Genomic DNA, 111,284 nt, shown 5'->3' with positions numbered 1-111,284 from the left:
GTGAAAAGTAATATAATTAGACTACAATATTAAGTGGCGTCATCTACCTCATATTAGCCTCTAAAAAAAATAAAAATCAAGGGTATAATTTAGAATTTGTTAAAAAAAACTACCAAATATCTAGTAAAACAATAGCGATGCAAAAATGTCAGTTTGGAAATATCTAGCTACTATATGATTAAGATTTAAAGCAAGGAGGGAAACAAGGTCACCTATGAATCCATTTTTAAAATATTGTGGAGGACATCATCTGAGTGTTATATACGAGTGAGATGGTCACATATTTCACATACAGATACAGTGGTGGTAATCGGTGAACGACGCCTCCGGTGATTAAGTAGAGTAGATAGTGAAGAATCGTGTCCAGAGTTGACGGGAACAAGCCCTCCTTTTAAGCTAATTAAATCATAATCCGCCGCAATCAAGCACATGGCCGTGATCAGTGATCACCACGTCCCTTTCTCTTTTATCTTTAGAGATGTGATATCCGCATATCTTACTTTATTTCTCATATACTTTTTTAATTTTCGACTGTCAGATTAGATGAATTGAAAAAGATCAATAGATAAAAATTATCAAAAAATATGTGAAAAGTAAAATAGAATGTGTGGATAGCACACTCCTATCTTTATAAGCAACTCTTTGACTGGACTTATGTAGCAACTTTACCATTTATTTATCTGGATATATAGTTATATTATTAAACTTCTCTATCTTTATAAGCAACTTTTTGACTGGACTTTTGTAGCAACTTTACCATTTATTTATCTGGATATATAGTTATATTATTAAACTTCTTACTCTTTTGGAATAGATAAAGGGAATAGCAACTTAGCGCGTATTATATTAAGCTGGATCCCTCTTGGCCCTCGCTCAAGAAAAGAACATAGTCATGGCATAAACTTTTTGAATCTTTTTCTTAGCTATGGGAAAATTAAAAAGAAAAAGAAACACTGTCTCAAATATTTTGTATAAGCTTTTCAATGTATTCAGAATATAAGTCAGTATATCACGTGTTATAATATATAAGTGGAAGGACATTAAAAAATATATCATCCCTCCTATTTATACTATGACACTTGATATATCTGCTTGTGCTCTGAATACATAAAAAATCTCTCCTAATTAACGACCTCTACAGTTAATAGTCTAGCGAGTAGTGCAGTTTCATTGGACGACATATAGACGTGAACGTGATTTGTTTTTTAAGAGAGTGGTGGGGGAATAGGGTGGTTGTGGAGAGAGTTTGTGGTAGATGAACAATCATCATATTACCCTAAAAACTTTTATAATTTGTTTTGGAATTCATTTAACATCAAAATGCTGACATTGTTACTTCATACCCTCTATTAATTAAAAAGGATAATACATGGGGTACAAATATACTGACCGCATGATGCAGTTCAATAAAAAATTGTCATGTGTTTCTTGTTTTATAAACAATAAAACATGTGTTAAAATATAATTGGACCAAATAACAAGGTCAATATATTGGGTAGTGACCCAAGTATATATCCAATTGAAAATGGAAACTTAGCCATTTCATCAAGAGGGAGAGTTTGACACAGTAAATTGAAGAAGGTCTAAGCACCAAAACAATTCACCACTTGACATATATACTTAACTTTAAACACCACATCTCCAATGCATTGACCACCCACCCACGTCTTTTTGGGTTGCAATTTTCTGTTTCTTGTCTTTTAAATTCAAGGATTAAATTTCAGGAAGATAAAACTCCAATTATGAAAGTCGAGGTAAAGCTCGATCCAACAAATATTTTTCATATTATATCGCTATAAAATGTTTGACTAATGAAAAATTAACAGGAAGAGTGCTTGCAAGTTGTGATCACAAAGCTCAATCCCAAAAGTAGTTCCAAGTGTAATTTTCGTGCATGTATTGTTTAAAGTCAAAACTTGTTTGTAACTTGGTGGGAGCTTAAGAGCTGGTTTGGAAGTAGTTTTAAAATAACTAAAATGTTTTTGAAATTTTTTTTTTTAATTTTAAAAGCACTTGAAATTGTTTTTTCCCTTTTTTTTTTTTTAATGATATACTTGTGTTTTTATTAAGAATTTATTTTAAAAATATTTTCACAAAAAGCGCTTTATAATTATTTCAAAATACTTCTAAACGAGTAGAAGTGATTTTAAAATGAGTAAAGATGATTTAATGATTAATAAACAGTAGTCCTCAACGTGATTTCAGTTGAAAAGACACGAAGATTTTGAGACACCGGCATTCATGTTACCGGGTTGTCCGTGAATAGAGGTGACGGTGCGTATTGTAATCCACTTTCTTTTCAATTTCATTGAAAAGACATTGATCAATTATCAAACAAACAAACGACACTCTGTCTGCCTTCTCAATTTGTCACTGTCAATGTCAAGCCAACAACTCAGACCACGTTTAATGGTTAAGTAGTAATATGAGATTATACAAGCTGCTCAAGTTAAGTTTGGTATTCAATAACTTATATATGCTCATCACCATGTGGATTTTTGTAGGATTACTTAACACTATAATACTTGTGTTCTCTCACGAGGAATGTACATATTTCACTTTTTTCGAATAACGTATGTTCATCGTACAAATTTCGTAATTAAAAAATTCAAATGCGGTACTAGCAACTAATGAACATTGGTTGAAACTTTATTGATTTTTAAGTTTTGATCAAAGTCCTTTGACTTTTGTCTACGTCAACAATTTAACTTCGAACAAATTTTCTATTATTCTGTTACCTTTGTGGAGATCTCATCCCTTCCTAAATTTAAGCAACGAATTCTTACCAAAATTATGAAATACATTTGTTTCTTGGCTATTCACTCATCCATGTTCAACGCCCAACGTTTCCTTCCTAACTCTCTTCTATGTTTAGTTTTTATATTTTGTGTTTTTTTAATTTGTAACTCCTTGTGGGTACTATATATTCAAAGAGGTAGACATTTTTTTCCACTTTTCTTATTGTGAATAAATATCACATATTCATATGGTACAATATCATTTGCTTGTTGCATTTGCATACTAATCATATGCCATAGTTGAATATATGCATATTTGTTTCTTTTGTTCCTATCGTGTAAAATACCAATATGCCCATAATGTGTATATTTATAGGTACTCAGCATTTTTTCTTTTGACATTGAGATTGGTACACTCCATTTCATAATTAGAACCTATTCAACTTCTCAATCTTCATTTAAAGATCATTCTTACAAAAAATCATTCAAATGGAAAATCGTTTAGTCATTCAAATGTACGAAAAAATTGATGGTGTGAGTATCAAATAACATGTTCATGACGTTGATTTGATACATTTGGATGATTAAACGATCTTCAATGAAAATTGAATTATTGGTTTTATTAATTCACATTTCAATGCTTAATGTAAGACAACTAAGCTATTATGTAACAGACTAATCTCCACTAATCAAGGCAGATTTTGTTTACTCCTAACTAATACAATTTTTTTTCTCCTAACTAATACTGTCTGGCTGTATAACTAAAATATGAGCTGACGAATCTTGTATCCTTTGGTGATTCAATTTATAATACCAAAAAGTTTAGATACTTAGTCTCACTACTTCGATTCAATGACACGAACATGCATAGGACAAAAGACGTAGCCCACTGACGCAACGTGAGGCCTTAGCCTGAGGACCTCAACACCCGTGGACAGAAGAAATTTTTCTCTGTAATTGGAACACGCCACGAGTTTTTATACAAGTGGAGGAAAATTTTATTTTTTAAGTTATTAATTTTTTAACACACATATCCTACCATTTGTATAATGATATATGATGTACCACTCTGTATCCTGATCACACTGAAAAATCTCTCTGTGGACAAGGCTTAGCATATTTCAATAATTCTACTAAGCACTAGGCACATCCCTGTATTATTAGTGTTGTCTTCTCCAACCCTAATGTAATATATTCAGTTCCAGTCATCAAACATGAGTGAGGATCCTCGCTGGATCCTCTTTGTGAGGATCTCAAGGATCCTCTTTGTGAGGATCTCAAGGATCCTCAAATCACATTCATTCATTGTACATCGTGTGGTCAGAAATCATTGTAAATTTTTTATTATTTAAAATTGAATATAAACATTACCTGACGAAAACTGACCGCACGATGTACGATGAACGAATATGATTAGAGGATCTCCGGGATCCTCACAAAAAGGATCCGGCGAGGATCCTCTCTCATCAAACATGGTCCTAGATTTAGTGGATATATGTAAGGGAATGACTCACGAGTCAGACCCTTTTGTTTTGGCAAATTCGTGCCCTTTAACAACTCTTAGACCATCTTCAACCCTTGGGCTAAAAGCAAAAATTTTTAACCCAGAAACAACTTTTGTACTTCAACCATTTTGGCCTAAAATTTTAACCCCAGATTATTAAAGAATGAACATAGGCTCATTTTTTTTCTTAAATTAACTTTAAAAAAAAATATGTAGACTATCGTAAATTAATTTTTGAACATTTTAATCTAAACATATTTAAATTCTAATATATATTGAAAAATCACTAAATTGATGATGTTGGTGTATTAATGTGTTCTTATGTTAAATTTAAGTGTGCTATGTTGTTATTTTATGTAATAATTTTAAGTGTACTATGTTGGTATTGTCTAGTAATAAATTGAAGTGTCTTCTTCTGCAAAGTCTTTTGTTTAGTACATTGTCAAAATTATTGAATGTCGTTTGAATTATTGAAGGCACCTATTGTATATCAAAGTTTGCAATAATAAGTACAATAATTATTGAAGGCATCTAGATTAATAGAAACAATAATTAATAAGTTATAAATTTAATACACACGACAATTAATAAACTATATGAACTTTATACAAACGACAATTCATGAACCATATAAACTTAATACAATCGATAATTCATAAACTACATAAACTTAATAATGATATCCACCATATTGAATTGGTGGTGGACTTGGGATATAGGGTTGAGATGATTCATCATCTTGAAATATACTCCATGTGGCATACTTTCGCAAAATTTCCTTTTGCTTACCACGTAAGAACTTCTTCCTCTCTGGAGTGTATTTGTTGAGGTCCTCGATCATGAAATTAATTTCGAACCTATCTTGCTCCCTATCCCCTTCTTCCTTTATTTGCAAACACATTCGGGACCGCTTCTTCTTGGCAAGCGCTATAGGTTTCGCTTAATCTTGCAAATCCAGTAGCAATGTGTGCACTCATCGGATCTTAGGACTTCCCTTTTCTCTTTACTTCCTTTTGCTTATCTCTCATGGGGGCCTTGCAAAGGAAGGACTTGTGGTCATTTCATTAACAACTTCATTGACACCTTCATCTCCATCATTTGTCGTGCGGCTTCACGTTGAAATAATCTTCCTCATTGTTGGTCCACATCGGTTGCCCACCTCGGACAATCCTTGAGGACGTCCCAAGTATAATGCAACTTAAAAGGTTGATTTTTTGGTGTTACTTTTGTCTTGTAAATTTCCATTGCTTTGTCATCCTATGTAAAAAATGCATAAAAATAATTAGTTGCAAAATAATATTATGTACATGACAAATAAAATATCAACAAAAATACTCACAATTTCTACGGCGCTCCTTCCACTAGCCATGCCAACCATAGCTCTCTCCAAGCTTCCCTTCCATAAAGTGCATACTTTGTTGATAGTCTTCCACCGATCGTAAATACCACCACCTTCCTTCCCCCCGCCGTTGCAGTTTTCATGGAACTTTTCAATGATTTTATGCCATAAAACCTTTTTATTTTGATTCGTGCCAACTGCATCATCTTCGCTAATAGAAACTCATGCCAAGCATAAAGTAACATCTTCCTCATAGGTCTAATTACGACCTTTAATATGCTCTCTTGCCATCTTGAAAATTTTGAAAATAGGAAGAAATGGTAGAAAGAAAAATTGGAAGAATTGTAGGAGAAAATTGAGTTTTGTGTAATGTTTGAACAAATACATAGGTATTTATAGAGTTTTTTGGTGAATTTTGAGTTAAATATTTTTTTAATTATTTTAGACATTGGATTTAAATTTGGGCCGTCAGATCTTTTTTTTTACTGTTAGATTTGATTAAATTAGATCTCAGTAGCTGGATTCAATAATATATAAATATAAAAACAAACAAAAAAAATTTGAATTTAGGCCATTGGATCAACCAACAGCCTGTTGATCGCAACCGTTGGATCAAACTAGCCAGTTGGAGCGCCTGGGGAACGTGGCCGACAGGCCCACGTGGGTGGGGCCCACTTTTTTTGAGGGTGCTTCAGGCATGTAGATGCAGCAGCAACAAAACGACACAAGGTTTGTGGGCTGCATGACTCTTTTCTCCGATCTTCAGTCTCCACTGTTATGCAAAAGCCACGTGGCTAACATCACCTTTCATCTTTCTCATGCATCCACATCTTTGACAGATTTTTCAATGTGTCTGGAACACGGAGTGGTATACTACGTGTCTCTATACAATAGTGAGATTCTAGTGTTAAAAATTTAATAACATAAAAAAAAATTTCCACCATATAATAACACGTGGTACGTGGTGTACCACTTGTATTACAGGCACAAAAAAATTAAGTACATATCACTCTGGTAAGGATTCGATTCCCATCAAACCCTTTCTTTAATATTTAATAATTTAACTCACATGAACTATCGTCAAAACAAACGGAAAAAAAAAAAACACACTTCCAATTAGGGTTTCTGTTGTGTGGGCTCCTTCCCTTATAATTCTCGGATTTGGATCCTCTCCTGAGCAGAGGGTCCGAATCCTACTGACCAAGGAACACGAACCGTTGGATTTAAATCAACGACTACAATTATTATAATTTTTAAAGAATTTTCCTGTTTGTAGTCGTTGAATTTTAATTCAACGGTCCGTGTTCCTTGATCAGCAGGATTCGAACCCTCTGCTTAGGAGAGGATCCAAATCCATAATTCTCTCCTGAAGCAGAACAAGTGCTGCCAAGTGGCAAGTGGGCTAATATACAAGCTTATCTCTCTTCAAGTTGGGTTAGGGTTTAGGGTTTCCATTCCTCGCTCAACTTGAACACTTACTTTAATTCAAGCCCACCCTTGTACCCTCTAGTCTCCAGCCCCAGCTGAAATTGAAAAGTGAAATTAAGTTGGATGAACAATACAAGAAGTTAGTTTGTAAAGTAGTTTCAATCAGTTTTTAGTGGTGTGCATTTGAAAGGAAGCCATCCTATTACCTATTATATAGCTGGTAATTGTGCATTTGCAGTACCATTCTCTGCATTGTAGTACCGTTATATTGATCAGAAAGACATGGCTCTTCAAAGATTAACGAGGAACTCCTTCTTAAATACTTCGTGGCATATTTATAGAATTTCGTATTTATGATCAGAAACGTTTATATTGTAATAACTCACTCTGTAAAGATCATTTTTACAAAAAATTAATTAAAATAAGATCATTTAATCATCGAAATGTATAAAAACAGACGGACATATTTGGTAAAAGTATTATGAACTGTCTATTTATTTGCTAAAATTGATTTACTAACCGATCTTAATTTTAGTTATTTTTTTCAAAGATGATCTTGTTAAAGTGATTTATAATGTAAATGGATCATAAGCACGGAATTTTGTGAATAAGACGATAAGTATTTTGAGAAGGACCTCCTCCTTAATTTTGAGGACCCAAACTCTTCTATATAATGACACTCTGTGAACCTGTTTGGTCCGACAACTTTAATGTCATTTCTATAGTCTCATTTCATTTGTTACATAAGTGGTAAAAATTGCACAAGGTATATAAATTGATTAATTTGATTTCACTTTTTGTTCTAATTAAGTTGGAATTTTTTTTCTTTCATAAATGAACGTAAGATAAACAAGAAGTGATGGTAGGGTAAAAGAGGGTAATTATGCAATAGGGTAAAATAGACAATTTAAGTTTTATTGATAAATTTGAGTTTTATTATTAATTTCATTTTGTACTTAATAGTAATTATGTAATAGGGTAAAATAGACAATTAACAATTTAAATTTAAGTTAGATGTAGAAAAAGGTTACATGGGTTGAAATAAAATTTCCCTAAGTGAAATTGAAAACTTTAAAGATGGAATTTTGAATTAATTCTATGGAGTACTCAAATCAAAATGACTAAAAAACCTATATAAAAAAAAAACAAACACACACACACAAGGTCAACTTGCCCAATCTAATACCCATTATATTGGCAGATGTGTGGCCGTGACAAGCACAAGAAGCAACAAAGGAATGCAACTAGCACTCCAAAACCTAAAAAACTTTAATCTTGACAAACTATAAATTTAATCACTTCATAACTCGTCACATGGGAGAGTTTTCGCACAAACCGCCAATATAACTGGGAACACTCTTTGAACACAAGCAGTGCCAACTCTGAAGAGGAAATTTGTGCACAAATCACCCATGAAGCTACTAGTTGTATCATAATAGACAATGCCAACTTTACCATAAGACGTAAACAAAAGACACAAATCCAAAAGGGCAAATCTAATACGGACAAGAGGCAGACAAACATCTAAAAAACCAACATCTCAACAGTCCAATCTCTTGCCAAGCCCATACCATCCTAATTCTAAACAACCTAATTAAACCCTCAACGAACACCATAAATCATGAGTTTCACCTCCACCATTTAAATGAATGTCATCATCAAACCACCCACATCTAGTTAAGAATCAATTGTAGAACAAGGGGTGGATCTTAAGAAGGCTCGACCTCTAGTGATCCAACTTTATAAGCGGGGAGACGTTCAATTAAGAGGAAAGGATAAAATTTAGAGGAAATTTTTGAGAGAATTATTGGATTGAAAAAGAACACAAAAGAAGTGATGGAAACTTAGATCTAAGCATGGTTAATTTAGACAAGGACTAAATCACCATATAAATGGACTATTATTCACACCAAATAGATTAGAAAATTTAAAAAAGGAAGTGGACGGGAGGAGAGGAGGAAGAGCAAAGGTGCATGCTTCTCCCTCCTCCCGCTACGATGACTTTTGCTCTTGGTTCTCTCTATAGGCTAGGGTTTTCAAATAATAGAAAGGGTACTTCATATTTTAGTTTTAATTCATTAAAGGATAATTACCTTAAAAACACAAATACGACTAATAAAAAATAACCCATAGCCCTTGAGGTTAGATCTAAGTGGTGGGGGAGGATAAAGTAGTATTAAGTTAGGTTTATAATAAGTATATAAGTAACAAAAAATAAAACAATCCAAATCCAGAAGGAGTCTTTCATATAAATTTTCGAAATTATTGGGGTGATAATTAAGTGGCAACATCATATGCCTCAGAGACTTGTCAAACCCTATATAATTGGGTGTCTAATAATTTAGTAGCAGCAGATTGTTTTGTCAAGACAGCACGAGGCGTTTGCCATGTTGTGTTGTTGACAATATCCTGATTTCCTAAAAATATACAGTTTGGTAAACACGCCCATCGACATTTAATTATCAACGGCCATCTAGATTCTACGTAGAAAATGCTACCGATTTTGATGGAACGATGCCATATACTGGTGTGATCGAGTCAACATTCAGAAAATTTCAAGATTTTATCAGTTAATGCAGGATGAGCAGGATAATATAGATGCCTACAGCTCCTTGCTGAATTTTTAAACCTGAAACTGAATTATTAGGTGATATCATTGTTAAGGAAGATATCTCTCTTAATTAGTCAATATTGTAAATTGATATTGTAGTTATTTACTTCCTTGTTTGGTTTCTGATCAAGCCTTCTTTATAGGCGATAGTTTAGGATGCTATTGACTGTATCATTGTATAAAGTTGTAAACCTAGTTGTTGAATAATATCAAAAATCATAATCCCATTCTATGCTTCTTATGATGGTACCAAAGTGATTGATATTTGGGAAAATAAAAAGCAAACACATAGACACCAAAACAACCCTAGCAAAACATAGCCATGGGTGATAGCGCAGACACGAAGTCAACCTCCTCAGGCATGACTTCGCATCCAAAGTGGGAGAGTCCTTATCATCCACTTTATCTCCACCATTCGAACCAACATGGTGTAGTCCTTGTGCCGCAACCATTGGTGGAAGACAATTATAGTACATGGGTTCAATCCATGACCATGGCCTTAACGGTCAAGAACAAATTAGGGCTTGTTGATGGGACAGTCAAGAAGCCAAGTGAAGATTAACATGACGAATTGCAGCAATGGAATCGATGTAATAATCTGGTTAAGACATGGCTTTTAGGATCCATGTCAAAAGAAATCTCAGGTAGCGTCATCAATTGCAAGGATGCAAGGCCGATGTGGCTTGATTTACAAGAAAGGTTTTCTCATGTGAATATTGTTCAATTGTTTCACCAAATTAAAAAGCTTGTGGGACGAACATGACGTGCTATGTTCTATTCCTACATGTAGTTGTGATACAAAGAAGGAAATCATCTCTTATGTTGAAACCCAGAAAACAATGAAATTTCTCATGGGTTTAAATGATTCTTATTCCACTGTTCGTAGTAATACCCTTCTTCTTGAGCCTTTACCTACAGTGAACAAGGCCTACTCTCTTGTCCTTCGTCATGAGAGACAGGCAGAAGTCTCAAGTGGAAAGTATACTTCCTAACCTGAAGCAGCAGCTTTTGCTGTGAAGAATGGTGGCCGAGAAACTAAACCAGATGATGGTAGGTATTCACTGTGGAAAATGTAACAAGACAAATCATAGCACCAAAAACTACCGTGCTCATCTCAAGTGCACCTTTTGTGGGTGGAAAGGTCATTCCTTCGAATATTGCCGCAAACGCAAAGCAGGCTGCTGAAACTTAACAAAGCCGCTCATCCACTTCCAAGGGCAACCAAGTTATCATGCACGACAAAAAGGACGGGATGCCAAACTTCCTTTTTTCCCAGGAAGATTGCAAGCAGATACTTGCAATGTTGAACAAAACCAGATCTTCCTTTGCAAATCAAGTTGGTAATTCCTCGAATAATGAAGAACTTTTAGGTAAAGCTTTTTCCTTCATGCATAATGGCATAAAAAATGTTTGGATCTTGGATAGTGGTGCAACGGACCACATTGTTTGCAGCCCTCATTATCTCACGACGTCGAGACCTGTTACAAACCATAATGTTGAACTACCCACTGGTTCTCTTGCCACGGTCACCCACATTGGACAAGTTGTCTTCTCTCCTAACCTTGTGCTTGATAATGTTTTGTGTGTCCCATTTTTCAAATTAAATTTGATATCCATTAGCAAGCTCGCACATGATTCCATCTATATTACCGTCTTCCTAAAACAATTTTGTGTTATACAGAACCTACGCTCGGGAAGATGATTGGGACGGGAATTGAACGGGAGGGATTGTACTATCTCGATCCACCAAAGAAGGGAACATGCAACACCATTCAAACATCCAACCATCATCTTTGGCATCAACGCCTAGGACATCCATTGCAAACTATTTCTATGTTATTTCCTTTTTCCAAAACAAATCTTATGATTCTAATAAATGTGTCATTGGCCCATTAGCCAAGCAAACAAGAGCACCATTTTCATTGAGTTCCATATCCACTAAATCACGTTTTGAATTGGTACATGTTGATATCTGGATGGGGGGTATCATGTTCCTTCGATTTCTAGTGCAAAATACTTTCTCATTATTGTTGATGATTACACCAGGAGCATATGGATTTATTTGATGAAACAAAAATCTGACACACAACAGCTCTTTGTACAATTTGTCCATTTGGTCGAAACCCAATTCACCACCAAGGTTAAAATGATTCGAAGCAACAATGGTCCCGAATTTAAACTTGATAGTTTTTATGCCAAACAAGGTATCATTCATCAAACTAGTTGTGTCAACACACCACAACAAAATGGTGTTGCTGAACGTAAGCATCGACATTTATTAAATGTTGCCAGAGCCCTCCTCTTTCAAGCTAACATGCCAAAACGTTTTTGGGGGGGACGCCATACTTGCTTCAGCCTATCTTATTAATCGCATACCCACACCCCTTCTTCAAGGAAAGACACCTTATGAAAAGTTGTTTCAAAAAGCACCCACTTACTCACACTTACGAGTGTTTGGTTGTTTGTGTTTTGCTTCCACTCACGCCCACAAACCTTCAAAATTTCATCCCCGTGCCCGTCTATGTGTCTTTCTTGGCTATCTATATGGTAAAAAGGGCTATCGATTATTCGACCTTCAATTCAACAAAGTTTTTGTCTCACGGGACGTGATTTTTTTTTAAGAACAATTCCTTATCACTCAGACATTTCCGCTGCTAATCCACAGTCCTCCACTCTAACCAACTCCTTATCACAATTTGATATGGACTCTTTTCTTGCCCTATCTCCTCCGCCACACAACTCCCTCGACCATGACTCTACACTTTCTCCCATCAACTCACCACCATCAGACACCACACCCTCCGACACCCCACCCTCACCATCCCTGCGTCTTCCCCGTAGAGAGATTCATAACAAGCATAGAATGGGATTATGATTTTCGATATTATTCAACAACTAGGTTTACAGCTTTATGTAATGATACAGTCAATAGGATCCTAAACTATCGCCTATAAACAAGGCTTAATCATAAACCAAACAAGGAAGTAAATAACTACAATATCAATTTACAATATTGACTAATTAAGAGAGATATCTTCCTTAACACTCCCCCTCAAGTTGGAGTGTATGTTAATGACACCCAACTTGCTAAGTAAGACTTCAAACTGTGTTGAACTCAACGGCTTGGTGAATATATCAGTTGGTTGATCATTTGTCCTAATTGTAAGCTGTGCGTATCAATCCTTCTTGAATCTTTTCTCGTACTAGGTGACAATCAATCTCTATATGCTTCGTCCGTTCATGAAAAACAAGATTTGAAGCGATGTGTAATGCCGCTTGATTATCACAAAATAACTTGACTGGTCGTGGATGATTCACTCTTAAATCCTTCAAAATATTCTTCAGCCATATGATTTCACAGCATGTAGTGGCCATAGAACGGTATTCAGCCTCTACACTAGAACGAGATATAGTTGTTTGTTTCTTAGTTTTCCAAGAAATAGGTGCTTGACCAAGAAAAATATAGTACCCCGTTATCGACCTTCTAGTATCTCTACATCTAGCCCAATCAACATCACAAAATGCTTGTAATTGCAATGAACCCATGGAAAGAAGAAAAATTCCTTGTCCATGTACTTGTTTAATGTACTTGAAGACCTTGTGTGCAGCCTCAAGATGTGGTTGCCGAGGTTTCTCCATGAATTGACTTAGCATGTGAACAAGCATAAGCCAAGTCAGGCCTTGTTATGGTCAAGTATATCAACCTCCCCACAAGCCGTCTATATGATGAAGGATCATTCAACACTTTTCCTTCCATTTGTGTGAGAGACAAATTTTGATCCACAGGAAACCGTGAAGGCTTAACTCCTAGAAACCCAGCATCATCCAATATTTCTAGTGCATATTTTTGTTGACATAGAGCAATTCCACGCTTTGAACGTGCAACTTCTATGCTCAAGAAATATTTGAGTTGCCCCAAGTCTTTCAGCTTGAAACGTTGAGAGAGAAACTGCTTTGTTTCTTCAATTTCATGTAGATTATTCCCTGCTAATATCACATCATCAACATAGACTAACAAAGCAATGAAGTTACCGTGACGACTTCAGACGAATAGTGAATAGTTGGACCATGATTGATGGAATCTAGCGGCCTTGAGAGCATTGGATAACTTAATGAACCATTGCCTCGAAGCTTGCTTTAAACCGTAGAGAGATTTATTGAACTTGCAGACTCGAGTTAATGCAGGATGAGCAGGATAATATAGATGCTCCTTGCTGAATTCTTTAACCTGAAACTAAATTATTAGGTGATATCATAGCATGGCCATCTACAGCGCGGTGGAGTCATATTTGAAGGGTTCTTTAGGAAAGGCAAAAAAAACCTTACAAACTCAAGTCCCGGCCAATTTAAAGAGATAAGAAAGAGAAATTAGAAATTAGAAATTAAGACTCTATTAGTTTTCGTTTTTAAATCTTTAGTTTTCATATTTTGTGCTTGAGATAAGACTCTATTAGGTGAAATGAAATGAGGGATGATAAGTACGAAAGAGGAGGGGAATAAACAAAGAAGAATGAGTGAGAACAGAATCTTGAAAGTGAAAATTACTCAAAATAGATTTTGTTTTTTTATTTTTAATTTTATTTGTGCACTATTCTTTATTCATTTCTTCTATATCTATTCGACCATCATTCCTCATACTCTTTTATATTCCTTATCGCTAATAATTTCTGTATCATATTTTCATACCATCTTAGATGTCATTTGATGTGAGCAGTCACATCATTTGAATTAATCAGATTTTTAAATTTAGTTCATTAGTTAATAAACTAAAAATTTTAAAAAAAAACTAATTAATTAAATGATGATTGTGGTATACGAGGAGTCTTTCTCCTTCATTTCCTTAGGTTTTGCAAATTTTTCAAATGATGTGGCTGTCCACATCAGATGCTACCTAAGATGATATAGAAACATGGTATAAAAATATGGTATAAATATCATTACTCTGGATTTCTAATTCTCCCTCCCATACATCTACTCCTTCCAAACAGAAAAATGAGAACTAAAATCTGAAAATGAATTGGTCATTGAACAACCCCTAATAAATATAGTAAGGACCTGTATTTAGGAGTACTAAGGACCAATTTTAGAGCAGTTCTGTAGGAAGACTCATAATACGATTTTTCTGAGTGTTTAGAAGCATGTCGAAATCTTTATTAAAAGATCATCAAATGCTTAAAAAACACTTAGAAGTGCGTTAGGTACATGTTCATAGATAGAAGTGGAGTTTAGTGATCCTGTGATAGGGTTGGGTTGATTGGTGGAGGTCTTGGATGCCAACCCGCCCTGCAGGCTGCTGATCGGGTGTCACTATACGTAAAACCGGTCACGTAAATGCAGACTCATAAGCTGCAGAATGCAAACTCTCACCAACAATTTAGTTATACTTTTATTGTCCAAAATTTTTGCCAAATCAGAGATTCTTTTGGTGATCTAAAAAGAGGTTTGTAGCTCTGAAAGTACTTCCAAAACAATAGCTTGAACAGTAGCTATGGTTATTTAATTACGAGGTGAATTTTCTTAACATACTTATGAGATAAATTAACTTTCTCTCGGAAGTATATTTTCTCTAATATCTTGGTGGGTAAGGTGTTGACTTTCTTTTCGTGCATTATGAGTTCAAAACTCTTCATCCCTATAGTATTGTAATAGATTCGAACTCTTTCATTTCCCCATAATAATAGTAAACATTAAAAATAAATAAATCATGGGATGAATGGCAATCTATACTAGTGCTAGCTAGCTAACTACAATGTTGGCAGTCGTTGATCATTCATTGCTAAATGAGGGCGAGCCTTAGCTCAACAGAAAGTTACTCTTTGTGATCAAAATGTCACAAGATCGAATTGCGGAAACAACTTTTTTCCAAAGCAAGAATAAAATTGTGTACGATAAACATTCATTCGGCCGTCACAAAGCGGAGCCTTGTTGGCTTGGGTCACCCTTTCTTATGGTTGATTATGGATACAACATTCATACAAACCTAAAACTCCATGAGAAAGCGCGCAGCACATTAATCCTGCAGATGTGGACGATTAATGAGACAACTCTAAGATCGGTTTAAACATATTCTAACTTCTTAACATGTTCTTTGTATTTGGTTTTGTAAAATTTAAGTTAATTTTGAAGCTAAAAATCTTTTATACAGATAAAAATACTGAAGAAAAGAGATCAGATTGGTAATATTTTCATCTGTTTTCTTTTGTTTCTTTCTAATTGGAAAAGGAGAACTGGAGAAGGTGAGTAGCAGGCACGGGAGAGAGGAAGAAAGAAAATATTAAAATAATAGTTGTTAAAATACAAACTACAACTTAACAACCAGTTCATAGTAATTGGAGTTAATTATAATTAATTATCCACTTCTTCACAATACTTTCTCAACAGAGTAAAATTTATATACTTAGAGCAAAATCCTCGTCTCCATATTCCACTCCATGACTAACCAACAGCAAGCCGCCTATATTTACAGTTCCATACACCTTTACTCACACCAAAATATTCTGCAAAATTTAAATACAAAAAAACAGTCGAAAGCTCAATCTAATCCAGAAAGGCCAGAAAAACAAAGATAATAAAGAAGCAAGAGCCAACCTGTGAAGTTAACAATAACATATATCTGCAGAAATTTTATCTATAAGATTTGAGAATGGCTCCACAAAAAGTACACATGATTGCTTTCCAAGATTTCCAGTAAACTGGAATATAGCAAAACCTAGTCGAAGTCTTTATGTCAGCGACGCTTGCTCCACACCCACATCTTGAACATGTCCCAGCCACCGGCTTGCTCCGCCACACCTTCCTCCTCTGGTCTACCAGGAAACAAAAGCAAACCATTTCAGAAACTTGAGACTTTGCTTTCAATGTGTGTGTGTGTGTGTGTATAGCATATCAGATTATTTATATGAATGAAGCTTAGGTGAAGAAGTTCGATGAGCTGTGTACACGTACATTAGCACTAAAAATCCTTCAATTACATTCGTTTATCATACATCGTACGGTCAGTTTTCGTACGCACAATGTACAATAAATCTTCGGAATCTTAACAAAAAGAATTCGAAGAGGATCATTTTCAAATAAATATATGCAAACAAAGTAATAACACCACACGACTACCATACCAAAGACCTCTTACATGCAGTAGCTGGAGATTTTTGGTCATGTAATTGGGAATAGGATTTTATTCAAAATCTCTTTGTGATGATCCTAAGGATTAGTTCATTTTATTCGTTCATCAATCATTTTGAGACCAAAAATCATTTAAAATTTTTTATTTAAAATGAAAGGCAAACAATACCTATCGAAAACTAACTATATAATGTACGATAAATGACTAAAATATAATGATTCCTAAACTCCTCACAAAAAAGATATGGAGAGGATTCTGGTCCATGTAATTGGAATTGCAAACCAGCTTAGTAGCTAAGGAATCACATATAATCGTGTGGATGACCAATGACTGCCACGTGAGGAGGGGCAGTTGGGGTGTTTAATTGTGATGGTTATGGTCCTAAGAGATTTTTAATGTGATCAGTATATGAAATAGTACATTATGTGTTATTATACAAATGAGAGTGTATTTTTATTCACCACCATTTAGTGTGATGTATGCTCACCACCTTATTTATCACTAATAGATGAGTTTGAATTTTGAGATTTGTGCTTATCCACTACACGAATCTCGAAATTCAAACTCATCTAACGATAATCAATAGGATGGTAAGGATATACCACACTATATGGTAGTGAGCAAAAATGCTCTCATACAAATGGTGGATATATATGTTAAAAAGTTAATAATTTAAAAAATAAAATTTTTCATTACTTTTATTAAAATACGTGTGTATTACTTGTATTTCTGTCACAACTAAAAATTTCCTTATGATTGCTTACTGATGGACTAAAACTTTTCAACTGTCAAATTGTACTTTACGTTTGTCCAATCAGTTGCATAATTAATGGTCATATTGATGCCTTTTTTTTTTTTTTTTTTTTAATTTTAACGAAAAGTTATCAATATTGTTCATTTTAACGAAAAATCATATTTTTACATTAAAATATTAATCTTGATACTATTTATTTTACTCTTTATTTTGTCTATATCGTTAAAACTCAAAGTTTTCAAATTATTTTCATTAGTTTTTTTTTTTTTTTTTTTTTTTTTTTAAGTACTCCTTTAAATCATAAGGGAAAAAATATCTTTGAACTCTGCAACTTCATTTCAATTTTCAACTCTATGATATATATGGTCATCCACGTGTATATCATCCCATAAATATGGTTGTACAAATTAGGGCTAGGCATTTAACCGGTCAAACAAGGGCTGCCACTTTCTTTCTTAAAATCCGAACTAATAATCATGAATTTTATAGGTTTGGTGACTTTGACAATCCGAAAATAAATGTTAGAGAGATCAAATTTAAATTATATCTTTAATAAAGGTGAAAATTATTTGTATTATAGATCTTATTTTTATTAAAAAGACGGTTTAAATGTAATTTACAAAATGTATTTTCTCTAACAACACTTATCTAAAAATCGAAAGATTCCAAAAAAATCATCACAACAAAATGGTTTAGTCTTGGTATACACCGAGAGTTTTGATATTCTTCGACTACCAACTAATTATTACCAAATCGATTATTATAACTAACCAGATCAAAATATTTAACGAATTACATTCTTACATAAAATGTTGGTTCTTAATTATACAACCTTAGTGTAGATAATATTATTTTTAAAATAAATAAATAAAAAGATCATACAAAACAACAATTATATTGTCAGTAGCAAAGACATAAATTATCTGGTAATGAGAGAAATTTAAAAGAGTTAAGGGTCCTAAGCAAATTTAAATAACCAAATCCTTTTAAATAGTAGACGTTTCATGGAGAGCTTGGCTGCCAATGTGTTTGTTGTTGTTGTTGTTTTTTTTTTTTTTTTTTTTTTTTTTGAAACAAAGTACAATATTCATTAAGCAAATAAGAATTTGTACAAACTGAGGATAGTGTGTATAATAGACTTCAATAAAAACCTTACTAGGGATTTCAACCCGGTCGAAGGAAAAGAATGTCCCGCACAACAATAAACCTATCCTTAAATGAACAATCAAACTTACAATTCTTCCTCATACAAAACATCCTGAATCAAATCCGGATGTTCCTCAAACCCCACTACTTTTGGGCACTAGCAATCCCCGATCGAGCAAGCTGATGCGCCACCGAGTTCCCTTCCTGTTGGACATGGCTAATCACTGAGTTCGGCCACTCCTGAAGCAAACACCTCAAATCATTAATTATGGTACCGAGAGCAGAGCTATCATCCCCTTTCCCTTTCATTGCTGTCAACACCAAAGATGCATCTCCTTCCAACGTTGCAGTAATATTAGGGTTATTCCCGCAACGGCACAGCAGCAGCGACGTGTCTTCATTCAGGCGTTGACGTTGCGGTAATAAATAGAATGATTTTGTTATTGTAAATAAAAATTTGAAAACAAAATATTGTAAATGTAATCTCTATACACAAAATTAGGTATAAGCATAAGATCCGAAGTATGTTTCGTTGTGCCCCATTTTTTGTTGAACTGATAAGTCGTCGAGTTAAAGACCCATACACATGCATGCCCGCCATCAGCAATTGACTTCACACCACTACAGTCGGAAATAGAAATGAACAAATCTTCTGCACTTATTTTGTATGTGGTTTTTTTTTTTTTTTTTTTTTTGTGGCATCTATTAATAATTGGTACGTGTTAAGTTATGACAACAAAATTAAGAAAAGTTAAGTTTCTTGACGCGTGTCAATCAATGATAGTGGCCATAGATAGGCAACACCAAAATGGGGGTAGAAGATTTGCACTCAACTTGTACGATAATGGTACATCGCTATGGTAGTGTTGTGAACTTGTGAGCTCATTATACAAAATCATATGCCAATTCTCTCCACATGTCCTTATATTATTGACATGAGACGTTACTGTAGTTATGTATTTATGTCACTCATCTCTCAACGAGGGTGTAAACGCATAGAGCTAGTGAGTACGCTTTTACTAATCGCACCTTCTTTGCCATTCAATGAGAGATTGAAATTGAATTTTGTATAGGCAAATTCAATGTGCACGGCGAGATAGGTTTACGGGTTCTGCTTGAAGACTCTTCCCCGAATGGAAATTAAGTAGTCGGCAATTCCTGCTGTACATGTCTCTCATTTTTCTTCTATTCTCTTTCTTTTGTTACCATACATGTCGGTCATTAATCAGAATGGACCTGTTGTTATCAGACACTTCAAATTCTAATCTAAATACAATTGAACTTTAGAAAAATTATTAAATCAGATACAAGATTGATCATAAAAACAGTCAATATTAACGGATCCATCAGATGTCAGTCAATATTAACGGATCCATCAGATGTCATACTTGCTTCTCGATATGGCCAGTAACAGTATTCGACCTTTGATCTTAAGTGTATGTTTCTACTACTACAAATCTGTATGAACTGTAAAGTTGATATATACTTTCAACTTGAACTACAAGCCTTCAATACAGTTTTTGCTACATATTACTTTGTCTCAATATATATATAAAATGTTTTAAAAGGCTCGCCTTAGGACGCACCTAGGCTCCCTCTAAGGCTGGGTTTGAGGGTTGCTGCCTTTGTTTTAAGGGAGTGGGCGTAAGGCTTCGCCGGAGCCGCCTAGGCGGCGAAAGGCATTGTCGGAGCCAAATTTTGGGTAGGGTTTTAACTGCCTCATACCTCTTCCTTGCACTATCGTCTCTTTGCCTTTTTTTTTCTGATTTTTATTTTTTTTATATAATGAATGTGTGTGCTGTTTGCGTGCATTGTTATATGTGTATTTATTGTGTTTTTCATCATCTATTTTATATATATATATATATATATATATATATATAATATATGTCTATGTATGTGTGTATATATATTTATAATATATGTGTATACTCAAGATGATTATTGGTTAATAATTTTTTTTTTAATATAATATATGCATACGCTCATTGTATATATTAAAAAATTTAGTTCCTGTGAGGCTTCGCCTCACACCTCACGCTTTTAATACACTAATATATATATATATATATATATATATATATATCATCTAAATACAAGATTCTCCAAAGAAGATTATTACATTTCAATATAACCGATGTCTGATACGAGAAAAAATTTGGAATAATTGAACTTCCAAAGAGTACCCGGACCAAAAGAACTTCCTAAGTGTCAGGATAGTATATCTGATGACTGCTAGTCTACTGGCTTTATGTTTATGATGATGCTGATTGCTCAACGCAACTACTTCAAAGGTGGTTAGCATAATCCTTCATGTGAGATCATGTGATATGTTGACAATTTCTCCAATCATTTTTCACATTACTAAAACAAAATTACCAAAATTGTGATCAATGATATAAAACGTCTTAACCATATACAGGTTCATGCATCTACAGGTACATGTATATAACATCAATTACAAAATTGTAGCAGATTCTTTGACATGTGCACCTGCAAGAAATCATCGGACCCCTTCTTTCCGAGATCGGTAGGTGTGAGCCTCTTCGATATATCGAGTAAGAAGTGAAATCCCGTAATGTGAGGCACTTGAGGTAGCATAATAGGATGTCACGGTGAGTTGAGCAAACTTGGGAAGTGCATAACCTGCAAAACCCCATATCAACGGGGAATTGAAAAATATGTATCCAAAACTTAGAACACCGGGAAAGAAATTCCAGCTGAATCTCAGCTTTTGAGCGAGAATGTTTTATATACATAGACGGAACATGGCTTAGGGCTTGTTTGGTACGTGGGGGTAGAAGATGGATTATGCAAGAAGGAAACTTATCTAATCCAATCCTCTCCAAAATGGTAGGAATGTAATGGATGAGTATTCTTCATGAGTAATCCTCTTGTAATACCCTCCAAATGAAAAATCATTCACTTCTACCTTCAATTTGCCTTGAAATTTGATAGTTATCCATTTCAATCCAATCCTTCTTACCAAACAAGGCCTTAGTCTACATACACTCAGTACAGCTGATACAAACGAGTTCAACACCTATGTAAGGAAATGAAGAATCCAATTGCTGGAGTCTTCTAGATGGTTTTATAACTTATGTTGTGCTGGGCTGTCTTTTAGTTTTTCTAGAACATCTGTCCTTGTTCTTCACAGTCGACAAAAATTAGACTTTTAGGAATCCTATAAATCTGTAACCGGGTCATTAATTCTAGTCTTGTATGGCTTATGTGGCTCTATATAAGAGTTTTGACGTACTTCTGCAATTCAGTCAATGAATAATATTATATTACTTCAATCTACATTCGCGAGTGATTCTTGAGAATTCTTGGTGTGATTCCAAGAACCCTTGCCGGAATGGTTCCAGTTTCCCCTACTCCCTACCGCCGCAAACTACAACCTTCCTTCCACCAATCAGCCTTGCCTAAGTACCCATTTTGATCTATTGTTGTGGATCCAAACAACTGCACGAGAACCCAAGTCATGGAACATTCCTTAAGGAATGAAACAGAATCTTACGGTTAAAGTCACCTTGCTGGTAAATCTTTTCTGAATTTCCAGAATTGTGTGCTACATTTGTTAAGTTTTCTAATTTTCTTTGTTGTTGCATTACAATAAATCCATTCAGTAGTGTTTAATTTATTTTCCATAAGTCTAATAATCTGCCTTGTTAGTAATTTTATGCAACTAAATTAAGTTTTAGGTTGTCCTGCATCAACAACCAGACAAATCAAGAATCGCATCTATTTTTAAGTAAACTAGTCTTTCCACAGCTGCTAAACAAGTGATCTGTTTAACAATAATACAAAACAGAAGAGTAACAGCAAAGAGAAATGCAAAGAACTTATCATGTTTCAAAATAGACTTCTTTTAACCCAGTGGAGAAAAGCACGATATTTACCTCCAAATGCAGCACTGGCACCCGAAAACAGTAGCAGTGGAGGAAGCTAAGATTAAAACAATACAAAAGTGAGCCAAATTGAGGCGCATATAAATATAACTTTCTCATGATAATGCCGAAATAACTGGAAGTGCATTGCAGGGTAAACAGAATTGGAAAGCAAGCACCAAGCATAAGAGATGTACCCCAATTAAGAAAGGCAACCACTTTGGTCCCTTCAACTGATTCTGAAGGTATGGAATCCCTGCAACCAAGTAACACTAAGCAATCTGCATATGAAGGCATGTTCATTGTAAAGACAAAGGAAACATGTATACCTGTATTGAAGCTATGAATTGCACTAAGCATTCCTCCAATACCTGAGCCAGCCTATTCATACAAACAATAGCGGAGAGGTTTAATCACCCGCATAACAAACCACATCCATATCACTATCATAAACATACACTCAAACATGGTCTTTGCACATACACCTAGACCCTAACAACGCAACTGGTATCGGGTTTTACTTCTATCATATGAATCAACAATTAACAGGGGATTTACAGTGGTGTAGCCAGGATTTTCAAATAATGGGGTCATAATATCAACCAAAAAGCTTCATTGGATCATTTCGTCGAGCACCTAGTAGGCACTTGTCAGTTCCTGCCAACATATGCCTAAATTTTATGTCAACATATGTCGATGACTACTATTACTTGTACAGGCTTGTTGAGGGTGGATGCAGGATATTGTGGAGTAATGTTGAAGACTTTCAAGGCTTTTCAACTAAAACATTTCACACAAGAAGAGATAGAATGAAGACAAATATGATAGAAGAAAATAGAAGAAGTAGGACGAGGAGGTCGTAATTTAGTTTGCCTTAGCTGTTTGTAGGGATCAAATACAATATACAAGTAAATATATATGGAGTTTTTAAAGTTATTGGGGTCAATGACAACCAATGACCCCATGCTGACTTCGCCGCTGGGATTTATGCCCAATACTTCATGATCGACAACATTTTGTGACGCATTTATTATTATCCAAATTCGAAGCTACCAATTACATAATAACTAACAAAGGATCATGGTTAAGATTTAAGAGTTCAATCTACAAATGACGTAAACATACACTCAAACATGATCCCCATAAGTACACCTAGACCAATGACCCTACCAACGCAACTGATGTTGGGTTCTACTTTGACCAGATGATGTAAATACATAAATGATGTAAATCTTACATGCTCAGAATTCATCTACCACGAAGAAATATATTTAGAAAAAGCATTCTACTCCAAATTCCCATATCAAAACCATGAAAATTCACAACTAAAACACAACTGCTACACAAAGAAACAAAATTTTGCGCAAATGGGTAGCTGAAAAATAAAAGAGAGAAACTTACGACAGCAGTGGCGTCGTGAAGAACAGGAGTGATGGTACATTCACCTTTGTCTGAACAACAAACAAAACAGAATTTCAATCAGTTTCCGACTGTAAAACCACAGAATCAAATCATCAAAAAAGTAGGGTCATGGGTGTTGGTACGGAATCGTGGGCGAGGAGAGAGAGGCAGCGAGGGCAGCGAGGAGTTCCGAGGCCGGGATTCATGGTGGGATCGTGGTGCAGATTCCCACTCCTCAGCTTCTGTTCGTACACCTCTCGAGTCCCCATCGCCGGCTTCTAACGTAAATGCTAACAACTCTGAGAAATCGGTTGACGGTGGCCATGGTGACTCAATTGGCGGAGACGACGACAGTCATGGTGGATATGGAAGCACCGGGGAGGGAGGGGGTGGAAAATTTTTAGGTTAAACGACAGCGTTTTAAGCTATGGGCTCGGTTGGCATCGAGGCCGTAAAGTGGGCAATACCGCGGGTTGGGCTCTGTTAAAATTTTATGCCACGGAAAAAACCGAAGGTTGTCCCGAACATCTTTGTACCAAAAAAGTTTAGGTTTTTTTTATCAAAATGGTTATTGAAATTTGTATAACATATAACTTTGATTTTTAAGATTGAAAATTAATAGAAGTGGTCATTGTCTACCATCCATTATTTTGGTCATTTCAAAAACTCCGTTAAGTTGAGAGTATTTTTAGCCAAAATGGTCCCTGAGATTTGCATAACACATAACTTTGGTCCCTGTGATTGTTCATCATCTATCATTTTGGTCATTCAATTAAAAAGCTAGGGACCACTTAACAGAATTTTTTTAATGGATGGTGGACAATCTCAGAGACCAAATTTATGTGTTATGCAAATCTTAAAAACCATTTTGGCTAAAAAGCCAAAAATTTATGATTATTCATCGTTAAATTTGATGCTAAAATTTTTGATTAAATGAATGTTTTTTTTAGTATTTTAATTTTAATTTTTAAATATATTTATAAAGTAAATACTTTTACAAAAAAAGTTTATATTTAATTTTTTTATCATAATAATAAAAGGCTCAGCATGCTGAAACCCCGCTCTACATCTTTGCTTTTGGAAATACTTTTTTTACAGATGTGATATTTTATTTTTAAACAACAATGTGGGAAATTTAGATCCACAGGTACACTAGTTAAACCAACTAACTTAACGCATATTTATTTAAATATTTTTTTTAAATTTATTTTTTGTTGGGATAAATCAAACTATTCCTTGAAACTTGGTGGGCTTACTCCAAAATAATATAAGCCCAACACCTTAAAATTTTCCTCTTTTAAGGCCAGAAGCCCAACACCTCCTCTTGAGGAAACATGTGAGATTTCTTTAAGGGAAAGGGATTCTCTTTGGAACCGTTCCATCTAATTTTTCTCATCAAATAATCCAGGTCTTTGAAATTTGATCAAATGGTTAAAAACATAGGCTCATTCTAAAAGTTATAATAACTTTAGTTGTTTGATCAAATTTTAAGGATCCGAATGGTTTGATGAGAAGATTAGGTGGAACAGATCTGGAGAGGATCCTTTCCTTCTTTGAGCAGCTTTGATGGACCACAATCACAAAGGACTATGATTCTCTTCCCTCCCTTTTATCCTCTTCCATTCCCTCCTTTCACATTCTCTATTTTGTCTTTGTCTTTCTATAAAAAATTAATATAAGAGGTTGACGTGGCTTAACCGTGATCGTTCAAACTGGAGGAGAGGGAAGAAGATGGAAAAAAAGAAAGATGAGAATCCTCTTCCAATCACAAAACCTGAGTCAAATCCAAAATGGCAAAGAAGATAAAATACCACCTGAGAGATCAACTACGTGGCAAATTAAGAGTGGCTGGAGATGAGCCCAGAAGGATATACGTGTGCCATCCTATTACGTGGAAATTTCTCTTCGCATTATATTACCTCGTTAAACCAAAAACGTTATAATTTTATTAACTCATTTCGTATAAGTTAGTCTCCTATCCGAACACTATTCTCCACGTACACTCAAAAGCTAGAAAAAGAAATAAAGCTAGTGACAGAGACACCTGTGGTCACATTAAACCCGGCAGAGTGGACAATGAAAACCGAACTTTTTGACCACATTTGCTTTTCTTCCAAACTTTCCTTCCACGCAAACACAAAAAATCCCACAAAATACAAATGCCACCAGAGGAAATTCCACAACCCAATCAAAAATCCCCAAATGTTTTAGTCGCGCAAAAAATTACCGCATTGCCGAATGCCATTACCATTGCAAAACAGAAAGCACTGCAAAAAAAACCCCTCAAAAATCAGCAACCCAAGAATGTAGGAACCTTAATCTGCACGAATCCCGAGGTGGGTACCTCAAAGATAGATGCTTTCTCCTCGTTTGTGAATTCAGTCCATCTGGGTGTCGTCGGAAGTTGTTGAGATTGAGGTATGGAGGGCGGGAGATACGGCGAGGAGCTGGATGTGGCGGTGAGAGTGGTTCACATGGCGTGTGCTCTGTGTCAGAGGCTGCAGGAGGGGTTGGTGTCTGGTGGCAGTGGCCTCGTTAAGTCCAAGGACGATGATTCTCCTGTGACTGTCGCAGGTACTATGAATTGAAACAGTGCTCTTTCGTTGTGTCTTCTTTGATATCGGAGGTTTTCTATTTGAGAAATGTTCTGCTGTTTTTCTGTTGTTGGTTTCCTTAGTTTTGGCCAACTTGTGCAATGTAATACCTTTGCTACATAAATAGTCTTGAGATGAATACATCGCTACGGGTTCCGCAATACACGTTCGTATGTTTAGTAGTTCTTGAATTGATTTGGCTTTTAGTTAAGGTGATACTGTTAACAAGTTATGATGGACAATGTTTTTAAAATGATAACAAATATACGCCGTTTATGAATTTAGGTACTTGATATTAGGTGCATTATCTGCGAGGTTTTCTTCGTCGCTATGGAGTAGGTTTTTCGCTTCGTATGGGACCAGAATCTTCTTTTGTAAGTGCTTTTTAAGTAAAAGGGACTGACCGGCAGATGAACATTGTTGGGGTATTGTCTGATGGTATGTCATTCTTGTAGAATGATCTTTATGGAGAGCATTTTATACACGCAGCGTGAGTTCTGTCGGCTAATTATCCATGCAAAGGCTCATTGAGATTTGTCTTAAAAGTGAATATGGGGGTGGGAGTGGAGCATTTTTCAAGTAGAAGTTATAGAACCTGCGAGAGCATTATGTGAAAACACAAATATCATCATTTTATAGAAATGTAGGGGCACACCTTTTAGTGGCTTTTGTGTCCTGCATTAAATTTGAAATACTGTTTCATTGTTGTGAAGCTTAATAAAAAACACTACTTACACGTATCAGCCACAGAAGTTTATGTCCTTCATTTTATGATCTTAGTTAGAGAATTTGTAAGCTTTCAACAAGGGAATTCTTTTTATCTTACTTTTTTTATGAGGGTTTTCTTTGTTTACTGTAAGTTGGTTTAATATCCTTACCAGAACTTTCATACGCTAGAAATTGTTTGGAGCTCTTCTTTAATTATAAATTTTCAGAAAATGAAAGCAATTGGAGCTGGAAAGGAAAGAGCCAGTTTCTGGAGAATCTAGTTTTTATGTTTATAGCAACTGAAAAGATCAGGCTCTCCAACTCATATTGATTCCTCTTTGTATATCATGTAAACTTTGGCTAATTCCATTGACATTGTGCGTGAACAGATTGGAGTGTGCAAGCAACCGTTAGCTGGATACTGTCTCAGTTCTTTGGGAGTCAAAATGTATCCATTATTGCTGAAGAAGATGTACAAACGCTGTCTCAGGCTGACTCAGCAGGTTTGCTGGAAGCTGTTGTAAACACTGTTAATGAATGCTTAGCTGGAGCACCCAAGTATGGTCTTAAAAGTCCACCAAAATCCCTCAACACCGCTCAAGTTCTTGAGGCTATCAGCCAATGCAACTCAGAGGGAGGCCCCAAAGGTAGACATTGGGTACTTGATCCTATTGACGGAACATTAGGGTTTGTACGTGGGGATCAATATGCTGTAGCTTTAGCATTGATAGAGGATGGAAAAGTTGTTATTGGAGTACTTGGGTGCCCAAATTACCCAATGAAGAAGGAATTGCTCAGTTATCATTATCAGTACCATGAAACCATGTCAAGGTTGTCTCCACCTTCTGAGGATATGTGGGAAAGAGGTTGTGTGATGTATGCGAGGAGAGGCAGTGGTGAGGCATGGATGCAGCCACCAATCCATGGGGATAAGAAGTTTGTGTGGCCAAATTCTGCAAGACTTGTTCGGGTTTCTTCCATCGATGACCCCGCACTGGCCACTTGTTGTGAACCTGTCGAGAAAGCAAATTCAGACCACTCCTTCACAGCAGGACTTGCTCACAGCGTAGGGTTTAGGTACATAGTTACTTAATTATTTCTATACATCAACGTGCATGGTTGTCGGTCTAACGAATGAAACCATCACATAATGAAAAAGGCAAAGAGTAATGGGAGGAGAAAATTGCAAATAGAAGAGTGAAATGAGTTATAAAGTAGAGTAGCACTTCCCCTTTCTAGTTTCTTTTTTATTACATATAAGAGGTAAAATAAAAAGATATTTCCAGTTTGACGACATTGCTTTATAAAAACCTAGCACACTGTTTAATGATATGAGTGATTTTCCATCACAAGTATTGCCTAGGTTGTTGTCCTGCTGTTGTTTGTTTCTTCTGTTTCTTGGTCCTGTTTTTCAAGTTCTGAGAAATTAGATAGAGAGAAGTAAGAGATTATATCAACAAGTATGTCTATTGTCTGTTATTTGGAATTTTTTAATAGTTACCCTGCTTTTATTTGAGGCAATTGCTTAATGATATGTTTTTTTTTTAAAGTACATGGCAATGTGATCGATGGTCAATTAAGGTTAAAAATGAGTTTACCGCAAAGTATCCTAATTTTTTCCTTTTTGTTGTAATCAATTGTACCATCTCCAATGAGTTTCTTATCTTTCTCTGGTTGGCAAATGATGTGAATCTCAAAGCCACCTTGCCACCTTACATGTCTTTTTTACTGGGGTAGGAAGATATTGGCAACTATAGTTTTACTTGTGCTCTAATTGATATTGTCCTTTCATATCATATGGTAGAAATCAACCCCTCCGTGTCTATAGCATGGTGAAATATGCAGCCATAGCTCGAGGAGATGCTGAGCTATTCATGAAGTTTGCAAGGACTGGATACAAGGAGAAGATATGGGATCACGCTGCTGGTGTTGTCATTGTAGAAGAGGCCGGAGGTGTTGTAACTGATGCTGGAGGGCGTCCCCTGGACTTTTCAAAAGGACCTTACTTAGAAGGACTTGACAGGGGCATAGTTGTTTGTTCTGGAGCAACACTGCATGAGAAAATCATTGATGCCGTGTATGCCAGCTGGGACTCTTCTAATTTATGAGGCTTTCTGTTCCATGCCAATGGACCACAGTGGCAGTAAATTTTGCAATTTTGGTAAGGTAAGGTCATCTAGTAGTATTTGTTTTACATTACAAAAGAACTTCATCACAGTTTGATCCGCCTTCCAATATAACTTGCTGAGTCAGTGGCTTATGAGTGAGCTAGTTGTATGACTCGGTGTCTTTTTGGGATCGTCTGATGAAGCATTTCTCCCCTGTTTGCTTCATGGATGGAAGCAGAAGGGAAGTGAATAATTCCAGACCTCTTTTAACAAATGTAGTGGGAGTTTTTCAAAACATATGAAAGCGAGAGCTCCTCTTTCTACTTATGCATCACATACGTGAATCTTGCCAAATTAGGTTCATTGTACATCTCATTTCCATCTCTCACGTATTTCAACACCCTCAGATTTCCCAATATTTCTCTTTTCATAATAAATTTGAGACTCAAATCTCCTGCTTCCAATGTCATCTACCTTTCTCTCCCCAGTTGGACAATTGTTTGACAGGGCTGACTTAATAAGTAGTTATTTGTAAATGCTGGAACTCAAAAGTCCCAACAGTTTGGATACCGAAGAGAATTCCTTGTAAATTTGAAAAAGGCTCCGTATGGTAAACTTGGTTGCATTGCACATACTCACTAACCTGGTTGCTCATTTGTATCCTTTACTGAGCTTTGTGCAAACTTTGAAATCTTTCAGGGCAAACAATTTGCTGAGAAGGATTCTGGACGACATTCGTATCCTAACGGCAAGGTCAAGTTTATAGAAGGAAGTATTTCGTCTGGTGACTTGTTCAACTGAGTTCAGGAAAATTGCACTGTTATACTGCTGCTCAATAGTCAAATATTTATCAGTAAGATCTTCAAAGTAAATTTTTTTTGCAACAGCAGTCGCATTTCAATAAAATGTCGGTGCATATAAATCACTTTCACTGGATAACTGCACCCAGTTGATGGCTGCTAGGGGTGTAGCAATTTGGGTTCACAGTTTTGTCTAGCAATCAGTCTACAGAAATCAGGTGATGATCATTTTGTTGAGCCAAAAAAGAAAAAGAAACAGTTTTTTTTACCAAAATACTCCTTATTTTTTTCTTACGGCATTACCTTCTATTGATGATTTAAGCTACGATTTTGCTTATCCGGTGAACCCATGAGATCGCTGTTCATATTTAGTCAACTTAGTTGTTTCAGTTTACCCAAACTGTGATGTCTGCGAGCTGATTGGCGCCTAAACTAGTAATTTAGCTGTATTATGCGCTGGTTTTTTTATCGTAATTTTTGCTACAGGATAGAGTATCAGTTAGCCTCAGTTGTTAAATTGATTTAGCACCTGTTGTTTCCTCCAAAAGCCAGGGAGTGTTGGGTGGCTGTAGCTTGGACGGTCTTGCTAAAGAGCTTAGGCATGGTCCTCCGGAGTGGAGGCCTTCCTAGTTTTATTAGTGTCATTGTCCGCTCCTCACCATGGAAGTAATATATTAGTTCAAAACACAATCAGGGAACTATTTTTCCTTTTTTCTTTTTCAGTTTGTTTTGTCACCATTATCACAATATTAATGGAAAATTTAAGTTTGATTGGAAAGATCTGGTGTTAGATACAGCGCTGGAAGAACTAACTGGTTAATAAGGCGTTATTCATTTGTGTATGGTAGCAAGTAGCCCTCTACTACAGTGGTGGAGAGAAGTATTGTCCTTGCACCAGAGCCAGAGCGTGAGTTCAAACTTCATCAGCTCTCTAATCTAATATTTAATCTAACAAATCTATCGTTTGATCACAAAAAAATAAAAAAAAATGTTCATGGGAAGTTTTTATAATTTAATCTCGTGTGTAAACAGTTCATTCAAAGATTAATTTTACAAATTCTCATCCAAATTGAAGTTGTTTGGTCATTTGATTATTGTCATGAACATTTTATTGTTTATCCACAACATTGTGCATGTCAGTTACAATTAGATACACTTTTTCAATAGGAGTGAATTTTTGTAGAGATATATTTGAAGGATGACCTCAAAGAATTATCAATGGTTATCTTGTGAACTAGTGTTGCGTGAAACCAAACGAGTGAGCGACCATCACGGGGTGGCCTAGTGGTTGGAGAAGAACTGCAGGTTTGTATTCTACGCGGCATGTCCTGTGTTCAATTTTTTATGCTTGTGAATGCATGATGCTAGTCAAGGGTGGTTGAAATACCTCTGTGAGTCTTCTAGGCCCTCGAAATGGTGGACTACTGTAACAAAGCTATCAGCTGGTCCTATTAAAAAAAAAAGGAATTGTTATTAGCACTTTAAAAATCTCATTCTACACTCCAAACTTTCTATATTTGGAAAGAAAAATACACTTATAAGGAGTGTAGAATGAAATTTTTAGAGTGCCAATAACACTTCCTAAAAAAAACAAAAACAAAACGAGTGATCTGTCTTATTATCCTACTGATTGATTAGCTTTTGAAAACCACTAATATACCTTGTACACACAGTTGGGTCTTTTTTTTTTTTTTTTTTTTTTTTCACAGATGATTGGTTTGGATATGAGAATGAGTATCCTCTTCGGATCCTTTTTGAAAGGATTCCGGGATCTTCAAATCATGTTCGTCTATCATATATCATGCGGTTATTTTTCATTAGATACTATTCAAGTTTAATTTTAAATAAAAGTATTTAAAATTACTTCTGACCGTACAATGTACGATGAGCGAACACGATTTAAAGAGTCTTAGGATCCTCACAAAAAGAATCCGGAGAGGATCCGGAGAGAATCCTCATTCTGGATATGATTATATTAAGGGTCCCACTTCTAGGGTGTTTAATGAAAACAAATATAAGCTTTATAATTCTGACTAAATAGTAATGTGACGTAACCTTGTTCCGTATTCACAGACTAATCACTCGTGAGTTTGAATTTCCATTAAAGCTAATAAATAAAAAAAGCACTTTGAATTAACATGCCACATGTAATTTCTAAGTGATTGTCTGTATTCAAACATCAGAAACCAAAGAAAATACAATTCGTTTGAAGATTTCAACATGAGAGAAAACTTCCAACTCTAAATCCACAGAAAGAGGGAAGAAAGAAATAGCCTTACCAGACTCCCAGTGGGCTGCCGGCTGCAAGTGCAGTTGGCACCCAAACTCCATGGCGTGGGCTGCAACAGCTTGCCGGAATTGACTTTACTTTCCATTCCAAATCCACCGAGACTGAGAGATACTTGTAATTCAATCAATGTTTGGCTGGATTCCATATGTATGTTTTCATTAACTTTTTTACTTTGTGCGCCTGCATAGTTCATATATATGTTCACAAAATATACATATATCCACTTTTTTTTTTTTTTTTGAAAAAATAGGGATTAGTTGTGAGACCCATCCTACAACGAACTTCAACGATCCGAACCGTCTATTTTGTAAGTCTTGATTCATGATCATCCTTGCAAAAATTCAATTCGATTGAACCATTTGCCTATTTAATTATGAAAATGAAATTTCATTGTTTCTTACATAACAAAGTTTTTGTCAAGCTCTTTGAACTCAATTATATGCCTCAAATATTTCCAAGTTGGTTAATATTTTGTAATGATGATCTAAGAGGTGAAACTTGAAAAAATAGACGGCTCTAATCTTTGATGTTCGATGCAGTGTGGGCTCCACAACTAATGAAAATCCCTTCCCTTAAAGGCCTCTTATATATGTATATTTTTTTTACCGAATCCTATATATGTATATTCATTGATAGATTAAGGGCTCGTTTGGATGTGCTTTTAAAATGACTGAAAATACTTTTAGAGAAATTTTTTTTGGGTTCCAAGAGCACTTAAAGTGCTTTCTGCAAGAAGTACCCGTTATGTGCTTCTTCCAGGAAGCACTTTAAGTGATTTTCCAGGATTTACTTGCATCTTTATTAAAGATTGGTTTTAAAAATATTTTCACCAAAAGCGCTTTCAATCATTTTAAAAACATATCTAAACGAGTTTTAAATTAATAGCGAACTTAAAAATTGAAATATGAACCTTGGATTAAAGGATATAAAGAAATTAGTGAACACAAGTCAATGTTTGGTCAGATCTCGTTAGTCTAATGTGTTAGGTAGCCGTATCTCTTAACAAAGAAACAAGTACATGACGGCCGCGGTCTAAGTTTTCCTTATTAATTTGAAGTTTGGTACTATTGGTTGTGGAAATCACAATAAGAGCCTCATCATCGTCTTCATCTTGTTAAGTACAATTTGGTACTCTTCCATTGTTGCGACGATAAGTACAATAAATTAATTGTCACTTAGTACTACGATCGAGTGATATTGTTATATTATTATAGTTCGTTAATTGTAAAGCTTAATTCACTCTCACACCTTCTTAATGTAGATATTATCATTTGTTAAAAAAAAAAAACAATAAATTAATTAAAAAGTAAAGTAAACATGTCGATCATAATCTGATTTTGTCCTATTTTGTTTTTGAACAATATTACTATGCTGAGCTAGATTAAACAGAAAAGAAAATTTGAATTTAAATTTGAATCGCAATGAGCAAAAGATAAATGTTTTATTTAATTAAAGTAACCCACCATTTGCTAATTTTTTTTTTCTTTTAACTCAAATATGTTTTTTTAAATTACACTAACTTATAAGTACTGTTTTTTTAATTTGAATATAAGACGGTGGAAACACTACCTAGCCACCTAGCTTAATCCCCTCTGCAAAAAAAACTCAATAATCAAAGTAATTTTAATTTGTAAGTGGTCCTTTATCATAGTGGTGAAAAGAAGTATTGCTCTTACATCATAGTGTAAGATCGAACCCTGCTCCCTAATCTAATCTATTGTTTGACCAAAAAAATTTCAATTTTCATTTCTTGCATGTTAATATGCTCTACATTTTAAATAATTAATTAATTAGCACTTCATAATTTATATTTTATGTATGTATGTAAATTATATTGTAATAATACAATCATGTCTATGCATTTTGATAGATTTGACTTCCACCGATTTTTTTTTTTCTAACAACTAACTATTTAACCTATTAATATTATCATTGTACTAAAAAAACAATCATAAAAACGCGTAAAGAGAATTTTATTCTATCCAGTGATTTACGCTTGAGAATATAATACATAGTACGGCTTTGAGACAAAAGAAAGGAACACAATGGTGGTTTTGCCCGATGCAAATACAGTCCAATCTTTATGGATTTGAGAGATGCACTCCAATCTAGGGAAGGGCATTACTCTTATGGTTGGCGGATTAGAAGGCCTATCTGCACTGACTAATGACAATATATAAAGATACTCATTTGAATCTCAAATTCCAATTCAATTAATTAATCCATCGAGTTGGGATAACCTCAATTCAGAGAACCTGAGAAGAAACGATGTTGTATTAAGAGTAGAAGGATTACAAAATAGTTGAAGGCAAGATTCTAAAAGGTGTTAAGCGGTAAGCATGATCAAGCGCTTAGTTGAGGATTAAACAGAAGTTTATGTGGTGTTTTTTTAATTCTAATTAAATTATTTATGAATATAAATAAATGGAAAGTGTTATTGGTACTATAAAAATCTTATTCTACACTTCTATTTTTTTTTCCAAATATAGAAAGTTTGGAGTGTAGAATAAGATTTTTGAAGTGCTAATAACAATTCTCTAAATAAATATCTAGTTATACTTAATAAAAGTTAAAGGGTATAAGAGGAAAGCTAAGCTTAATTGAACCTCGTTATATATGCTCTAAACTTTTAATTTTCTTTTTGTCAAAGGTCTTAGCTTTAAGTTTTAGTTAATTAATTATTGAATTTTCATTCAATTAATTAAATAAAACAGTCACTTAGTACTATGATCTAGTGATATTTCTCTTCACTGGTAATTGAGAGGTTTCAGCTTCGATTTTCACTAAAAGTGAGTTTGAACCATATTATTACTAGTCCATTGTGAGGCTTAGCCCACTCTCTCATCCTCTTAATATAGATAATATCATTTGTTAAAAAAAAAAATTAAAAGACATATTTTCAAAATACTAATTGATAAATGTCTTCCTTTTATTTCAAGATTCCCACTTAACCAACATATGATTAATCATAGAATAACTAAATCAAATGGATAAGATGAAGAAGAAGCTAGCTAGCTAGCCATATCCACATAGACCAAATCAAGATCAACCTAATAAGACCAATATTAAGTTTTGACGGTGTAACCAAATTTGCCTAATGCACTACCATATTTCGTTATAAAAGTCGTTAACGGGGTGCGACTGACGGAGTGTGTGCATTTCTATATTGCATGTCTGACAATTCTTTACATAATTTGTTAACTCAACACAAAATGATACGAAAATAATAAGTTTTGCGTCAAACCATTACCAAGGTGGATTGCTACCGAGTCACTGGTTATAAACTCGATAAGATACCGTTTATCAGATTTAGACATTAAGCATGATAATTTATTGCTTATTAACTTGACACGAGACAAAACAAACTGTAAATAAATCAGTTCGTTATTAGGTTACCTGTTAAGAACCCATTAAATAATCAATTTGACACGATAATACGATTAAGATAACGAATTTAACACAAAAATAATACGAGCACAAAGGTCTACTTGGCCCTACGTTACATATGCTTATGTAGTCGCTTTCTGTGATTCCCGCGTTTCCAGCGTTTTCAGGGGCAGCAACTACCTCTCTAGTATTTAATTTGCAATGACTTTCTTCTTTTCCGTATTGTTTTTTAATTGCAATGACTTTAATAAGTATGTCTTGAAGCTCTTTCTTTACGACTGCCTTTGAATCTTTGGAGGAAAACGACAATGGTATGAGTAGACTCGTGTCATCTTTTGACAATTCTGTCATTTATCCCTTGTGTTTCTTCCCAAAATCCTTTAAACGAGTATGGATGTATCCATTTTTCTTATAAAGTGATCTCTACACTATTATTATTTACAGTACGGGAGGGTGATTGGAATTTGAGTGCCAATACGACGAGCACACTGCCGTAACTAATTGGTATGATTTATATTCATAGGTGTAATTATAGACAACGAATAAACAATACTCTCTATTCCGAAGAGCAAAAGTCCGTGAATTTTAAATTGGAGTAGCAAATAGAAATACAAGTTAGTGCTCATCTTTCAAATTGATGCATTTAACTGAGAATTGTTCTTGGTGGAGCTTTTGAAAAAGTAAACAAAAATGCATGAAGGAGCGCCAACATTTACCAAAAATTAGAAAGTTTTTAGTATGACTGTAACACTATTATATGATAATAGCAACCCGCTCGTTTTACGATATACTAGTGTAAATCTATAGAAATCATATTATAACATGTAAAATAATAAAACAACATGCCATTATTATAATACGAAGAATCAATAAAGAAAAAAAGAAGGAAAGAAAATAAACCATAATAAGATAAGGAAAAGGGAGGGGTCCAATGTGACAATTATGTCCATGCAATGACGAATGGAGAAGCGAGAAGATATCCCATAAGACTTTGCGGTATGGCCTGTTATCCATGGAAGGGACACAGGATTGTATTGGTAGTTGCTGTGGCCGTAAGCTTGTCAATTTATACCACGATTCGCTATCCCGATACAAAATAAAACGAAATAATGAATTTGGATCAATTTATTATCAAGTCGAGTCGTTATTAAATAACCCGCTAAAAATCCTTTAACGTTTAGAGTAACCCACCGGCCACATCCAGAATTGTATTGGTGGTGACTGTGGCCTGCGGTCTGCGGTCTGCGGTTGGTCGCTCTCTCATCTCTGGCTGGCTGGTGAAAGTGAGTTTTGGGTCAAATTTCAAATAAATAAAGTCTCACGAAAAGCCTTCAATTCACATCAATCTCAACATGACCTCCCTCTACGTGTACGGTCAAGATCATCCGTCGGTTTCCCCATGATTTGCGGATCCTAATGAAGTAGTAATAATCAAACTTGTCGAACCTTTTAACGGCTGCAAAATTCTTGTTTGTGTAATAGGACAAGGCACAAATTAATTTGCTTTTGCCTCCTAACTGTTTTTAAATTTTCGATTAGCCAAATTTTAGGGGAAATTTTTAGTTATGACTAGAACACGGATGGTACACTATGTGTTTTTATGTAAGTGGTGAGAAATTTTATTTTTTAAATTATTAACTTTTTAACACACATATCCCACCATTTATATAGCGACACATGGTGTACCATCTCGTGTGACGGTCACATTGAAAAATCTCTCAAACTTTAAGCATTGGTTTTGGCTTCAACGGTTCCAAGGAAAGAAATATTATTGGCGGAATCCGTCATCATTTGAATTGGCACTTGCACCTTAAAGACAAATTCAATTAGGTTGCCGGAGTTTAAAGAGACAAGTTGCCGAAACCAAAGACTATATTTCCTAGATATACATGGAGAGAATTTTTTTTATTATGTTCAGAACTTGAGATGGTACGCTACATATTATTATATAAGTGGTAGAAATTTTTTTTTAAAGTATCTCTTCAATTGTATAATTACATGTGGTGTACCGCTCATTTTTTTATGAACATACTGAAAAATCTCTCGTATATATGTGAGGACTCATAAATACATAGAGTACGTGGTGGCTCTCATGTATAAAACTTACCGATGATAATTGGAGCTCGTAACTAGGGTTAAACACTTAAACTCTAAGTTCTAACACGGACTTAACAAAATATGAAGTTAGCGGTTTTAGAGATGGTAAGGGTATACTCATCCCTTGTGCGTGTGGTTGATTCAAATGCGTCTCGCATTACATCAACGATAAACAATTATACAGTTACTCAACAACAATTACTTGAGATGAATCTATGAATTACATGACCTGCTAACTCAAATAGTAAGAAATAAAATAGATGTTTTTAGACTACTACATCTACATGCATATTGTGGTTGCTTCATGCATGTAAGAGATGTTTTGAATTCGAAGTTTTTTGAAAAGTGTACGTCGTTTTTTTGGGTAATTGGTGCTTCCTTTTACCATAAGAATTTGGTTTTGATTCCTAGTTAATTAATTGCATTTCCTGTCACTTAATATTGCAATCTAGTGATATTTCTCTTACTGATAAGTGAGAGGTCTTAGGTTCGATTATCGACAAAGGTGAATTTAAACCTTATTATTGCTAGTCCCTCGTAAAGCTAAGCTCGTCCTTCCTCCCTCTTAGTGTAATAATAATATTTGCTAAGAAAAAATTGCATTTCCTCTGTCAATTTAAATTTCTAAATTCTAATTCTTAGTAGAAAAAGGGAGAAAGAGATCATCTCCAGATCTCTTCCACCAAAGTCATTGGATCAAGTGATCCAAGCTCTTAAAATTTGATCTCACGGCTAAAAACAGGAGCTCCTTTAAAAGTTATAATAATTTTAACCGTTAGATAATTTCAAATGTCTGAATCACTTGATCCTGTGACTTTGGTAGAATAGAAACCGAAGTGAATCTCTTTCCAAAAAAGGGTTCTATACCTTATGTAAACTATAAAGTATGTAAACCCAATTACAATGTTGTTTTGTTTTATAAGCACAAGATATAAGCATCGCTTAAAGTGAAAGAACCAATTTACCAAAAAAAAAAAAAAAAATTGTTTTCCCCTACCTCCATCAAGTGACCGGCTAAGCCGGTTTGCCGGCAACAAATTATCCTATATCTACTTTTTCCCACTTTCACAATCTTCCCAAACTCCGCACGCACCTCCCTCTCTCTCTCTCTCTCTCTCTCTCTAAACAATCCGTACTACACGACCCACTCAATCTCTCTTGCTCCTTTTTTCCCTTTCTTTTAAAATTTGAAAAAAATACAGAGAAGCCGACGAAATGAAAAGCGCGTTCCATCTTGCCGCCATGGTCATCCTCCATTTATGATCCTCTTTGTTCTTTCTCCAACTTCCCCGACCCTCACTTCCCCATGATTTCTCCCTACGAATGACTTCGTGATTATTTGTTCACCATCTTTAATGTGTGATCTACTACTTTCTCAGTAGCCAAACGCCCTTAGATTTCTCAACTGTTTGGAGGTCTTGGAGATTTGATGCCTTCTGGAAACATGTTTAGAGAGAGGAAGATGGGGAAACCATCAGGTGCGGCGCCAGGCAGCAGAGGCTGGACTCAGATCTACGCAATCTACGGTCTCGACCAGCTGCACACCATTCTCTTCCTTCTCTTCAACGCTGTCCTATTTACCGTTCTGTCACTCCTCTACCTCACTTATTTCAACCCCATCACCCTCTTCTTCCACCGCCTCCTCCCCATCGACACCGCCCGTTTTGCCGCCGGGTTCACTGGCTCTGTCACCGCCCTTTCCGCCCTCTGTCTCTTCTTCGCATCCGGACACTTCCTATACTCCTCACTCCCCCTCCACTACGACGTCGCCCAGCGCATGGTCGGCTCAGTCAACGAATGGTCGACCGTCAAGCACGCCCTGGACCTCGGCTGCGGCCGCGGCATACTTTTAAACGCGGTGGCGACCCAGATGAAGAAAGAGGGGAGTTCGGGTCGGGTTGTGGGCCTGGACCGGTCCAAGATGACGAGCCTCTCGTCTACGCTGCGGACAGCGAAGATTGAAGGTGTAGGGGAGTACGTGACTTGCCGCGAGGGCGACCCCAGGAGATTGCCGTTTGGGGACGGGTACTTCGACGTTGTGGTGTCTGCTGTGTTCGTCCACACCGTCGGAAAAGAGTACGGCCATCGGACGGTGGAGGCGTCGGCGGAGCGGATGAGGGTTGTCGGCGAGATGGTCAGGGTTCTGAAGCCCGGTGGGGTGGGGGTGGTGTGGGACCTACTGCACGTGCCGGAGTACGTGCGGCGGCTGCAGGAGCTGAAGATGGAGGACATTCGGGTGTCGGAGCGGGTAACGGCGTTTATGGCGAGCAGCCAGATCGTGTCGTTTCGCAAGCCCAGTCAGCACGTTATTGGACCCGGTGAGGTCCGACTCGACTGGAGATGCTGAATAGCAGTCCGACCCGACCCACATACAGACGAAATAAACAGTCAGCGAAAATAGTATAAATACATAACGACACCGAAGACTTTGCAGTAATGATAATTAATTAATTAATCAAAAATCAAGAAATGAATGGATTTCTTTCTGTGTTTGTATGGAGTTATGTGTTCTGGAGAAGCGAAGCTGACCCAGATCAGATGGGGAGAGAGATGATTATACATGTAATACCCCTACTTTAATTATCTATGATACTTTGTTATATTTTAATGAAATTAGAATCATACTGGATCTGTATGCGCGTAACTCCATCTTTGTTTACATGCAGCATTACCTATCAAAATTCACAAATATATAAATTTCTCACAATTTCTATTGAATCAATCTTCTTTAGTACTACAAAGGACCATTTTCGATCCATTAACTGTGAGTAAGTTGCCACAAAAGGCGTTATGATTGACGACCCTCATTTGCACCGTAATTTCATATAAAACGCATTGTTATATGTTTGAACTTTCTCATATGACAAACTAAGGTCGACTTTGATTTGTGATATTATGGGTCACATCTTCTTTGCATATTATTTTCTCTTATCCCACTGGAATGAGAATGCTGACATCCGAGTAAACAGTAATAAGACAAGACAAGGGGATTGGTTTGTTAAGTGCTATGTCCAATGTCTTTTCCCTTATTTTTTTTTAGTTTTTTTTAATCAAAATAGTTTCTAAGATTTACTATCAATAAAAGTGGTATCTAAGTTTGTTCACCATTAATCATTTTGGTCATTCCATGAAAAATTATATCAATTAAGGACCAAAATGACAAAAATACTCTCAATTTATTAAATAATGGGCCAAATGATTTGACAAAAATTGAGAGTATTTTTGTCATTTTAACCAATAAAGATTTTTTATGGAATGGCCAAAATGATTGATAGTGGACAAACTCAAGGACTACTTCTATTGATAATTTTAAGGACCAAAAGTAAGAAAATATGCAAATTTCAGGGACCATTTTTGCTAAAATGCCCATTTTATTTTAGCAAATAAACATCGGTTAGATTTGGAAAAAAGTTTGACATGAAAATGATAGGGTTCAAGTTAAACCGTTAATGATTCGAGTTGCTTGTTAATAACACGTCTACGAATCAAGTCAATATCAAGTCATCAGTAGGGATGGAAACGGTTCGGTTTGGGGACGGAAATGCTATATCCATCCCCATAATCATGAAAATTAACCATATCCATAACCGTAAAATAACCATCGGAGATTATCCATAACCATATCCACCGGGTAACGAATTTTCAATCGGTTATCGGTTATATCCATCTTCGTCAAAAAAAAAAAAATTATATTCATCCAATTGACGCACTATAAATTTTAGTAGATACTAATTTTTCCATTAAATAGCCACATCTAATTACAAAAAACATAACAATATATATTTGAAGTTGTTCATGATAAGCCAATATGATAAATTGGTCCAATAAAAAAAAAAAAAAGAGGACAAAAACAAATATGAAGGGAAGATAAAACATGTAAACTAAATATATGACAACAAACAAGAAGACAATTATTGATTTAATTTTGCATAATTCTATGGGCTCATAACATATGTAATAAACTGAAAAACTGACGCTAATTGATAATTTTCATGAATCAAATAACATGAAAAAGAATGGAAGATTACCTATTGAGCTTACAACATGCACCAATTTCTTGACAATGAGACTTTTGAAGAGAGATAAATCTGATAAACTTGGAACATTTGATAATTGATATATAAAATGATTCAATGAATTAATTTGGTTGAGTATAACAATAAGAGTATTGAATTGATGAGGTTGTTGGTATGCCCCATGTATGATGTTTGGTGCATAATAAAGATAGTATAAGGTTTGATGCATGTATAATGAATTAGTACTATAGGGATAGGAATAATTGAATACGTTGTGGGCATGATTCCAAGACTTCGAAATGCATAATTGAATAAAATATAATATATATCAAATATATATATATATATATAATATTCGGATCGGATTCGGGTATGGATATGGATTGGGTACCCCCTATAACCATATCCAAAACCATAACCGAATAAAGTTAACGGTTTTTCCCCATATCCAAATCATACCCGAATTTTCATATCCAAATCTAATCCATTCGGGCGATTATCCATGGTTATCAAGTTTAACAGTTAGAATTGTCATCCTAGTCACCAGTAACTTAACGAGTGTGACAAGCAAATGATCGGACATGACTTGTTTGCAATGTTTAGACATTAAACATGAAAACTTCTTGCATGATCTATTAATCCGACACGAAATGACACGACTCGACTCATTAACAAGTCGGGTTGCTATCTGATAACTTTTTAAGAATTCGTTAAGATATTGAATTTAACACGATACGATCCGTTAAAATGACGAGTATGACACGACAACGAGACGAACATAACAAACACGACCCATTGCCCAGGTCTAAGTGGTGGGGTTTTAGTTTTAATGGTGTTGTTATGGGTCACAAAAACAATAAAGGTTTATTCAACTTCGTTAAACTAACAACCATCACGGGGTGGTCCAATGGGATGACTTTTAAGCACATATTCCATACAGTACGTTTTGGGTTTGATTTCTAGAACTAATGAATCACACGATAGTGTCTAGAAAGAGGCTGAAATGCTCTTGTGAGGCTGAAAAAAAACGTTGATATTTTTTGTGGAGGGTTGTGTAAGTGATGGTAGTGTTTTGGTGCTGCTGTGAAGTCGCAATCGTACATCAATCGGACATCTTCTGATCGTGAAAGCATGCAAATGTTGTTGATCTGGGGGATGAGTTTGGTTTGAGAATTAAAAACCCTAATTAATTTTGGCATATCCATATATTTCTCTAAAACTATAAAGGAGAATGCTAATCAACTTTTATATTAACTTTTGCATTTGGATTTTTTCACTTCTTCAGTTGAGACGTGTTACTTTTTTGACTTTTAATACTTTTAGCTAGGAATTAATGATGATAAATAGAAAATGTCTTCATTTGTGTAAAAGATAACACGTGCTAACTGATGAAGAAGTAAAAAGATTCAAATGCAAAAATTAGTGCAAAATTTGCTAGCACTTCTTAAGAATGTATGAGTCCGTACGAGTCTGTCATATTTTCTTCATATAGAATCTCGTGATGTCTATGAAGGTTAAAACTAGCAAACGACCTTCCATCCTCCAACTTCAACTATGGTGGTAATGTTTATTAATTATGCATCGCATTTACTTTATAAATTGATGTCTTACCACACTGTGCTCAATAAGTTTTTTTTTTTTTTGTAATATTACTATTATTAAGAGGAGGCGGAGAGTTTGAAATCTATTACAATAATTTTGAAGGAAGGAATTTCGAACTCAGAATGCGTGAAGAAAAACCCAACCCTATCTACTAGATATTAGACCACATGCATTGTGCTCAATAAGGTGAGATGCAATATATTGTATATTATGTGTTTGACAATTTCAATTCTATAAAACGTAGAATTACGGTCAAACTCTGTTGTGTTTGATTCTCATTCTCCCCAATCATAAGTGACAATTTGTGCACTCATATTTAGTTATCCGCAAAAAGAAATTTACATACAGGTTCACAAGAATTTTCTAAACAGGCAATATTCGAGTGCATAGGAGGAATATGCAGCGTCCCCATTTTTAGTAAGCTTGTGGCTTTCGTTTTTCAAATCTTCTTATTTCTTAAGTTGAAATAACAATATTTTCTTATTCAAGTTACATTCTAATATAATTCAGATTCTAAAGATGAGAATTCATACAAAGATGTCGAGAATGAGATATATTATTTTAACCAACTTAGCTATGGTCTAGTTTACCATTGAGAAAAAAGGTGAAGAAGGTAGTATAAAATGTTATTATTTCTCTTTTTTATAGAAACAATACTGGAGAGAAAGAAACTAACTCTAAACCCCAACTGTAATAGTGAATGTTGTTAATCAATTGAATTATAAGCTTTTGACTATTTCACCTTACAAATAATAGAAAATTCTCAAACATGTTAATTGCGACATGTGTCTATCGTGGTGCTCGTTGTCCTCCCAACAAAGCATATAATGCAGCATGTGGCACTCTTCAATTATTTCTGGGCATCCATCTTCAATAGCATCATCCCTTTTGTTCGTTTGGGACCATGACATTAATGCCCCCATCCATCCATCCTCAGTGTTTTGTAGTTGCATGAGTTGAGCTCCTTGGACTGCTACGTGCATGGCCAAGTATTAATTTGTTTCCAGGTACAAGAAAAACTTGACAAGATTGGCTTATGAACTACATTTTGAATGCACATGCTTGGTGGGGACTTGTAGAATTTATGATTAACGATTGTGATTTGATTACGATGAGAGTATTGAGTAAAATATTTCATTGTCGATTTCAGTAACTGAAGTAGTTAAGAGTATTTATTCTCGATTTGAATGTCCTGTTCGATTATTTTCACACTAGGACTTAGCTAGGATGATACCCGTTTTTTCTTCACTCTTTTTGTAGGTTCGCAACGAACTTAAACTCAAGTGATTAAGAACAATTATTTCTGCATTCGAGACTTTAGATCTGATTATGTCTTTCCATTGTCGCTTGTATAGAAAAAGATACTCAACACCTAAACTTATAGTGATGGGATGGTTGGGATGATAGTGTGTATTGAAGGTAGGGATTTCTAGCTTGGACCCTCAACAAATTACAAAGAAAGAAACTCTCCCTATAGATCTGCCATTGGCATCTTCTTGATAATTTACAGATTCCTTTTAGTTAAAAACTACTAATTTCTTAATAAGACGTAAGTTTGTTAAGACTATTGGTGTTTGTCAAGTTGATAAAGTAGATAACTACATATGTTGTTGTCTAGTCACAATCCTGGAGCAAATGATGGAGAAACAAACCAGGAAGTGAGTGAGAGTGTAAACTAATTGAGTGAGTTGGGCACAGTTCTTGAATAAGATTACATCAACTTTTCTCTGGTACGTGAGGTCTATGAAAAATAATTGTGGTGCCTTAATAGGTGAAAACGACATATATATCTGTATTTCGAAAGTAATTTCTGACTTTACTATATGCATTTTTGAAGTGTACCAAGATATTTGATTTTGTTTAAAACATGATTTTTGGTTGGGGGTGAAGGTTGATGGAAAATTTAATTTCTATCGCGCTCCGCCCCATTGTCATCGATAACTTTAGGTACAAGGCAAAGTTTAAGTGACACGTTTATATAAATTTTCACCTCAAACTACACAATTCTATCCTTGGAGAAGATTGCCTCACAAATTTGTAGAAAGTTACGAGCTAACTTCTCAATATTAGATGTCCTAACTTCAAATACTCTTCCCTCATCGATAAATAATGATATATAAATTTCTTTTTAAAAATTTACAATCAAAACTAAATATTTGATGAGTGTTCAAGAATGCAAAGTATAACATAGTTACTCAAGAGAAAACTTAATGTGAGAGTAGATATTTGAGGGCCCTTCAAAAATAATTTTTGAGAAGTACGACACCATCTTTATTACTTAAGTTAGCGTTTGCTTAATAATAAGATGGTAGAATTTTTCAGGTCGACGGGCTAAGGACCCACTCCAACAACACCGATACTGACCCCACTTAACTACCTGCACAATCCTCAGATGTGGGGTTTTATCACAAAATGTCTCGGTGTTAGTTAGAGTGGGATAATTTTATGTAAATGGGTCTTTGCCCTTTCCTCTGTCCGATGTGGGACAGAATGGGGTTCCAACAAAGATTGTAGTATGTATTCTTTCATTCTTTGCACACTAGTATTGGGCTATGAGTACATATATCACTTAGTATATCTCTCAGTCCATGTTAAAAGTTGAATTAATTTAGATTTGACCGTAAACTCACCTAACACAACGATGTATCGTTATTGCAGTTCCACTCCTTAAATTTAAAACACGAAAAGTAGTTTGTTACTTGAGGCCGAGCTAAAGATGTGATCAAGTTCTTGAGCCAGATGAAACAAAGATCTTTTGGAAGGTCATTTGCTTGATGAGGCCGAGCGGTTCTTTCTTCAAAAGAGGGCCCAAATTGAAGGCCTTGTAGGCTTCCGATTGGGCCACATCTAGAATATTTGTTAAAATGATTAGCATTTTTTTTTCCACAAATATCTGCCCCAAAAAATCTTGTTTTGGCATTGTAATTTAAATACAAAATTATGGGTTCTCAATTAAAAAAAGAAAAAGAAAAAAGAAGCATACAACCCAAGCACTTGCAAATAATCAAACGTGCATCATCCCCGAACTTTATCCCTTTTGTGGTGATTTATTGAGCAAAGAGCATTGAACAATTATTCAATTTGATATGCTATCGCAAGTGACTTGCAACTCAAGTGATGTGTTCGTTCATACACTCTTGGTGATGTGTTAAATTTACCTCCTTCCCTAATCTTGTTTTTGTTTTAAAGATGTAAAGATACAGGACAAAAATAAAGCATTAGGTCTTCTTCAATTTCAAAATAATAGCTATGAATAGTCATTAACTCTTGAAAAGGGGTAGAAAAATGAGAATTATGATGAGACATACAATGCTTTACAGGTTTATAAACATTACGAGTTTAATCGGTTATTCTATTATGGCGATACATTTATACAAAACTTTTACCCCGTGATTTTGTTACTCATCTTTAGTAGTAAGAAATGGTGGGTTCCATAACCTAATTTTCGCTGGTGAAGAAGGATTGAATTGTAGAGACTTGTTGAGAAATTAATAAAAAACGAACGCAACTTGTTCACGGACTGGTCCCATGGTCTAGTGGTTAGGACATTGGACTCTGAATCCAGTAACCCGAGTTCAAATCTCGGTGGGACCTTTTTTTTCCCTCTTTTTGTTGATTTTTGGCTTAACAATTGGGGATTGCTGCAATTGGTAAAACCCCAGACAAAGCTTCTCTGTAAAATCTATCCTAGACGATGACAGTTTTTTTTTATTTCTTGTAGTTTTATGTATTTTTAACTTTTATCACTTTATTTTTAAATATAAAAAATACTTTTTTTTTATAGTAATCCACATGTCACTACATGATTGCAGGTCGGCCCTAAGATTTCAGGAACCCTGTGTTAAAGTGAATTGGAGGCCCTAAGAAGTGCTAAGAATTTAAATTTTTAAAAATTTTATTTTTCAATTGAGCTTTTATAAATTCTAATAGCACAAACAAATTTAACAAATCAACAAGTGGAAAGGTGGCGTATTGTTTTACCTTAACTATTTAGAGGGTCAGGATTCGAATTTTCATGTTATTGTGTAGAATTTTTATATTATTTTACGGAAGCTTATGCATTTAATAAAAATAAACTAAAAAATGATGGAGACGAGGTTCAAACCCATCCCCTAGGCCGCTGTAAAGAAGCAATAATACCACTTGTGCTAATGCTCAAGTTTGCAATATTCTACACATACTATTATATGTATGTATGTATGTATGTATGTATGTATGTATGTATGTATGTATGTATGTATGTATGTGCATGCAAAATTGAAAATAGGGGCCCTTCCGATTTGAGGGCCTTGTGCGGTGGCACCACTTACACCCTCTCAGCTATGGCTTTGCATGATTGGATTTGTGCAAACCCGGTCATGAGAGAGTGCATGAGGTGCGCACACACAAGGCCCTCAATTTTGAAGGGGCCTTGAATTTATACATATATATGTGGATAGGATCAAGGACAAAAATTTTAACAAATTTTTTTACTCTTTTAACTTTTTAAGCTTTTAGATCACATGACAACCAAGGTCTTTATTTGTTCATTAAATGACGTTGATACTTATGTGGATTTTAACTAATATTAATAATCTAAAGTATAAAAAGGCATAAAATCTTGAAGGAATTAAAAATTAAATTAAAAAGGAAGAAATCCTATAAGCATGCAAAGGAGAAAGGAGTAGAACTCCATTGATCCGTTGCTTCCGTCTCCCTCTTTGTCGATGAGGTCTGCAACTTCCGGCACCTCAACGCCCTCACCATCATCGTCGTCCTATGTACCACTGACGCATCCATCTTCTTCCTCCCAAAATAAGTACAAGAGCGGCCGCCATCAATGGCGGCTCAAGAAAAAAACAGAGCAAAGTATGCTCCTCATAAATAGCCACAAAAGAAAACATAAGTTCAAGGCAATGAGGAAAACTATGTTCAAATAAGAGTTTATATTCATAAATAGTTTTTTAGACAAGTAATTTTGGAAATAATTATCGGCAAAGAGGAAGATGGAGACTACGAATCAATGGAGTTCTATTCTTTTCTGGTTTTACACGTTTATAGAGTTTCTTCCCTTTTAATTTTATTTTTAATTCCTTCCTGATTTTATGCCTTTTCATTTTATTTTTAATTTTAATATTAGTTAAAATTTACATAAGCATCCATATCATTTAATAAATAAATAAGGATCCTTGGATGTGATTAAAAATCTTCAAAGGAGTGTAAAACAAATACTTTTACGTAGAATTACTGAAATAATAGTGGTCATGTTCTGATTCTCTTTGTCTCACTTGTTTGTTCACGATTATGTTGGATAACGATTTTGTCATTTTTAAGTGAGTAAACATGTTACATGACTCTCTGGGTCGATGCGTTGAAACAAATGAATCAAAGATTCACACTCGGGTCCTAACGTAGACATGGAAGAGGTGGAAGACCATGCGTGCGTCTCTCCTTACTGGAATTGGAGGAATGAAGAGAAGTGAAAAAGAAGAAGAAACGAAACATCTCTGCATGCTTGGCTAGTCCTGAAAACGTTGTGCGAACGATGAGTTGTATAGTCTTTCCCAATTAAAGCTAGCCATCCTGCCACAACAGAAACTTGTTCAATTTTAAGACGTCATCGTTTTGATATCCACATGTATCGCGACCGAGGCTGAACTGTACGAGTTCTTAACTTTGTTGATGTTTTGAGACAGCGGAATTTATCCAACATCAAACACACACACACACGAAACATCGTAGTATCAGCGAATCTGGCAAAACATTTAACATAAATTAGCATCACTGAATTAAGATCATTTAGCCTAATGCTTCGCTGCTCAAGGGATAAAACCATTTACAACAACAGGTCAAACTCCATATGCATTAAAGTCTCCGGCATACAAATCAGAGCTCTTCGTAAGATACACAGACTCCTTTCTCTTCTCTGCCATAGGCAAGGCAAAGAAATCCATCTTCATCCATGTTTTCCTCATCGATTGCAGACATCAAGGCACCTGTAACATTGGAACAATTGAGAGTTCTTTTAACCACCACTAGTTTGAATGTTTTTCCTCCCAGCCTCAAACAAAAAATGATTTTCCCGCTTCTGCTCACCAGTCGGAGGTACTCTTTTTGAAATAGACAAACATAGGCTTTTCTCTTCCAATGTGTCCGATACATATCCGAATATAGTCAACAAATTCTCTAACGGGCATATCGCCATGGACTAGGCATCTGCTGCCACAAAGAAAAGCACACGTCACTTGATACACACAAATGAGCTACCAACAATTAAGTGCATGCGTTTCCATGCGTTCATCACTCAGTTGTCAAATATGAGTTAAAACCCATAAACATTTTATGTGCTTTTAAAACCATAAACATTTTCTTTAAAAACACTTTTAAGTCATTTTAAAAACATTATCAACAAGACCTTATTTTTCAATAGATGATAAGTTAAAGTCTCATCAATTTTTTTTTTACTTATAAGTTATAACCCACATAATTTCTCAAAACTACAAAACCCCACTACCATTTTTTGATGGTAAAAGATTGCAGCCGCCGATATTTGTTCTATGCAACCACTATTTCAAAAACTCCCAACCTTGTAAAACCTGGCTTTTATAAAAAGAATTCCATACCATTACATTGTATGATTTTTTTTTTTAATACAAAAATTGTGTAACCACGAAAGATTTGAAACCCCCTTCGAGTTCAAGAAACGCACTAAAATGACAATTGGAAGTTTGAGATATTACCAATCAAGTAATGCTAAGTAAATCAATTTTTAACCAAATTTATAAATCATATGTATTTGCATCGAAAACGAACATTGGGCCCAGCGACGACCCATTTCCTTCAAAGTCAGCTCACTTCTTAATGAGTGTTTAATTTTAACACATTTTGAACAATAACCAGCCTGATATTTGAGAAGTACTTGTGAGTGGCGGTTTTGGGCGGCAAATCCACCATTGTTCACACTGTAGAAGTTGTTTTGCTAGGAAAAGCACTTGTTTTGTGGCAAAACCCGTAAAATTAAAGGAATCAAAGATCGATTACCCAAGTGGAAACTCATCCCTTAGCAACATTCACATTCGCAGGGAAGAAAGCTCTATAAAAGAAGCAAGAGAATAAGAAAGAAAATGAAACTCAACTCAACGCTCAGAAAAAGACTTATAAAAACTTTGTCACATCCTTACATTCCTTTTGTAGTTCATGCACTAGATTTATGGCTTTAGCTTGCTACGTACTTTCCTTTTGTAGTATCAATTTCCTTGCTTTCACTTTCCTTACTTAGGACCTTGTGACTACAAAGAGTTTGACCGACAGTTAACTGACTTTGCCCAAAAAGGTTGAAACTTTGGTTAAGAAGCTCAATTAACTTGTGGCAACAATCAACCACTTAAAACAATCTACAATCTGTTTGAAACTCCTCGTCTCCTAAATTAATATAATAATTTTGAACTTGCCTAGTAAAATTTAAATTAAAAAATGAGATTAGGTGTCAAATTTGAGTTTAGGAGATAAAAGTGAGACTTGATTTTACCAATTGCTACATATTTAGTAATTTTCATGCCTAATTGCATGGCGACAAATTGGCACTGGTTTGAATCTGTCAGCATTAATTTAAAAGAAAACTAATGAAAATGATTTGAAAACTTTGAGTTTTAACGATAATAACAAAATAAATGGTAAAATAAATAGTACCATGATTAACTTTTTAGTGTAAAAATATGATTTTTCGTTAATATGAACAATACTAAAAGTTTTTCGTTAAAATTTTCTAAATTTAAAAGCAAATGGGGGCGACGTATATTGTGGATTCCGTGCTAGTCAACATGTAACGAATATGCAGCGCCAATTAGTGAATATGCAGTGGGCGCGCGCTTTGGAGCGCGTGACTTGTTGCATGGCTTTGGACGTGCCAAAGACCGTTCTGGGATACCACCCTTTTGTGATGGTATAGGATATATTATGCTGGAAATGGATCCCCTCATCAGCCCAAGGAGGGATCCTCTTGATTAAGGATCTTAGACCGTTGGATTTTTAATCGAGGGCTACAAACAAAAAATTTCTTTAAAATTATAATAATTATAACCGCTGGATGAAAATCTAATGGTCTAAGATTCTTAGTCAAGAGGATCCTTTCCTTGAGCTCAGGAGATGATCCAATTCCATATTATGCCTGCAGCCTGCCGCCATTGTCATGCAATGGAAGGAGAAGGTGAAGGCTCCAATTTAACCAAACCTTCTCTCCTTTTTAATTCAATTATTTTTTTTTTTAATAACTTGATATACTCCTTAAACTTTTTTTAATTGTATGATAAATAGACAGATTTTTATTAACTTGATATATTCCTTAAAGTTTTTCTAATAACTTTTTTTAAAAAAAAAAAACCTGAATCAATGGGTGGTTTCGCCGTGGCAGTCCTCTTTCTAGGGACCAGAAATACTTACATAGGTATTTCAATTTTTTTCTGACCACCGTCGTGCGATTTAAGTTAATTTTCACATAAAAAGATGATAAATAGGCAGATTTTTAGCCCCAAACATACTTATATTTATTTTTTTCTGCCATTTTTGTTTGATTTATTTGCTGATAAAAAAAAGAAAAAAAAAAGAAACTATGTGAGAAGCCAAAACGCTGTATAAGTGATCACTGAACATATAGTTTTTATACATAAAATGCTACAGAGGTCGTATTATTATTGACTTATAGAAGACTTGAGTTTATTTATTTATTTTTAAAAGAAGGACAGCTGGTGGTGAACCATACACAGTAATCTACTCTTTCGGGCCCAAAGGAGGCTAGTTGGAATTGCACCTTACCCGTGGCCACAATCAGCTCATTCATAGCTTACAAAGTATTGAACACAAGACCTCCTATTATTTTTAAGGAACTGTTGTTTGCACTTTTCCACTAGGCCACTTGTCATGGTTGAAGGAGGTTTTTTACAGCCACAACAAATGCAAGTGGCACAGATGGTGTAAAAAATACATTAACTAATAAAAAAATAAAAAGGAAAAAGAAAACTCTAATGTAATTTTTTTTATTTTTAACAAACGGTATTATCTACACTAAAGAGAAGGAGGGTGGATTAGCCTCACAATAAGTTAGCAATAATGTGGTTCAAATTCGTATTTGACGAGAATCGAACCTACGACCTCTAACTTACAAGCGAAGAGGAATACCACTAGACCGTAGTACTAAGTTAATATGGAGATTTTAGTTCATTAGTGTTGAAAAATTAGTTATCATTTATGGTTTTCTTGTAGGTCAAGGATATTAAAGTTTCTCAACCGTTAAAGATTAGGATTTTGCTTTAATTTTCACTAGATAATAATACATAGTAGTGTTTGTATTAGTTTGTTTCGACAAGTGATTGACAATGTAGTCTTTCGAGTTATGTAACCGTTTTGACAATCTATTTAGTAAAATATTGTTTGCCGTTGTATTTTGTCTGTTCGTTCATTTATTTTCAAATAAACATTTTCTTTTTTGTTTAAAAATAACAATATGATAAAGAAGAAATGAAAGCATAGACATTCAGATTGGAATGATAAGGCTAAGGTTGGCTAGGGGGATTCCAGCAAAGAGAAGTGCAAGCTTTGAACCCAGAAGGGCACTTAAGGGGGAGAGCATTTAATGCAAGTGTACGAGCACAGCAACGAAGCCTAAAGGAGTAGTTGTGCATCAGTTTTACTATTTTTTAGCACACAAATGAGGCATGCTTGAAGATAATTAACCTCCAAAATCTCAAAGGCTGCAATGAGCCTGCTGCAATATGCCAAAAATAATAATTAATTATAAATATATAATATTTTGTAAGCAGTGACATTAACATTGTCTTCTTTGTATTTTCCTATTTTCTCTGTCCTTTTCAAAGTCATTTGGAAATACTTTCTTAAATGTCACTTCTCCTCAGAGGTGAAGCCAGAGAGAGAGAGAGAGAGAAAGAAATAAAGAGAGAGAAAGAGCCATGGTTGTACTTGTACCCACCACCTCCTCCTTCTCCTCAAAAGTATAGTTCTTTCCTGCAAAGTGTGAAAATTGTACTTGATGTTTATACTTGATTTTCCTTATATATTTTGTATGAATACGATGAACAAATCAATCAAGGAATTCACTCATAATACAGACTTACCTCTTCCTGCACTATCTCTATTTCTGCACTCACTCGTTTCTCTATATGGTATCATCCTTTTCACAAGGTTAAAGCTTCCATCGATCCTGTATAGCTTCTCCTGCCTCCTCTGATTCGTCTTCCTCCACCATGACTGCTGCTACCCCCTCTCTTCCCACCACCTTCAACATCTCTCACCTCTTTCCAAGACTCACCTCCGCACCCTTGGCGACCAACTTCGCACTCTCAAGAAATATTCAGAGAAGCCCATGTCTGAATATCTGTTGCATGCTAAAAGTATTGCCGACTTCCTTAACGTCGCTGGTTCCGCCAATACTGAAGATGAACTGATTGAATGTCTACTAGACGGCCTTGGTCCTGGGTACAAAGAGTTCACCACAGCCGTTCATCTCCGGCCTTCCCTTTCGCATGATGATTGCTATGATTTGCTTATTCAAGAAGAGAATCTTATTAAAAAGATGTCCTCTTTATCGCTGTCTAGTGGCGTTGCCCTTGCTGCTTCTCGCCGTTCCGCTGGTGTGTCCAACAACAGCTCTTCTTCTAAACGCTCCTTTGGACACATGCATGGTCGGGATCGTCCACGTGGCCAATGGCAACCTCGTTTTGCAACTTGGAATTCTTCTCGGTCCACCCATGGTGCCTCTCGCGACAACCGACCTCCTCCCCACACCACCGCTGCCACCTACCTTTGAATATATATGACCGCCTTTGTCAAATATGGTCACAAAGCCCGCCAGTGTTCCACATGAGGAAACTTTGCCTATCTCGCGACTATTGACACTCCCTCGCCAACACCTTGGGTGGTCGATTCCGACCCCCACATGACCAATGATCTCAACTGTCGGCTTGTATATATTTTGTATGAATATGATGAACAAATGAATCAAGGAATTCACTCATAATACAGACTTGCCTCTTCCTGTACTATCTTTATTTCTGCCACTCTCTCGTTTATACTTGACGTTTCCTTGTCTGATATTTATACTTGGTTTTCCTTGTCGGGAATGTGGTTTATCTCAGATTTTGATGGCCAGTGGTATTCCGGGCTCCACCTCCAAGGGCAAGATTCCCATCTTCTCTTCCTCTTCCAAGGGTGGTGGTGGCAACGGAGTCACACCAGGACGCGGTGGCAGCGACAGAGTCACACCAGTAGGAGGCAGTGGTGACGGAGTCCCACCAGGGGTTGGTGCTGTTGGAGGCCGAGAACGAAGGATGGTCGACATTCTTCGAAGAGTGAGACGGACCGGCCAAATAGAAGAGGAAGAACTTCTGATGTCAATTAATATCATGTCTACCTCCTTCGGCCAGTTTCAGGTATTCTGCGTGATTTTATTTGTGTACTGAACATGCCGGAGGACACTTGGCGGGAATATTGGTGTGATCATGAGTTATACTCTCAAGCTTGGATTTCGACTTACATGGCTATTGGAGAAGCACGTGTTAGGTTGAGTTGGATTGTACTTGAGAGAGTTGGTGCACACTATCTCCGAGTGTTTGACAGAGATGCAACTAGAGGAGAGTTTGTTTTACTGTTTAAATTACGAAGAAGTGAACTCAGTGGAATGACAGCGCTGGAGAATACGCTTCAGGCAAGGATTGGTGAATTATACCTTGATCTCGTAGATGTGGACGACTATGAACTCTACTTTGTTAATGGCGCTCACACCTGGTCTAGGAGCTTGTTTGCGGATCAAATGCGTGTTCGAGGTTGGCAACCAGCACTCCGCGATCTAGAGAGACGCACGCATGGTGCTGGTTGCCGAGCTCAAACATGCATTTGATCCACAAACAAGCTCTTAGACCAGGTGTGAGCGCCATTAACAAAGTAGAGTTCATAGTCGTCAACATCTACGAGACCGAGGTATAATTCACCAATCTTTGCCTGAAGCGTATTCTCCAGCGCTATTATTCCACCGAGTTCACTTCTTCGTAATTCAAACAGTAAAACAAACTCTCATGTACTTACATCTTTGTCAAACACTTGGAGATAGCATGCACCAGCTCTGTCAAGCACAATCCGACTCAACCTATCACGCGCTTCTCCAATAGCCATGTACGTCAAAATCCAAGCTCGAGAGTATAACTCATGATCACACCAGTATTCCCGCCAAGTGTCCACCGGCATGTTCAGTACACGAATAAAATCACGCAAAATACCTTGAAACTGATGGACATGATTCACGAATTCCTAGGATCCTCACCAACAGATCTGGCGAGGATCCGGATTCGAAAAGGATGGACCATCTTAATTCATTAAAATATATAATATAAAACCTAATTTTGCATAATCATACTAACTAAAGTTGTGCACCAAAATAAACTCTGACACCACCGAATAATAAAAGGGCAACAGTTTTCATCTCTCAGTTAATATTTATCATCAAGCTCAAACTTGTGTAATCAAGCTCCTTCCGCCTGATATGTCACCGCGACTCTATGTAGTTCTGCGAATACAATTCTCCAACCACGAGTGCTAACTTGATTGACAAACTAGTACATAGAATTGGTGTGAGCGCCAGTAACAAAGTTAATTCAATCCTTGCCTGAATCGCCGGTTTCACTATATTGTTTAAGTCGAGCAGTTTAGTGATTTCACTTCTTAGCACTTCACACAATAGCACATAATCTGCTTCTTCGTTTCTCTCATAAATCCCAAGATACTGTGTAGATTCTCCATCAAGCACAACTCGCGTTAACCGTTGCATGCATCTTCCCAACTTAAGACGATTGGTAAACCAATCTTGGGTAAAGATATTATGTTAAATATCGTCTTAGTAGCACTAGCAGGTGTGGGGCCACTTTCTATAATGCAATTTTAACTCGAATTGTTCAAGTTTCAATACTTTACGTAGAGTTAGTGAAATAATATTGGTCACGTTCTAATTTTCTCTGTCTCGTTTGTTCGTTCACAATTATGTTGGATAACACCTTTGAAATTTTTAAGTAAACATGTCACATAACTATCGGGGACGGGAGACGGACGCATTGAAATTGTCTTGGCAAACAAATGATGAATCTAAGATTCTCACTCGGGTCCTGATCTGACGGACACATGGAAGAGGTGAAAGACCATGCGTGCGTCTCTCCTTACTGGAATTGGAGGATTGAAGAGAAGTGAAAAAGAAGAAGAAACGAAGCATCTCTGGCTACTCCTGAAAATGTTGTGCGAACGATGAGTTATATAGTCTTTCCCAATTAAAGCTAGCCATCCTGCCGCAACGGAAACTTGTTCAATTTTAACATGTCATCCTTTTGATATCCACATGTATCGCGACCGTGGCTGAACTGTACAAGTTCTTAACTTGATGATTTGAGACAGCGGAATTTATCCAACATCACACACACGGGGAACATTGAGGTATCAGCGAATCTGGCAAAACATTAAACAAAAATTAGTATCATTGTCTTAAACATTGGCCTTTCTCTTCCAATGTGTCCGATACATATCCGAATATAGTCAACCAATTCTCTAACAGGCATATCGCCATGGACTAGGTATCTGCAGACACAAAAAAAAGCACGCATCACTTGATACACACAAATGAGCTAACCAACAAGAAGTGTGTGCGTTTCCCTATTCTATATGCAAATCTATCATATAGTAATATGCAGTATGAAAATTGTTTGGTAGGAAAGCCTTTGCTACTTGGTAAGGCAATTCATCCAAACCATGACATAATTTAGGACCAATCCTAGGACTTCACCTATTGTAATAAAATACGTTTGTTCCCCTGCAAACAGAACTGAAAATATGAGGGGTCTATGTGTATCTCCTTACTGGTGTAATCATGTGCAAAGAGAACTGAACATAGTAAGGTTTAGATTCTATATATTTACTGCACTTAGACAGATTTGTGCGAGATGTGGTGGCCGAGGTAAGTTCATGGAATTATAAGTTGAAAAACCATTTATTATTACTAAACAGATAACATAATAGTTGTTACTGACGGAATTATAAGTTGATGGAATCATAAGTTGATGTAGTTTTAAGTTAGCAACTTAGTGTTGCCTCTAATTAAGGACTCTTGTCTTTTAATGATGTATACTACTATTTATCGTCCGCAATTTTTCTGCAAAATTTCAGAATTATGTGAGTTTAATAATAATAATAATAATAAATTAGTACTAAAATAACAAAGTGTGCCAACAATCACCAAAAATATCATAACATAACAACTTCATAAAAAATACCATCCTTACAAAAATACAAAATTTACTACACAATATATGATACAAATGGTACAACCACATAAAACATGATTCAGGTTACAAAAATAAATCCCAAAAACAACATTAGCGATCCCCTTGATCATGCCCGATTTTTATCCCCATCAAGTTTCCGTTGCTTTTTTTCTTCTTAAAAAGAGGCTGTGAAGATGAGGGCCCTGCTCCCTTTCCTTTTGCAATTGAGCATGCCCAATTGTCACACACACTTGGACATGCCAAATTGTCATACATAAGGAGGAGCTCAGAACCGGATGCAAGATACAAACCAGATGAGGCCCTGCAGGACTGCAACTTATATTCGATTCACCAACATCCGGCAGACCAAGTTGAGGTGGGGGCAAACGTATCCTGCCACTAGAGGCACACATAATATTGAGATTTCTATCCTTGTACCTGCCATCGCAAGATTTTTGGTTCAACTGATGTTGCAAATAACAAAGAGGCAATAGCTATGAGACTGAAGATATTTTTCCTCGACAAAAACAAATACGTAGAGTTTAAGTAGTTCACTAAACCTTGTTTTGCAGAAGAGATTCATGCCATCTTTTCCTCCCAGCTATCATCCAATTCTCAGTATTTGCATCCTGGTGCACACTCACTAAAAATTATTAATGTCCTCAAGTTGTAGTCACCGAATTCATATTACACCTTAACAAATGACGGTGGAAACATATGCGCTAATTCGTCGATTGGACATGCAAGAGAGCACTTGAAGAGAATATTGGTGTGGGAATGATGTGTACTCTCACTGTCGGCATTGAACCTGCCTTGGGAAGTAGCGCACAGTGGATTGAGCCGAGTTGTGTTGGATAGGAGTGGTGCACAATATCTTCGAGTCCATGAAAGACTAGTAAGTGTAACTTGGACAAAGTGTGTTACTATCTGAATTCCGGAAGAGCGAAATCAGTGGATTCCTGAAGCGCTTGTTTCACCATATTTTCCAAGGCTAGCAGACCATTTATTTCACTTCTCCGTGTCCAATACACTAGCACGTAACTTGCTTATACATTTCTTTCTTACATCCGGAGATTGTTAGAAGTCGATAAGCACGGGAAAATTTTTTTAGATCTCGACGAGCGAGAAAATGAGTCTCTAAGATGGCTCTCCTTTCGAAATTGCGCCCACATCGCGCGCACAATTACTATCGTGCCCTTGTGGGTTTACAACTTTTTCTCAGTCTCTTTACTTTTTTTTCACAAAAATGTCAAATTTCTCGGGAAAACATTGCTGCATTCGAAGATTCCATCATTTCCAACATAGGTACAAATTTGCTCGACCTTTTAGCTTCTGGGTTTTGTTTTTTGAACTACTTTGGTGATCTAGGTTGCCAAAAGGTCGGGCAAAGCCGTACTTATCTTGGAAATGATGGAATCTTCGAATGCGGCAATGTTTTCCCGAGAAAGTTTGACATTTTTGTAAAAAAAGTAAAGAGCCAGAGAAAAAGTTGTAAACCCACCATGATAATAAACTTGGGGCGATTTTGTAAGGAGAGACCATCTCAAAGACTCATTTTGTCGCTCCTCGAGATCGAGCAATTTTTTCTCTAGCTTATCAACTTCTAACAATCTTCTTGAAGAAGACATTGTAAGAACTTAGTATTTAACTAGGAACAATGATTATGAGAGATTTTGATTTTGGTGTGTGACTTTGGGATGCATGTTGGGTTTATATGGAGAAAAAAAAGAAGGATGAGGTTGTAGATATTGCCAAGTGGCACGACGTGATTAATTAAAAATCTTATCGAAATATATTCACATGGATCCTGAACAGATAGTGACACATGGTGCGACAGAATTGATTAAAAATCTTATTGAAATCTATCCAAAATGATTCTTATCAGATAGTGACACGTGTGCGCGACATGATTGGTTAAAAATATTATCGAAAATATATCCACAAAGTTCTTACATAAAATTGTACTTTCGAATAATGACACTTGGCGTGACGAGATTGGTTAAAATTCCTATCCAAAATTAACATAAAATTGTCTTTATTATTTTATATATAAAAAATTATGTTAATAGTTAATACCAATAGCATCGGTAATTCAGCTTATAAGTATAGATATACCAGTTATTGTTCACTAAGGCAGTAATTGCTCGGGCAATTTGGTTGGGATGGGGTTGCACTAAAAGACTCCAGCTTTTTTTTTTATAGCTGCTTTATTTTTTATACCTCTGTCAATTTTTCTGTTAGTTTTTCTGTTAAATGCTGACGTGGCAATAGACGGGGACCACTTTCTATTAAAAAATTAATAAAATATTATTAAAAATTAAAAAAAAATATTTAATATTTTTTAAATATTAAAATAATAAATAAAAGTAAAATTAAAAAAAAAGGGTAAAATACAAAAAACTACCTCAACTATTGGGGTCACGACAGTTTCATACCTTATCTTTTAAAATTGACAATGTTATACCGCATCTTACAAATTTGTGACAATGTCATACCTCTGTCAATTTTTCTGTTAGTTTTTCTGTTAAGTTCTGATGTGGCTTGATTCGGGACATACTTTCTATTAAAAAATTATTAAAAACTAAAAAACAATTATTTAATATTTTTTAAATATTAAAATAATAATAAAAGCAGAGAAGAAAAAAACCATCAGTTTGTCCCTCCCCTCCCCCTCCCCCTCCTCTCTCTTCTCCCCATCTTCATTTTCTTCCCCCAACTGCAAACCCAAAAAAATAAAAAAAAATAAAAAAATTTTGAAAACCCAACAACCCCCTACAGAAGAACAAGAAGGAGGAGGAGGAGGAGGAGGAGGAAGAGAAGAAGAAGAAGAGGAAAAAAAGGAGAAAGGAAAAAAAAAAAAATTCCCCCTATCGGCGCGGAAGAAGAAGAAGGGAGAAGGAGAAGGAGGAAGAAGAAGAAGAGGAAGAAAAATAAAAAATAAATTTGAAAAACCCATCACAACCCCCCTGCGGAAGAGGAGAAGGAGAAGAGAAGGAAGAAGAAGAAGAGGAAAAAAAGGAGGAGGAATTATTTTATTTTTTTTTTTTAAAAAAAAAAAAACATCAACTCCCCTGCGGAAGAAGGAAAAAAAAAAATTATTTTTTTTGAAAACCCATCAAACCCCAAATCCACCACTTTCATCCATTCTCCACATCCTCTTCCACACCCATCCTCCACCTTCTTTGTGCACCCCTCTTCCCACCGACGAGATCTGGGTTTTTTTTTTTTTTTTTTTTTCCTGGGTTGCAGGAGGGAGAAGAGTGTGGGTGTGGGTGTGGGGAAATTGAGTGCAAGTGTGGGGGGAAGACAAATTGGATTTTTTTTTTTTTTTTTGTTGGGATTTGCAGGTGGGGGAAGAAGATGAAGAAAGGGAGAGGAGGGAGGAGGGAGGGAGGGAGGGGGGGAGGGACAAAATGAGGGTTTTTTTTTGGCCTTTTATTATTATTTTAATATTTAAAAAATATTAATAATTTTTTTTTAGTTTTTAATAATTTATTAATAGAAAGTAGGTCACGAATCAAGACATGTCAGCACTTAACAGAAAAATAACAGAGGTATGACATTGTTACAAATTCATAAGATGCGGTATGACATTGTTAATTTTAAAAGATGAGGTATGAAACTGTCGTGATCCCAATAGTTGAGGTAGTTTTTTGTACTTACACTTTTTTTTTAATTTTACTTTTATTTATTATTTTAATATTTAAAAAATATTAAATATTTTATTTATTTTTAATAAATTTCAGCTGTACTAAACTAATACTTGGGAGGGATTGGGATCTGTCAGCAAACAATGGGCAGCTGTCACAATTACAATATTGTAGGTTTCATTGTCATATCTTCTTCTGGCCGAATCACTTCAAAACTCTCTAGATATTGGAAAGTACCAGCTTATATCCAGGTTACCTGGGAAAATTCCTCCTCTGATTGGGAGCAGCTGATCAGCTTTAAGAGAACGGTAGAGAAAGAGAGACGAGACTGGCGAGACTGGTATGTAGTTGGAGGATTGCCGGCATTTTTTCGACGAGAAGTTGGTGGCGGGAAGTAATGGTCTTTTGATGATTAAGGCAAAATGATGGAAACCGATCGGAAAAAGTTTACAACTCAGGAATCACCAGACGCCGGCACAGCACAGGCTTCAACCAAACAAACTTTATCCACTCGAACAAACAACGAATTTTACGACAATGAAGCAAAAATTGGACGTCCTTGGTGGATCTCTAAGCCGAATTGTACACATTGGACACGATGAACACTTGAAAAACCTACCTATTGCAAACTAATCTCAACTAAGCTGATTTTTCAACCATCAGATAAAAAAGAAAAGGAAAAACGCAATACAGATGTACAAATTCCATGGAAATGGAAAGGGGAAACCTAAAATTTTCTCTATAAGCATGTCCAACCATTAGAGCGGAAATTATAACGATCTAGACGACTTGAATCGAGGAGAGGAAATTGGGTTGACAACAATCATGCCGGAATACAAAAGGAGGAGCTCAGAACCGGCGGCAAGATACAAACCAGATGAGGCCCAGCAGGACTGCAACTTATATTCGATTCACCAACATCTGGCAGACCAAGTTGAGGGGGGCGAACATATCCCGCCACTAGAGGCACACACAATATTGAGATTTCTATCCTTGAACCTGCCATTGCAAGAATTATTTGTTCAAATGAAAATTGCAAATAACAAAGAGGCAATGGCTATGAGCCAGAAGATATTTTCGTAGATAAAAACAAATACGTGGAGTTAGTTCACAAAACCTTGCTTTGCAGAGAGAGAAACATGCCCTCTTTTCCTCCCAGCAATCATCCAATTCTCAGTATTTGCACCGACTTCATATAACACCTCATCCTGGTGCACAATCACTAAAAATTATTAATATGCTCAAGTTGTAGTCACCGAATTCATGTAACGCCTTAAGAAATGACAGTTGAAACACAACCCTAATTCCACATCTATCAAAGTTAGTGGGATAAACTAAAAATTACACTTGAAGATAACAGACAGACGTCAGTTCATGCAGTGACGAGCAATTCTGATGGTGATTCATATGTCTCTACACAAATTTTATTATTTCCTTTCAAGTGAAACTCAATGACATACACCTTACCACCTCAAGTTTTTAGGCGAAACAACCAAGTACGCTGCAATTACATGAAATTCTTGTACGCTTAAAAACAGTTGAACACTGAGTAAAAAGTCATAAATTATCAGCATTCTAAGATTTGCCAACCGCAATCTAACTTGTCCAAGAGGCTCAGGCAGTGACTTACATTGTTAGGAGAAGCTTCATTTCCCTCAAAATCCTTCAATCTTTCAACCCTCCATTTCATGGTAACTGGCTGGCCAACCCTAAGGCCACCAGAAGAGAGAGTAAGAAAACCAACAGCCAGGACTGGATCAAGCACAGGCCTTTGTAAAGCAAGAGTGCTTCTGAAAATTAAGTCCTGTCTAGCACCCTCAGACCCAGAAGATTCTGCAGACACAGGTGGGTGTGCTCCACTGGTTCTATCACCAGAAATTCCATATCTAATATTTAGTATACTATCCGACTGAAGAGCCTTAGCTTCATCTGCGGGAAAAACAAAATTCGCATCATCAGTTCTGTCAAATGTACGAAAATCTTAAGTATGAAAAGATTCACAACCAAATCCACATTTGCAGCAACGAAGACATGACAGTGACTTATTAGCGCTTGTTTTAACTTAACGATAGGAGCTTAGAAACATGCAAATATGTATAACAGAAAGGAACAATACCTTCAACATTAGGCTTCGCTAAGCATATACTGAATAGCATTGCTGCTTTAGAATTTGGAGAAACTACTAGTGGAAAGTAGGCTGAAGTTGGTCTCCCATCACCTTGTCCGGTATTAACAAACCCATCTTGAAGATCAAGCCAAGCATCAAAGATGGTCACTGTGGCCTTCACTTCAGAGTGTAGAATGACCTGGAAGTAATCAAGTCAAAGAGGAACTAAATACTCATGAAGGAATTGATATTTATAACAAGCACACCAGAATATGAACGGCCAACCCCCAAGGACTCTGCAGATATTTCATACAAATAAACTCTCATGTTTCATGGATTTTTAAGCATTTATTTTGGTAATTGCAGTCCAACTTCGTACCTTTCCGGCATAAACTGAGATTTAATGCCATAACTCTTAATTGTAATTTACTTTTTATTGGTGCAGTCATATACAGGAAAGTCCCACAAAGGAAATCATCCAGGTTCAGAGAGGGAAGCATGCATTCTACTGGAGCTACACACTTCGATCAATTAGCCAAAATTTTGAGCAGATATGAAATCACTTTAACCACAACCTCACTTGCACGAGATTCAACAACCAAAACTACTGGAATAGAAGAATAGTTTTTTAATAACTGTATTAAAAAACAAAATTATAACAACTCAAAAATATCTTTGTCTAACATGGTAGAAGGCAATGTGAAATCATATCCAGCTAATGCACAAAAACATCATTCATGCTAAGATAGTGGTTAAAATAACTGTTTGTGGAAACAGACACAATTTCCATGTTTCAACACATAGGATGTCACACATGACACGTCGTATTATCTAATCACCTAGCCAGGGATGCATAAGTAAACTTACATACCTGCAGAAGCAAAGTATCATCATTGCATTTATCTGTTACTCGCGTGCTCACATGGAAAGGATCAGTAAAATGCACAGCTAGGGTCCTGCACAAATTAATAATCAATAAAAGACATCTACAAATTTGAAAGCTAAGAACAAAAAGTAGACCAAAATCAAAGAAATATCAGCAAGGATGATGTAAAACGAGAAATACCTCTCAAATATCTGATTGTGAGATACACCAAATTCAAGTTTGAGTGCTATCATCCTCATTCCATCCACAATGCTCTGTCTCTGGGGAACCACTGCTATAAGACATGATGCATTACATACAGGTAAGCAGTTGGACTCAATAAAGAGTATTTACACGTATAACACATATATCCACAACCTGAAGATGATCCTACTGTAAGCTTTTCACTGATAGCACGAACTGGAATCCATAAAATAGACGTTGAATTGCTTGCCCAATGTGGAAACTCTACTCTATTATCACACAGAGTCAACTTCTCAAAACTTTTATCGACAGCCAAAGAACCATCCTTTAGAGTATCATTGCAGTCGGTCACACCAACTGAACTCTTTGATGCATCAGCATAGCTCTCCATCTCAATGAAATGTGAATCTTCAATTTTAAGACCAGGTCCAGTATCAACATACAAGACAGCACCTTTGAGAGAGTAGTTAATGGGTCTTACAATAATGCCTACCCACTGAGGTTCATTTATCAGCAAACCAGAGGAAACAGCTGCAACAAGATCAACCAGAGGTCTTGGTTTGAATACCTGAAAAACAAAAGGTCATTTAGAAGGTACAATACCATAAGTAAATCTTAGAAATCAACTGAAAAAATTCGTCTCGAATTTATGTACCACTTTTATTTACAATAGAATTAAAATACAGGGATAAACTAATAATTTGGGATATGATGGGTAACAAGAAGCTATAAGTTCAGAAGTTGCACCTTCAAGATAGGTCTAGGAGGCTTTTCATAACTCATGAAATCCACACTGTCTTCAGGGCCACCCTTGGAAAAGCTATGAGATCTGAATCTTAATTGCCCAATTTGCCCAGTGAGAACCCCCAAAACATATGAACCTGGTTTCTGTGGGGGTAAATCCAGGGTAATGGTATTCCGACCAGGCTTTAATACAATTGCAGTAGAGCTCATTAATGCCTGAAATATCAGATGAAATAATCATATATAATGTTCACACAACATTTAGACCTGAAACGGTGAGATGAAAATGCATTGTAAGTCCAAGAAAGCTTACCTTAGCAACCTCATCAGTATTAAATATTGCATTCAAAGTGAGACTTAGTGAATCAAGAGTTATATCATCAGGAAAGCCACTCCAAAATGTTACCGATAGAGTACCAGAATCTCCATCACATAATTCTAATGGAGGCCCAGGATTGCCAGAAAATGTAATTAAAGATGACACATCTAGCGGCACTGGTTGCTCCATTTCGCCATGTGCAAGACGCACCACCTCTGACTGAAAATCTTGGCGTTCCTTTGTCAAAAACAAGCCTTTATCCAATGAAAGCAATCTCACACAAGATGATAGATAGCCAGCTTGATCATTAAGTATTTTCTGACACTCTGCTAAATTGGGGAGGACTTCTGCCAATAAAACCTGCCATCCTTCACCAGAGTAAAGTGCACAAACCTTTTCATATGACTTTGCTGCCAGATCAAAGTTTCCGTGCTTAAAAAAGACAGATGCTATTTCTCCATCAAGAACAACTCCATGTCTTTTCCACCAGGATAGATGATAATTGTCAGCAGCGCCTTTAGTTAGTTCAAGATATTTTTGCTGTCAAAACAAGACAAAAATATCAACAAAAAATTATGTAGCATGTATAGAGGAACTACTATTTTGAACAATCCTGCATGGATAGTAAACTAAAAGTGAGCAAGTGTTCATACCTCAAACTCCTCTGTAGATGACAAAGACTTCAACAGATTAGGATTAGAAACTGTATTGTGCAGAGCATATTCAGCAGCAACATAAATTTCAGCAAGCCTCATAGGTCGATCAATTGAGCTCTCAGAAATTCCTGGTGAAGAGTTAGTACGTGACATAACACTTGTTTGCACTTTTTGTAATGATGGCATCTTAAATGACGCATCTGAACCTGAACTGTCATCATACATTGCGACTCCGTTACCACTCAAACATGCCATTTTTAATACATAAAAACAATAAATGAAATGAGAATATTTAGTAAGAGTATTAATAAACAAAGAACGATTAGAAACAGATGGCACTACATTTGCTAAAATTCTTGAATTTGCATTACCCGTCACTAAAATTTTGGCGGCCATCAAACATTTCAACCATATTCCCAGCAGAAAGGGAAGCTCTCCTCCGATTAGCCTCGCGTAATAGTAGAGAAGGTTCAAGAGGCAATGGTTTTCTCTGAATACCAAAGTGCTTTACTGATGGAGTTGACTGTAGAATCATCTGCAAAAGATAAACGAATACCTTTTTTCATCAAAAAGAGAAGAAACAGAAACGAATAACTTAGGTGGCGGAAAATGCTTTTGCATGAAAGTCAAAAAGCCAACTGAACAGTAATAAGAATACTATGGCAACTTTAGAAGATAATCATCATTAATCAATAATTAAAGGTCTAATTTCCTATACACCACCTTCGTTTACCCCATGTAATAAGGATGGGACGACACTAATACCCCCTTGTATTGGTTTGATAAGGGTGCTAGGCTCACAAACATATAATAAACCTTAAACCATTTCAAAATTGAGAAATTTGAGGGATTAAAAGATCTATTATGAAATTTTCATAAAATGGGTCAAATCTTCTGCTTTTGAAGTTGTAAAAAGATAATCATCACTTGAAAGTTAACTCTGATGTTTTTTGGTATAAAAGCACATCAACCTACCGGAAAAATATAAGGGAGTAAGAATGTCAGAAATCTGTAACAAGGAGTGGTTGCATAAAGCCTTTTAACATGACCAAAACTTCCAACCACAAGACACGTCAAATAGGAAGAGAAAATGAATGAACAATAAACAATAAACCTTCCAAGATAAAAGTTTATGCTGATTTATACTAATGTAGGCTAGACAGACATAAATTGATGTAGTCTCAATTAAATAAGTTTACACCTACATATGTTATCCGGAATTGAATTAAAATATTAGCTTAACATTAACTGAGGAAGTTGGGGTTCCACCATAAAACCAATTGGCAATATGGGGAGTAGCCCAACTACTTATAAGCACATGCAAGGTCCCTCCTCTCATCAATGTGGGATTTATTCTCAACATTAGCTAGTCCTATTGAAAAATAAAAACTTCAGCTAGTCTGATGCCAACATTTACTGTATTAAGAACTTACCTTTTCTTTTGCCAGCACCTCAGATGAAGCATCTGCTGGAACTGAGGGCCAAACTGCAGGCTTGGGCCAGGGAAGCATGCTGAGTGAAGCACTGTTAATTGAGTTAAAAGTAAAGGACAACTAGTTCAGAAAAACATCTGCAACTTTTAGGTACGTTAAAGCTAATTGCAATGATTACATGTTCAAGCCTGTATCTAGAACGCTATAAGTTGTTTTCATCTGCAAAGATTCAATTGGTACCTATTTCCAGGACTCCTTTCTATATTCGTCCCATATCCGATTAAATATGCAAGCCTCATGAACTGCATAAACATACATTACAGCCTTTTATTAGTAAAGTGCAAGCATATTAAAAATGAATTTTCTAGTCAATGTTGTTTGCCGGTTGAACAACGGATAACATTCACTTGTATCAATGCACTCCAATAAAGGTATATGAATGGATTAAAGAACAACACAAAATGATATTTTAAGTTCCTCTATTGCATATGAAACACAAAGTACTTTTACCTTAACCCTGCATAGTGAATAAAGGTCACCTTGAAGGCGGTAGAATTCCTTTTCTATATCAGGTGCTGCAAGTCCTTCCTTATAATGTGAATCAGTTTCATTGACTAAGGACATGCACGCCGTTATCACCCAAACTTCACGCATACAAAATGGTAGAATACTCTGAGAACAACTCCAAAAAGGAGAAAACAGGAAAGGTGAGGATAAAAAAAAAAATGAAAATAGAAGTCAGATATGATCATTCAGAATCATACAAACTTCAAGATATGAAAAACACCTTTAAACAAAATGAATACCAGATACCTCATGTACAGCCAGAGACTTTGAGAAGCTTATAATGAATGAGTATCCCCTTGATGCTACTTCAAACGGGCGATTCAGCTTGAATAAAAGCTACAGTTAACCATCTATTAGATATGCAGTTCAAATTTTGTTTCAGTAAATTAGGACATCAATTTCTGCATAAACTAGATTCTGAAGGCACCACCTTTCTCTCAAAGTTGTTTTTTCTGAATGGTCGTATTATTTTTCTATGTTAAGTAAATGGTCATGGAACCTTCTTTTATGTCCACGGTAAACTTGTATTCATCACTTAAACCACCGTGCAGTCAATGTAATTGTATTAAGTTCTCATTCTTCATTTTTATCAATAGAATAGGCACAAGTTTGAGTATGGAGTAATTTACATCTTACGAAACTATGAAAGGTAAAGCCACAGCATTCCATGAAGTACAACATTAGGCTGTTGATGTTGAAAAAAAAAAAACTACAGATGGAAATCATTTTAGTGACATAACAGGATAATTTTAATTCATTTTTTTAACTGATTTAAGGTCATAGGCTTGAATTGAACAACTGTCTCACATACCTTTGATTGGCAGGCAAACAGATACTGTCTAAATTCAAATTCTCTAAATGAGTCATCTTGAACAATTTGTGTCAATGATTTGTTTCCAGAATTGAGCAATGCTGCCTGATCATCACCATGGTCAACTCCTCCGAAGTCCTTCCGTATTCCATTCATTTCAACTGCATCATATGAAAATGATTCATTATTGGTCTTGTATAAAGAAAGAGAAAAAGTCCATTATTGATCGAAATCTTATAATTTAAAAGCACTAAGCTTATAATGGAATGAAGATTTTCCAATTTTTAGTTTCATTAAGTGGCGGGAGAACTTAAAAGCTCACATTCATGATCTCCCACTCACTGCTCAGCAGACAATCATCCTCACCAATCGTTGGACCAAAATCAAAATGCTGACACTTATTCAAGAAGAAAAAGTCTTTATTGAGATTTGTATATTAGGCGATGGAATTTTAAAAAATGAATTATGAGCATGGCTCCCATAGAATATGGATCAAAATAGCGTGCATGTTTGTGTGTGCGTTAATGATGTAGATTCTTGTTTCCTTTGAGGAGACATGAACAACTACAGGATTGCAATAAGCAATTCAATGAATCATTTCTACCCGATTTGACTGCACAAGAATTAAGACATGAAGAGAAGATTAAAAAAAAATAATAATAAATAAAAACTGGTTTAGTGTGAAGAAGATAGACTCGTTAAGGAATTCTTCTTTTACAGGAAACAAATATTTTATGAACATCTGGCAGTCATAGAATGAAAATAATGAATTGTCTCATTATCACAAGTAAAATGACTAGTACAGCAGTCAACGGTTACTCATATCTACGATACAAAATAAAGTGATTCATGAAGATCGCTATACCTTCACAATGTAAGTTTCAAAATAAAGTGAGCGTGTCATAAAGTAACACTAACTATACTTGCTGATCAAGTATTAAGGACTTATAAAAATGTAGACAAATAAAGTTGAAAAGATCCCCCATGCATGTACTTGAAGGTGGCATTTGCAGTTCCATGTGAAAATAGGATTCTCATTAGCAAACATATGTAGAAGCCATAACATGTATGTCAACACCAAAAGTGATAAACAAGATATATGTGTAACGCACCTGTTTCCAAATAACAAATTTCTAGTTCATCATATTCACGTAAAGAATCTTCATGAAGATGAGCCATCTCAAACATAAAAGCCAAGCTTTCCTAAAAAGAGAATCAATTATGGTAAGACGCCAGAAGATGATCAGTAACATAAATTATATGGATCTAAAAACACAAAGGTTTGTGGTTCTTGCGCCTCATAATTGCCTAAAGTAGGATTTGAAATGTACTTTTATAAGACCAAAAAGTATTCACTATTCAGTAAGCTTTTGAATACAACTGATGTATGCAAGAAATCTACATTTGAATCAACAATCTTTTAAATCCTTTTTGCCCAAAGCAGCCTTAATCAAATTCTTCAAATCCAAAAATTGAGAAAAATGGAACTACCTTCAGAATAAAAAAATTGCAGAAGTTCCAAACTGGCATGAAGCGTTGTTCACTGAGCTTGCGTATCTCGTCCTCATAAAATTGTACACGCCTATCTAATGTATTTCTGATGCACTCCACTATCTTGGATTCCAAATCTTCCCAAAAGTTTGCTTCAGGTGAATATAGATCGAACTTGCAGCACCTGAGCAAAGCACATGTTGATCAAGTAACATGATATTAGGTGAACTAAACTTTAAACAAATACATCAAAATATCATTCAACTTTATATTATAACCTGACACTTATATTTGATGGTCAACTCATGTTTTATGGTAGACATGATACCAGATGCAACTTACTGAAAAGAAATGAAAGAAAATATTATAAGTATAGGTATTTTTAAAACTCAACCCGACCCAATTATAAATATGCTGGTGATGTGATCAGTCTACAACACTGAAAGAAAACAAGATGCTTGCCAAGTCCATCTTTAACAACCATGAAGGAAACAGATGAAATCGACAAAAAAAACATTCTTTACCCTTCTCCACATTTTGGCTAAAAGGTATAAGTATATGTTATCAATTTAATACCAACGTTGTTAAATTTGTATTGTTTAATCTGTTATAGATGAAAAATTCTCAATATCGCATGTTGACTTAAATAACAACAAAGCAGATGATGTAAAGGATAAGTATTGTCAAAAAATACCGACTAATCTTCTTATTAAAATTTTGAAGGCAATTTGGAAATGCCCTCTCTGGAACACCTTAATAGAGGGGAAGAAACTAGGAAAAGCTCAATGCTCACCAATATTTTGAGTATAAAATAATCACAATACTCACCTCTCAATACTACTCAGTCCATCAATTAAAAAAGCAATCATATTTGATTACAACAGCAATAAACTCACCTTTCTCTCTTCTTGGAACTGAAATCAACTTCAAGTTTGGCATAAACTTTACTTGCCAATTTGGTGGCTTGATCATTATTCGGGTGAGCCTTGGATATAAAAACAATAAACCATTCCCGTTCATCATTCTGGACAATTAACTTTAGGCGCGGTTTAAGGATGGTCTTGAACTCATCAAGATCCTAATGAATAAAGACAAAAAACTGTTAGTTAACTATAAGATTAGCAGCATACAATCAAACAGATCATGGTTTGGTCTTATGATAACGATAATACTACCAGCGCATGGAAATATTGATAGAAAAATGTTGTACCAAACAATTAAATGAAACAAGTTTCATTCCTACATTTTCTATCAAAACCTGAAAAATGCTCAAAGACACAGAGCTAGCTACTTTCTCAATCTGCATAAGTTAGTAAGCAAAGTACCTTTACAACTATCTAGTACAAAAGATGTATACAAATCTGACTTCAGACATTTAATAGCATAATAGTTGTTGTCTTCAGAACACAATAGTCATGCATATATTTTATCAAAAATGGATGGCTAAATGGTTCCCCATTTGACAGATATTTTTGCACAGATGATTTTAAAGTAGATCTAAAATAATGGAAGCTTTTGGATCACTGAACCATGTTTCTGATTGAGCTCCACATGTGTTCTTTGTACACACAAAAACATATATCCATCCATATAGAAATACACACACTAGGACAACTCCTCAGCTTTAAAATAATGCAGCAACATAGCAGGTAAAAAAATGAGTAAACCAGCCATTTTATTCAACATAACAAAGCATGTGGAAAAGAACTACAATTGAATTTATAAAAGAAATTACTGAAATTGTTTAACGTAATAGAAGTACAGTTGGCATATATAAATATATATATATATAAACTTTTTTAGAAAGAGACAAATTTTTTATTTTCTTTTTATTGATAACTTGAGGTATCAAGATCTTCAATCAAAGGCACGTGTAGACCCTACAACCAGAATGGCTGGGACTAACAATTGGAGGTTTCCCCATAGGAGTGTATGCATCCGAGGGAATTGAACCAGAGACCTTTGTTTACTAAGCTTCTTATCTTGGCCCTTACTGAGAGTGGACTAACCCATGGTGTTTATAGATACAGATATTATACATTGGTTACGAAATAATACATCAAGATAAGTGAGGTGAAGGAGATTGTATCTTACCTCACAGGTGACAAGGACAGCAGTTGCATATGGCTCCCGGAACCAAAATAATGATTGCTCTTGTGGGAACCGGCTACGAAGCCTCGAGTCTGTGGTTAGTATGAATTCAGCAGGAAGATTCTCTACAAATACGGGATTACGGGTCTTGTTATTTAAGCAAGCTCTTTTAAATGGCAAGTGCTCCTCAAACCCATTCTTGACAGTAGGCCACAAGTCGCTCACATCTTCAACTGCAAATGAGCTCATGGTTAAACTGTTAGATGGGAACACGAAGCAAGGCCAGTGACATAAACCATTACTGCAAAAACACATATTAGCTATCCGTTTCACTTGCTGTAAACTCAATACAGACTAAGAACATGACAGGAATATTTGCAGAAATTGTCAAGGGATCGGTAGAGTAGCAATTAGGCTGTTAATGGGTTCCCAGATTAAGCATAATCATATACTTTTGTAAGATAAGCATAACCATACATGGCTGAGAACACAACAATGATCACAAATAACTAAATGTAACTTGTCATTAAATGAATGGCGAATGCCGCACAAGCTGTTCGATAAAATACAAAAAGCTAATAAATGATTTCTAGTACTGGAACACCGAAACAACAAACTTTGCGCATTGTGCAAAAAAATCGTTCCCATTTATGGAAATTCAATTGAAGAACTACTAGTTCCCGAAAACACTCCGAAACTGACCAACTAAAGGCATCATTTTACAAACAGTAGGATGAAAACTTTGCATTTTCCGCATCACTTTAATTGCTAATTAGCTATCCCCGTACTTGAACAAATACGCATTTTTTTGTTCTACTAGCAAATAGCCCAAATTAACACCTTTAATTACTTACACAGCCCCCAAATCTCAATCAAGAAGATTAGTAACTTCAAATGAGCAATTCATGAACAAAAAGCAGAACAAGAATGGTTAAGCTCGAATTTGAAATTACAAAAGAAAAATGGAACCCAGAAATTGATTAGTATTGTCGAATTTGGAGATTTACCTGCAATCACGAGATGATCGAGGGAATTCTTGATCGTCTGGAACTGAGCAAGGTAGTTCGCCATGTTCGACCTCGATCTATACCAGATGTGTGAAATTCTTCATGATCCAGATATATATATATATATAGAGCGAGAACGAGACCTATACGTACATAGACATATACATATACATGTAGAGAGGGAGCGCGCTGAGTGAGGTGATGGTTGGAAGAGTGGGTTTGCTCTCTCACTTTGTAATGGAGAATTGGATCGAAAATTCTGCAGTGCAACTGTGCAACCCGCTTCTGCACCGGTAGTTCCGTTTATTTTCAACGGTTAGATTTGGATGCTTTGATCTAATGGCTCATAATAAACTTGAAAAGAAACTTTCTTTGTTTTTGTTGTAAGTACTGTGTTTATTTAAGAATGTGACTGTGTAATTTAAATAGAATTTCAGAACAATTTGGAGATCAAGTTTTTATAGGATTTGTTCTACTTGTAAGGCGAGAAAATAATTAGTATAAATAAGGATATTAGGCATGAAAAATAACACTTACAATTTATCAAGTCCTCTGTCATTTCTCCTTCCTTCTCTTTGTCACACCTTCTATACTTTTTCTCAAATAGTTAATTTCACAACACGTTATCAGCATGAATAACTTTTGATGTTGCACTTAGAGTTAGAGACGAATTATCCTGGAAATTGATCATCTTAAATTAAATGGGAAGTTTAGTTTCATGTCATTGTTATTTTGATTAACTTGTTACTTTTATTGAGTTGACGTAGTTGATAACTGATGCCTCTTGCATATTCTTTAAGAAGTATTCTGAATTTGGTAAAGTTGCAGTCTATGTTGATGACTTGAATCTCACTAATCTTGGAAGAGCATAAGAAAATTGCTTCACACCTAAAGTTGGAATTTGAGATAAAGGATATCACAACTTGAAGTTCGAGTGTTGTTTCTGACGGCAGTCTGCTCTACTTGTCGAACCACACCCAAAAGGTGTTGCTTTTTTAGTGTACCTATGATTACCCAAATGCTAGATGCAAATGAGATCCTTGAAGATGTTTAGAACCCAAAGTTCCATATCTAAATTCAATTTGCGTTTTATTGTACTTAGCTTATTACATTAGGCATGATATGTCTTTTGCTGTTGATCTGTTGGTAAAGATAGAACATTGTTTTTTCTGAGTATATTCATCAATTGCTAGTTAGATTCGTTTGTGGTTAACTCTTTTTTACTCTTACAACACATATTGTCCAACAGTGATTGTAAGTACAATCAATATTTAATAGAAATTTGGTTATTTTTCTTTCTTATTTACGAGGCAAAATTCGGGTTAATTATACAAATATCTCTTGAGGTTTTTCATGTTTTCACAAAAAAATTCCTTATGTATAAATCAGTACACTAACACTGTACGAGGCTTTAATTCACTTCTACATAACCCCTTTAAGGACATATTTACCATTTTAATTAATTATCTAAAATAAAAAAAAATCTTATTTATAACAGAAAAAGATTAATATTACATTAAACATTTAAACAAACAAAATAAACCCTATGCATCTCCTAAACCCTAGTCCTGCATCTTCTTCTTCCCCTCCCTCCCATATTTGTTTTCCAGCAACCATCTCTCTCTCTAGTTCTTTATTTGGTTTCGACCATCTGCCGTTGTGGCTTTTGTGTGTGTGACAATAATGGATATTTTTTTTAGTCGAACGATAGTGTTAGTAAGTTAGATGTTAGACGGGATTCAAACTCACGTTATCATGCAATAGCACAATATTTTTCTACCACTGTGGTAAAGAGCCACTTGCATGATCATAATCGATTTGACATTCTTGAAACATAATCTATTATGTTAATTAGGAGTGCTAGTCACTCTCTCTTTCCCAATTTCAGCCTTTTCAAATCGGCAACCAACCGAAAACAATTATAAAAAAAAAAAAAAAAAAAAAGAACTGAAATTTCTAGCCATTTCAATTCTCGTCAAATAAAAAACAATTGAAAACAATGAAGCTGAGATAATGGGATCACCCCGGCTTGCATAGAAAGAATTATAGCCTTCATTTCCCCTTTTTTTTATGTTTAACTTAAAATATTAATTTGATTTTTTTAATATTTATTTATAAAAGTTGTTTTTTATTTTTAAATAATTAATTAAAAGGGTAAATTTGTCCATGTGGAAGTGATTAAAACCTCAGAAGTATTAGCGTAATATTTTAAAACTAAAGTACTTTTGTAAAAAAAAGAAAAATCTCAAGAAGTGTTTGTGTAATTAACCTGATAAAATTCACATTAACAAAGAATATGGGTCTTTTTTCATATTATCATTGTTTAGCATTTGCACAAATAACATAAAAATAATTTGTCTCACCAAGCTTGAGGATTAAAAAATGTCTAACATTCGTTTATAAATTAATGAACGCGTGTCAAGAGACTAGTTTACTTTAATTTCCCAAATTGTCGTTAAACCACAATAGAAAACTGCACTTAATTTACATATTTGACCAAATATTTCATACATTCCCTAATCCCTTGCATTATCTTGGGGGCATTGTAGAAACTTCACATTCGCAACCATACAAAATACCCATCGAAGTAATTCCAGATAGGCTTTAGCGGATGAGGCGCGCCAAAACGTCTCTGCAACTCCCAACTTCAAGCTCCAGCCATGGCATTCCCTCTATCCTCCACAATCGTCTCTCACAAGCTATCTCTCAATATTTCCATTGCTCCCTCTACTCGAAGGCAGAATCTGAAGCCAACCCATTTCATATTTTGCTTTAATCGGAAAACTCCAGAAAGATCAGGCCTCTCCAGGGTTCATTGCATGTCCAATAACAATCACCCAAAGGTTGGTCTTGATCCTAGTCATACAGTTGATCTTTTGAAATTCTCGTTTTTGGATTTTCGAAACCTCTCAAATTGTTGTGAAATTGTGATTTTTATGTGAATTGTGATGCCTACATTGTTGGAATCATTGTAGTAATGTAGGTCTTTTATGTAGTTTTATTATATTTATGGTAGTTTTGGTTAGTTTGAATTTGGGTTTTGCGACGGCGATATATGAAAGAGAAAGTCTACATTTGTAGTTCTTGGCCTCGTTTGTTTGATAGGATTAGCTTGGATAGAACTATAAGGCATTTTGAAAGAAGAATGGGTGAAAAAGTTTCATATTTTGTCCAAGTTGAAGGGTACTCATGAAGAAAAGATATTTCTAGTTCCCCACTAATCTCCACAAAATGATAGGTTTAAAAATGAAAACTTTTCTTCATGAGTAACCTTCAACTTTGACAAAATAGGACGACGTCATCCATTTCTTCCTTCAAAATGCCTTATATATAGTGAAGAGTCATATCCAATCTAATCGCTAATCCTCCCTAACAAACGAGGCCCTTTGGTATTAAAATATTATGTTCTTCTCCTCTTTAGTGTTTTTATTAAATTCAGATTCTTTGAATTCATGCTGAACTAATGGCGGTTATGTAAGGGCTGCATCCCAATTGAGAGTGCTACAATTTAGGACTTTGAAATTTATTGAGGCAAATTTTCACTTTATACAATTGGAAAAGCTTTTTAATTGGTCCCCTTCACCAGATTATAATGTAAGTTGTACTCTTAGCACATGCATTCAGGCATGTAGTTTCACTAGTGGCAGGGGCTGTAGACTTCATTGCATCCACCACTTGAATTTACGGTATGGGGTTGGCTCAAGTACTAGAATGTTACCACAAATTCTTGGTGTGTGGAACATGCCAATTCCTATTCTCTTAAATACTATTTTTTGTCTGATTTTTTTTTTCACTGGATCTGTCATGAAATGTTTGGTATCAATGATTACTGCATGGACCTAACTGAAGTAAGTTTTTTCCGCATCATATTTACCTTGTTTGATATAAGATGGTCATAAGTTCAATAGTTATGGTGAACAACACAATGCAGTAAACTATATTCTGGAAGAACGTTCGTTTCTTTTTACTGGGGTATGCTTTATAAATATAAATTTTTTATTTGTTTCTGTCCGTTCTTGTAATTATTATATTTTCAAAAGTTAGTGTTATGCTATTATACTGACTTTTACTTGCCACGACAAGGGAGTCAAATGTAGCCCAGTGACTTACCTTTCTCAGTGGCTTAAGATTTTTAAGTCCTCATTTGTTAGGAATATATAGAACTATTTCTGTTTGTGAGGTCTTTCTTTCTTTGACACGGGCTTTCAGTCATGCAGGAACTCAAAGATCAGCATAGTACTCTTACCAATTCCTCCACATCAACTTCTCCACTTAAAAACAAATTTGAAAGTCTAATTGCTGTGATCCTTGTGTTTGTCCAAATATCTTCTCCACTTCCTTTGGTTGGTTGGGACGTTTTGCCCATATTGTCACCTGCAAATGCAGTTCTTTATTCACCAGACACCAAGGTTCCTAGAACAGGGGAACTGGCTTTAAGGAGGGCTATCCCTGCAAACATGAACATGAAAACCATACAGGTAGGTTCTTGTTGATTATTGATTCAAATAAATGATCTCTTGCCTTTGACATTAATCTGTTTTGGATCATCTTACTTCCATTTCTAGGACTCTCTGGAAGAGATTTTGTACCTGCTAAGAATTCCACAGAGAAAGCCTTATGGAACCATGGAGGGAAATGTGAAGAAAGCTTTAAAGGTATCTACATAATACATATTTAGAATTTAAAAGAAACTTTTTTAGATGGAATGCATATGATGCGTTAGTTACAGAGGGAAGTAACTGTTAATGAAGGATAGGTTATAGTTTCTTGCTATAGATTGGATTGTTATCAAAATTAGTGTTATTTAAGAGATTTTTCCTTCTTTTCTAGCTGTCACGGCTGTTCTCTATCATTTTATTTTAAAACATTGTCATATTTTGAGATCTCCGATCCGCCAAAGGCCTCAAGCATGCCCACCGGCCAGAAAACTATGTGCTGATTACTCAAATTTTCCCCTATATTGATTGTATTGTGAAGAGCTTTAAAATATAGAAGCCATGTTCTCTTTTCAGTAGTTCTATTCTGCAATTTGTAAGTTGAATTTTTGCAACTTGCTACATGGCAATGTCTGATGTGCATGTGCCACTTTCTATCATGCATCTACTGTGGTATCTGTTCAGTTATTACTTATATATTACATGTATCTATGTTTTTAGCAGTTGGACTTTACAATTTCTGAATTATATTTCCATATATTAGATAGCAACAGACGAAAAGGATACAATTCTGGCAAGTGTACCAACAAACTTGAGGGAGAAGGGTTCCACATTATATGCATCTCTTATTGATGGAAAGGTATGCGAATGTCCCTTTGCAAGAAAGAAAAAAATCATTACAAGGCTATTATCAAAATATCAACTTCTCCTGTGTCTCATGAGCACGTATGATATAATAGAAGAAGAAAAGCATTGAAATGATTGTTATGAGGGTTTCAATGTTAAGTTTAACAATTTATCTTTTTGGATTTTTTTTTTTTTTTGGAATTGTAATATTTCACTTGACAATTGTTTTTATGTGATATACTGTCATTTTTAAGGAATTGGTCAGGTGCCAAATTCTAATTTTGTAAGGAAAAGCTTGTTTGCATTCCTCTAAATATATTAGATTATTACTCTTTCTGCATTCTTGCTGCTCATAATAAACTATGGGGAAGAAAAGAAACAGGATGGTTCTGCATGTTAGTTCTCATAACTAGGACAACTTGGTCATTATCCGAAACTATAAGAATGTTTTTTAATTTGCCTTAGTTTGCCAGAACGGATTGCAAGCTCTTCTTCAATGTATAAAGGATAAGGACCCAGATAAAGTATCAGTATACCTTGCATCTTCACTGGATACAATTGCAGAGCTGGAGTTATTGCAGGTACCCACAACCAATCAATAACATAAGATTCAGTCGTTTTCCTGATCCTTTTTTGTTGGTCTTATTGGACCCTGGTGTTTTTTGTTCTTTCGGTTTTGCCCTCTTTTGGTTAATTTCTTATGATTATGAAAAAAAACATTATATCCTCCTTTTTATGCTAGATAACTATATATCTGAATCAACAAATGGAAGCCTCATCTGAAGCTACGGGAATAATTCCTAAAAGTTATTTTAGGAAACATGCAATTTTTATTATATTTTGCCCATGTTACATTGAACAGATAGTTATTTTATTCAGACAATATGACATGCCTAAAATTACAACTGGATTATTTTATTCAGACAATATGACATGCCTAAAATTACAACTTGATATTGTTCACAACAGGCTCCAGGCTTGTCATTTTTGCTGCCCGAGCAGTACCAGAGATACCCAAGGTCGCTCTTTTCTCAACAGTGTTTTCCTTTTTATGTATCGTTGTCTGTTTGGGGGATCATATTTTAGTCAAATAAAAATTCAAAATTAAACTTTTTAGTACTTATCAATTCAAACACCTCTTTACAAGACATGTGGGTATACTATTTAATTTTTGATAAATTTGTCATTATAAAAATCATGTTGAAATTAGTTCGTGTATCTGATAGAGTTTCTACCAAGCCCTATAAATTGATGTTAGTTTTGTTAGCTTGATATCTTGGTCCATTCTTTACTAACCTAAGTTAAGATTCCGGTTGGATTTTAAGAATCTAACATGGTATCAGATCTCTGATTGTAGGAGATGGAGAGCCTAGGTTGAAACTTTCAATCCCCTGTTCCCCACTTCTTTGTTGATTCGTAAGGTGCAGGATGGGGCTGCACCTGTGTTTATATCTATATTTTTCTGCCTTTCTGTGTGCCAGATAGTGTTGTACCTGAAGGAGGGTTAGCTTGCAATATATTGTTGGCCCATTCCTGAGTTCCTCAGTAACAACTTAAGTTATGGGGGCGGAGTGCTTGTCTAACACTTTTGAAGCGGGTTCTTTAGAGCTTGTTGTTTCATATGTAGTATAGGTCCCTAGAGTAAGGATGATATAATGATGCTAAGTGATAGAACTTAAAATATATGAGTTTTCCAGTAAGTCCATAGGAATTTCATCGACGCTTTACTAAAGTTAAAATATTATTTCTACCTCGCAAAACTATGCTTGAAAGACCTCCAAATGTGTGGTAATTTGGTAAATAGACTTTGCAAGGACATCATCTGTGTTGTAAGTAGAGTATCAATATTTTGTTTTGAGACATGTAGGCTTATAGGGAGAGGAACTGTTGAACTTACAATTGAGAAAGGTGATGGTTCGACATTTTCTCCAGAAGCTGGTGGTGAAGCAAGAAAGACTGCTACAATTCAGGTATAAAATATTGCACATTTGGGTAACAGATAACTGTATGCCCTATCTGGAATCTTCTAATATTATTCTTTCTTATATTTTTTGTTTTGCATTAGTTCTGGTTGATATTAATGCAGTTTCTTGGTGAATGAGACAAAATAGTCTACTAATAGTGTTATTTTGGAAACTATTTTCACTCCATCGAGGCTTGATATGCTTTATATACTATATACTTGAAATAATATTTGGTTGTGGAAGTTGATGCCTATAAGTTGGCCAGAATTCATTGACAACTGTTATAAAATCTGGAAATATGGGGAATGTCATATTTGGCTTGTTGTGTTCATTTACTTTCATGTTTATTTGTTGAATTTGATTACCATTACTTTTAGCATTATAATTTATACCAAGGTAACTTATATACATCTTATAACAGATTTTGTAAGTCAGTGTATTAGAATATGAATCAGTTTTCATTTATCCTAGGATTTCAAGTCAAATACATTTATGTTACATACTTACATTACATGCTTGATAACAATGACTGAATGGGGCGGGGATTAACAGTAGGAAGCAATAAGTATTCATCTGATCAGTAAACCTTTGTACAGGTTGTTATAGATGGATATTCAGCACCGCTAACAGCTGGAAATTTTGCAAAACTGGTAAGGTATTTGAACCTCCCATTGACTAATTTATTGTTTATACCATGATTGTAATTCTTGCTTCTTAGGGTGACACCCTGAGCTAACAAGGCTCCCTGCTTTGTGGGTCCCACCAGGGTGTTGTTTTTTGTTTTTTTTTTGGGGGGGGGGGGGGGTGTGGGGGACGTTTATCATACTACCCTTGCTTTGCAAAGAATCTGTTTCCACGACTCGTATCTGTGATCTTTCGGTCAGAAGGAGAAACCCTTCCCTTGATCCAAGGCTCACCCTCATTGTAATTCTTGCTAAATCATGTATTATCTTATCACATGATGTGGAACCGTCTCATTTTTCTTTTTATGCTATAAACTATCAATGAAAGTCCAATTATATCAAGGCTTTTGGTATCGAGCAGTTCAGTTGATGCCATCTAAATTTAAGTCTTCGTTTGCAATAGTGGCATAGTGATTATGAATTTGTATTGAGTTTCATATGATTTTACCCAGATGAAGCATGCATAAACATCCAAATTTCTTCAGGTAATTGATGAGGCATACACTGGGACAATGCTCAGCTCTACCGACCAAGCTATTCTCTCATACAGTGGCCTTGACAAGAACAGTGGTATCAGTGTTCCTCTAGAGATAAAGCCATCTGGGCAATTTGAGCCCTTGTACAAAACAAAATTAGATGTGCAGGTATCTTTATCCCTTGTACTATTACAACTCCGTCATTTTTGATCAACAAAATGATTTTCCTGTATGCAATTGTTTTTGTTAGTTGATTCACGTGTACTTTGTTTTTGTTTGTTCTTTTTCTCTCATGGAAGGATGGGGAGTTGCCAGTTCTTCCACTATCTGTTTACGGAGCAGTTGCAATGGCACATAGTGAAGTCTCTGACGAGTACTCATCACCATATCAGTTTTTCTTCTATCTGTATGATAAGCGAAATGTAAGTCAACACAGCACCAATGTTTAAATTAATTAAACAACGACCTTGGGCTTTGACAATCTTTAGAGTAACCATAAAGTGTTTTGAACATCGAATCCATCAGTAGTTTCAGAATTCTTCCATCTGAAAGTGACTTTGTTGTTTCTTCATGTCCTATAGGCTGGCTTGGGAGGATTATCATTTGATGAAGGAGAATTCTCAGTTTTCGGGTATTTTTTTTGACTACTAAACTGTTCTTGTAGGGGGTTAAACTCGGGTTTTAAAAAAATGATTCTGGGTTCTTTACTTTTCGGTCATTAGTCATTAGCCATTACATACATTTTTAATAGGCCTTTTTAATGTGTAGATACACAACTGTTGGGAAAGATATTCTTTCACAGATAAAAACCGGAGATGTGATCCGATCTGCAAAACTGGTCGAAGGTCAAGATCGTCTTGTATTGCCAGAATGACAAGTGATTATTGTTGTCTTATCAACCCAGGAATCTCCTTCATTCTTTGTATTTGATGTATTTCAGAAGGAAGCAGACTGATTTTCTTGCTGCAGATTGTGCTGTCAAAGTTTGTGTAATCTGTTTTTTTTCTTCCATCTGAAGTTGAAGGTTCTCTTGTTAACATTGGAAAAACTTGCCCAAGGGTTTGACATCTTTCTTTGTTTATTCTTCACCCGAACCTCCAATTTTTTCTCCTTTTATCTAGTAAATTTTCATTTTCTTCCCTCTGTAAAGATTTGGAAAATTAATTTTAGTTGTTTTTTCTTCTTTAACGTCATTTACGTTATGTCTCGTTTGTTATCTAGGATTGGATTAGATTGGATAATTTGGACAGCTCATTAGATTCATCCTATATTGAATGAGGAAATGAAAGCCGGCTTTTAAATTTTTGTATAAAGAGAAAACATTGAGGTTTTGTTTAAGTTGAAGGTAGTAGGTGAACGAACCATGAAGGAAGCTTATTTGTCCCAATCAAATTATTAGGCAAGACTTTAATTCTTGGAATGATCTACACTCTCAACATGCCTCGTCATAATTAGGTCATTTAAGCCGAATGCATATGGGGAAATACATTTTGGTTGACAGTTACATTATTACAATGTGAGCATCCAACATCGACTATATTAGCGATAGTTAAAGACGCTCAAGATTGTTTAAACTATTAAAACTCTGATTCCTCAATGTGTGGTTCATACTCATTCGACGAGACAAAACTGAACCAATCATATTCCATGAATGAAATAACAAAAACTTTGAGAAACAACAAAACAAGACTATACATTTGTGTTAAGGAGGACCATGGAAACTTGAATGGCATACAAAATTGCAGCCAAAAATATGTGTTGCAAAGTTATCTGGAATCTATCTGGAATCGATTAACTGGTATCAGATTTTAGAGAGATGTGGCCTTCATTTCCAGAGTGCGCATGGGCTGAGTTCATGGGTCCAAGGGGCCCACAACCATGTGGATAATAAATTTGGAGGAGTACGTTGGGATACAGGGGACCCACAAAAATTACGTTGAGTAAGTGTCTGGGAGACTCATGCTGTCCAAGGATCTCGCAGGAACCACGAAGCAAGGCTGAATTTTGGCCTTTGTGTCCAATGAATTCCGTATTACAAAAAATAAAAATAAAGGCCTAATTACTTTTTGGGAAGTTCTGATTACGCCCAAAAATGATCTCTGGACACCAATTTTTTTGTTAGTGTTATGGTATTAAGGAGTTAGATAGTTAGTGGTTAAGCGGGATAAGTTGGTGGGGATTAAACTTGCACTAGGGATATAGAAAAAATTATTTTTCTACGGTAAAAGCATCATTTACATAAATATAGAAGATTTTAAAATAAAGATTTGACTAAGTTTTTTGTGCTTGAAACTTGGAATCGGAAATAACTCAAAACAAATAGATATGTTAAGGAACGAAGTATTAAACCTTCAGAGCTTGTAGATGCTATATTCATACATTACAACTTCAATATTGACATCACAAGTGTAGCGCTTATTCAAAAAACTCTTCTATCGAAAGTGAAAGGAAACTGGATTTTTCACCGGAAATTTGCAGAAATGATTAGTACCGAAAATCATACCAAAATTATAATCTAGGCTAATTTGAGGGCGTAGAGTTTGAATATCACCTTTGGCAGGCCTAATAGTGGAAAGGCCTGAAATCGACCGGACGAGTCTTTGGCTTTGGATCTCTTCGCTTTCGAGGTAAATTCGAGCTTGCAAAGCTCGAATCTTGGTATAAGGATAAAAGAGTAGCACGACGTCGTTCTCTTGGGAATATTCAGGTCAACGTCCAATTATTTGCATCTCTCAAATTTGTTAATTTATCCATTTTTTCTGGTTAAACAAACAATCATTTTTTTCATGTGGCCTGCATTTCATCACCATGTTCTCCCTAAAAATATCAACATCCTGAACATCGCACCGCACCATAAAAATCTACACCACATTCTTTTCACCAATTAAAATATTACACGATTACATCCCTCTTCAAGATCAATCTCAAAACCTCCATCCACCGTTCATCCCAAACCATCTACAAGCCCAACGGCTGCCTAACCTGAAATCATACTCCCTAACGCACTTGATTATAGCCCCCCGCCACTGCTACCATATGAAAACCAAACGTATTTCCCCATTCCAACGCGGCGAGATACAAATTTCAGACTCTACTAGGTGCCCCCCTCCCTCCGACTCAGTCCCAACGGTCAGCCATGGCCGCCATACACTCCATAGCTGCTCAGAGCTTCCCCTCTCTCCCAAACCCCAAACCCAGAAAACCCATTGCCGCTCACGTAAAACCCATCTTGACCTGCGCTTTTCCCACCTCCAAACTCCCAAAAAACCCAACTTTCACGAGAAACAAACAGAAAAGCAGGTGGGTTTTGAACTCGGTGGTCGAGCGAGAAGAGTGCGATGTGATTCCGGTTCAGAGCTCCAACCGTACGGACCAGCAGGAAGGGGTGGTGGCGAGCAGGGTGGAGAGCGAAGGCGGGGATCAGGGGGAGTTGGTGAGTCAGGTGGGCGGGTTCGGAGCGAGTGAGGGGAGGTTTTCGTTTGAAGGGCCTGGTGGGTTTGGGTCTTCTGGGGTTGGAAGTGAGAGGGAGAGTGAGGAATTTGAGAGGCTGGTGGATAGAACTATCAATGCCGCTATTGTGCTTGCAGCTGGTACTTTTGCTCTCACTAAGTTGATCACCGTCGACCAGGATTACTGGCATGTAAGTCCATCTATCTAGTACTTGATTACTGTTTAATTATATTCAAAGAGATTAATTGCCAATTTGCCATTTTATTTGTTTTCATGTGTTTGTATGTGAGAACTTGATGTGAATTATGTTAAGGAAGATGTGTTTTGGACTTGGTTCTTAGTAAAGTTTAGTTCGATTTCGTTTTTCCTTCTAGTTCTTTGAAGTTGCTTATTTTTCTATGGTAATTAACATTGGGCACTTTTACACTCAGGTTTTATCAATTGCCTGTAGTGCTTTTTTTTACTTTGAGTCTAAAGATTTAGAATTTGCAGTTTACTTGGTGGATTAAAGTTGAGCTGATCAGCTAATAGCTATGCCTTTGTGGAGCAGGTTGTCTGTCTTATGATAAGTTGTGAATGTGTTGGATGGATGATGTATATTTAGATAACCTGTTGTTATCGTTATATGACCATCATGAGAAGGCAAGAGTGAGGGGATGTTCTTTTGAAGGACCACAATTATTCAAACTTGTTAAATCCAAAGGGAAACATGATCTGAAAATGTTATGTCGTATCAGGGTTGATTTTTCACTATAGAATGACAATCATGGGGAGAAACTAGGTTACTAGGTCACAGAATAGTAGAGATGGAACAAGCATGGTGAGATAAATGAGTTGCTTGTGAGGATGGAGAACAAAAATAAAACTGAATTAGATGTAAATGATTGATGGGGGACATGGAGATTACTGCCATTTCTGAAGTTGAATTTGGTGTAGAGGTCCTGTCTCTTATGGTTAGAGCCGTATTAAGGATGAAGCAATTGGCTCTGGCCGTGTAGTTTGAAGTTATCTTTAGAAAATTTCGTCATAGGTTCTGATTTGTGATTGAATGTCTCAAACCATTTATTTATATAGGGTTGGCTCTGCTTCATTTTATAATTTTCGTTTCTATGTCCACTGCGCTTTTAGCAATTTTTCTGATGGGATTTATGTGTTGGTACTCTTTTCAGGGTTGGACTCTATATGAGATCCTCAGATACGCACCTCAACACAACTGGAGTGCTTATGAGGACGCTCTCAAGACTAACCCAGTTTTAGCCAAAATGGTGATTAGTGGTGTGGTGTACTCTGTAGGGGACTGGATTGCACAGGTGTGTTGCTGTTGTGAAGTAAAAATTTTAATTCCTACTGCTGGTGAAGTTAGTTCTTAACAGTGCATAATGCTTGTTTTATTTTTTTATTTTTTTTTGTCAAAGCATAATGCTTGTTTTATGATTTTTGTAGTGCTTTGAAGGAAAACCTCTATTTGAGTTTGACCGTACACGAATGCTCAGGTCAGGTCTTGTTGGATTTACTCTCCATGGTTCCCTCTCTCACTACTATTACCAGTTTTGTGAGGTAAAGTTCTTCTGCAGTTGTTTGGCAATTTTTATTGTAGAAATTCCTATGGTTCCTTAAACACTGAAACTTATTTCAGGAGCTTATTCCCTTCCAAGACTGGTGGGTGGTTCCTGCCAAAGTAGCCTTTGACCAAACTGTATGGGCAGCAATTTGGAACAGCATTTACTTTACAGTAGTGGGATTTCTGCGTTTTGAATCTCCCATCAGTATTTTTAGTGAACTGACAGCGACATTTTGGCCAATGCTAACAGTAAGAGAACCTTCTGCCTTTTTGTTTTTAAGAATTACTATCTTTTCATGCTCTCTTTAGTGCTTAGAGTCAAACGACTTGAAATTTAATTTATTCTATATGTCCTCTAGCTTGTGGACATTTGGAAATCGGGATCGTCCAAAGTCTTTGATCAATTTGAACCTGAATCGTTGGTTTTATACGATAATTATAGCAAGGTTCTGTCAGTTGTCAATCAAAAAATGTTTGTGTATTCAACTATATATTGGCATGCATATTTGTGTCAGCTGTTACCTGTCCATGTAGTGTTAACACTTTTTCCGTTGTGATGTAGTTTTAACCTTGGAATAAGAGTTGTGTGCCATTTATCTTGTCAATAGGCCTAGCCTTTAACTATGATCTTTGACCTTACCTTGGGTTGTTAGAAATGTTGTCCAAATGAACGTTACTCTATTTTGTCCTAATGTTTTATCTAGTGGGTATTGTTTCAAAGAAAATTAGAATTTTATCTTTTACAGAATTACATATATTGAGTTTTTATCTTTAAACAATAGTGTTTGCTTTCACTGGCCGTGGCTTAGAATCAGGCAGTGTGCATATATCGTAAAACTTTGTCGACCGTAAACTCCAAAAGGTGCTCTTTCATTCCAAAACATGCATTTTCCTTACTTAAATCGAAAACACACGAGGAAAAGCATGGATATTCAGAGAAATAAATAGTGTTTGTCTTTTATGGACTGGGTCATGTCACATGGTTAAGAGAAATGTAATTGTTCGACCATTGACATATTATGGAATGATTTGTTTTGCAGGCAGGGTGGAAGCTTTGGCCATTTGCGCATCTTGTTACCTATGGTGTGATCCCTGTTGAACAACGGCTCTTATGGGTGGACTGTGTAGAGTTAGTGTGGGTGACTATACTCTCAACGTAAGTACCTAGTATTGATTCTTTTTGTATTTACACTAGTAAGTGGAAAAGATCAGTGATCATGTCTTACTTTCCTCCTCAAAGACAGCTAAATAAGTACCCTTGCTAAAATTCTTCATGCTTTCTTGCTTATTTAGTGTATATATGATACGCATGTTTCTACGGGAATAACGGTTGTCTGGCTGAACTGAATTGTGCGCTGTATTTTGATGTTTTCTTCACAAATTTGAGGTATATGGCAGATAAAGTGTCTACCTTTTTATTTAGTTTAGAGTGAGTCTGGTTTCGAAGGGTCGACCCTAGCAGATACCTTTTTTCCCTATTTAGTGGGGGCCGGGGTGAGGGTGTATTATGCGTCGCTCTTTAGAGGAGACATGCTACGTCCAGTCCACATTTTGTTTTGCTCTCAAATAATATAGGAAACATTTAACCATGAAATTCTTTTTGAATTCAGAAACCTAGGTTTTTGTTGGGTAGTTACAAAGTTCGTTTTTGAGAACTTGTGTTCCTAATGTCGTGCTGCAGCAACTTTTTTCATGTCTTGGGTGGGTTTCATGTCTAACATGGCTTATAATTTCTGTTTGCTAGTTACTCAAATGAAAAATCAGAAGCAAGGATTTCTGAGGCACCAGCTGAAGATATTTCCAGTTCGTCGAACACAAGTCCTCTTGAGGTACTATACAAACTCTTTTGCACTGATTTTCTTGTGTATATAAGAGCTGCAGATTACACTAGTTGCTACAATTTTTTGATTTCTTCCCCCCTACATCAGGAGTAAACAAATTGAAAACGGCCAGAAAATCAGAGACGGATACTTCCATGAGGGAAATTGCTCAATGAGTGTGAAAAACTAAAGATCGACTCCATGAGGACCGTGACGTTGAAGGTGAAGTACCTAGCAATGTGGAAATGTGCCTGGGCAGGTTGATTTTATATATATCACGTGTATACGTTAAGTGCCACCAGTTTCGTTTACATATACATCGAGTTCCTCGTATATAACTTTAGATCATTTACCTAATGTATCTCCCAGAAAAACAAATTAGTGTAAACAGAACATTATATGTATAGTTTGGGAAAGATGGATGGAAATGTTCCCAATTTAGATGCGTTTCCATGTTCTTGATGCGTCTTCTGATTTGACGGTATTGGTTTTTGCTGGTACTAGCCTATCAACACGAGCCTCGTTGTGAGATAGGAGGTTTTACTACTGAACAGTTGTGGAAAAAAAATTGTGGAAGAAGTGGATGCTAGGGTTAACGTTCCCCATTGAATTGAACACTATGTGTCGCAATTAGCTTCGGGGGAGGATCATTTAACTTCCCCGTACAGCAGTTTTACAAAATAATGCACCATGCGTCGCTGCACCATCTGTTGCATCTATGGAAGGTGATTATTCAAGCAAAATCGCCATGTTTCAAGTGGAATGCCTTATTAAAAGGGGTCTGATATCCATACACCTTATTTTATTTTTTACATACCTTTTTAATTTTTGACCGTCGGATCGGATGAATTGAAAAAGATCAACGGATAGAAATTATCAAGAGGTGTGTGAGAAGTAAAATGGAGTGTGTGGATAGCACACCACTATTAAAAAGGGTTGATTTTGTGAAAAATCAATAATAAGTTACAATATTAACAATAGAATAACAATATTTATGTTAATTATAAATAAGTCAATAATGTATTGTGCTCTAAGTCTGATTTCTTCTTCTTCTTCTTCTTCTTCTTTGAGATTTCTCTCTCTATAATTCTTCCATATTTATGAAAAAGATCTCTGCAACCAAAAGACATTGGTTTGCATGACCTCTTTCTTTGTTGTTTCATTAACATCGATTGAAATATTATGGTTGAGGGATTTGCAATTGAGGGATGTGGCGGTGCTAGGGCTTATTTTGGAGAGGATAAGGTGAGGGACCTATAATTGGGGGCTGTGGGTAGGGTGGGTTATGACGGTGTTGGGCCTAATTTTGAGGTGGGGTTAATTTGGAATTTGGGGAGTTGGTGGTTTGAGGTTGAGAGCTTGGAAGTGAGGGAGAGAGAGAAGAGTTGAGGGGAAAAGAGGAAGGATAAGGGATTTTGACCGTTAAATTTGTATCAATGGAAGAGATACATCGGTCGGAGGATCTCTATAAAATTGATCCGGAGAAGATCTAAATCCGTATTTATAATAGCTTAAGCCCATATGACAATCATAGAGAGAGAAAGAGAGAGAATGATAGAAAGGTCAAATTCTAACTATTTTATAATGACTTAAAGCCTATGTTGCATTTATCATTGATCTATGCCTAATTGATAAAAATATATCATTAATTAAGTCCAAAACAAAAACATGTCATTGACATATGGCTTAATAGTAAAGTTTTTATTGACTTTTGGCTAAATTACCTATTAAAAAGTGGGAGGTATTTGATTATATAAATTGAGTTTCTAACAGATCAGGAGAGCTCTCGCTTTATAAGAGTAATATTATTTGTATTATTTCAACTCACCTGCATATTTTGAGCATGACATAAGTAGATTCATCTCTATTAAAAAGATAATACGAATAAATTATTATTTGTGGCTACAACAGCCCACGTGACAAGCTAATATAGTGTCATGACTCTACTAAAATTATAACATATTATGTACCCTCATATTATTTAAATTTAACCAAAGTTACCAACTCTAAGTCTCTAACCCAACATATATGTTGTAATTCGGATGGATATATAACAATTTCCTTAGCAGGTTGTACTGTCACACACTATTTCTTTCATTATGTATGATTATTATTATTATTTTTCAAAATAATTATGATTATTTGAGATGATTCAAATAGTTCCATTCTTTTTCAACATGCATGTCCAGTTAAATTTTATAAAGTATAACTACTTGCCAAAACAAAGCCAATTATCATATTTGCAGGAGAGATGCATTGAGTGAACAAGAATCTTTCACAGTCAAAACTAATATAGGCAGATTGGTGAATAATTAATCATCCTCTATGGAACAAAAAAACAGCAATTAATTAATAAATTAATTACAACAAGCCGAGCCAAATCGGTTTGAATAGTAAAATAAAGGTTTAGCGAGCTCCTCCTTTAAGCCATAGACATGTTAGAAAGCCGACTGGGCATCGGTTGGAAATTCCACCACCGAAGACTTAAGCTACGATTTGGTGTAGGTCTCAATGCCTTCCTCAAAACCTCCTTGTTTGCATAGTTCCTCCTCCACTTTTCGCCACCCGGAGGCACTGCATATCCGTGCCGGCTACACCTGTTCAATCCGGGACGATTCGAGCACGTACATACCTGTTTCCGAGGCCTTGGGGATGATGATGATGAGGGTGGCGCTACCATACAACTCTTGTTTTGAGCAGTGAGTGTTTGTAGCCTTTCTCCAATGTACTTGTAGTGAGGGTTGTTCTTTTGCATTTTGTGAACTTGTAAAGCCAAAGGAGAAGAGAAGAATTGTGCTCTGTGTAATATGATCTTTTGTATATGATATATTTATGTGAATATAACACGAGTAATGTGCCTGGCCTGTGGAGATATATATGATGCTTATACGGTTGTATATGAGTGACTATATTTATAGGGGGAAGACATTTTCCCAGTTCAAAATGGTTGTGCTCTGAGTGTTTGACCAGTCGATTATATATTATATTTCTTGTAATTCCTCCTTCGCTTGGTACCAAATAAAGGAAGGGGATCCCTCTCTGGATCCCTTTTCGCCTAATCCACTTAATCTGGGATCCAGATCGTTGAAATTTGATTCAACAGCTACAAACATGAGGCATCTTTAAAAGTGATAACAACTGTAGCCGTTGGATCAAATTTCAACGGTCCGAATCCCTAACTAGATGAATTAGGTGGAAAGGGATCCGGAGAGATTCCCTCTCCCCAAATGAAGACTTGGTGTAGAATATTGGACTTTTTATATTTTTTTAGTTTTTATGTGCAGGAGGACCAGAAACATTTGAACAGGGAAGTCTTGTCAAAGTTTGATGAATGTTCATAGCATGTATGGGACATGTCAAACACCTTAAATGTAGCACACATTGGGTCCAAGAAGTTGGCTCTGCCTGTTATGACCAAACCTAGTTGCCAGCTTAGAATTGGTGTGGTTCTAGTTTCTCCCAACATTTCCACTAAAATAATATTAGCATCGTGTTATTTTTAACTTGTTTGGGCATGATTACTTTACACATTGGACTATCATATAAGAAATAATTTACACACATTATTTTTTCATATTTTATACATATTTTTAGTCATTAGATTGAACAAATTGAAAAGAAATTAAATATTTGAATTAAAAAAATTGGGCATGAGGTGAAAAATGACGTATAAAAATCACTCCAAATATTATAATAATCAAGAGTTACATTCCCGATTAAGGGAATACACAAAATAATGTATCGTCACCGTATAAATTTCATAATTAGAAGAGTTCAATTTTAAAATTTTTGTTTTTATGATTATTTTTACAAAAAAATCAATCGATTGGAAGATCATTAGTCGTCCATATGTATCAAATAAATAAATGGTTCATCATGGCTAGATGATCTTTGATCCGAATGTTTTTTATTTTATAAAAATGATCGTCAAACAAAGATTAAGAAATTAAACGATTTCAATTATGAAATTTAGACAGTGAAGAAACATTGTTCACAATGAAATAATATATGAGCATTTCCACATAAAGAGATGCAAATATTATCCTTTAAAAATTATCGTTCATACGTGTGTGAGTACTTATTGGTTGGTGATTGAGTAAAACCTCAAAATGAATCAATAATTAACAACCATCTACAAACGTGTGAACGACTGTCATGATTACTACTCCATAATTATGAAACATGCATGCATGATATAAACAAGTTTTGTACCATATGCATTACATAGAACATGGGACTGAATCATTGCCTTCTAATTGGTCTAGCCTACAGGGTATTTTTTTCTGCCTAGAACAACTTCGGAATCAACTGTCAAATGTCGTTGGAAGTTGGACTTTTTATGCCACATTTTTCTAATGAAGACTTTTAGGTCGCTTTGTGCATGTCCATTATCCAAACAGCAAAAAATAAAAAAAATTAAAAAAAAATAAAAAAATAAAAAAAACAAGAAAATGATTTCAATGTGTCGCTTACCATGGATTTTTTACTATTCAATCATGTCCTAAATATGGTTTAGAATTAGTTATGATTGGCTGAGCACCAACTCATTCATTTGAAGCCCCATATTCTTTAGCTGTGAGGACCCTATTCTTAGCCTCTTTAGTAGGAGTGCAACTTTATTTATCTGGTACGAAGATTCGGACCAAATGATAATTTTGGGTTGGTTGGGTTTGAGTTTGTGAGGTGCTAATTCGGTTGTGTCGTTCTTAGCTAAAATACAAGTAAAAAAAGGATTTGGCGATATAAAAACCACTCCAAATGCTGCAATGTAAACTAAACTATAACAAACACAGCTATTTTAATAAGACACATATCATCTTTTAGTTATTAGATCGGTAAAAATCGGACAGTTGAATAATAAACAGTTTCTTCATATGAAATTACAGTTTCTTCATATTAAGTAAATTAGCATTATGTTTCCTCTTAATTCCAATGAGGCCTTAATAATGTGGTAGGTGTCTTGTAACTTAAGATACTTATATTCCCCTCTACATATTATAGACTAGCACATGTGCGTAGTTAATTGGTATTTGAGATATTGGCTCATACCCCTCAACGAGTAAAAGATTACTCTTATATTCATTTTTTATATAAGCGATATTCTCCACTATATTAATCTAAACTATGAAGGGGAGGATTCAAAACTGAGTGGAGAGAGAAAAACACACTGTGCTCTAACCAATTAGCTAAGCCTCAAATTTGCATTCTTATTGTAGTTTGAAATGTTGGGTTACGTGATTGTTATATGGTGGTTAGCTATTGCCATTTATCTTGACAAGGCGGACTTTGTCAACTGTTCCGGTGCCTATCGAATTGACTTATTCCCATAGTACCTTAGATGATCTGATTCAGAATAATTAAGTCATTTTGACTGTGTTGACCAAACTGTATAGACTCTAAGTTGCCCTATCATTATTTAATTCGAATGCATAACTTTGTAGCAGTAGGTTCTGTGATCTACCACAAATGCAGTCTTCTTCACATCTGACTCGTGCATTCTGATTTGATTCTACCCGCTGTATGCATCCATGAAGCTCAACAAATCATGTCCAGTTGTGGAATCTACGACAAGTCGATCTGTGGTAGCGGATACAAATCTTTCGGGTAAGCTTTGCTAAGGTTTGTGAAGTTTACACAAACTCTTCATTTGCCATGTTTTTTTCTGGACCAACACCACATTGGCCAGCCATTTTGGGTGGTGGGCTTCGACAATGCTTCGACAATGAAAATTATAAACGTCGTCCAGATCCCTGTCTGAGAACATGATGATAGTCTTGTCAATCGAGATAGGTTCTTTAATCGAAGCTACCAGTTAAGGCTTTTTGCATGCGATCATGCGCTCTTTTTTGGTGGATCCCAGGTGATCTTGTTCTCCATAATTGAAATTTATGGCTAGCACTAGTTTCTTGGCTGACCTTTCTTCATCATCGAAACCTTTGCTGACATATTCCGACACAGAATATTCATCTGGACTCCAAATCAAGCTGTGCTGGCCGACACCAAGAAGGTGACGAAGCCATAAAGTGTAGTGGTGTGGAAAAATGTGAATAAATTTAAATCTAAAAGTGCCTAAATATAAGAGTGTGCTAGTGAGTGGGAATGAACTCATTCCACACGTGATGTTAGAGCATAAGTAAAGTATAGTAGAGTAGATTGAGAATTATACCATTAAAGGTAACCTTCTATACTAAGATTTAACAAGAATCCTCGTTGATACGAAAGCTCAGCTACTAAAACCTGGAAGGGTGAAAAACAAAAGTGAGTGGGCCCAAAAAAAGCTTTGTAAAACCTTTTCCCTCTCGCCATAAAACAAGTATAGTTTTGAAAATATACATACTACGTATAGTATGAAAATACATACCGTAGCATGCAATATCTCAATAATTCAATACGTCAACATTTTTCGTAAATAAACACCTAACGTTCGGTAACCACATAATTTCGTGTAAACAAACATATCATATCGAGTGCTCATTGACATATGCTGAAACATGAGTTCATGCAGAGATATTATGATATGAACACGATTGGGTGTAATAACGTTGTAGTACTACAATCATGTGAAGACTGGCATTATGTGCATCACAGACGAGTCCTAATTGCCTATAGCAATCTAGGACAGGACTGGCACCTACAATGTATCCAAAGTGAGCATACAGTGCGATGTGAACATAGACGTGAAAGATTGGCCCTGGCCCTGGACGAGTATTAACACCAATGCAGCAGACAATGAACATAAAACGTAAATATGATCATACAAAGGTAAATCGATAATTCTAGTCAAGATAACACTATTCATGGCTGCAAATATAATTAAAGCATCCCATAATAGTACGCATCCCGCAGGATTCAGAATAATTTCATAATTCTCAACATTACGACATTTCTTATAAACGTTAATTTAATTATGGCACTCACATAGAAAATTCACTATTAAATGCATATGTGGAAACTAAATAAATATATATACTATATAAAAGAAAAGACTTACTCACAAACACTTGCAAGGTCCTAGCCATTCGGACTAGAGAAGCCAGAGTCTCCGATTCATGTCAGTAAAACTCAACTAAAAACATTAAATTTAGGAAAATGGCGAGCGGATTTGGAATCAGGGTGTCGAAATATGCTAAGAAGGGTCCAGGGCAAATTTTGTAAAAAGTCAACGAAAAGTCAACAGTTAACCCTAAAAAGTCAATCGAGATGCCGAGCAAGTCAACTACGTTAAATCTTCAAAATTTCACTAAATTGATGTCAAAAACAGACCCAGGTGTCGAAATTAGCCCATGAGGGTTTCCAAGAAAATTTCGAAAAAGTCAACAAAAGCCAACTAACGGTCAACAATTAACTTTAACATAATATTCCATCATCAGATGGAATATTCTACTAAAGTTAACGAAATATTCCCTCCAATTTAGAAATGGACATGGGTCGGTCTCGAGGATCCGGGTTTGGATATATATATATATATATATATATATATATTTTTTTTTTTTCTGGTTGCCGTTGCAACTGCCAGAATCTAGAGATTTGGCCGTGAAACTTCCTGAGCTCTGATTGGCTTCAAAAGTCAACCAAAACTCGCCATTTAAAAACCAAAATAAAGTTAGAAAGACAAAGATTCAAAATACACCTAAATGAGACTAAGTTGTGGTCGGAGTTGGTTGGAAAATGGCTCGAAGCTGCCGGATCTCAGCTGGAAAACTGGGGAACTTCCCCCCGCGTTGCTTCATGCATCCAAACGTCACCAAAATCACTCAAATTTACCCTAATCATACTAAAAGCATGATCTATGAAGATCTTCGGGTTTTTGAGGCTCACCTTGTCAGAAAAGTTAATAACTCACCAAATTTCATTTGGGAACAATAATGAATAGTGGCGTAAGCCACTGCAGGGTATGAATCCTCAGGCCTGGGTTCGTGTTTGCGGTAATAACGCGCCTTAAACAGATAATGGTCAAGGTGGTTCGCTATGAAACATAGCGCCAAGGGTCACCGCTATCGTCTCCGAGCAGTGAACATAGTGGGTGAGGGAGATAGAGGGTCCAAGTGATGGTGTGACTCTAGGGTTCCTTTGTGTCTTTGTAGATGAGAGAGTTGAGGGTGTTGATCTGGTGAGTGGTCGGTTTTGCTGGAGTAGCAAGTTGAAAAAGAAAAAAAAAAAGGTGACTCCACCGGTTTTCTAGAGAAGAGAGTTAGAAAAGAGAAAGAGTTAGAGAGTTGAGTGAGTGAGGGAGAAGATAGGCCAAAAAGGTGGGAGAAAAAGAGACACATGGCAGAGATGGAGAGATGTAGTTCCCACAAAACAGAAATCTGAAAACAAAAACAATAAAATAATAAGAAAGAAAATATTTAGTGTAGTGAATTTCCTAAATTGACCTTCGCTTCGTAGTTCCATAAAATCTTCGTCGTAACTCCAATTTTGATTCCGTTTGCGCGTACGTATTCGTACCATCAAGTACTTCAAGACTACGGTAAAATAATAGCTCATACCTGTCCCTAATTTTACAATTTTATTAATTTTTAAAAAGTGAATTGATGAAAATGCCCCTAAAGGCGAGATTATTGACTTTCGTTTTGGTGACGAAACCAGCACAGCTCGATTCGGAGTCCAGGTGGACATTTCGGGTCGAGGTGTGTCATTTAAGTCCTCAATGTGGTTCTAGAGCATCCTACATTTCTTTGTAGTGTGCCCTATGTTTTGGTGGAAGGTGCAATACTTATTGGGGCATCTCCAAGTGATATGTGGTGGGATTGGTTTAGGCCTTACATGGTATGGGTTGTTTTCGATTTCATGAAGGATAATACTGATAAAAGTGTTGAGGGGTGTGTATTGACGAGGTTGGGATTTAGCTTCCTTAGTTGGTCGATAGTTTCTCTGAGATGCGAGTAGAGTATTTTCCTTCCAATCTTGCCTTTTATGAGTTTTGTCAGTCCTTGGATACATTTCGACTTCCTTCTTCTTCTTTTAGAACTCATCATCCTAAGTGGTAATATCATCCGCCATCTCGAGGCATTCCGCAAAGGTGATGTTTATCGTATTTCTTTTTCCCAAGTTTCTTGCTCAATTTCGACTGGATGTATGTCTTCTCTTAAAGGTTGTAGTAGATATCTTATCATCTGATTTTTCTATGTTAGCTAGCTTCATCTAGAAACATTTTATGTAAGTTCTCAAGCTTTCATCTTTCCTCTAGTTCAGATGGTACAACACGCCATGGCATTTGTGAACATAATGATAAAATAAGAAGTTATTAGCAAAGATGTCTGCCAATATCGCAAAGTTTTTTTTATAGATCGTGGGAGAAGCTCCGCTTACCAGTGCATTGCACTTCTCTCAAGCGTCGATGGGAAGATTTTGCACATAGTAGCCTCATCATGACTATAGAGGACCATGACATTTCGGTATTCCATGATGTGATTGTCTGGATCAGAGTCCTATTTTTAGGATTTCATCTGTGGAGGGATAAATTTATTCGGAGGCAGAATGGCTGCAATTTCATCAAATAACGGATCAGATATCCTCTACGTGATTCAACTGAGGATTCTTGCTCGAGATGCCTCTCGATCTTCCCTGCGATTCGAGTCATTGGTCATGTTTTGGAAGCGGGTTCCTTAAGGGCAAAATAGGAAATCTGGTAAGATATGTCCTTCCAATTAAGTGTGTGATTACTTGGAGCACAAGCTAATTCTCATAATATCAGGATTTCCCAAGTTCTCTCCTAATCCAGATGGGTTTAAAAGATCCATTTCTTGAGGGCTAAGCAAGTCATTCCCAACAAAGGTAGACCTTGTTTACTGGTACACGTCAAAGTGAGTTGCTCAAAGAATACCATAAAATCTAATCGATATCATATTTGTCATTTTGACGGTGTAGATCTAATCATATAGACTTAAGGGTCTAAGGTCTGATTTAAGATGATTCGTTCCTCCGGATCCAGAGATTCGGTCTTTACTACTTCATCCATCTTGATCTGATGGTTCGAAAATCAGAGGACCACAATTAAGAATCTAGTACATGATATCTATAATAATTGCATATGGTGCTTTGTCACAATGGCGGAAATAGATGATGCCTATGCATCATGGTGTAAGTTTGATTCCCACCGATCCTCCTTCTCCTAGCAAATAACAATTTAACTCATTAACGTTATCGTTTGTTAAAAAAAAAAATAGAAGAAGAAGATATCAAAAATAATTATCTTGACGGTATTTTCATGTAAAATCTTGCGATTTTATGCAGACTAAGGTGATGATATTTTTATGTTATATGTACATACAACATTGATTTGGTTAAATAATTTAATATGCTATTTATATTGTCAGAAAATCAATACTAGTAATCTTAATTTAATGGGCTAACTACATTTTACACCGTTCAAGTTTGGGGTGATTTTCAAATTAGGCAATGAGGTTTTAACCATTTCACATTGCATCTTGAAATTTTAAATTAAAATTAAATTAAAATTGTATCAATCTTGCTTTTCACTAGTAAAAAAAAAAAATCTTGCGCGACGAAACACACATTGTCGCCCAAAGTCACTTTGCGTGACGAAACTCTAAACTTCGTTGTACAAAGTCTTGCGCGACGAAAAATACATCATTGTGCAAAGTGACTTTGCGCGACGAAACTTTAAACTTCGTTGCGCAAAGTCTTTACAAAAATAAATTATTTTTTAAAGTCTTTGCACGACATAATTCAAATATTTCTTTGCCTAAACCAATTTATTTTCGTTTTTTATTTTGTACGTATAACACTTAAGAAACTGAACAGTATATATATTTTTTACGTAGCTTTAAATTTATTATTGTAGTTCGGATCGGGTTTTTGTTAGAAAAATATATTATTGTAGTTCGGATCGGATTTTGGTTAGAAAAATATATTTTAAATTGACGATCGAATGAGTTCATTATATTCATATAGGGTCAAGGAGTGTAGCTATAAAAAATCATCAAAATCGGAGTTGAAATAACCGTTAAATCATGATTTTTCGTTTATAACTGTTGAAAAGTTTTGTCTCATTCCTTGATCTCTGAATGTTTGTTTTTTTTGCAATTTTGGCGTATATGATCTTGAAGTATATACAAACAAGTTTGACAGTTGGATCATTGAAACTAGTTTCATAGAATGCATATCCCATCAAAACAATAGATTCACTAACACTTAAGAGTTTATTTATACTTTCATTAAGTATAACATAAGATTTTTTGGTATCCACTAATGTAAATATTTAAATTGAAGATCGAATTTAGTCATTGTATTCATGTAGGGTCAAGGAGTGTAGCTGTAAAAAATCATCAAAATCGGAGTTGAAATAACCGTTAAATTGTGATTTTTCGTTTATAATCGTCGAAAAGTTTTGTCCCATTCCTTTATCTTTGAATGTTTGTTTTCTGTGATTTTTGGTGCATGCGATCTCGAAGTATTTACAAACAAGTTTGACGGCTGGATCATTGAAACTAGGTTCATAGAATACGTATCCCATCAAAACAATAGATTCACTATCACTTAGAGTTTATTTATATTTTCTTAAGTACAACATAAGATTTTGTGGTATTCATTAGTGTAAATATTTTAAATTGAAGATCGAATTCATTCATTGTATTCATATAGAGTCAATGAGTGTAGCTGTGAAAAATCATCAAAATTGGAGTTAAAATAACTATTAAATCGGGATTTTTCGTTTATTCATATAAGTGTAGCTGTATACACGCGTCGTGCAAACCAATTTATTTTTGTTTATTTTATTTTATTTCATATTATAAATTTTAAAATATAGTTGTTTTCATAAGTTTTAATTATTTTTAAAAAAAATTGTGCGACGAATATCAATATTTCATTGCCTAACCGTTATTTACTTATTTTTTATTTATTTTTATATTTTATATTGTTAAACTAAATTATTTTTTTATTTTTTATTATTTTCTTTGTGTGACGAATACACATTTGGTTGCCTAAACCTTATTTATTTTAACTTATTTATATTTTAAATTGTAAAATAAAATTATTTTCTTTTTTATTATTACGAAGCAATATTTCGTCGCGCATAATCCTTAAATTTGGACGGGAGCCAAAAATGGGATCCAGAAATATTTTTTTTAAAACCTTTTTTAAGAATTTGCGTGACCAAGTGATGGGATGTGGAAATATTTTTTTTTAAACTTCTTTTAAGACTTTGCGCGACCAACACTTGGTCGCGCAAAACTCTAAAAATTTGGGTGGGCACCAAAAATGGGACACGGGATTTTGAAAAAAAAATATTTTTTAAGACTTTGTGCGACCAATTTTTTGTCGCGCAAAACTCTAAAAATTTGGGCTGGCACCAAAAATGGGATGTGGGAAATTAAAATTTTTTTTTTTTAAGACTTTGTGAGACAAATATTTCATCGCACAAACTCGTATCCTTCGTCGTGCAAAGTGATACGGCTTTTAAAACCAAAATAACTCCTCCACCATGTTCTCAATGTCTTTTTGTACTCTTACCTCTCATCTCCCCAAATTTGACCCTCTCTCTCACACTCATTCCTCTCACTTAAATCTCTTTTCTCCCTCTTCACTATCTCTCACTCTCACTCACTCTCTCATCACTCTCTCACTATCTCCTCTAATTCTCTCACACTTACTCCTCCCTCTCATTCTCACTCACTCTCAATCTTGCCAAAAGCTATATTCTCCCCAAATTTTAATTTTTTTTTCATTAATATGTGTATTTGGGGTTAGTTTTGAGTTTGGTGCAGGGTTTGGGGTTGAGCATAGGATGAGAAGTGGAGTTTGGGGTCGGATTTGGGGTATATCAATTTTAGGGGAGATTATGCCAAATTTTTGTTATTTTTCTGTTATTTGACCATATTTTTTTTGTAGGGAATCGTTGAGACTTTGACGGCTAAAGTTGAGGATTAGGATGCTATCAAAACATATCCCCCGCCACTCCCACCACAATAGACTTGTATTAGGATTTTATTATTGTACTTTGTTAATTTATGTGTACATTTTGAATATATTATATATATTGGATAATTTGATCACTATTTTTCACATGCAATTTTATTTTGAATATGTCAATTTAAATTAAAGTAATTAAAAAAAATAAAATCATATAATTAAATTAAATTAAAAAAGTAAAAATTCGAAAAATCTTGTGCTACCAAATTTTCGTTGCATAAACAATTAATATAAGAGAAATAATAAAACAAAAAGTCAAAAACCTTGCGCGACCAAATATTTCGTCGCGCAAAATATTAAATTAATTTATTTTAATTAAAAAAATTAAAAACAAAAAATTTAAATTTAAAATATTTCATCGCGCAAAGCTTTGCGCGACGTTAATCTTCGTTGCGCAAAGCTACTTTGCGCGACAAACTACTTCTTTTCGCAAAGTAGATTTATGCGACAAACTACTTTGTCGCGCAAAGTAGCTTTGCATGGCGAAGATTAATTTTCATCGTGCAAACTCTATCGTCACAAGCTTCGTGAGACGAACCATGTGCGACCAAACTTTCATCATGCAAGGTTTTGCGCAACGAAATTGTACTTTGCACAACAAACTTATTTCGTCGCGCAAAGTGTTTTTTCTAACAAACTATTTGAATATTCATTAAACTGATGATATCATGAGCGTGTACCTCGCAATTGGGTTGACACGTAACCCACACTTGTACCAAATTGACTAAAAATTCATCACTTTAATGGAGAATTAAACTTTCAAATAGACAGAAGGTGTTAATTAATACAACTACAAAACCTTTGGGGTGCAATGTGAGAAAATTGAAACCTCATAACTTATTTTAAAAATCACTTCAAACCTTAATAGTGTAAAATATAGTTAGCCCTAATTGAATTTTTAGTAAATATCTTACTTTTTTTAAGAGTCTGACATTATAACTCATCACATTGATTGGTAATAGGTCACTACCACCATATAAGTCCAAGTAATTTGGTAGATTATAGTGGCATGCTAAATTGCAATCCTCAAAATTAAAAACCGTTCGAATTGGGTCATTTCGGTTATCATCAACACTCAATCTACGAGCCAAAACAAATAAATTCCGGTCGCAACCCACCTTTTAGCATCAGATCTTCTATTGGGAGATAGAGGCCTAGGCAATGTAAGATCAATCAAGAACTACCCCACACAATAAATTTCAATCAAAACTGGTGTTCTCTCTTTATCTGTCCGATTGATTTATTAAAGTTCATTTTGGTTTTTTGTCTTCTATCATGAAAAAATCTTGAAAACGAAGACCAATAATTAACTTTAATCATACAGCTTTTAAATCCTGGATCTGCTTGATTTTAACAACAAGGAGGAACAAAGATCTGCTCTCTTCAATTTCTTATGAATATTTTTTAAGGTTTTTTTTGTTTTTGTTTTTAAAGATATAAATATTTGCATATAATAATGTCACACAAGAGTATTGATTTACCCTTGCATAGAGGTCATAGTTAGGTTCAATTCCCCCTGTTGTATATATAAAAAAAAAAGGTCATGCTATTCACACACCCCCTTTTACTTCCTACACAATCTTGTTAATTTTTGTCATAATATTCTTGAATTTATTCAATCCAAAGGCCAGAAACTGAAAAAAGTGTGAGAAATAAAAATAGTTGTTTGGATAAAATCACCTAAAAGAAATTGTCAAATAAGTATATATATCCGACAAAGCAAATGAGAAAGGATGCTAAGGGGAGAATTGGAAATGGAAACTATCGATGGCATTGTCTTCAATGTAATTTAGATAGCCAAACATATGGAGTCGAGTATTCCTATGCAGCTATGCTTCTTTGTAATGCAATAGAGCAGCTCACTCTGTGGTTTAATTTGTTATCATAATGGCGTATTGATTAAGTGCTCCTTGTTAAATGCAATGAAGCTACTCACTAGATAACTTCGTTTGTCATTTGAAATGGCATATCTCATTGATGGGGATTTAGTGCGTCCTAGCTAATTGATTATTTAATATTCTTGTGAAGAATGTTGATGTTTCTTTACGGAATCTTTACGACAACAACAAAACCTTATGAATTCTTACAAAATCTTTGAAGAAGAAAAAATAAGCATGGGAGAAAATATTAATATTTCAATTAGACAAATGTAACATTGTAATGTATGGGGCTAAATTTGTGGTTGGTTTCTAGGCTTTGGGAAAGCATCTTCCACAATGGGATCAAAGAAGATAACAGCGCATTTTCATGATCGCAATGATCTATACCAAATTAAGCAGCAATGATGCGAAATTTAACAAAGGTGTTTTGTGCTCTTTCCTTAGAGAGGTATGTAATTAAAGGGTATTTAATTTGTGTGGTTTTAAGATAATGATTCCTTTAGATGATTGCAAAGAATGGTCCCATATATGCAGTCAGCAAAAAAGAAAAGCCATTTGCGAGGTAGCCTCTTGTTGTCAATTTGTGTGACCTCAAGGTCATGGAATATACTTAACTACGTCTTATCAGTCCAATGAAAGAAAATGACACTCACTCTCTCGAATATCTTCAAAATCTTTTTCTGGAGATAAAGTAGGATTTTTTTAGGCGTCCTTAAACTTTACTTCATATTTAGTCTCATCTGAACTCTCATATTACTTTCGCTAGTTCTCTAACTTAGCTATGTGTTGTATGAGTGGTCATTTCATTACACCTGTCTTCTTTTCCGTCAAATTTAAAAGTATAGTGATCTTTTCATACAGAAAAAAATTTAATTATTCAAAAAGAGATGTCGCTCCTATATAAGGTTAAGAGGAGTTTCCCTTCAAAATACTCCGTGGCCTATTCACAAAATTTCGTGTTTATAATCGGAACCATTTATATTGTAAATCAATATTATATCTGCACAAAATCAATTGAAACTCAAATCATTTAATCAAATCTTTAAAGAGTTCCAATCATAAGTATGAAGTCTTCTAAATATGTCACGAGGTATTTTAAGGTGTTCCTCCTCTATCCTTGAAAAGCAGAGTCTTTATGTTTAAAAAATTTATTTTCTTATTTTCTAGATGAAATTTCCATGTTACCCCTCAACTTAACGGAAAAGTTGACGGAGTTAATAAAAATGATTACTAGTGCAACTAATGACATACTTTGAGGATGAGAGAAATTATTATTAGAGTTCAGGAACGAAAACTAAACTCATGGTATTGATAACAAACCTTTGCTACTATTTAACCCTTTTTTTTTTTAATATTTAATGAAAGGTTTTGTGTGAGGAAATTGAGGTAAAAGCAAACTCACCTTTTTCTACAAGCCCATATACTTGAAATTTCAAGCTTCTTCTTGTGCACCTTACTTATTATGGGTTATCTCTCTCAAGATGTGGATTACAAACACAAACAAGCTCCTATTTTTTTTTACAAGTAACGATAATGATTTTTCATTATTAAATAAGAACAGTTACAAGGGTTGTCACATGAGTGGAATTTCTAATGACAATATCTTTGATTTGGAAGTAATTCGCACAAACAATCATAAAAAATAATTTTAATTAAATAAAATTATGCTTAATTTTTACAAGCAATAATTTATATTTAATTTATCCAAACTATAAAGGAGAATTCGAACTTAAATTTGGAGGGAAGCACACTAACAGCCAACTTGGTTAAACCTAGCGTTTAGAAAGAAAAAACAAAAATCTCATCTACAATTATTCCTCAATTTCTATACTCACTGCCTTTCTCCTCCAAAGGAGACATGAAAAAGATTTAAAATCTACTTTGTAAGAAAAATCTGTTCAGTTCATTTCTGAAAATGTCACACCACTTATATTAAACGCTAATTTGACCATAATGGTATTCCAATATGTTTCCTTTAAATTATCGTATTTTTCTGATGCTTATATGTATTTCTTATTTTCAAATGAGTGATGTCGTGTAATTAATTAGTTAATTTCATAAAATGGATACAGTAGAAGCATGTTTTGGAGCCAGGGATAATGAGAGAAATTGGATAAAATGATTCAGACTAGCGAGGAAGCTAATACAGATACTCAGTGCTGAAATTCTCTCAAAACCAATAGGAAGTTGACAGACCACAATTCATAGTCTAATCACCAATGAACTTGAACCACTCAACGGTGAAGGTGCAGAAACTAATAGACAATTGAAGGACAAGAAATTCATGATTAGCCTTAGTACCGACATGATAATATCATCTGGTGACGATAATTTAGATTAATTTAACAATTATGCGTGATGAATAGCAATGGGACCCCATGTTCTTACTTCAAATTAACGACATGTTTATATTCTTTTCCAGCCAACAGTAAAATTTCTGTAAAGTCGTAAAGTAGGGATCAACTCCATTTTATAATTTTGGAGAGATTATTACTTAATAGATATGTAGTTAAAGAAATGTTACTTATTGACTTATTTATCCTAATGAATGTTGTATTTTTTAAATAACTTTTTTTCGGCTATAGTAGTTTATTTCTTCCACTTGTGTTGCTGCAAACTCAAGAACTGGTATTAACTCTAAAAATTAAAGCATCATCCCAAAAACTTTAGAGAAACATTTTAGTTCATCTTGAACTTTTGTTTGTGATATTCATATTTTTGTACTCATTGACAATTATTACTATGTGGAGGTGTGTGAAGTTTATTTATTTATCGAATAAATAAATAGTCCCAAGTTAGGACCAAGATTTTTTGTGACTTTAAAGAAGTTATTTATTTATGGAATATTACAATATTAAAAAAATTTATCGTGATATTATCTAGTGGTGATAATTTTTAAAATTTTTAATATTACCCTAAAATCTAAATTGAAAGTTTGCCACTTAGTACTACTATCTAGTGGTATTCCTCTTCATTTGTAAGTGAGACGTCTTGGTTCGTTTTTTGTCAAAGACGAATTTGAACCACATTATTGCTAACTCATTATGAGACTAAGTCCATCCCCTCTCCTTAGTACATAGATAATATCGTTTGTTAAAAAAAAAAATCTAACTTAGAAAGGCACATACATTTTTTATCGCTTGAAAATTTTGAAACATGATACAAACCGTACATGCAAAATACAAAGCGTACATGTCAAATTTTACACAGAGAACTGTTATTGCGTCAACCCAAAATGATCATTTGAAAGTTTGGAAAAATGAAAAGGGAAAATAATATCACAAAGGCATAGATATTTTGGACATCACTTTCAGATTGCATGTTCTTTCTTTTTACAATTTACTTAAATAGATGTAAAGAAAAGATCCTTACCTTGTAGGGGTTCATGGTGTTGAATGGGAGAGAAAGCCAAAACCAAGCAAGCAACTACTACCTAGCTAATTTTTCTGCTCATAACTTCAAGCACATATATGATGTTCATGATCAAGATGAAAATTTAAAAGTATAAATATGTCAAAGAAATAAAACGCAGTAGTACAATTATTGCTTTCTTCAATTTATAAATATAGTTGGGAAGATATAGAAGTTCTACAATAAGATCTAATATACAAGTATATATATATTTTTTTTCCAACAACAAAAGGACCTCATCATCTCTAAATAAGGGAAAAAAAAAAAAAAACTAAAAGGAGCAAAAATAAGTATAGATTATATTTTTATCAGCTGAAGATATCCATGGCCTCACCTGAATTTATAGCAGCTACCCTTCTTGTCAAAGGAATTTGATGAGGCCACTTTTCATCATCATCTGGACCGTTTGATTAATATCCTAAGAAGCAAAATCTCAACCCCGCTAATTATCCAAAATCTATACAAACTATTTATATCCTCTATCATCCCCCAATTAACAAGAGCATAAACATATAACATGATCATCATAATCTTCAAACCTTTGTCAAACGATCCATCGATCTCAAGCGCTAAATGATACGTGCCATAAATCATCAAATTCATCAACCCTCTATCCCAAATTGGATTCAGAATACCAATTCATTCCAGGCAGTTGATACGGCGTCCGGTATATACCGTCGCCAAGTGACCCCAGAACTGCATGTTGGTGCAATGGTGGAGTCCGTGGAAGCTGGGAAAGTAGATTGGCAATAGAAGTAGAATTGTTATTAGTAGAACCACCATTAATCCCATCACCATAAGAATTAGTACCATTGTCCAATTGGTGCAGTTGTATTCTCTTGCTTGATGAAGGATCAGCAGCCGTCTGATCATCTTCCTGATTATTCCAGTACAAAGATGGAACTATTGGCCGTTTTAGTTGCAGCTGATGAGTAGAAGCTGATCCGTCGGTGCTGCTCATTATCCCATCAAAAAATATTTGGTCATTTTCCATGAAAGGCGGTCCATAACTCGAATTAGATTTTGGAAAGTGCAGCTTCATATTCTGATGGTGGCCCACATGACTTATGGATGGTGGCATCAATGGTCCCATTATGTCCTCCATGGAATCCTCCCTCTCATGATCCATCGGCCTATGCGTGTTGTTCTTCTTGTAAATTCTACACAGCACCCAATCATCAAGCTACATGAACACAAACATATTAATCAATTTACTAATCTTCAAATTAAATTAACAAATAAAAGGTAAGTACCAATTATACCATGGGGTACAAAAAACCAATTTAAATATCATTATCAATTAATCAGTTAACTATACACGTGCTTAGTGTTGGATTACCCTCAAGGAGTTCTTCTTGTTGCCCAAGTCACACCCAGGTGGCTTGTTGTTGGGCTTGTTATCAGCAAGCCTGTACTCGTGCATAATCCAATTGGTTTTAATTCCTTTTGGGGGTTTTCCTCCATAGAACACAAGTGCTTTTTTCACACCAACTTTCTGAGTACCGCCGGAAGTCAGCACCGGCTTATCAGTCCCCGTCGCTTTCCAATACCCGGAAGTCGCTGCCCTATTGGGTCTCGCTCCGTTCGGGTACTTCCGGTCCCTAGGACTGAAAAAATACCACTCTTGCTCTCCAAACGTAGCCTTAGCTGCACAAATAAAGAAAAAAGAAAAAAGAAGAATACACATAATATAATCAGTATTATTGTTGTCGATAATATTATACACACTTCTTGTATGCAATAATTTTATACACTTGTTGTATGCAATAATTTTATACACATGTTATATACAAGAATTATAATTTCACGCATACCTGGGAGCTCCCAGGGGTCGAACTTGTAAAGGTCGACTTCAGCGATGATAGCAACCGGGAGGGGAGCGGAGGTGGCCTTTTTCTTGAGATAGTGGACGACTAGCTCTTCGTCCGTCGGGTGGAAGCGGAACCCGGGCGGCAGGTTTGGCTGCGGAGGTGGTGGCTGCGGCTGCGGCTGCGGCTGCTGCTGCTGTTGCTGTTTCTGCTGTGAGCCCGCGGACGAGTCGGTGCTCTCCATCTTTGGTTATTGGGTTCGGAGGGTTTCTGTGCAGCCAAGCACATATTACATATCACACAATTTACATATAGACCTTCAATGTCGTTTGGAGGTGGCCGACTGCCAGGGCCCCTGTTTTAAGTATGTGAAGGGGCAATATTCCGCTGCAGTTGCCTGCATGGTTTTTAAACTAGGGAACCAATAGTAAAGGCCACGTAATGGGATCAGGGTAGATTAGCCATTTTATACGATGTGTAATTACTTCGTTAACCATGATTAAGGAAGGGGCCTAATTTTGTGCATGGCATTGAGAGTGACTGTGTGGTGGTTAGCACAGGAACAGGTAGGGAAAGTGAGATCAAGGGGATATGGAGGTGATGGAAAACCCTAGGACGAAGCGAACTGAAAAGTGGGCCGTTGATAGGCCGACACGTGTAATTCGAAAACGAGGGAAAGGTCGACACGTGTGTGGACGTTAGGTGGGGCCCACGGACCACACAAGGCAACAAAAATATATAGACGGATAAGCCTGGGGTCGGAACAAGCATTACGCTTCTGATGTCATGCCTTTTTTTTTTTTTTTTGACAGAAGCCATAAAAAAAAGATGTCATGCTTTTATTGCGCAAAAATACCACCAATTTTGCCGAGGACCCCACCAACAAACCATTGGAGAGACTACATGATGAATTGGACGAGAGATTTTTGGCCGGAATACGAATCAGAACATCGTATGTCATAATTTAATTGGAGAAAAGTTTTTTTAACTGATCTTTTAATAATATAATGATATATGGTATTATGTTTTTGTTACATTAAAAAATTCTCCAATTAAACATAATCCTATCTTTGTTGTAATTAATTCTCCATTTGTTCTTCACTCTAATATTTTCATCTCTTTGTAAAAAGGAGATAACTGATGATAAGTCACAGTTATCCACCTCTTCCGGTGGTCGAAAGATTTACAAAGGTATTTCAATCTTCTTTTGGCCACAAGTCTGACTTCCACACCAATAACGAGTTTCGAACCCAAGATCTCTGTTTCCATCACTTAGCTAGGTTTGGATTAAGATTTTTGTTTTACAATCTAATATATAAAAAGTTATCACGTGCCCGAAATATACGTGAGTACGGAGATAGCATATAACATATTAATAAAAAATACGACGCTCTGAAATAAAAGTGAACGAATTGAAAAAGTCGGATGTTGAAATTACAATAACAAACATGATTTTTAATAAAACAGTTTAGTTTAATAGGATATGACATTGATAAACAAATTGCATCAAGATGACATGGATTGCTATATGCATACAATGATTATATTGTATGAATACTTTTCAATCTTGTAGATTTAGTTGGGGACTAATAAATTACTAGAACGTGACCCACATGCTAATTACATGAAAATGTGGATTAAATGATAGGTGCAATACTGGCGTCATGTAAACAATTGTGGTCTTGTGATGTGCTCATGAGGACATGACAATCCCTGTATACCCTACTGATAATTCGTATGTATCATGGGGCCAGTTGGTGTTAAGATGTCATATATCAAACCCTAGGAGTCTCCTTTCCCTGATGTATTTTCTGGAAAAAAAAAGTTGAGAAAATTATTGGCTTTCAGAGGATTAATTGGAATATTATAAATTTAGTACTACCGATTGACTTCTAGGTGTAATGTTACGTAACGGGTGTGGTAGTTAAGCACTTAATTTTTTAGACCAAAAAAGTGAAATTAAATATATCATCCATTCAACATTTGATGAGATACATATATATATATATATATATATATATATTTCTTCTAAACAAACGATATTATCTACACTAAATGAAAGGAGGGCGGGTTTAGTTTCATAATGGACTAACAATAATAAAGTCAAACTCGCATTTAGCGAAAATCGAACCTAAAATCTCTCACTTACAAATGAAGATGAATACCATTAAATGGTATACTAAGTGGCAGTTATATTAGTATTTTGTAGTGACGGAATTGATCAGAAACTCATGGTACCAGTAG

At 35.5% G+C, this 111,284-nt stretch overlaps 8 protein-coding genes and 1 non-coding gene across 13 annotated transcripts; 5 read left to right on the top strand and 4 right to left on the bottom strand.

The window, feature by feature from the left end:
* Positions 1–15,879: 15,879 nt before the first annotated feature.
* On the bottom strand, positions 15,880–16,917 carry LOC103927412. Its single transcript, XM_009336332.3, has 2 exons — positions 16,209–16,917; positions 15,880–16,117 (listed from the first exon to the last, which is right to left on the bottom strand). Exon 1 carries the CDS (start codon positions 16,449–16,451, stop codon positions 16,245–16,247), a length of 207 nt encoding a protein of 68 aa, XP_009334607.1. The 5' UTR covers positions 16,452–16,917; the 3' UTR covers positions 15,880–16,117; positions 16,209–16,244.
* A 4,057-nt stretch (positions 16,918–20,974) lies between these two features.
* LOC103927415 lies at positions 20,975–24,321 on the bottom strand. Its single transcript, XM_048585577.1, has 6 exons — positions 24,082–24,321; positions 23,935–23,989; positions 22,863–22,914; positions 22,731–22,789; positions 22,546–22,591; positions 20,975–21,289 (listed from the first exon to the last, which is right to left on the bottom strand). The coding sequence occupies exons 1-6, from the start codon at positions 24,201–24,203 to the stop codon at positions 21,147–21,149; spliced, it is 477 nt and encodes a 158-aa protein (XP_048441534.1). The 5' UTR covers positions 24,204–24,321; the 3' UTR covers positions 20,975–21,146.
* A 1,695-nt stretch (positions 24,322–26,016) lies between these two features.
* LOC103927413 (PAP-specific phosphatase HAL2-like) lies at positions 26,017–30,922 on the top strand. 2 transcript variants are annotated; one of them, XM_009336335.3, is made up of 4 exons: positions 26,017–26,508; positions 27,626–28,313; positions 29,041–29,397; positions 30,044–30,922. In XM_009336335.3, exons 1-3 carry the CDS (start codon positions 26,355–26,357, stop codon positions 29,342–29,344), a joined length of 1,146 nt encoding a protein of 381 aa, XP_009334610.2. In that variant the 5' UTR covers positions 26,017–26,354; the 3' UTR covers positions 29,345–29,397; positions 30,044–30,922. The 2 variants fall into 2 exon arrangements, with proteins under 2 accessions (XP_009334610.2, XP_009334609.2); XM_009336334.3 differs by having other exon boundaries at positions 26,018–26,508; positions 29,041–29,402.
* An 8,125-nt stretch (positions 30,923–39,047) lies between these two features.
* Positions 39,048–40,547, top strand: LOC103927416. Its single transcript, XM_009336338.3, has one exon. The coding sequence runs from the start codon at positions 39,348–39,350 to the stop codon at positions 40,263–40,265; it is 918 nt and encodes a 305-aa protein (XP_009334613.2). The 5' UTR covers positions 39,048–39,347; the 3' UTR covers positions 40,266–40,547.
* A 6,511-nt stretch (positions 40,548–47,058) lies between these two features.
* Positions 47,059–47,130, top strand: TRNAQ-CUG. Its single transcript has one exon. It is a non-coding gene; the product is annotated as a tRNA-Gln (tRNA).
* Positions 47,131–58,146: 11,016 nt separating this feature from the next.
* LOC103927418 (trafficking protein particle complex II-specific subunit 130 homolog) lies at positions 58,147–74,042 on the bottom strand. Of its 3 annotated transcripts, none has more exons than XM_048585614.1 (21): positions 73,770–74,042; positions 72,766–72,995; positions 71,568–71,749; positions 70,672–70,855; positions 70,293–70,383; positions 69,181–69,341; positions 68,616–68,705; positions 68,313–68,474; positions 68,043–68,104; positions 67,803–67,893; positions 66,741–66,904; positions 66,367–66,580; positions 65,708–66,253; positions 65,398–65,610; positions 64,825–65,218; positions 64,648–64,741; positions 64,453–64,537; positions 63,591–63,780; positions 63,105–63,403; positions 62,592–62,682; positions 58,147–58,262 (listed from the first exon to the last, which is right to left on the bottom strand). In XM_048585614.1, the coding sequence occupies exons 1-21, from the start codon at positions 73,831–73,833 to the stop codon at positions 58,162–58,164; spliced, it is 3,708 nt and encodes a 1,235-aa protein (XP_048441571.1). In that variant the 5' UTR covers positions 73,834–74,042; the 3' UTR covers positions 58,147–58,161. The 3 variants fall into 3 exon arrangements, with proteins under 3 accessions (XP_048441571.1, XP_048441569.1, XP_048441570.1); XM_048585612.1 differs by lacking the exon at positions 58,147–58,262 and adding an exon at positions 61,962–62,473; XM_048585613.1 differs by lacking the exon at positions 58,147–58,262 and adding an exon at positions 61,962–62,473 and having other exon boundaries at positions 64,648–64,738.
* Positions 74,043–76,414: 2,372 nt separating this feature from the next.
* On the top strand, positions 76,415–83,362 carry LOC103927421 (peptidyl-prolyl cis-trans isomerase CYP37, chloroplastic). 2 transcript variants are annotated; one of them, XM_009336344.3, is made up of 12 exons: positions 76,415–76,612; positions 77,987–78,247; positions 78,335–78,424; positions 78,969–79,064; positions 79,525–79,632; positions 80,021–80,070; positions 80,919–81,021; positions 81,612–81,665; positions 82,184–82,342; positions 82,474–82,596; positions 82,756–82,805; positions 82,943–83,362. In XM_009336344.3, exons 1-12 carry the CDS (start codon positions 76,430–76,432, stop codon positions 83,046–83,048), a joined length of 1,383 nt encoding a protein of 460 aa, XP_009334619.1. In that variant the 5' UTR covers positions 76,415–76,429; the 3' UTR covers positions 83,049–83,362. The 2 variants fall into 2 exon arrangements, with proteins under 2 accessions (XP_009334619.1, XP_009334620.1); XM_009336345.3 differs by having other exon boundaries at positions 76,475–76,612; positions 77,979–78,247.
* A 1,868-nt stretch (positions 83,363–85,230) lies between these two features.
* On the top strand, positions 85,231–89,448 carry LOC103927419. Its single transcript, XM_009336343.3, has 7 exons — positions 85,231–85,814; positions 86,794–86,934; positions 87,068–87,181; positions 87,261–87,434; positions 88,226–88,341; positions 88,930–89,014; positions 89,114–89,448. Exons 1-7 carry the CDS (start codon positions 85,311–85,313, stop codon positions 89,117–89,119), a joined length of 1,140 nt encoding a protein of 379 aa, XP_009334618.1. The 5' UTR covers positions 85,231–85,310; the 3' UTR covers positions 89,120–89,448.
* A 17,905-nt stretch (positions 89,449–107,353) lies between these two features.
* On the bottom strand, positions 107,354–109,402 carry LOC103927424 (NAC transcription factor 56). Its single transcript, XM_009336347.3, has 3 exons — positions 109,047–109,402; positions 108,572–108,879; positions 107,354–108,415 (listed from the first exon to the last, which is right to left on the bottom strand). The coding sequence occupies exons 1-3, from the start codon at positions 109,282–109,284 to the stop codon at positions 107,843–107,845; spliced, it is 1,119 nt and encodes a 372-aa protein (XP_009334622.2). The 5' UTR covers positions 109,285–109,402; the 3' UTR covers positions 107,354–107,842.
* Between the last annotated feature and the right edge of the window lie 1,882 nt (positions 109,403–111,284).

Source organism: the organism of the source record quoted next, unplaced genomic scaffold (assembly GCF_019419815.1).
Source record: "Pyrus x bretschneideri cultivar Hongxiangsu unplaced genomic scaffold, Pyrus_bretschneideri_v1 Contig23, whole genome shotgun sequence".
In the NCBI taxonomy this organism is placed as follows: Eukaryota; Viridiplantae; Streptophyta; class Magnoliopsida; order Rosales; family Rosaceae; genus Pyrus; species Pyrus x bretschneideri.
The sequence above is the reverse complement of the archived record's forward strand: the minus strand, read 5'-3'. Positions and strand labels throughout refer to the sequence as shown.

Excerpts from the sequence above, each read along its gene's own strand:
- LOC103927412 (XM_009336332.3), bottom strand. The coding sequence starts at position 16,451 with ATGGTTTGCTTTTGTTTCCTGGTAGACCAGAGGAGGAAGGTGTGGCGG.
- LOC103927415 (XM_048585577.1), bottom strand. The coding sequence starts at position 24,203 with ATGGGGACTCGAGAGGTGTACGAACAGAAGCTGAGGAGTGGGAATCTG. Across the intron at positions 23,990-24,081 it reads CTCTCTCTCCTCGCCCACGA|TTCAGACAAAGGTGAATGTA; the intron begins TTCCGTACCAAC and ends TTTTGTTTGTTG. Across the intron at positions 22,790-22,862 it reads AATTCATAGCTTCAATACAG|GGATTCCATACCTTCAGAAT; the intron begins GTATACATGTTT and ends ACTTGGTTGCAG.
- LOC103927413 (XM_009336335.3), top strand. The coding sequence starts at position 26,355 with ATGGAGGGCGGGAGATACGGCGAGGAGCTGGATGTGGCGGTGAGAGTG. Across the intron at positions 26,509-27,625 it reads TTCTCCTGTGACTGTCGCAG|ATTGGAGTGTGCAAGCAACC; the intron begins GTACTATGAATT and ends GTGCGTGAACAG. Across the intron at positions 28,314-29,040 it reads GCTCACAGCGTAGGGTTTAG|AAATCAACCCCTCCGTGTCT; the intron begins GTACATAGTTAC and ends ATCATATGGTAG.
- LOC103927416 (XM_009336338.3), top strand. The coding sequence starts at position 39,348 with ATGCCTTCTGGAAACATGTTTAGAGAGAGGAAGATGGGGAAACCATCA.
- LOC103927418 (XM_048585612.1), bottom strand. The coding sequence starts at position 73,833 with ATGGCGAACTACCTTGCTCAGTTCCAGACGATCAAGAATTCCCTCGAT. Across the intron at positions 68,105-68,312 it reads ATTCACTATGCAGGGTTAAG|TTCATGAGGCTTGCATATTT; the intron begins GTAAAAGTACTT and ends ATGTTTATGCAG. Across the intron at positions 66,905-67,802 it reads AGGTGCTGGCAAAAGAAAAG|ATGATTCTACAGTCAACTCC; the intron begins GTAAGTTCTTAA and ends TATCTTTTGCAG.
- LOC103927421 (XM_009336344.3), top strand. The coding sequence starts at position 76,430 with ATGGCATTCCCTCTATCCTCCACAATCGTCTCTCACAAGCTATCTCTC. Across the intron at positions 78,425-78,968 it reads ATGTGAAGAAAGCTTTAAAG|ATAGCAACAGACGAAAAGGA; the intron begins GTATCTACATAA and ends TCCATATATTAG. Across the intron at positions 79,065-79,524 it reads CATCTCTTATTGATGGAAAG|AACGGATTGCAAGCTCTTCT; the intron begins GTATGCGAATGT and ends TTAGTTTGCCAG.
- LOC103927419 (XM_009336343.3), top strand. The coding sequence starts at position 85,311 with ATGGCCGCCATACACTCCATAGCTGCTCAGAGCTTCCCCTCTCTCCCA. Across the intron at positions 87,182-87,260 it reads ACTATTACCAGTTTTGTGAG|GAGCTTATTCCCTTCCAAGA; the intron begins GTAAAGTTCTTC and ends AACTTATTTCAG. Across the intron at positions 88,342-88,929 it reads TGGGTGACTATACTCTCAAC|TTACTCAAATGAAAAATCAG; the intron begins GTAAGTACCTAG and ends TCTGTTTGCTAG.
- LOC103927424 (XM_009336347.3), bottom strand. The coding sequence starts at position 109,284 with ATGGAGAGCACCGACTCGTCCGCGGGCTCACAGCAGAAACAGCAACAG. Across the intron at positions 108,880-109,046 it reads CGACCCCTGGGAGCTCCCAG|CTAAGGCTACGTTTGGAGAG; the intron begins GTATGCGTGAAA and ends TTATTTGTGCAG. Across the intron at positions 108,416-108,571 it reads ACAAGAAGAACTCCTTGAGG|CTTGATGATTGGGTGCTGTG; the intron begins GTAATCCAACAC and ends GTGTTCATGTAG.